Consider the following 144,179-nt stretch of genomic DNA (forward strand, 5'->3'; position numbering starts at 1 on the left):
AACATCTACCACTCTATCTCAATAAAGAACATTGGGTGATGCAGGCTAGTGTATTTTAAAGGAAGTCAGTTTTGGCTGCACGGTGGACTACAATCGGAAGGCATAAGAGGTCTGCTATTCTGTACAGAAACAGTTAAATAAAACTGCTTTCTTCAGTTTGAGAAAGAGTTCAAGCTTCAGTGATTTAATCCTTATTCTTCTGAGACGCCCTGCTAGAGGGAGACACAGAACAATAAGGACTCCTACTCTGTGAGTCAATTGTGAAACATGCAGCCTTTATAAACTGCTACAGAACTCACTATTAACCGCTTGTCCAGATCCCAGCGATGATCAACTTTCCAAAGCATCTGCTATATCGGTTTGTACTAATACAATATACTCTGTACATGAGATTCTAGAGTCACCAGTACAGCTCTGTATTAGTAAATAAGTAAACAAGCCAGGGCATCCTTAAAGTGTCATTAACCCACATCATAAAAAACTATTAATACATGATTTATTACATACTGTTTTTACTCATTCACTATGGGATTTGCTTTCTGTATTTTGCAAAAAACCTTCTTGATCTTGCTGTTTTCTACCTCCTCCTTCTGTCCATGTCCCCAATGCATTTGGGCATTTTGCAGAGCAGTGTTGACAACTACTGTACATGCTCAGTTTGCATTGAGTTTCTACCCTGAGCATTTCCTCCCTATCACATCTGAGAACGACTATAGAAGCCTTTTCCAACCAGGGTGACCCAGGCACCCTGGTGTGCCTTCAGGTGTCTTTAGGGGTGCCTTGGCAAAATGCCTAAAAATTGCCCAACAATTGTATATAAGCCAGCGGGTGGATCAAGCCTTCCTTTTAGTAACACAATGCCACAGGTTCTAATTATGCACCATTACAACCTTTCTGTCACTGGTGTCCTAACAACCAATTACATCATCGGTTGATAAGGAGGACATCGGGCCCCTACACAGCATCCATGTTTGCCCTTCCCCTGCCCCTCTCCATCAGCAATGGGGTCATATTAGATGAATGAAGGAGAGAAACTGAGGGAGAAAAGAAACTCTGGAATACTAGTCAGTACCAGTGAATAAAAGGTATATTTGCTTTGGAAAAGTAAATTGCCTCTAAGGTTTGGCGCCCTATATGTGTGAATGTTGCTGCCTTATATAAAACATTTCGTTTATTTTTTTACATTTTAGAATAGGGTGCCTCGAGAATTCAGATTTTTAAAGGGTGCCACAACTGTAAAAAGGTTGAGAAACATTGGACTATAGAGTCACACATGTCTGGATGTATACACCTCGGTAAATGACAGCCCACTCCCTCCCTTCTCCTCCATGCCCACTAACCAGCTAAGGTGTCCGTTTATGACACACAGAATAGCTGCAATTCAACGGATCTCAGCTATTCTCTGGTCTTTCACAGTTTATGACACTCAGGAGATCATGTCAGCCCTTCGCTGGAGATCTGTGTTCTCCCTCCAGATTCTCCAGCCCAGAGCTGGAGAATCAGAGGGACCGCAAACTAAGCAGAGATAATTTACCTCTGCTTAGTAAACTGATCTTTTACTGTACTCTCACGAGATTATAGTAAAATCAGCCGTTTTCCAGAGTTTCTAGACCGTTCTCCAGCGTTTGGAGACCGTTCTCCCTTCGTTCGGAGAACTGCTTCATAAACTGCATTCACAGGAGAACTGTGTTCTCCGAGAATGCTGGAGAACTGAGCAGCGATCTATTACCACTGGTTCATAAACGGACACCTAAACACAATGAGGGTGGGATATTACATCTTGATTGATGAAGGCTTTGCCTCCTTGTTATTCTAAGACACAAGCAGGAGGGGGGAGACACAGCCTGTGACTGTCAGAAATCTGCCCACACCATGCTATTACCAAAAATAATAAAGATTTGATTTAAAATATATATTTGTATAATGATTTTAAACAGTTTATTGATAAAAATAATTTTACTCTGTATCTCAAATACTGTCTTTTTGTTTGAACATGTGACCATCAGCCAAGGACTAGAAACTCCTCCTGCCCTACGCCAAAGAGCTGGGTCATGTGATAGCTGTATATTGATTAGGAAAAAGGTACTTTGTTTTTGTTTTTTTATTAAAATAATTACAGTGCTATCATCTATGTACAGAAAGAAAAGGGATAATGTCAATAAAAGAGTGTATGCTTAGTATCACTTTAAAGTATAACTAAAGGCAAAACTTCTTTTTAGCTTTGGAAAGAGTGGAGAGGAATAAGAAGTCCTGTCAGTTTTTATTGCTGGCTGTGGCCCCATTTCAGGAGATTTACCCTCCCTTTTTGTCCTGTTTACCATTATCATTGAAAGTGGAAGTAAAAGAAAATTAACATTTTTGGGTTGTCCCCAGAAAAATACTAGAAGTAAAATCTTCCAATGGGGGCACTAGTTCTGGTGACCTGGGGGCCCCAAATTATTCCATCAATTTGCAGGGATTTCCTTTCACTTCCTGTTTTGGCTATGGGACATGAAGTGAAGGTGAACCTCCCCAATGGAACATACTGTACATGGGGAAAAAAAAACCTGACAGGGGTTATAACCCTCCCTTATTCTATCCAAAATGAAAAAAAGTTTTGCCTAATTTTTTGACTAATTTAAAGCATATAAATCACATAAAAGCCCGATTTTTTTTTTAATTTTTAATTTATTTTTTGTTAAGGGTATGAAAGTGTTATAACCCACATCAGTTTATTATTCTGCTGTCCAGATTTCCCTTTATATAGACAGAGACAAAATGAGAGTAATGCCCTTCTTATACAGTTGTAACCACAGCAAGTTCACCAGTTGGAAGATTTACCATACAACATTTTGGGTTTTCTTTAATTTAATTTCTTGGTGACAGTGGTCCCAAGATGAATAGAGAAAGCAAACCATAATAATAAAATAATTCAAACTTGCCAGGTATCTAATCTTTCCACATTCTATCCAAAGCAGAAAAATGCATTTTTGGCTAAATGTACACATTAAAGAAACTTATACTAAAAGAAATATGGGCCTGTCATTGCTGACCACCATTTGAAAAATGCTAGTTTCTGACCCCTTCTGCCTCCAGTACTCTAAGTAATTGACCTGGAACAAACATGCAGCATCAAAATCACAGCCGCGATCCTGCACTACGGAGCCGCGATCCCTGACATTGCCCCCCCCAATGGGCACCCTCCGGGAGCCCCACTGATCTCTCCACCGCGGGTGACTACGACAAAATTCCCGGATGAGCCTGGGCGCGTGAATGTTCTGGGCGGGTTCCCATGAGCTCTCCTCAGGGCCATAACCCTTCCATTTTATCAGGAACTGTGTCTGGCCCCCCCTCTTTCGGCAACTGAGGATAGTCTCCACTTCATATTCCTCCTGGTCACCTATGGTGACTGCCTCGGGAGGTCCGGATTCACGGTCCGGGAAGGGATCCGGTCTGGATGGCTTCAGGAGAGACACATGGAACACAGGATGTATCTTGAAGGTCCGCGGAAGCTCGAGTTCGTAGGCCACCTCGTTGACTACTCGTTTTACCGGAAATGGGCCAATGTACTTGGGTCCCAGCTTCCTTGAAGGGCACAGCATCTTCAAGTTGGTTGTTGCTAGCCAAACCTGATCCCCTGGTTGAAGTAGTAATTCTCCTCTTCTCTTTCTGTCGAATGCCCTTTTACTGTCCTCTTGGGCTTTAGCGATGGCTTCCTGAATCGTCTTGTTGTTGACGGAAAAGAAGTTCAAGATGTCTTGAGACGCCGGTACCGGATTTTCAGGCATTAGATCAGGGAGGAATGTGGGGTGATACCCGTAATTGGAAAAGAACGGGGATTGACCCGTAGCTGAGTGACTCGAGTTGTTGTATGAGAATTCTGCGGAAGGCAACAACGTCAGCCAGTCATCCTGAAGGTAGGATGTGTAGCATCGCAAGTACTGTTCCAGCGTTTGGTTGGTCCTCTCGGTTTGGCTGTTGGTCTGTGGATGGTAGGCGGATGAAAGCGACAGCTTGATTCCCAGCGCTTTACATAAGGCGTTCCAGAACCTGGAGGTGAATTGGACCCGCCGATCTGACACAATATCTTCGGGAACCCCATGAAGCCTCACCACTTCCTTAATGAAGATCCGTGCCGTTTCCGGTGCCGATGGGGTCTTCTCCAGGGGCACGAAATCTGCCATCTTTGAGAAGCGGTCGGCGATCACCATTATTGCTGTGTAGCCTTGGGATGGTGGGAGTTCGACCACGAAATCCATGGCTATCATTTGCCAGGCCCGCTTGGGTATGGGTAATGGACGTAACAATCCCCATGCCCTGCTCCTGGAGGGCTTGTTCCTTTGGCAGGTGGGACAGGTCCGGACGTAACGCTCACAATCCTTGATCATGTCCGGCCACCAGAACGAGCGCCGTAGTAGTTCCAGAGTTTTCGTAACCCCGAAGTGACCCGCCATTGGATGGTCGTGGCAGTGCCCTAGGACCAAGGTTCGCACTTCTTCTGGGACCATGATCCGGTCTTCCTTCCAAAACAGCCCACCGTGGCTCTGGAGGGGTGACCCAGACGGAACTGGTAGTCCTGCAGAAGCATCGAGAAGCCGGGAGCGAAGTTCCGTTTGTAGAGCGAGGAAGCTTCCAGAAGGTAGGATGGTGTCTGGTACCACGGCGTCGTCGGGGTCCTCAAACATGCGGGACAGAGCGTCTGGTTTTGTATTCTTAGTACCGGGTCGGTACGTTATATGGAATGTGAATCGAGAAAAGAAAAGAGCCCATCTCGCTTGGCGTGGTCTCAGTCGTTTAGCCGTTCTTAAATATTCAAGGTTTTTGTGATCTGTGAATATTAAGATTGGGTGCGTGGCTCCTTCCAGTAAATACCTCCATTCTTCTAGAGCGGCTTTAATGGCCAGGAGCTCCCGATCTCCAATGTCATAGTTACGTTCCGCCGGTGTCAACTTCCTGGAGAAGAACGCCACAGGGTGCAGTAGTTCCTTGGTACCATTCCTTTGGGACAGAACCGCTCCTACCGCGTTTTCGGAGGCGTCCACTTCCAAAACATATGGGAGAGAAGAATCCGGATGGCAGAGAATGGGAGCAGAGGTGAACAGTTTCTTGAGCTTTTCGAATGCCGTCTGAGCTTCAGGAGTTCACTTAAAGCGGACCCCTTGTTTCGTCAGTTGCGTGATCGGGGAGACCAGACCGGAGAAGTTCCTAACAAAGTTTCTGTAAAAGTTAGAAAAGCCGATGAAACGCTGTACCCCCTTTTTGTCGGCGGGTATTGGCCAATCTAAGATTGCCGTGACTTTCTGGGGATCCATCGCGACCCCCGCGGAAGAGAGAACCAGTCCCAAGAACGTGATTTCGCGCTGTTCAAAACAGCACTTTTCTGCCTTAGCGTATAGCCCGTGTTGACGCAACCATTCTAATACCCGTAACACGTGACCACGATGAACCTCCAGTGAGGGGGAAAAAATTAGGATGTCATCCAAATAAACCGCCACGAAAATATCGAGAAAATCACGAAAAACATCGTTGATAAAGTGCTGAAAGGTCGCCGGTGCATTACAGAGCCCAAACGGCATCACCAAATATTCGTAGTGACCGAATCTCGTACGGAACGCCGTCTTCCACTCATCCCCCTCCCTGATACGAACAAGGTTATAGGCCCCCCGCAGGTCTAATTAGTAAATATCGTTGCCGATCTCAGTCTCTGGAGGAGCTCGGGGACTAGGGGTAAGGGATAGCGATTCTTTACCGTTATTTTGTTCAGATCACGGTAGTCTATGCAGGGCCGTAACGATTTGTCCTTCTTCTCTACGAAGAACAACCCGGCCCCGGCTGGGGATGTGGATGGACGAATAAATCCCTTCCGAAGGTTTTCGTCAATATATTCCCTCAGCACACCCGATTCCGTTTCAGACAAGGGAAAGATACGGCCGAATGAGATTTCAGATCCGGGTAGGAGGTCTATGGGGCAATCGTAGGAACGGTGCGGAGGAAGAATGTCAGCTCCCCGCTTACTGAAAACGTCTAAGAAGTCATGGTAGGCCGGAGGAATAATCTGGGATAGATTGGTGTCTCCATCCAGGCACAGGAGGAACCGGGGAACCACGGATCCTGTGACGTGGCAGTGACTCAAACAATAAGGTGACCGAAATTGAATTGTTCCCTTTTCCCAGTCAATCTGGGGGTTATGGGCCCTCAGCCAAGGGAGCCCCAGAATGACTAAAAAAAGGGGGGATGCGATGGCATCCAAACGGAGGAACTCCTGGTGATGGTCTGCCATTGTGGTGAAAATGGGTGGTGTCTCCTGGTCCACCACCCCTGATTTTATACTGGACCCATCTGCCAATAAGATGTTGAACCCCCTTTCTTTGGTCTGGAGAGGGATTTTTTGCCGGTGGGCAAAAGTCAGATCGATAAAACAACTACAGGCTCCTGAGTCAACGATTGCGGTCACCGACAAAGTTCCTCCGGAGAGCTGTAAAGACACAGGAATGGCCAGGTAACTTGACTGATCATCCCTTCCTGCAGGTAAAGTAAAAGAAACGGGAGTGGACTTACTCATTTTTGCAGGACAGGAGCGCACCTGGTGACCAGCTTCCCCGCAGTACAGACATAGGTTCTGTGATCGTCTCCTCTGACGTTCCTCGACCGATAAGTGGGAACGGGCCAGTCCCAGTTGCATGGGTTCCTAGTTGTCCCCTGTTTCCGTGCTTCGCGGATGGTTCCCTGGGGCTGGAGCTGTGTTCTCGATGGAATCCATGCCACCCTTTGACCCTGGCTGCTCCTTTCCAGCCGACGTTCCCTTAGTCTACGGTCAATTTGAATGGCCAACTCAATCAGTTTTTCCAGGGAGTCAGGTAGGCCTACTCGTGCTAGTTCGTCTTTGAGAGACTCAGACAGCCCGATGCGGAACTGGTGACATAAGGCCGCATCGTTCTATCTGGTGTCTCCCATGCAACGCCTAAAATCGGACGCGTATTCTTCGGCTGTCCGGCGGCCCTGCCGCAGAGAGTATAGGGTAGCCTCTGCGGAAGCAGCCCGCTGAGGGTCGTCATACAAAACGGCCATGGCCTGAAAGAACTCAGTCACGGAGTCAAGATGGGGGTCGTGCTTCTCCATCAGATGGTGAGCCCAATCCTGGGGCTCATCCTGAAGGAGGGAGACTATAAACCCCACCTTGACGGTCTCGGTGGTGAACGTGCGGGGCTGTAAGTCGAAGTACAGGGTGCAAGCGTTCCGGAAGGCTCGGAAGCGGCTCCGGTCACCACGGAATCGTTCCGGCAGAGGAACGCGGGGTTCAGGAGCTAGGGGTGTGGCAACCGCGCCGGATACCGGGTTAGCGGGAGGTTCTGCAGATGGAGGACTCTGAGCAGGGGGAGTCAGGGGAGCTAATGACTCCATGCGGTCCTCCAGTCGGGCGCAGCGACTGTGGAAATTCTGGAAAGCCTGGGTCAAAGTTGCCAGGTGCTGGCAAATATCCTCTAGGGACGCCGGTCCACTTCCTGGTCTGTCATGGCCGCAAGGTACTGTTATGATCCGCCAGGTGGTGCCTCAGGCTGCCAACTGACAGACCTACTCAGAGCGTGGGGTCTAAGCCCGGGCTGTGCTTTCACCAGGGCCCCTGATGGTGGGGATTGACTTGAAACAGTCCCGGGCCAGGTCACGACCTCCGAGCAGGTCCACCAGCGGCTGAGGAGACCTCCGGGGACAGGTACCGGGAGAGCCAGATGTGAAGGGAATGGCGGCCCCAGCAGGGTAGTAATGGATCGTGGGCCCGTGAGGGTAAGCGGGGTACAGAATCGGTGGGCAAAGAGTAGTCGGGTCACACGCAGGATCAGCAGGGTAAGTCAGTCCGTAGAATGGTCAGGGCAATCCGGGTCAAACACAGGAGCAGGCAGAATAGTCAGGACAATCCGGGTCAATCACAGGAGCAGGCAGCGTAGTCAGGGCAATCCGGGTCAATCACAGGAGCAGGCAGCGTAGTCAGGGCAATCCGGGTCAATCACAGGGGCAGGCAGCGTAGTCAGGGTCAATCAGGGTCACTAGACGGGTGCAGGAACTCAGAATCACAGAAAGACCTTCCGGCAATCTGTGACAGTGCAGGGCATCTTTAAATAGTGCGCCCTGCACTGTCATTGGCCGGCTAGGACGCGCCCCCGGCTGTCATTGGACGCCTGAGGCGCGCCCGCGGCTCCTACTGCGCATGCGCGGCGTCCTGTCAGCTGCGGCTCGCCGGGACCTAGTGCCTGTGTCCCGGCGTGATCTGCCGCCAATGCGCATGCGCGGGGGACGGCGCCACGATCCTGGACTACGGAGCCGCTATCCCTGACAGTGATGTGTGCAGCCATATTTTGTTTTCTACTTCCATATCAGGTCTGGTGCGGGCCTCCAGGGATGGACTGTGACATGGGCAGGAACTTACACTGCTTTAATAACTCTCCCACTGCAGTGTGTCAACTCTTAGGGCGCTCAATAGAGATACAGGCACTCAGTAGAGGATTTTCATAATTCCAAATGATTGATAAATTATAGTGACTGAAGCAGGCTAAATATAACTAAAAGATATTGAGAATCCAGTAGTTGTCAGTATTTGTAATTTGTTTAAAAAAATGGGCTGTTCAGTCTAAGAAACCTAGACCTATTTGTTGTCCCAGTCCCCCATTTTTAACATTTCAGAATTAAGATGTTAGAACAAATATGCAAATCTAGAAAGCTGACTAAAAAAACCAAACAGTCTATAATCTGCATATTCAAGTCACTGACTCCAAATAATAGAGGCTAGAAGATCAGCAAGCTACCATTTTCAGAAGGAGGGATCAGCTATGACAGGCTCCATGTGTCCTTTGGCAGAGTCACATTATCAACATTTGTTCAGTATCCAACAATATTTCCTCCAGCAGTATCTCATGTTCCCATCGAGTAGTCATGTAAACAAAATGGCCATCTTTAAGGCACAAATGTCTTTCTGGCTTCATCTTTTCAGCCTCACTGATTTAAAAGTTTAAACAGAATCACCCCACAGTTATTTTCTACATACACTGCCTTTATAATGTTAAAGCTGAATACCTTAGGAAAAATTCTAAATTCCCTTTCTCTGGGATAAACATGCTTTAACATGTAATTATTTTTATAAAGTGTATATAATTCACTAAAATCTCATATAGGCTTTAACATGCTAATATAATTTTAAAAAATGTCAATACTGTATCTGTAAAGCCAAAACCAGGGGCAGACTGACCATTTGGAAACTCGGGCACTGCCCAAGGGCCCAGGATCAGTAGGGGGCCCCATGAGATGCCCCTGGTACCTTTTTCATAGGCTTTTTTGAGTTTGGGCAAGGGCACAGGGGCCCCATGATCCCCTATTGCCTGGGGGCCCCATGAGTTGTCAGTCCGCCCCTGGCCAAAACATTCCTTTTTAGTAGGTACACAAAAGTTAAAGCTGAAATTTACCTAAGGAAAAACATCTCTGCAGCGTTAGTCACATCACCTGTACTGAAGTATATCCCACGTTGTGCGGGCAGCTGGATCCTAGAGAAATCTCTAATGCAGGAATGCCTGTCCTCTTCCTGTTTCTGAACTTCTAGCACTGCAGTGATTAACAGCTTTGAGTCTTCAACAACACAGTTGTCTGACAGGGACATGCCCCCCCCTCCCTCTTCCTCTATTGAGAAAAGTTCTTCAACTGATTACACTGCCTGCATCACAATCTGAGAATGGGAGAGAGAATCATGTGACTGATCGGACTATCCTACATTCACAGATTGTGTTACATGCAGTATAATCAATGACATAACCTTTCTCAATGGAAGAATAGGAAGGAGGGGGAATGTCGCTGCCAGACAACTGTATTGCTGTTCTCCCTGAAGACCCAAAGCTGTTAATCACTTCACTGCCAGAAGTTCAGAGACAGGAAGAGGACCGGCATCCCTGTATTGGATATTTCTCCAGGATCCAACTGCCTGCACAATGTCAGACATGCTTAATTACAGATAAGTGATATGATTGAAGCTGTAGGATATTTTATTTAATTTTTTTTTTGTGCTAAACTTCAGCTTTGAGTCAGTTTTTTCAGGGCCTTATCAGGGAGATTTCCATTCAGTTCCCATCCCAGATACATGACAGAAAGCAAGAGGAGATCTCTTAAAGGTGTATCCGCCTTTTAGACAGTTGTCACCAGAACATGTTTCCCAATGGAAGATTTCCCCTCACCTTTTATGACAATTCTAAATGTTAGATTTTCTATTCCTTTCTGTTTGAAAATAAGGGCCAATAGTAAGGTAAATATGTAAGTAATGCTCCCTAATAAAGCCACAGTCAGTGTCACTTACTTTGTAGCATAGCCTGACTTGCAGAGGGTGGCTTCTCTTACAGTCCACCTCAAGGAGCACTGATACTGCGACAGTGGCCACAAGAGTGCAGCAAGGTATGAGTGTCTGTAAGATCCTACGTCGGCTGAAGTGATGTGTAGCAGGTGTATTGCCAGAGTTGGGTTAGATAGCTGAAACAGCAGAAGGCAGAAGGAGCAGCAAACCCTGGGCTGGGCAGGCAGCAGTTGCTCAGCAGACAGCTGGCTGGTTACAGGTATAGGAGCTCTGGCTGCACACAGCAGGTGATTAACCAGCAAAAACCAGGTAACATGCACAGCAGGACAGATGGACAACTGGATGTGTGGTCAGACAAGCCAGGTCAGGAACAGACGGTCAGATACCGGCATGGATTGCAGGCAGAGAATGGTCAGGATACAGGCAGAGGTCAGCAACACGAGATCAGGCAGATGAGCAGGAGGCAGAGCAGAGTCAAGAGACAAGCCAAGGTCAGGGCAGGTAGCGTTCAAGCATGGTCAGGACAAGCCGGGTCAATCACAGATGTCAAACACAGGAGCAGATGCAGGAATATGGGTAATAGCTGTAGATCAGACAGCTAGTACAACTGCTGCAGTTTAAATAGTACCATTGGTGGCAATATTAGCAGCGACTGCGGGCGCACCTGCGCTCATGTGCGTGCATATGTACATGTCTATGAGCAGCCAAGTGAGCACTCGCAAATCTGCGCCTCCTCATTTGTGTGTGCATTGAGCCTTCATCTGCACTATGACAAGTGCCTTCCTGACAGTCAGCTATAAAACCGAAGTTCTTACTATTCCACATTTTTATGCAAAACTAAAAGAAAATGTTGGTTTACATACGCATTCATTAAAATAAAAACTGGTGATCTTGACAGAAACCACCTTGTTTTACTTCATGTACAATGCCCTGTCCCTGTCTCTCAATTGTAGTCCCGTGTTGTCACCCTGATACAGGCTTCAAAATGAGACTATAGGTTCAAAATCCATTACAAAGGAATAGTCCATTGAAGATTAGTACAAAGCACACAATGTTAAACACACACAGCACAGTGTTAACACTTCCTGCCCAGTGTCATTAGTACAGTGTCAGTGCTTTTTTTTTTTAGCACTGATCACTGTATTAGTGTTACTGGGGATGTCAGTGGCAGTTAGTCAGTTCCCACACAGTGTCAGAATGCCCAGCGCAGTCCCGCTATAAGTCTCTGATTGCTGCCATTACTAGTATTAAAAAAAATAAAAATTACAGTATATACACCGCCATTTGTAGATGCTATAACTTTCATGTAAACCAGTTAATATACACATACTGTTTTTTTTTTTAGCAAAGACATTTAGCAGAATACATTTTGGCCTACATTTATGATGAAATTTGATTTTTTTACATTTTTTTATTGGATACATTTTATAGCAAAAAGTTAAAAATATTGTTTTTTTTTCTCCAAAATTGTCGGTCTTTTTTCGCTTATAGCGCAAAAAATAAAAACCGCAGAGGTGATCAAATACCACTGAAAGAAAGCTCTATTTGTGGGAAAAAATTACAAATTTCAATTATGTACAGCATTGCATGACTGCACAATTGTCAGTTAAAATAACGCAGCGCCATATCACAAAAAATGGCCTGGTCAGGAAGGGGGGTAAATCCTCTGAAGGATGGTTAAAAGTGTTGAAAACCCGCTGTGCAAATACATAAAAAAATTGCAAAACCCACCAGTTTAGTCTCTAGGGTACGGTTTCTCAACCAGGGTTCCTCCAGAGCAGCGGTTCTCAACCTGGGGGTCGCGACCCCTTTGGGGGTCGAACGACCATTTCCCAGGGGTCGCCTAAGACCATCGGAAAACACATATTTCCGATGGTCTTAGGAACCGAGACACCGCTGCAGTCTCCGGCGATGTGTGGGCGGGATGATACGCTGCTGTCACCTGGCCACACCTCCGGGATCGCTCAGCAGCTCCGCCTCCTCGCCGCTGATTGGCCACCGGAACTGTAGCTCAGGAGAGGCACACAGGCGGCCAATCACCGGCGAGGAGGTGGAGCTTGGAGAGGAGGAGCCGAGCGGCAGCGCGCGTACATCAAAGAAGACCGAGGGAGCTGCCGGAGCGAGTGAAGAGGAGAGCGGCCAGAGAAGGAAGACAGCTGACAGGTAAGTGAGAGAGCGATCCCAGGCTGGAGCAGGGGTCAGCAAAGTAAGTATCATTGGTGTCAGTGGGAGGAATAGTGCCCCATCATTTGTGTGACTAATACCAACGATGGGGCACTATTCCTCCCCCCACTGACACCAACGATGGGGCACTATTCCTCCCCCCACTGACACCAACGATGGGGCACTATTTCCCCCCCCCCCCTGACCCCAATGATGGGGCACTATTCTCCCCTCCACCACACTGACATCAATGATGGGGCACTATTCCTCCCACTGACACCAATGATGGGGCACTATTCCTCCCACTGACACCAATGATGTGGCACTATTCCTCCCACTGACACCAGTGATGGGGCACTACTCCCACTGACACCAGTGATGGGGCACTACTCCCCCCACTGACACCAGTGATGGGGCACTATTCCTCCCACTGACACCAATGATGGGGCACTACTCCCCCCACTGACACCAATGATGGGGCACTACTCCCCCCACTGACACCAATGATGGGGCACTATTCCTCCCACTGACACCAATGATGTGGCACTATTCCTCCCACTGACACCAGTGATGGAGCACTACTCCTCCCACTGACACCAGTGATGGGGCACTACTCCCCCCACTGACACCAGTGATGGAGCACTACTCCCCCCACTGACACCAATGATGGGGCACTACTCCCCCCACTGACACCAATGATGGGGCACTACTCCTCCCACTGACACCAATGATGGGGCACTACTCCTCCCACTGACACCAATGATGGGGCACTACTCCTCCCACTGACACCAATGATGGGGCACTATTCCTCCCACTGACACCAATGATGTGGCACTATTCCTCCCACTGACACCAGTGATGGAGCACTACTCCTCCCACTGACACCAGTGATGGAGCACTACTCCCCCCACTGACACCAACGATGGGGCACTACTCCCCCCACTGACACCAACGATGGGGCACTACTCCTCCCACTGACACCAACGATGGGGCACTACTCCTCCCACTGACACCAACGATGGGGCACTATTCCTCCCACTGACACCAACGATGGGGCACTATTCCTCCCACTGACTCCAACGATGGGGCACTATTCCTCCCACTGACACCAACGATGGGGCACTATTCCTCCCACTGATACCAACGATGGGGCACTATTCCTCCCACTGATACCAACGATGGGGCACTATTCCTCCCACTGACTCCAACGATGGGGCACTATTCCTCCCACTGACACCAACGATGGGGCACTATTCCTCCCACTGACACCAACGATGGGGCACTATTCCTCCCACTGACACCAACGATGGGGCACTATTCCTCCCACTGACACCAACGATGGGGCACTATTCCTCCCACTGACACCAACGATGGGGCACTACTCCTCCCACTGACACCAACGATGGGGCACTACTCCTCCCACTGACACCAATGATGGGGCACTATTCCTCCCACTGACACCAATGATGTGGCACTATTCCTCCCACTGACACCAGTGATGGAGCACTACTCCTCCCACTGACACCAGTGATGGGGCACTACTCCCCCCACTGACACCAGTGATGGAGCACTACTCCCCCCACTGACACCAATGATGGGGCACTACTCCCCCCACTGACACCAATGATGGGGCACTACTCCTCCCACTGACACCAACGATGGGGCACTATTCCTCCCACTGACACCAACGATGGGGCACTATTCCTCCCACTGACTCCAACGATGGGGCACTATTCCTCCCACTGACACCAACGATGGGGCACTATTCCTCCCACTGATACCAACGATGGGGCACTATTCCTCCCACTGATACCAACGATGGGGCACTATTCCTCCCACTGACACCAACGATGGGGCACTATTCCTCCCACTGACACCAACGATGGGGCACTATTCCTCCCACTGACACCAACGATGGGGCACTATTCCTCCCACTGACACCAACGATGGGGCACTATTCCTCCCACTGACACCAACGATGGGGCACTATTCCTCCCACTGACACCAGTGATGGGGCACTATTCCTCCCACTGACACCAGTGATGGGGCACTATTCCTCCCACTGACACCAGTGATGGGGCACTATTCATCCCACTGACATCAGTGATGGGGCACTATTCCTCCCACTGATACCAACGATGGGGCACTATGCATCCCACTGACATCAGTGATGGGGCACTATTCCTCCCACTGACACCAGTGATGGGGCACTATTCATCCCACTGACATCAGTGATGGGGCACTATTCCTCCCACTGATACCAACGATGGGGCACTATTCCTCCCACTGATACCAATGATGGGGCACTATTCATCCCACTGACATCAGTGATGGGGCACTATTCCTCCCACTGATACCAACGATGGGGCACTATTCCTCCCACTGATACCAACAATGGGGCACTATTCATCCCACTGACATCAGTGATGGGGCACTACTCCTTCCACTGACACCAATGACATGGCACTACTCCTCCCACTGCAAAATTACAGTTATGAAGTAGCAATGAAAATAATTTTATGGTTGGGGGTCACCACAACATGAGGAACTGTATTAAGGGGTCGCGGCATTAGAAAGGTTGAGAACCACTGCTCCAGAGGTTGCTAGGGTTCCTTGAACAATGAGCAATTTCTGTCTATCAGATAAGTTCCCACTGACACCATTGATCTTTTTAGCTATCTGTACGGGGCTAATTCTTTCCAATGTCTACAAGTGTAAGGAGCATTCTTCCCACTGACCTAATGTATCATAAAGAGTTGTAGATATAGTCATTTTTAGCAGGGGTTCCCTGAGACCAGAACATTAGTTAAAGGATTCCTCTGTGTTGAAAAGGTTAAGAAAAGCTGCTCTAGGGCCTCTGTTTTAAAATAAATTTAAAAAAAATAAAAATATATATATATATATATATATAATGTTTGAGCGTTCTAAGAACATTTCTAGCAATAAAACTGATTGTTATTTTTAAACAAAATGTGCCAGAAAAGGCCTGGTCTAGTGTATATAGAGGCCTACACTTCTGTCCAAAAAGAGGGACAACTGAGAAGGTAAGCAAAACAGAGGGATTTGGTTCCAAAAGAGGGACGGTCCCTCCAAATATAGGGCAGGTGGGAGGCATGGGCACTGGTGGTCAGTGACAGAAAAAGAAATGTCTGCTGTTAGTGGTCAGCAGCAGGGGTAGAAATGTCTGGCCCTGGCAGTCAGCGACAAGGAAAATACTGTTAATGGTTACTGTATAACTAAAGGCAAACCTTTTTTTTCAGTTTTGAACAGAGTGGAGAGGGTTTAAAAGCACTGTCAGGTTTTTATGGCTGCCTATGTCCCCACTAGGGAGATTCACCCTCCCTCTTTGTCCTGTTTACCATTATCAGTGAGAAGTAAAAGAAATTTTGAGTTGTCGCCAAAAAGATAATAGAGGGGAAATCTTCCAATGGGGACACTAGTTCTGGGGACCTGGGGGTAACCATGGAATTCCCTTAGTTTGCAGGGATTACCTCTCACTTCCTGTTTAGCTATAAGACAGGACGTGAAGGGAAATCTCCGCAATAGGACGCAGATGGTGAAAATAAAATCTGACGGGTTATAACCATCCAAAATGAAAAAAAGACTTTTGCCTATAGTTCTACTTTATTGAATGGAAAACCAGCTGGTGTTTGTGGTCAATGGAGGAACATAATAGGTGGCACTGGTGGTGGTCAGGTGCTATGGAAACAATTAGTATAGTCTCTCTTGGAGGATGAGCAGGAAGACACACTCTTCCCAGTTTTATTGTCTCACTTAATTCCATGCTGCCATAGAGCTGACTTGCATTACTCCCTCCCCCCCAGCCAGGCCTCATTCCTGGGGCGGAACGTCTGTTTTAGGCACTCTCGTGCATCCTGCCATATTTCCGGACGGAATGGTTTGAAAGTCGCACAGCGGCGGGCGGAGCGCTATCCCGGGGACTCTGCTGCGGCTGTCAAGGTGCCGAGCTCCGGTTGATCATGGCGACGGCGGAGGAGGGCGGATGGACGTACTAATGACCGTCCGCAAGATCGCCTCGATCTGTACCATGGTGAGTACGGCCTGGGGTGGACAGGGAGCTGGGTGTGTGAGGGGATCAGAGGTGGAGAGCCCCATACCTGCACCCAGCCTTTCCTCCACCTGTACCCCGCTCTTCCAGCTCTGGGGCCTGGAGGGGAGGGAAGTTTCCATGTCATTAGCTGTGCCCGGTGTGGAGTCCTGGACCCCCCTGGGCTCTTCTCCTGGGTCATGAGGGCTCTGGCAGAGCTCACGTGTGCTGGTATGTTGCAGCCATTGGTTTTTATATCTTTAGTAGTTTTAAGGCTTTCTGAACCTTCCTCCCTGCACCTTGTGTAAGATGTACATTGATCGTGTGGTGTCATGGTGTCATTAGTTGTCCTGTACACACAGTCTATGGTAGAGTCAGGCTTCAAATTCTGGGGGCAGAAGCTGTAGCTTGAGGCGTGGCACTGCACAGGTTAATGTATGACCTCTGTCTGTAGTCTGAGAGCTGCCACTTCCAGTGAAGACACATCCCTCAGCCCCTGGGTCTCCGGTCTAGTGCACTGCAGGTCAGAGCAATACAGTAATTAGATCAGACACAAACACACAGGCCTCATTCACAGGCAGCATGGCGGTGGTAAAAGCAGGCAGTTGAGGAAGCAGTTTTACACCCCCCATCGCCCACCTAAAGAAGGGCATGCAGCCACTCAAAGCTGTATACATGCCACAGCAAGATTAACCCCTTGGCGCCTCCCTGCCCTTTGAGGGGTTTGTGACACTGGGGGGCGGGGTTTAGGGTTATGTGACCTTTCTGTGAGGCACCAGTAAATGTGCCAGGAGGGTGTGGTTGTGTTTTTTTTTTTTTTTGTTTACATTGGGTATGCAAATGGTCCAGCCACCAAGAGGCCTGATATTTGCATGCGCTGAGAACAAAGGCGTTAAAGCTCAGGTAGCACCAAACAACCACGAGAATTTAAATTAGTATGGCCATTTTTTAATTCTTAAATTCTACTTACCTAGGTGGATGCAGCATCGGTCCCCCGCCAGCGCTAAGGGTGAGAACTCAGCAATTACATGCTTGCTGAGTTCTCACAGCCACTCTGAGCAGAGAGCAGGTCTGTCAGTCTCTGCTCAGCCCACCCAACGCTCATTGGAGTGCTGGGCTGTGGAGGGGAGGGGCTGGCTCAGGCTCTCATTGTATCACTGAGAGGCTGAGCCAGGTGCTGCTCCAGACTCTGGGGTGGATCCTGACTTTGAAGTCGGGATATTTCACTAGCCTGGACCGGCTGAGTGATGTCAGCCAACAGCGAGCTTTAGCCCACTGTTAGCTGAAAATGGGTCATAGGAGTGCACTCCTGTAATCCACAGAAGTACAGGCAAAAGAGGTTTGGCTGTACTTCTCCTTTTAAAGTCGAACTATAAGGCATTTTTTTTTTTTGGATAGAGTAAGGGGGATTATACTCAGTTTTTTGCCATCTGTGTCCTATTGTGGAGATTTACCTTCAATTCCTGTCTCATAGCCAAACAAGAAGTAAGAGGAAATCCTTGCAAATTAAAGTGGAAGTAAAGGCAAATCCTATCTAACTCTAAACCTACTCTCCGCCACATTCTAAGCCCAATCTAACTAGCCTCGTAAAGAAAATAATCGCTGTAGTTACCTGTTCTGTGTGTAGTAGACAGCCGACAACGGCTGGGAAGTGACGTCACCCACAGAGTTACTATGGGGCTTCTGTTGTCACCTGCCTCTCCTACACACTGCTACAAGCTGAAGCTGCCACTGACAGCATAGTGTGGGACTGAACCTTTACAGGGATAGATAGATAGATAGATAGATAGATAGATAGATTAGGCTTAAAATGTGGCTTAGAGTAGGTTTAGGGTTAGTTATGTTTTGCCTTTACTTCCACTTTAATGAAATCTCCTGGGGTCCCCAGGGCTCCAGAACTAGTGTTCTGGAGACAACCCAAAATTTGGGGTTCTTTTTTACTTGCCCTCCACACAGCTCACAGGAACAGAGCTGAGGCTGTAAGTCTGCTGAAGGTCCCTCCCGTCACCATTTTTCTCTTGGTGTCAGGAAAACTTGTCAGAAGTGGTTGATGCTGATAGCAATGGAAAGAAGCAGCAGACAGAAATGACATTTACGGCTCTGGATAGAGACAAGAACGCACTATAGAGGGATATGCATTGTTCATATTTCATGTCTGAGATTTACAACCACTTTACCTGATTAGATCCATGCCCCAGCAACCTTGGGCAGTGGTTCAGTTTTCTAAAACTTTTCACACATGAGGGGAAAAAAAGCCACTTTTTTTTTTTTTTTTTACTGACCCTGAGCAGATGGCAGGGTGTGCAATGTGCAGGAAGTTGTCTTGTACCCTTTATTGAGTAGGGACAGGGTAGCTGAAGCAATATATGGACCCAGAGGAATAAATCAGCCATGACACTACAAACTTCAGCCACAACATGTGAGCACGTCATTACAGGGTAAGGCAAACAACACAGGGAATATAACTACACTAATACCTGGTTAAAACAGCAAAACATTTTAAAGTGTACAATGCCTTTAAAGCCCAATGCTAGCAATTAGAAAATAATCTACCCTTGTAGTGGGGCGGCTGTTACACATGGAAGCCATAGTGTCGGTTATCCATCTTTACAGATTTTACAGACTACAGCCTGACCTATCTGTCAGTAAAGCCAGGGAGTAGGTAGGGAGAAAATTCAGAGAATGTGGCAGGAATTCAGTGGCACACTTAAGGCACTTTTCTGGTGGTATGGGCCCCTTGAAGCCTAAGTTATTTCACAAATGAAGAAAAAAAAAACAGCACATTACTTAGTCATTAGGATTTGTCCCTTGTGTTGCTGGCTCCCGCATTAGCTAATATCTTAACGAAAAAAGACCGAACATTTTGAAAAATAAGTTGTGGTTTTCTTCGTTTCTGTTATAAATGTTTGGCTCAAATCGCACCACACCGACATTTCCATGTATTTCACACAGGAATGTGGTGCGATTGTTGTGCGAATTACATGCAGTTTCCTGCACCACATAGTGTGAACCTGGACTGAAAGAGAAAAGCTGCTGCCTACACCAAAATGTGTTCCCAAATAAAAGTGGCAAAGAAAAAATTGTGTGTAGTTTGGCACTGCTAATAATGCATGAATATCAAAAGCCAATGATAGTATATACACGGTGTGCACACTTATTAGACAAGTGAGTATTTTGACCAAATCATCACTTTTATGCATATTGTCCTGCTCCAAGCTGTATGCCTATTGGATTATTAGATTTAAGCATGTCAGGTGATGTGTAATGAGGGAGGATAAGGGCTATGGAGATCAACGCCCTATATCATGGTATGCATAATTGTTAGGCAGCTTCTTTTCCTTAGGCAAAATGGGCCAAAAAAGAGATTTAACTGACTCTGAAAAGTCAAAAATAGTAAAAAGTCTTTCAGAGGGATGCAGCACTCTTGACATTGCTAAGCTATTGGGGCATGATCACAGAACCATCAAACGTTTTGTTGCAAATAGTCAACAGGGTTGCAAGAAACAAGTTGAGAAAAAAAGCCGCAAAATAACTGCCAAAGATTTGAGAAGAATTAAACGTGAAACGTCCAGGAACCCACTATCCTCCAGTGCTGTCACATTCCAAAACTGCAACCTTTGTGGAGTGCTCTGAGGTACAAGGTGTTCAGTGCTCAGAGACATGGCCAAGGTAAGGGGGGTTGAAACCCGACCACCACTGAACAAGACACGTTAGTTGAAACATCAAGAGTGGGCCAAGAAATATCTGAAGATAGCTTTTTCAATGGTTTTATGGACTGATGAGATGAGTGACTCTTGACGGACCAGATGGATGGGCCTGTGGCTGGATCCGTAATGGGTGCAGAGTTCCACTTCGACTCAGACGCCAGCAAGGTGGAGGTGGGGTACTGGCATGGGCTGGTATTATTAAAGATGAGCTAGTTGGACCTTTTCAGGTTGAAGTTACACCCAACCACCAAACCTACTACCAGTTTTTAGAAGAACCTTTCTTCAAGCAGTGGTACAGGAAAAAGTCTGCATCTTTCAAGAAGATCATGATATTTCTGCAGGACAATGCCCCATCACACGCATCAAAGTACTCCACTGCGGGGCTAGCCAAGCCAGTAAAGGCCTTAAAGATGAAATAATGACATGGCCCTCTGCTCACCTGACCTAAACCATATTGAGAACTTGTGGGCTCTTCTTAAACGGGAGATTTACAGTGAAGGAAAACAGTACACCTCTGAACAGTGTCTGGGAGGCTGTGGTTGCTGCACACTAAAAGTTGGTTGTCAACAGATCAAGACACTGACAGAAAAGGGTGAATATATTGGTCACTGATGTTTATTTTTATAAATGTCAAATGTTTATTTGTAAATTTTGTGTTTTCTTTATTATTCTCACTTTAACAGATGAAAATAAACAAGTGAGATGGAAAATTTTTGTTTAGTTGCATAATTCTGCTCACTTAGGCTCCATGCACACTGAGCATTTTAATAACGCTGGTAACGTTAGCTGAGTAAAGTCATGTTAAAACTGTTTTTTTTTTTTAAGCGTTTTTGCATTAGTGTTTAGCAGTGTTTTTTTTCGCATTTGTTTTTAGCGGTTTTTTTTTTTACCAGAAAATTTTTTTTTTTTTCTTTTTGCTAAAAAAAAAAAGTCAGAGTGCTGGTTTACCGCATTTTACCACGTTTTTCAGCGTTAGAGCCTTTTTGCAGCTAAAAAACTCCTCTAGAAACCCACTAGTTCTGGGGTTTTTTTCCAGCCAAAAGACGCCCCTGCCAAAAAACGCTGATTACAGTCTGTATGCATGGACACATAGGATAACATGCTGTGGAGTTTACTGGCTGTAGAAAAAACTCCAAAAGCCAAAAACAGCCTCTGTAATAACGTCTAGTGTGCATGAGGACTAATAGTTGCCCAATAATTGTGCACACATCGATATTCTCCCTTGAAAGCCAAAATCTCACTTTTACTTTTGAAAATATTCAGGTTTGAGGTTTATTAACATTTTTGATTTGACCGAGAGCACTGTAGTTCAATAATGAAATGAATCCTGAAAAATACAACTTCCCTAATTGTGTACACAGTGTAATGTATCAAAACCCATAAAATGAAGCAAAATAGATGTATTAGCAAACGCCATTAAACCTGTGCCAATTAATCCTCTTTAAACTCAAAAGTATATATTAAAATGTAATCTGGTGCTCGTGTACTATATCTGTATAGCACACACTAAATAATCACAATTAAAGAATAAACACCCAGCTGACCATCAAACCCATATAGGGCAAATAGTGCAAAATCAAATAAAAACCATAAGTGGTACTGGTATGTTGAAAAGAAATTCCCCCCTATTGGTAAAGTCCCCAATCTACATGCATAAATAATACAATAAACACCTGTCTGACAAATGCATTCAAGATGAAAAAATAAACCTAGTGCAAAAATGAAAAATATTAGTCCTTATATTATTATTATTATTATTATACAGTATTTATAAAGCGCCAATAGTTCGCTCAGCGCTGTACATTACAAAGGGGGACAGAACATGTGACAGAACAATACCAATACAATGTGATACACGAGGGGTTCGAGGGCCCTGCTCTTTCGAGCTTACAATCTAGGAGGGAGGGGATGGTGGCACAGGAGGAGATAGCTGTGGGGGATGGAGTGGTAGGAAGAGTGGAGGAGGTCGGCAAGTTAGCAGGGGGTGGGGTAGGCTTCCCTGAAGAGATGGGTTTTCAGGGTGCGCCTAAAGGAGAGGAAAGTAGGCGATAATCTGATGGGTTGGGGCAGGGAGTTCCAGAGGATGGGTGACACCCTGGAGAAGTCCTGGAGGCGGGCATGGGAGGAGGAGACCAGGGAGCTAGAGAGAAGGAGGTCTTGTGAGAAGCGGAGTGTGCATGCTGGGCGGTACTTGGATATTAGGTCAGTGATGTAGTTCGGGGCAGTATGGTGGACAGCTTTGTACGTCAGCGTTAGGATTTTGAATTTGATCCGTTGCGCAATCGGAAGCCAGTGGAGGGATTGGCAGAGGGGGGTGGCAGAAACGGAGCGGTTGGTAAGGTGGATGAGTCTGGCAGCCGTATTCAGGATCGACTGAAGCGGGGATAGCCAGCGGCGAGGCAGGCCAGTGAGGAGGGAGTTGCAGTAGTCGAGTCGTGATATGATGAGGGAGTGGATGAGCTGTTTAGTGGTTTCTGGGGCTAGGAACGTGCGGATTTTGGCGATGTTGCGGAGGTGGAGTCTGCACGAGTTTGTTAAAGATTGGACTTGGGGCTGGAAGGATAGGTTGGAGTCCAGAATGACACCCAGTACTCTGGCCTGCAGGGCGGGTTTGATGGTAGCGTTGTTGGATGTGACGGAGAAATCAATGGGGGGTGGTGTCCGGGCTGGGGGGGAAGACAAGAAACTCGGTTTTGGAGAGGTTCAATTTAAGGAAGTGGAGCGACATCCAGTCTGATATGTCGCTCAGTAGGTGTGTGATTCGGGCTGAGACCAAGGGGGTGAGGTGGGGGGTTGAGAGATAGATTTGTGTGTCGTCGGCATAGAGGTGGTAGTTGAAGCCGTTAGAGTGTATGAGTTGGCCAAGGGAGGAGGTATAGATGGAGAAGATAAGGTGCCCAAGGACAGAGCCTTGAGGGACCCCAACAGAGAGGGGGAGTGAGGGGGAGGTGGTAGCATTATAGGTAACGCTGAAGGAGCGTTGTGACAGGTAGGATGAGAGCCAGGAGAGAGCAGAATCTCTGAGGCCGAGGGAGTGTAGTTTTTTGAGGAGGAGGGGGTGGTCGACTGTGTCGAAGGCCGCAGAGAGGTCAAGGAGTAGGAGCACTGAATAGTGGCCATTAGCTTTGGCGGTTAGCAGGTCGTTGGAGAGTTTGAGTAAGGCAGTTTCGGTGGAGTGTAGGGGACGGAAGCCGGACTGTAGGGGATCGAGGAGGTTGTTGTCGTTGAGGTGAGAGCATAGGCGGGTGTAGACTAGGCGCTCGAGGAGTTTAGATGTAAATGGGAGCAGGGAGATGGGTCTGAGGTTGTTCGGGTCATTGGGGTCCAGGGAGGGCTTTTTAAGTATGGGGGTGATGTGTGCATGTTTCAGAGGGGAGGGGAAAGTGCCTGAGGAGAGAGAGAGATTGAAGATGTGGGTGAGGGAGCATAGGATGGAGGAGGAGGAAGGTCGTAGGAGTTGTGAGGGGATAGGGTCGAGGGGGCAGGTGGTGAGGCGGGCATCAGAGAGGATCTTGGAGACTTCCTCGATAGTAGTAAGGTCAAAGGTGCGGAGTGTGGGGGGAGCTTCCTTATGAGGAATGTAGGGTGGGGTGGAAGAGGAGGTCAGAGCAGTGGTGGGGCCGTGGGAGAGGGGTGATGAGGGGGTAGCTGAGTGAGGGTGAAGGGGGTTGGAGAGAGTTTGAGCAGCGACGAAGTCCCTGCGGGTTATGTCGAGGGGGAGGGGGGATAAGGGGGTAGCTGTTTGAGAGGGTGTGTGAGTTGCGGCAATGTCCTTGCGAATTGTGTCAATCTTGTTTTTGAAGTGATTGGCAATCTCAAGGGCAGTGAGTGAGGTGCTGGGTGGAGGTGGGGGTGGCGAGAGTAGAGAGTTGAAGGTAGAGAAGAGTCGGCGAGGATTGGAGGAGAGGGCCTTGATGAGGGTCAAGAAGTAGGCCTGTTTGGCAGCATGGAGGGAGGAGGTGTAGGTGTGGAAGGCAGATTTGTAGCAGGTGAAGGCTTGTTGGGATTTGGTTTTGCGCCATAGTCGCTCCAGGGCACGACTTTGTCGTTTGAGGGTTTTGGTGTGATCAGTCTGCCAGGGCTGGAGCGGTCGGGGTCTGATGTTGCGTGTGGTTAAAGGCGCTAGTGAGTCAAGGGCTGTTGACAGCGCATTGTTGTAGGCGGTCAAAGCCAAGTCAGGGCAGGACAGGGGGAGGATGCGGTCGTGGAGTTGATCAGCTGCAGAGTGGAGGGAGGCAGGGTTAAGGTTGCGGAGGTTACGGCTGGTAGTGGTGTGACATTTGGAGGGGTAGGCGTTGGAGGACGAGGAGATAGAGAAGGTGATCAGGTTGTGGTCAGAGAGAGGGAAGGGGGTGTTAGTGAGGTTGTGGGGAGCGCAGCGGTTGGAGAAGACAAGGTCCAGGATATTTCCGTCGGAGTGGGTGGTGGATTGTATGCACTGTGCAAGTGCAAAGGAGGAGGTTAGGTGGAGGAGACGGGCTGTGTCTGGGTTGTCGAGGTTGACAGGGATGTTGAAATCCCCAAGGATGATGGTGGGTAGCTCAGAGGAGAGGAAGAAGGGTAGCCAGGAGGAGAAGTCATCCAGGAAGCGGGGTATGGATCCAGGAGGCCGGTATATCACAGCAATCTTCAGGGGGGTTGGGGAGAATAGTCGGATGCAGTGGGCCTCGAAGGAGGAGAAGGATAGGGAGGGGGGGTTTGGGAGGACTCGGAAGGTGCTCTGCGGTGACAGGAGCAGACCAACCCCACCACCTTTACGACCGTTAGGCCTGGGTGAGTGGGTCCAGGTGAGACCTCCGTAGGAGAGTGCAGCAGGGGAGGTAGAGTCAGTGGGCTGGATCCAGGTTTCCGTGATCGCTAAGAGGTTGAGGGAGCTGGAAACAAAGAGGTCGTGGATGGCGGTAAGCTTGTTGCACACCGATCGGGCGTTCAGGAGTGCACATGAAAATGAAGGGGAGATTTTAGGGAGCAGGGGGACAGATACTAAGTTGTGGGGGTTGCAGTAGGACGTGGAGGTGGGAGGGTGTTGAGCGGGTGAGGGAGGTGGAGGGCCAGGATTCGAGGAGATGTCCCCCGCGGCTAGGAGGAGGAGAAGGGTGAGAAAGGTGGCATGGGAGCGGGATGTGCAGGAGCATGAGAAACTACTAGTGGAGGTGTTGGGGTCAGTTGGAGAGTGGAGTAATAGGAGGAGGTGGTGGGTGCCATAGAGGGGCGAAGGAAGCAGTGAGGACACAATATACAATATTGAATGACTATTAATTTTCAGTCCCCAAGTGACATGACTTTTCAAACAATCTTTCTACCACGGTGCTCATTCACTACCAGGCGTGCCTGCTCATCTTTTTATTGACCTATATGTTATACAGGTCAAAAACAGCACTGTGTATGATATCCATGGTCACTCCAACTGTTCTGCAGCGTCCTGTAGAAATGCCAAAAGGGTTGCCTCCAGAGGTTCAACTCAACCGTTTGTGCTAAAGTTGCTCATAGGATAAAAAGCAGAGAACTTCCCTTAATGAAAAATTAGATATTCTTCTAAGAGCCAAAATCTCACTTTTGTAATGATGTGAACTTGTGAGCTACTATGGTGGTATATAAATACTTGTGAATGATTAGCTCCTATAAATGTGATGGTGCATCAACACAAAAACACATACTCATAATGTGTGAGAATAAATAAATAAAATATTAAATGTGTCGCGCTCCTCAATATTATTTAGTGATATATAATAATAAAAATAAAAAATAAATAAATAAATCTAAATAATTTTAAATAAATATTAATCCATGGTGATGGAATTTAAAAAACACTTCTGGTGCTATATTTGATTAACCATATTAATAAAATAGATAATGTGAAAAAAGCAGATAAATTCAAATTATATGGACACAATATTAATCAAATCAGGTAAACTGAAGAAACCCCCATACGTAGTGGTATTTATGTGCAAAGCTTATATGTGCAAAGATGCAAAACAATTTCACAAAACAGTTATATAAAGAGAATATATATATATATATTAAAAAACAATATAATTCATATAAAAAATATTAAATAAAAATAAATAGTAAATACTGATAAAACAATACAAATGATATAGTGTGCTCACTCTCACTTGTGCAGCCTAAAATAGTGATTATAACTATATACTGGTTATCCTTAACTCAGGTGACATGTGATTGTCCCGAAAATGGAAGATGTATTGCTGTTGAGGTAGATTGTAATATTACTTTCCTTCCACTAGATGGCCTTTTCTTCTAAGTTATGAGGGCTGGATAGATGGAAATAGATATCTCCCCTCGTCCTGTTAGAGTCTATCTCCTGTTTCCTCTTCTTCCCTTTTGCTCCTCCAATTTAGGCCATGTAAAAGAAAGATTCCCACATAGTGCTTTATCCTTCATAAAATGTTTTAATGTGTCTCCAGACAAATGCAAACTTACATTCCACAGGATAATACAGAGCGTTTTTTTGAAATGTGTGCCCTCGCACAATAACAGTACTCGCCGTTCCGCTGTTGGTGACGTCAGAGCCCCTCCCCTACACGTTACGCCACAGGGTCACGTGGCTTCCTCAGGGGGATATAGTAAGACGCCATGACGCTACTGCTCTTATATAGGTCGTTCCAGCGCCATTTTCCCGGAGTCCGCACAGAGGCGGCCATCTCAATGGGGCCAGATATTTTTACTTATGTTCCAGCAATGTGTACATGCATAGACCACATTGCTTATATTGTATTTACAAGGTTTATTAGGAAACAACCTTTACTCTGACTATATATCACTAGTACTGTGACCGGGCTAGGCACCAAAAAATACAATAGTTGTGTACATACAAAACCTTTACTTGGACACATTATTAATTCTTATTATCCCATGATTTACAATATAAAAATCTTTTAATCAATTTATTTAAAATATATAAAATAATATTTATAAAGGAGGAAGTTATTTTATTTATTACAGGGAGAAATATTTAAAACTTAAATAAAAATGATATGAGAAAAAAAAAAAAATAGAAAAGTATAATGAAAAATATAAATAAAAATAAAAAAATATAAAATATTTTATAATAAAAAAAAAAAAAATGATTTGAAAATTGTTTAAAAATAGTGACTAAATCCCCTTACTGTCTAATCATTCAATCCTATAACCCTACACAAATCGATGTTATGCTACATGCATGTTCCTATATTATTTAAATTTTTATTGTATTACAATCTGTATTAGAAATATATAAAATGTATAAAATATTTAAAATCTTAATTTATTAAAATTTATTTTAGTAGTTATAGAGTGATAATATGGAAAATCATCTACATTAATACACCACCCTTAAATGAAATCATGCTGCAATAACATAATGCATGTGTGTGTGCGTCTACCTACTCCCTATATACATGTGTCTGCAAGCGCACACAAGTACCTGCTATACGCAGCATGCTATGTTTGTTATTTGTTTATAAGGATTGAAGATCTTATAAAATAGTGTACTCTCCACTAGTAATTGCTGATAAAGCAAGATAAGTCAAATTCCTTATTCAGGCCTTTAGGATCTAAACAACTCATTTCATATATCCATTTTGACTCCTTCTTGCTGATCTCTCTAATTATATTATCCCCTCTCCAGTGCTTAGTGTGCCTTTCTATTCCCCAAAATTGTAAATGGGAAGCATCTGAATTGTGGAATTGACGAAAGTGTTGTGATACATGGTGGTACTTATAGCCTCTATTTATATTATACACGTGTTCTTTAATCCTTTCTTTTAAAGCTCTTTTGGTTCTGCCTATATATATAAGGTTACAAGGGCATTTTAAAGCGTAAATGACTCCTCTCGTATCACACAAGATGAGTTGTTTGATCTTATATTCTTTATTATTATGAGTATTAAAAAATGTATGTCTACGTCTGGGGTTGCTCTTAACCCTGCTGCAGCTATAGCAGCGTCCACATGCATAAAAACCTATGCCCTGAAAAAAACTAGTATTTCTAGAATGAGGGGGTTCCAAAATGTTTTTTACTAATCTGTCTCTCAGATTTGGTGCTCTCTTATATATATATATTTGGGTTTGTCCGGTATTATATCTTTTAAATGTTTGTCTAACTTCAGAACATTCCAATGTTTGGAGATGATTTTTTGTACCGCTTTATATTGTTTATTGTAGTCCAAAACTACTGGTACCTTAATGTTTTTTGTGCTTTTTTTGGGTTTATCCCTTAACATCATATCTCTATCCATGTGGCCTACTATGTTTCTTTCACTTTCAATTTTGTCCGGTGCATATCCTTTATCTATGAGTCTTTGTTTTAATACTTCGCTTTGTGCTCTATAATCAATTTCTTTAGTACAATTTCTTTTAAGCCTTATGAATTGACCCTTGGGCATATTATTGATCCAAGGTCGATAGTGACAACTTGTGGTTGGTATATATGCATTGCGATCTGTCTGCTTAAAAGAATTCTTTGTATATATCATGTTGCCTTCTTTTACCATCAGTATATCTAGGAAATTTACAGCCTCTTCACTTATATTCCAGCTCAAAGTTATGTTGTTTTCATTCCTATTTAGGTTCTCATAAAAATCCTCTAAATCCTCTTTAGTGCCATCCCATATAAGGACAATATCATCAATATACCTACTGTATGTTAGTATTTCTTTTTTCTGACTTCTATAGATATATTCCTCCTCCCATTTTGACATGTATAAATTGGCAATGCTAGGGGCGAACTTAGCACCCATAGCAACTCCTCTTATTTGCAGAAAATATTCACCACTGTACCAAAAATAATTATGATATAGACAGAACTTTAAGCATTTAAGGATGAACCTTTTATGCTTGTTGGAAGTTGCAGAATCATTTTTTAGCGCCCATTTAGCTGCCTCTATTGCTCCTTCATGGTTTATATTGGTGTATAGGGATGAGACATCTGCTGTGCTTAATAATGTATTTTCATTTACCCTCATATTTTGAGTCAACTGAATAATATGTCTTGTGTCCTTGAGGTATGCTGTAGTTTTTACAACTGGTGGCTGTAAATGGATATCAATGTATTCACCTAACCTAGATGTCATTGAATCTATCCCGTTGATAATTGGTCGTCCCGGAAGGTTTTTACTATCTTTATGTATTTTTGGTACTGCATATATGATGGGTAATTTACATACTGATGGTATCAGATATTTCTCCTCTTTTTTATTCAGTATTCCCTTCGCACTTCCGTATTGTATTAACTTAACCAATTCTTTCTTGTATGCCTTTGTTGGGTCACTTCAGAGTTTTTTGTATGTTGATGTATCACTTAACATATCTGTCATGGTGTTTTCATATTGATCCTTGGACATGACCACTATTCCTCCTCCCTTGTCCGCTGGTCTAATTACTACATTTTTCTTTTTCTCCAAACTCTTAATGCCTTTTTGTAAGGCCTTATCTTCTCTATATTTTTTAATTTGTAAAGCTTCCAAATCCTCAACAATTAGTTTTTTAAAAATATCTATATATTTGTTATCAGTGATTTTAGGATTAAAAACCGATTTATTCCTAAGGGTGGTGTGGTGTGTAGTTTCCTGTTCTTCAGAGTGATTCTTGGTGATGGGGTTTTGGGCATAGTATTTTTTAAGGTTTAAATTCCTTATCAATTTGTGTATACTCACATAAGTGTCAAATTTGTTAAGGCCTCGAGTAGGTGCGAATTTGAGACCTTTATCTAGTGCGTGAATTTCTTCCTTCTCTAAGGGGATACCACTAATGTTAAAAATTCCTTCTCCCTTTAATCTCTCCTTTTTTTGTTTGTTCCTTCTTCCTCCTCTGCACCCTCTCCTGTTGGCCGTCCTTTTATTTCCCCTCGTTCCATTTGGGGATATTGGCTCCATCCTAAAAAAGGATTAGGTATAGACATATCAGGAGCCGGTGACGCCAATGGCGAATAACTATTGTATTGAGGTAGAACGAAATGTTTGTGTTCTGGTCTATTATAGTATTGGGGTCTTTGTGGTTTAGGCGGGTATTGTTCATATGCATAATTCCCATGATTCACTGTGTTGTAATCTCCTTGTCTATAATTGTGATATGGTCCTCTTGGTTGGTAACCCCTATTGTAATTCTGATTGTGGTAGGGTCTACCCCCTTGTGGTGGATATTGGGGTGGTCCTCTATGTTGGTTATAATTCTGTTTCCAATAATTGTTAGGCCTCCTATATTGTTGTGGTGTATAATTGGGGTGGTTCTGTTGTTTAGGTTCCCTTTGCTCTCCTTTGGGGGTATTTTTTACTGGTGTTTTAAAATCCAATTCTTTTTTCTTTTTAAGAGGTATGTCTGCTAATTTCTCTGGTGTAGTTTCTGTGGATCTTACTTCATTTTGAATTAGCATCGTTTGCCATTTGAAAACTTTCTTCTGTTGGTAATCTTGGTATACCTTTTGGAATTTCTTCCCTTTTTTAGTTTGATTCTCCAGATCTTTTTTCTGAACATTTTTATTCAGTTCATTCATGTGTTTATCAAAATTTGGATTCCCTTTAAGCATTTCAATCTTAGCTTTGAACTCCTGAATAGTTGTTTCAATCTTTCTAATTTTCCTTTGCTTTCTTTTAATGAGAAAGTGTAGGACTTCCATCCCCTTCTCATTAAAGAAATCATACCATTCCTTAATATCATCTTCCTCTGTTAATCCATCAGCTATCGGTAATTCCCACCTTAATTTCCTGGGGATCATTTTCTCTTGGATATATTTTGCATGATCATAATATCCCACCATGTATTCACTTTTTTATCCATTATGTGTCCAATTTTTCTAAATAGCATATTAATGTTATTATCTGGATTTTCTTCTCCTTTAAAAATATTTTCCATATTTATATTTTTATTTTCCAGATATGAGAATACCTCCATAATTTCTCTGAACAAGTGAATGAGTTTATATAATGTAAATATTGTAATGATGTGAACTTGTGAGCTACTATGGTGGTATATAAATACTTGTGAATGATTAGCTCCTATAAATGTGATGGTGCATCAACACAAAAACACATACTCATAATGTTGTGTGAGAATAAATAAATAAAATATTAAATGTGTCGCGCTCCTCAATATTATTTAGTGATATATAATAATAAAAATAAAAAATAAATAAATAAATCTAAATAATTTTAAATAAATATTAATCCATGGTGATGGAATTTAAAAAACACTCCTGGTGCTATATTTGATTAACCATATTAATAAAATAGATAATGTGAAAAAAGCAGATAAATTCAAATTATATGGACACAATATTAATCAAATCAGGTAAACTGAAGAAACCCCCATACGTAGTGGTATTTATGTGCAAAGCTTATATGTGTAAAGATGCAAAAAAATTTCACAAAACAGTTATATAAAGACAAAAAAAAAAAAAATATATATATATATATATATATATAATAAAAAACAATATACTAATTCATATAAAAAATATTAAATAAAAATAATAAATAATAAATACTGATAAAACAATACAAATGATATAGTGTGCTCACTCTCACTTGTGCAGCCTAAAATAGTGATTATAACTATATACTGGTTATCCTTAACCACTTGAGCCCCAGAGGATTTACCCCCCTTAATGACCAGGCCTTTTTTTGCTGTTTGGCGCTGCACTAATTCAAATGATAATTGCGCGGTCATGCAATTCTGTACCCAAACAAAATTTACGTCCTTTTCTTCACACAAATGGAGCTTTCTTTTGGTGGTATTTGATCACCTGTGCGCTTTTTATTTTTGGCGCTATAAACAAAAAAACACGAAAATCTTGAAAAAAAAACAATTTTTTCTACTTTCAGCTATAAAAAATATATCGTAAACTCAAAGTTAGTCATAAATTTCAGCCAAAATGTATTCTGCTACATGTTTTTGGTAAAAAAAATCCCAATAAGTGTATATTGATTGCTTTGTGTGAACGTTATAGCGTCTACAAACTATGGTATAGATACTGTAATTTATGCCTTTTTTTGCTATACAGCGCTGCACTAATTCAAATGATAATTGCGCGGTCATGCAATGCTGTACCCAATCGAAATTTACGTCCTTTTTTTCACACAAATAGAGCTTTCTTTTGGTGGTATTTGATCACCTGTGCGCTTTTTATTTTTGGCGCTATAAACAAAAAAACACGAAAATCTTGAAAAAAAAACAATTTTTTCTACTTTCAGCTATAAAAAATATATCGTAAACTCAAAGTTAGTCATAAATTTCAGCCAAAATGTATTCTGCTACATGTTTTTGGTAAAAAAAATCCCAATAAGTGTATATTGATTGCTTTGTGTGAACGTTATAGCGTCTACAAACTATGGTATAGATACTGTAATTTATGCCTTTTTTTGCTATACAGCGCTGCACTAATTCAAATGATAATTGCGCGGTCATGCAATGCTGTACCCAATCGAAATTTACGTCCTTTTTTTCACACAAATAGAGCTTTCTTTTGGTGGTATTTGATCACCTGTGCGCTTTTTATTTTTGGCGCTATAAACAAAAAAACACGAAAATCTTGAAAAAAAAACAATTTTTTCTACTTTCAGCTATAAAAAATATATCGTAAACTCAAAGTTAGTCATAAATTTAAGCCAAAATGTATTCTGCTACATGTTTTTGGTAAAAAAAATCCCAATAAGTGTATATTGATTGCTTTGTGTGAAAGTTATAGCGTCTACAAACTATGGTATAGATAATTTGAAATTTACACAGCTTTTACTTTCTGACCGCCCATCACATCTCTTGAGGTGCTAAAATACCAGGATAGAACAAACACCCCCAAATGACCCCTTTTTGGAAAGCAAATCTCAGGGAGGGGGAGGGGGGGCCATTTTCTCCCGCTGCTTGTAAAGGCAATTCTGCAGCTAATTAACCACTAGGAATGCTTTTACATGAAAGCCCATTTCCGGCTGAAAAAAATAAAACCAGGATGATGCCTGCAGCTGCAGGCATCACCCTGGTATAACCATTCAAAGTCCAGTGATGTACCAGTACGTCACTGGTCCTTGTTGGGTGTATATGCTATGTTCTTTTTTTCTTTATGCAGCCTGTGGGCTGAATGAAAAAAAAGAGAAGAAATCTCTGCCAGAAAAAGTGTGTGGTATGCCCACCATTAGAAACCTCCCTCAATCCACCCACTTCTAATGGTGGGCACATATGAAATGTGCCAACAAATATAAAATATATATGCCGAAGCATAGGGGCCATCCACCCAGTGGCCACCCCAGGCCCCCATGCTTTGGCATATATTCTCTTTTTTTTAACTGCGGATGAAAAATCTCATCCGACAGCACTGCACACACCTACTTATGTCTATTCTGAAAGCAAGACCCTGTTGCTGTCAGAATAAACAGGTCAGTGCTGCAGTTTGACGTTCCTGCAAAAAAATCAACAATGGTTAACAATAAAACATAAACTCAATAAAACAACTTTATAAGGAAAAGTGTGTGGTGGTATGCCCACCATTAGAAACCTCCCTCAATCCACCCACTTCTAATGGTGGGCACACATGAAATGTGCCAACAAATATAAAATATATATGCCGAAGCATAGGGGCCATCCACCCACAGGCCACCCCAGGCCCCCATGCTTTGGCATATATTCTGTTTTTTATAACTGCGGATGAAAAATCTCATCCAACAGCGCTGCTCACGCTGACTTATGTCTATTCTGAGAGCAAGTTCCTGTTGCTGTCAGAATAAACAGGTCAGCGCTGCAGCTGAAAGCATTCCTGCAAACAGAAATGGTTAACAATAAAACAACAATAAACCAGTGAAAGTCGAACAATCACAAAAATTACAACAACAAAAAAAACTATAACTATTTTTGGTTTTTACATTTTTTTATTTTTTTGGGGGGTATTTGTACTTTTATTTTTTTTTAACTTTTTTTTCCAAACTTCAAACATTTAAACAGCTGGTAGGGTCTCTCCAAATGCGATAGCCAGTTTCCTGACTACCGAACATCTTTTGAGACCCTGTGTAAATGTGCCCTGATCTGTGCCGTGCTGTACCCTATACTAATAGTTCACTAGTGTATGGTAGAGGCGGAAGCAGGGTTTGATGCAGAGGCCAGGTTGGCCAGGACAGGAGGGACAACAATAGCGGCTGTCACGCCTAATTCCACGTTTGCTGCAGACACGACATCTTTTTTGGGGTCTTCTTTGGGTTGGGGTACCAGGAATGGTATCGAGAAAATGTCTCTCATGCAGACGGCTAACTGCATCTGGGAGAGGGATTTGGGGCGCAGCACCTTCTGGATACAAAAGGGCCCTGATGTTCTCTAACTGGAAATTTAGGTATGATCCACTATGTCCAGTTGCTTTATAGAGAACAAAAGCATTATATAGAGCCAATTGAAATAAATAAACTGACACTTTTATGTACCAGCGTTTGGATTTTCGGGAAACTAAATACGGCTGCATCATCTGGTCATTGAAGTCCACCCCTCCCATGTTAAGGTTCTAATCGTGGACACAGAGGGGCTTCTCAACAACACCAGTTGCCGTGGTAATTTGGACGGTCGTATCTGCATGAATGGAAGACAGGAGGTAAACATCCCGTTTGTCCTTCCACTTCACTGCGAGCAATTCTTCATTTCTCAAGCAGGCTTTTTCCCCCTTTTTAAGACGGGTATTTACAAGCCGTTGGGGGAAGCCTCGGCGATTAGATCGCACAGTGCCACATGTGCAAATTCCCAAATTGAACAAATGTCTAAATAGTGGCACGCTTGAATAAAAATTGTCCACGTATAAGTGGTACCCCATGTGGAAATAGGATGACGCCAAGTCCCAAACTATCTTGCCACTGCTCCCCATGTAGTCTGGGCATCCGGGGGGCTCCAAGTAACTATCTTTTCCCTCGTAAATCCGAAACTTACATGTATAGCCTGTTGCCCTCTCACAGGTCTTATACATCTTGATCCCATATCTGGCACGCTTGCTGGGGAGATATTGTTTGATTACAAGGCGGCCAGAATATTGAATGAGGGACTCATCGATGCAGATGTTTTTCTGGGGAGTATACACATCTGCAAATTTTTGGTTAAAGTGATTTACGAGGGGCCGAATTTTGTGGAGCCGGTCAAATTCAGGGTCACCCCGAGGAAGACTGAGTGAGTTGTCGTAGAAGTGCATAAAACGCATTATACTCTCATATCTATGCCTGGCCATGGCAGCAGAGAACACGGGCATGTGAACAAGAGGGTCGGTGGACCAATACAACCGCAATTGATTTTTATCATTAATGCCCATGTTGAGGGTTAGGCCCAAAAAAACTTTAAATTCGGAAACCGTAATGGGTTTCCATGCGAATGGTCTGGCAAGGTTTGAATTTGGGTTGGCGGCGATAAATTGGCGTGCATATAAATTGCTTTGATCCACAATCAATGCATAAAGATCTTCTGTGAAAAACAGCTCAAAAAAATTAAGGGGAGTATTTAAATTTGCTGTTTCCACCTGAATTCCGGGTTGGGCAGTGAATGGGGGAAGTACGGGTGCTGCAGAATTTGTGGGCTGCCAATCGGGATTTGCAAGCACATCCGGAAGGACACTAGGGGCTCTACGGCCTGTCTGCGAATTCTTGGTGGCCGCGGGACACTACTTGTGCTCGCCACCGCACCAGCTTGTACTGCACTTATGGGACTCGCCACGTCACCAAGTGATACTGCAGTGCTGGTATGCCTACGACCAGGACGTACTAGGCCGCTGGTGCTCGCCAGTTCACCAAAAGATACTGCGGCACTAGTACTGGCACTCTGCTGCATATGAGAGTCATCATGCATTTGTACCACCTCAGCAACCTGTGAATGGGATCGGGTACGCCTGACCTTAGCAGGGACCACTTCCTCGTCGCCTGAGCTAGCTGTCAGGGTGCCGCTGCTGTCTATAGGTTCGTATTCTGAGCCTGATTCTGCCAGTGAGTCTTCCCCTTCGCTCTCACTTGACATGCTCAGAATCCTATAGGCCTCTTCACTAGTGTACCTTTGCTTAGACATTTTGGCCACTAAATTTACAGGTACCTAGTGCGACTCACGGGAAAAAGAGCGCCTGGCTGTCAGGGACTGCTTGAACCGCTACAAAAAATTTACCGACAAGTGCTAACAGATATCAGGCCTGATTCTGTGAACACTGCGGTTTTGTGTGTAATATGTATCAAGTGACAGTTATCTACTGACACTGCACTTGCCGGGGGAGAAGGGGGGGGCGTAGGGGCTAAACGCAGGTGCTGGCAGGTGTTGGGGCTGATCCCGCTAACACTGCGTTTTTGGGGATACTAAAGTAATGTGAATGCTGGTATAGCGCTGATCTGATCAAAGATATTGATCCAATCAGACACTATACTAGCAATGAAGGTTTAGCGTGCAAGTAAGCGTGTTCCTGGCAATCAAGGGGTCAAATGTGATTATCTGTGTACTAGCGGGCAAACTGGTGCTATCTGGGAGGGGCGCTAACACTATTGGAAGTCGCTAGCGACACTGATACAGTGATCAGTAAAAATTGGTTCACTGAGCAGTGACACTGGTGACAGGGCAGTGAAGGGGTCAACTCAGGGGGGAGGGGGGGGGGCGATCAAGGGGTTAGACGGGATCACTGGTGTATTAGCGGGCAATCTGGCGCTATCTGGGAGGGGCGCTAACACTAACGGAAGTCGCCAGCGACACTGATACAGTGATCAGTAAAAATTGGTTCACTGATCAGTGACACTGGTGAGAGGGCAGTGAAGGGGTCAACTCAGGGGGGGGGGGGGGCGATCAAGGGGTTAGACGGGACTACTGGTGTATTAGTGGGCAATCTGGCGCTATCTGGGAGGGGCGCTAACACTATCGGAAGTCGCCAGCGACACTGATACAGTGATCAGTAAAAATCGCTTCACTGATCAGTGACACTGGTGACAGGGCAGTTAAGGGGTTAACTGGGGGGGTGGGGGGGGAAATTAAGGGGTTAAATGGCTTTATTGGTGTACTGGGGGGCAAACTGGCGCTATCTGGGAGGGGCGCTAGCACTATTGGAAGTCGCCAGCGACACTGATACAGTGATCAATAAAAATCGCTTCACTGATCAGGTACACTGGTGACAGGGCAGTGAAGGGTTAACTGGGGGGGGGCAATCAGGGGGTTAAATGTGTCCTAGAGTGTGTTCTAACTGTTAGTGTAGTGTTTTACTCACGTTTAAATGTCTCTTCTTCTCTGTCTGGAACGGAATGTGTCCAGGCAGAGAAGAATGACATCATATCCTGCCCTGTGTAAATATCAACACAGGACAGGATAGGACAGGGACCGATCATCCGATTTCAGCCAGAAATCACTGGCTGAAATCTAATGATTGATCCCTCCTGGATCGAATCGGATCACCCGCGGGTCGGCGGGCACGCGCGCGCCCCCTGCCCGCGAAAGTGTCGGGAGCGCGGAACCCGTTTTTAAACGTGGTTTTGCGCTCCACTGCCGCCCTGCACACGTATAAACACAGTGGCAGGGCGGCAAGCGGTTAACTCAGGTGACCTGTGATTGTCCCGAAAATGGAAGATGTATTGCTGTTGAGGTAGATTGTAATATTACTTTCCTTCCACTAGATGGCCTTTTCTTCTAAGTTATGAGGGCTGAAGAACAGGAAACTACACACCACACCACCCTTAGGAATAAATCGGTTTTTAATCCTAAAATCACTGATAACAAATATATAGATGTTTTTAAAAAACTAATTGTTGAGGATTTGGAAGCTTTACAAATTAAAAAATATAGAGAAGATAAGGCCTTACAAAAAGGCATTAAGAGTTTGGAGAAAAAGAAAAATGTAGTAATTAGACCAGCGGACAAGGGAGGAGGAATAGCGGTCATGTCCAAGGATCAATATGAAAACACCATGACAGATATGTTAAGTGATACATCAACATACAAAAAACTCCGAAGTGACCCAACAAAGGCATACAAGAAAGAATTGGTTAAGTTAATACAATACGGAAGTGCGAAGGGAATACTGAATAAAAAAGAGGAGAAATATCTGATACCATCAGTATGTAAATTACCCATCATATATGCAGTACCAAAAATACATAAAGATAGTAAAAACCCTCCGGGACGACCAATTAATTATCAACGGGATAGATTCAATGACATCTAGGTTAGGTGAATACATTGATATCCATTTACAGCCACTAGTTGTAAAAACTACAGCATACCTCAAGGACACAAGACATATTATTCAGTTGACTCAAAATATGAGGGTAAATGAAAATACATTATTAAGCACAGCAGATGTCTCATCCCTATACACCAATATAAACCATGAAGGAGCAATAGAGGCAGCTAAATGGGCGCTAAAAAATGATTCTGCAACTTCCAACAAGCATAAAAGGTTCATCCTTAAATGCTTAAAGTTCTGTCTATATCATAATTATTTTTGGTACAGTGGTGAATATTTTCTGCAAATAAGAGGAGTTGCTATGGGCGCTAAGTTCGCCCCTAGCATTGCCAATTTATACATGTCAAAATGGGAGGAGGAAAATATCTATAGAAGTCAGAAAAAAGAAATACTAACATACAGTAGGTATATTGATGATATTGTCCTTATATGGGATGGCACTAAAGAGGATTTAGAGGATTTTTATGAGAACCTAAATAGGAATGAAAACAACATAACTTTGAGCTGGAATATAAGTGAAGAGGCTGTAAATTTCCTAGATATACTGATGGTAAAAGAAGGCAACATGATATATACAAAGAATTCTTTTAAACAGACAGATCGCAATGCATATATACCAACCACAAGTTGTCACTATCGACCTTGGATCAATAATATGCCCAAGGGTCAATTCATAAGGCTTAAAAGAAATTGTACTAAAGAAATTGATTATAGAGCACAAAGCGAAGTATTAAAACAAAGACTCATAGATAAAGGATATGCACCGGACAAAATTGAAAGTGAAAGAAACATAGTAGGCCACATGGATAGAGATATGATGTTAAGGGATAAACCCAAAAAAAGCACAAAAAACATTGAGGTACCAGTAGTTTTGGACTACAATAAACAATATAAAGCGGTACAAAAAATCATCTCCAAACATTGGAATGTTCTGAAGTTAGACAAACATTTAAAAGATATAATACCGGACAAACCCAAATATATATATAAGAGAGCACCAAATCTGAGAGACAGATTAGTAAAAAACATTTTGGAACCCCCTCATTCTAGAAATACTAGTTTTTTTCAGGGCATAGGTTTTTATGCATGTGGACGCTGCTATAGCTGCAGCAGGGTTAAGAGCAACCCCAGACGTAGACATACATTTTTTAATACTCATAATAATAAAGAATATAAGATCAAACAACTCATCTTGTGTGATACGAGAGGAGTCATTTACGCTTTAAAATGCCCTTGTAACCTTATATATATAGGCAGAACCAAAAGAGCTTTAAAAGAAAGGATTAAAGAACACGTGTATAATATAAATAGAGGCTATAAGTACCACCATGTATCACAACACTTTCGTCAATTCCACAATTCAGATGCTTCCCATTTACAATTTTGGGGAATAGAAAGGCACACTAAGCACTGGAGAGGGGATAATATAATTAGAGAGATCAGCAAGAAGGAGTCAAAATGGATATATGAAATGAGTTGTTTAGATCCTAAAGGCCTGAATAAGGAATTTGACTTATCTTGCTTTATCAGCAATTACTAGTGGAGAGTACACTATTTTATAAGATCTTCAATCCTTATAAACAAATAACAAACATAGCATGCTGCGTATAGCAGGTACTTGTGTGCGCTTGCAGACACATGTATATAGGGAGTAGGTAGACGCACACACACATGCATTATGTTATTGCAGCATGATTTCATTTAAGGGTGGTGTATTAATGTAGATGATTTTCCATATTATCACTCTATAACTACTAAAATAAATTTTAATAAATTAAGATTTTAAATATTTTATACATTTTATATATTTCTAATACAGATTGTAATACAATAAAAATTTAAATAATATAGGAACATGCATGTAGCATAACATTGATTTGTGTAGGGTTATAGGATTGAATGATTAGACAGTAAGGGGATTTAGTCACTATTTTTAAACAATTTTCAAATAATTTTTTTTTTTTTATAATAAAATATTTTATATTTTTTTATTTTTATTTATATTTTTCATTATACTTTTCTATTTTTTTTTTTTTTCTCATATCATCATTTTTATTTAAGTTTTAAATATTTCTCCCTGTAATAAATAAAATAACTTCCTCCTTTATAAATATTATTTTATATATTTTAAATAAATTGATTAAAAGATTTTTATATTGTAAATCATGGGATAATAAGAATTAATAATGTGTCCAAGTAAAGGTTTTGTATGTACACAACTATTGTATTTTTTGGTGCCTAGCCCGGTCACAGTACTAGTGATATATAGTCAGAGTAAAGGTTGTTTCCTAATAAACCTTGTAAATACAATATAAGCAATGTGGTCTATGCATGTACACATTGCGGGAACATAAGTAAAAATATCTGGCCCCATTGAGATGGCCGCCTCTGTGCGGACTCCGGGAAAATGGCGCTGGAACGACCTATATAAGAGCAGTAGCGTCATGGCGTCTTACTATATCCCTCTGAGGAAGCCACGTGACCCTGTGGCGTAACGCGTAGGGGAGGGGCTCTGACGTCACGACGCCACCAACAGCGGAACGGCGAGTACTGTTATTGTGCGAGGGCACACATTTAAAAAAAAACGCTCTTTATTATCCTGTGGAATGTAAGTTTGCATTTGTCTGGAGACACATTAAAACATTTTATGAAGGATAAAGCACTATGTGGGAATCTTTCTTTTACATGGCCTAAATTGGAGGAGCAAAAGGGAAGAAGAGGAAACAGGAGATAGACTCTAACAGGACGAGGGGAGATATCTATTTCCATCTATCCAGCCCTCATAACTTAGAAGAAAAGGCCATCTAGTGGAAGGAAAGTAATATTACAATCTACCTCAACAGCAATACATCTTCCATTTTCGGGACAATCACATGTCACCTGAGTTAAGGATAACCAGTATATAGTTATAATCACTATTTTAGGCTGCACAAGTGAGAGTGAGCACACTATATCATTTGTATTGTTTTATCAGTATTTATTATTTATTATTTTTATTTAATATTTTTTATATGAATTAGTATATTGTTTTTTTATTTTATATATATATATATATATATATATATATATATATATATATATATATATATATATATATTCTTTATATAACTGTTTTGTGAAATTTTTTTGCATCTTTGCACATATAAGCTTTGCACATAAATACCACTACGTATGGGGGTTTCTTCAGTTCACCTGATTTGATTAATATTGTGTCCATATAATTTGAATTTATCTGCTTTTTTCACATTATCTATTTTATTAATATGGTTAATCAAATATAGCACCAGGAGTGTTTTTTAAATTCCATCACCATGGATTAATATTTATTTAAAATTATTTAGATTTATTTATTTTTTATTTTTATTATTATATATCACTAAATAATATTGAGGAGCGCGACACATTTAATATTTTATTTACAAAATGTCACTTTTACTTTCGTAAATATTCTGGTTTGAGGTTTAACATTTTTGATCGGGAGCACTATAGTTGTTCAATAATTAAATTAATCCTGAAAAATACAACTTCCCTAATAATTGTGTACACAGTATAATGTATCAAAACCCATAAAGTGAAGCAAAATAGATGTATTCGCAAACACCATAAAACTTTGTCAATTAATCCTCTTCAAACTCAATAGTATAGATTAGAATATAGTACACATGCACCTGATTACAACTGTATAGAACACACTAAATAATCACAATTATAGAATAAACACCCAGCTAACCATCAAACCCGATGCATACTAGCACATTATGACATTACCTTGCAGGGGGCTTTTTTTTTTTTTTTTTTTTTTCTTTCCTGTTTCTTTTCCTACTATTTTTAACTAACAAGGCTGTATTTTCAACAACAAAAATAACAGATCTTAAATCTGTTACAAGTATGAAATAGCAGAATAAAATAAGCTATATGGCTTTTATAGCATTCTCCTGCTGTATTGGTCCAGGACTGATCGCTGTGTAATACCTCCGATGTGTGTGTGCGTGCGTGCGCGCATTGTGTTTTATTGTTTGTGTATCCTGTGTATATATCCCTTTGTAGGATGTGGTTAGGGGTCAGTAGATGATGATGGTGCCCCCCCAGTAAATGATGTGCTCTACTTCCTGCTCCCAGTGTGAGCCCTGAGCTCCCCTCAATACACCTATATACAGCTGTCCCCTCCAGGCCCATGCAGTGTCTGCCTACCCCGGAGTGCCCCGACTTTTCCATGGCACCGCCAGACTACTTTTAGTCAGCTTCAGAGTTCTCCCCCTTCCCCACATTATAGCACCTTCCCTGATCTTACCTGAGGCAGGGGAGTCCACTGTTTCCTTCATGTCCTTAGCCTCCCTGACACTCCAAGAGCTATGTGAGGACAGAGTGGGCACATGGGCCATGTTCACCACACAGCCGGAAGAAGCTAACCTAGGCTGCTATGCAGTGTGTACATGGCCAGGCTCCGTTCTCCCTAAACATTGAAACAGCAAGCTTCCCAGTCCCACACCATGATGGAACCCTGCCCTGACAAGCCCTCACACAACAGCAACCTGCAGAGGGACAGTTGCGGCAGCCAATTGGTTCACAGAAAGGGGGGAACATCCTGAGCTGGAGGGGCATGCCTAGAAGTCCAGGACAACAGGGAAGTGGAATTATTCACCCTAGAGGGAAGGGAGGTAGGTGGAGAGAGAAGGCTTGGGAAAGGATAGGGCGTGGAGGAAAGTACCGGCTGCCCCCCCCCCCCCCCCCAACACACACACACACACACACACACACACACACACACACACACAATCAAAAGCCCAGGTGCCAGAACGCAATTTCTAGTCACCATGGCGGTTTATCGAGCCATGTTTTAAAGTGATGAGAAGCCCCATTAACCAATAGGCAAGGGGGAGGGGGGCATTGCATTGTAGGCATGTTTTTTGTTCCAAAGAGTACTAGGTTTAGAGTCCACGTATACATGTTAACCACTTGCCTGCCAAGCACTTTTACCACCTTCCTGCCCAGGCCAATTTTTAGCTTTCAGCGCTGTTGCACTTTGACAATTGCACAGTCATGCAACACTGTACCCAAGAAAATTTTTGGTAATTTTTATGAGACAAATACAGCTTTCTTTTGGTGGTATTTAATCACCACTAGGGTTTTTATTTTTTGCTAAACAAATGAAAAGACCAAAAATTTTGAAAATGAAAAGGGTTTTTTTTTTGTTTGTTATAAAGTTTTGTAAATAAGTGATTTCTCCTTCATGGATGTGCACTGATACGTGGCACTGAGGAGGCACTATTAACCAGCACTGATGGGGCTACACTGATCATCGGGGCACTGATGATCAATGTAGATGGTCCCTTTGACGAATGCCGCTTACCGGCTCCCCTCTCCTCATACGCTGTCAGTGTGAGGAGAGGACTGGCGAAGACCGGCATTTCCTGTTTACATTGTGATCAGCTGTGATTGAACACAGCTGATCACATGGTAAAAGGCTGCTCTGATTGGCCCTTTTACCTCGATTTGTGATCAGCTGTGTCCAAAGATCACAGATCACGCAGGGGGCGTGGTTCTGGGAGGACATCCATGGATGCCCTCCGAAAACTAGCCGACTGCACTGTAGCCATCTTTTGGCTATAGTGCGGTTGGGAATTTACGATAAACCATTGATTTCTGTTGTAACAAAAGTATTCATGCAGCATATCCTACACTAGAATAAACAAGTCTTTTCAGTGAAAACATTTCCATCTTTTGGTGTTTCTGTACTAAAACCCGCATACTTAAGGATTTGCACTTTTGGCTTTGTCTATGGTCATTCTTTTATATCCTAGCTCTGTGGGTCTGAACTAGATAAAATGTGACTCCTGAGAGGCAACAAGAGTTCTCTCTGCTGATCTCTATATAAAATAAGGGTGCTGTTTCAGCCTAATGCAAATCCCCTCAAGCTTCTCCTAAGCTGCCAGTTTGATGCTTCTTCCATAGCAGCTGCAGTACAGCCATCACTGGCTGGACACTTGATTTACAGTAGGTTTTCTTTTATAAATTGTTTCTGCATTTGGTTGCTTCTCTAGGCGGCATGCTCTGCTCTCATAATTGAGTTGTAGTTGCCAAACTGATCCTGTATTTTCCAGTTGGTAGACTGAATTTGTTCATATTGCAGGGTTTTATTACACCCCTTCATTCTCATTGTTATTGTATATTCTATTTATCTGAACACACTTTGATGGAGTACCTCAATTATGTCAGATGTAAGCTTCCAAAAGCACTGGTAAGGCGATTGCATGCTGGGAATAGATTTTCATTTGTAGAATGTAGTATGTGCTCGGGTTTGATCCTCCTGTGATTGTGCGTGTTCTCTGCTGTAGTTTTGCTGATGCCGCTTTGTTTAGCACTAAACAATACCAGAGTCACAAAGTGAAACAGATCAATAAAAGGTTGATACTTTAATTTCTCAGATGGTGCCAGACAAAACAGCTTGACAGTCTGTCAGAGGGTTAAATAGTAATGTGTTTATTACAAAGCAATATGTTAATTGCACTTCTGCAAGCATTACTTTTTCAGCTCTACATTACCCAGCATCCCAAAAGCGTTTGCTGCTATGACAACGCAAAATGTTCACGATGTTTGGATTTGTAATGGGAAGACTTCATCAATCTCTAGACTTTCCAGATTTGAAATGAGTGATAGGGTGATTTTATAAAAGTTACTCCCTAGTTGAAGTATCACTTGTGACCATTAGGCAGTTTTTAACCCAAAAATGAGTGCCTCCTATGGTCAAAGGTGCCTTTTTTGCACAGGGAGATTTTAGCAAGTGTATAGAAAAATTCCATGCGTACGGGTCTGGTCATTGAAAAGGAACTGAACTTTGTAAGGGTTTTTCCAAAAACAAAAGGCAGAGGACTAGTCACCAGTATTTCAGGTGGCCTTCCTGCAGCTAATCTTTCCCACATTACTGACCTTGTTGTGTACTGGGTCTCTGGTAGAGGCAGGGCTTTGCTTCCTCATGTCAGATGTGCCAGCAAGCAGAGAGTAACAACATATCCTGCCCCCTCCTGAATGTTTTTTTTATTTTTCTATTTTTTGTAATTTGACTAATGTGCTATAATTGCTAGTTGGTTGGCTTATGGTTGCAGCTCACCCCCCTTGATTTAAACGGGCATGCCTTGCTAAGTTTGCCTATGCCGCGAAGCATCACAGCCTCATCATGTTAGGCAGTAGGAGGATGGTCAGGAGGGCAGCTCAACCACCATTTTTTACTGAGCCCTGGCCTGTAGTTTGAAAGGGGCATTAGTTCTCACATTGCATATATACTGCTATCAGACTGTAGGAACAAGGAGTGCCTAGACACACTTGCATACAATGGAGTACACTGATATTTCTAAGAGTTGTTCCAGACACAAGGCTACTGTTAGGGCACTTTGCTGCCAGGTCTGTACACCGTATGGACCTGACAACAGGGTTTTATACACAATCCAGTGGCTGCAGCCACTGTGATTGTGTATAGAACTGACAGGCAGACTCCTGCCTGTCAGGCGACTCCGCTGCCACTGATTGCTTCCGCAGCAACCCCTCTACCCGCTCCTAATAGATCAGAGGAGACATACAGGGTCTTATAGTGAAAAAAGTGAAAGAATTTTTCTCCCCTAGTTTTCAAGGACAGCCTGTAAGACATTGGGCTCCTTCCTCCGGGACAGGAAACACACTAGCCCAAATTGCTTTAAGAGGTGGCCCTCCATGTCTCCCTTTCGGTTTTTTGTTTCCTCCAGACGGAAGGGAAGCATCTTCAGGAACCGGTGTGTTTGGCTCCATATCTCGGGGCTGTATTGGGTGTAGCTCCTCTGTGTGTACCTTTTTCTGCCTGGTACGATCTCTCCTGTTGGGGAGTGGGGCTGCGCGTCCTGTCGCTGCCTGTGCTCGGGGAGAGAGAGAGGACCTCCATCGGTTAGCAGCACCCGCCATGCTGCTCATGGTTAGCTCAGAGGATAGAGACTGACGGGGATGGCTGTGTTTCACGCTGTTCTGGAAGCTGCAGGTGCCACTTCTGGTGGAAATGACCTGGTGGGAAGCGATACAGGCATTACGGCACTGAGTGGGGACCCAGCCAGGCCTTGATGATCACTCTGGAGGAGAAATGGAGAGCAGTTTGCCTTCCCAGGCGGTGGACTCGGGCTCCTTCGGCACCAGCACTTCTCAGTTAAACGCGGAGAGGGCTCCCTCTGGCTGTCCCTGGGTGGTCCCTTAGTCCCTGGTAGTGGCCATGGGTGTTTGGGAGGGCACATTCCTTCATTAACCCATTACAATAGTGTGTTGGGGGAGGGGGGAGTAGGAGTCGGTCCTTTATGGGGTCCGTTTGCCTTTTAGGTTAAGACCCAGGCGCAGGCTCCCAGGAGGATGTGTGTGGCAAAATTGGGCTCATCTTGTGAAAAGCCCCTTTGCCCTGGGTGTATTAGTAGCCTAGTTAAGGATGAGTCAGTGACAGCGTATTACAAAATTCTTACCTCAGAGACTCAGAGATCGCTTTTACCTTCAAGTCATTCAAGGTCTTGATTGATAGAATGCAGAGTCCTTCCGCAGCCTTAATCCGGGCCTCTAGTGTGATAGCCCTGTCCGAACCCAGCCAGAAGGGGGAGGCGAGGACACGGAAGAGGATTCTAGGTCACACATTTCCTCTCAGGTAGACTCTGGGTCAGAGGAGGAAAGAGAGGCGGACTCCTCCCAGGGGTTCGAGGTATAGACTCACTGGTTGATGAACTCCTCAAGGCTATCTATAACACCCTAAAAATTGAAGAGGAGGAGGTACATTTGCCTAAGCTTGACCTTATGTATCAAGGTTTGAATGCTAAGAAGACCAGAGTGTTTCTGGTACATACCTTGGTGGATTCTATTAAATTGGAGTGGGAGAACCCTGTAAAAGCCTTTTTTTTTTCTCTGGAAGCTTCAGGAGGTTTCCTTTTTAAGGAGCATAGGAAGCAACCATGGAGTAAAATTCCAAAACTTGATGCGCCTCTCTCAAAAGTTTCTATGGAGACAGACTTATCCTTCGATGACATGCGGTCTCTCAGGGACCCCATGGACAAAAGGGGGGGGGGGGGGAGTCTTACTGCATAGAGCATGGGGTAAGACTTCCATTAGTCTGAAGCCGGAACTTGTGGCCACCTGTGTAGCCTGGAATTTAGTTTGTCGGTTGACGCAGTTACGGACGCATATCTCAGCAGGCACGTCCAGGCAGCAGATCTTGAGATCTTTTCCGTTGCTCTTCAAAGCAGTTGGATTCCTGGCAGATGCTTCAATGGAATTGATGAAAGTGGCAGCTAGGTCCTCTACGCTAGTCAGTTCCACAAAGAGAGCTTTGTGGTTGAAGACGTGGACAGGTGATTCTGCTCCAAGCTGAGACTCTGCAGTCTACCTTGTTTCAGTGGATCATGTGTTTGTGCCAGGGCTCCAGGAAGCCCTTGAATGTACCCAGGATAAAAAGAAAGCATTCCTGGAGAGTAAGAGAAAAATTCAGGAAGCTTTTTTTTTTGTGGCCACAGACAGCAGGGCCAGCAGGCGAAAGATAGCCCTCCCCCAAGAAGCACTGGTCCAGACCTAAAGGCCAGAGGAGAGGAAACCTTTTCAATCCTCCTCAAACCCCCGCCAAATCCCATTAACTCCTGAGACCCTGTGGGGACCTTCCTCTCACAGTGGGCTTCAGTGACTTCAAGCCTGTACGTCTTAGACATAATAAAGAACAGTTACGGGTTAGAGTTAGACTCCCAGTCCCCTGTCCAGATTCCTGGTGACCTCCTTGCTGCAGGTTCAGGAGAAACGGATGCTTTTTCTCTCCTTTTAGGGGATCTCTTGGATCAGTGGGGGATCTCTTGGATCAGTGGGTGCTCATGCAGGTACCCCGTGGCGAGCAAGTTCAGGTGGTGAAAAAGCCATCCTGGCAAGTTTTGCTTGATCCTGAATCTTCACCCCGTCAACGGGCCCCTGAGGTAAAAACAGTTCAAGATGGAATTTTTTTTTTTTTTTTTTTTGCTGACAAGCATCCTTTTCCCAGACTGTTTTATGGTGACCTCGGGTCTCAGGAATGCGTACCTCCACATCTGATACACCCAGCTTTCCAGAAATTCCTCAGACTGGCGGTCCAGGTCATTTCGGGGGGGTTTGCCACTTCCAATGTCGGGCTCTTCAGTTTTGGCCTATCCTCATCGCCAAGGATTTTTAAGTTTTGGCAGAGGCCCTGGCTCCGCTAAGGTTGAAGGCCATCACTGTCATCCCATATCTAGATGACCTTCTGTTTATCGCCAGGACCCATTGTTGGCAGAAGACCTTCTGGTTGCACAGGATTTCCTACGCTCCCCCGGATGGCTGCCCATCTCTGCAGTTGATTGCAGATGGGATTTTTGGGTGGGCTGAACAGAACCTGGCCTCGTTAGCGGTTGTCTGCCTAAAAGGGACGCAAAACTCGCTAGCAGATTTTCTCAGCCGGTTTCAGGTCCAGCAGGAAGAGTTGGTCACTCAGTCAGGAAGTTTTTGAGGCCATCTCCCAGGAATGGGAGGTGCTAGAAGTGGACCTCTTTGCTGTAGAAGACAACAAGGTCACCCAGTTCTTTTCCATGTATTCTCAGGATTGGGCTTTGGGCATAGATGCCTTCGCAAACTCAGTTATGCCTTTCCCGTGGTAAGGCTGCTACCAGCCATCCTTCAGAATTTTCTGGCAGAAAAGACAGACCTCATTCTAGAGGCTCCATTCTGGCCAAGGAGGCCATGGTTTTCTTCACTGAAGTCCGATATTGGCCCCTCCCCGATTTCTTCTTTAACAGAGGGAGGATTTGATTTTACAGGAACCAATTCTTCATCCTCAGGTAGCAACCCTGAAGTTGGCTGCGTGGCTTCTGAGGAGCAACTCTTGAGATCCTAGGGGTTCTCAGAGAAGGTGATAAAGACCTTTGATTAGCTGCCGCAAACCGGTCATTAGAACCATACAGTGAATATAAAAAGTCTACACACCCCTGTTAAAATGTCAGATGTCTGTGATGTAAAAAAATGAGACAAAGATAAATAATTTTAGAACTTTTTCCACCTTTTTAATGTAACCTATAAACTGTAAAGTTGAACAAACTGAAATCTTTTAGGTGCAGGGAAGTAAAATTAAAAAAACTAAAAATTTTGGTTGCATAAGTGTGCACACCCTTAAACTAATAATTTGTTGAAGCACATTTTGATTTTATTACAGCACTCAGTCTTTTTGGGTATGAATCTATCAGCATGGTACATCTTGGATTGGCACTTCCTGTGCACAGCCCTCTTCAGATCATCCCACAGATTTTCAATTGGATTCAGGTCTGGGCACTGACTGGGCCATTCCAAAGCTTATTGTTCTTTTGGTGAAGCCATTCTATGTTGATTTGGATGTATGCTTTGGGTCGTTGTCATGCTGAAAGATGAAATTCCTCTTCATCTTCAGTTTTGTAGAAGAAGCCTGAAGGTTTTGTGCCAATATTGACTGGTATTCCCTCTACCTTGACGAAGGCCTCAGTTCCAGCTTAACCTCCCTAGCGGTATGATTCTTTCCGATTTTTTTGTGCTGAAAGCGGTACCATTTTTTCGCATGGAAATAGATTTTTATTGTAGGCTGTAATTTTTAGGAACATTTCCCCACAAATCATTATCACTCAATTCTGCAAGTGGTTCTGATTTACTATCGCTGTTCTCTAGCTGGTCTAAAACCGCTTTTGACGTAAAGGGACGCTTTTTGGACGCCATGGACGTTTCTCAGTTTCCAGGCAGAAAGAACAGTAAAAATGCAGGCAGGGCGCAGGACAAAGCACTAGGGACAAAATGTATGTGAAATGGGATGAAACAGCAATGTTTTACTATTTAAAATAAAAAAAAAAAAAAAAACGACATTTTTTAAATTTTTTTAAATTTCCCGCCGCCGGCGGCGCCCGTACATCCCGACGTCACGGGAACCGGAACACAGAAGCCGGATGCCTGCATTGGCCAGAGGAGATGGCCGGGGACGCTGCAGGGGACACATCGCGGGAGCGAAGGACAAGGTAAGTGCTGCAGGGACTCCCTATGCAGCGCCGCATGGTAAGCCCGAGTAGCTCGGGGTTACCGCTTTTGGTATAGACATTTTACCCCGAGCTACACTCGGGAATACCGTTAGGGAGGTTAAGAAAGACAGCCCCAAAGCATGATGCTGCCCACACCATGCTTTACTGTGTGGTGTTTTTTTTGGTGATGTGCAGTGTTATTTTTGCGCCAAACATATATCTTTTGTAGTGATGGCCAAAAAGTTCAACCTTGGTTTCATCAGACCATAATACGTTTTCCCATGTGCTTTTGGGAGACTTCAGATGTGTTTTTGCAAAATTTACCCGGGCTTGGATGTTTTTCTTCGTAAGAAAAGACTTCCATCTTGCCACTCTATCCCATAGCCCAGACATATGAAGAATATGGGAAATTGTTGTCACATGTACAACACAACCAGTATTTGACAGATATTCCTGCAGCTCCTTTAATGTTGCTGTAGGCCTCTTGGCAGCCTCCCAGACCAGTTTTCTTCTCGTCTTTTTATCAATTTTGGAAGGACGTCCAGTTCTTGGTAATGCCATATTTTCTCCACTTGATGATGACGGTCTTCTCTGTGTCCCATGGTATATCTAATGCCTTGGACATTATTTTGTACCCTTCTCCTGACTGATACGTTTTCACAATGAGATCCCTCTGATGCTTTGGAAGCTTTCTGTTGACCATGGCTTTTGCTGTAGGATGTGACTAAGAAAATGTCAGGAAAGACCTACTAGAACAGCTGAACTTTATTTGGGGTTAATCAGAGGCACTTTAAATGTCAGGTGTGTACTGACTCCTATTTAACATGATTTTGAATGTGATTGCTTTATTTTGAACACTGCTACATCCCCAGTCATAACAGGGTGTGCACACTTATGCAACCCCATTATTTTAGTTTTTCTTTGTTTACTAATTGAGTTGTGCAGTTTATAGGTCACATTAAATAAGGAAAAAGTTCTGAAATTATTTATCTTGGTCATTTTTTTTTTACATCACAGAAACCTGACCTTTTAACAGGGGTGTGTAGACTTTTTATATCCACTGTATATTTTAAGGTGTGGAAAAAGTTCAACTCCCGCCAGTCTTGGATTTTTTTCAGGGTGGGTGGATAAGGGGCTCTCGGTAAATACCTTTTAAAGGTGCAGTCCTCGGCTCTTGGTGTTTTTTCTTTCAGGTCTCTCTCCAACAAGACCCGTTTTGTAGAAAATTTGTTTTAAGGCCCCCTCTAAGTCTGTACTGGCGAAAGTACAGGCCTGGCCATCCTGGGATCTATCCTTGGTCCTTAGGACGTTGATTCGCAGTCCCTTTGAACCCCTGGAGAAGTCTTCTGTTAGATCTTTAACAACCGTTTTTTCTTAGTTGCAATCAGCTCTGCGCGGAGGGTAAGTGAATTGCAAGCACTCTCGATTAGAGAGCCATTTTTGTTGATTTTTTTTTTTTTTTTTGAAGATAGGGTTGTGCTTAAAACAGACCCAGGTTTTCTGCCCAGAGTGTCCTCATTCTTTCATAGGGTGCAGGATATCGTCCTTCCAACTTTTTGTTCCTCCCCAACTAATCACATGGATTAGAAATTTTGTTTATTAGACGTTAGAGTGAGCCTTTTTGTCTCACCTTAGAATTACCAAGGATTTCAGGAAGTCTGATTGCTTGGTCATTAATTTCTCGGGGGCATGTAAAGGGTACAGGGCATCTAAGCCTTCTATTGCCAGGTGGTTAGATTAGCAATTACAGAGGCATATAGTGTTGTTAAAATTCCACTGCCCCCTGTCAATGCCCACTCGACCAGAGTCCTGGCAGCGTCTTGGGTGGAGAGGGCTAGTGCCATGTCAGAGGATATTTGCTAGGCGGCCACGTGGTCCAGCTATTCCATGTTTGTAAAGTATTATCGCCTGGACCTGCTGTCAAGTAAAGAGCAGGTGTTTGGGTGAAAGGACCTTGAAGTAGTAGTCCCACCCTAGGTAGGGTAAGTTTCTTACTCATCTCACAGGCTGTCCTGGAAGACAAGGGGAGAAAACCAGAGTTAGGCTTACAGGTAACTCATTTTCTAGGAGCCTTCTAGGTCAGCCGGATTTCACACTTTTTTTTCACACTTTTTTTTTACACTTTTTTTTCACACTTTTTTTTCACACTTTTTTTTCACACTTTTTTTTCACACTTTTTTTTCACACTTTTTTTCACACTTTTTTTTCACACTTTTTTTTCACACTTTTTTTCACACTTTTTTTTCACACTTTTTTTTCACACTTTTTTTTCTCCAATTGTTGAGTGGTGTGTTATGCCTTGTATTTTGTCTTCAAGCTTCCTCCGGTGGTTCTTGGGGACATTGAAGGGGAGACCTGGAGGACCACATCTTAAAGGAATTTTGGCTGTTTGGGCTCCTTCCTCTGGGACAGGAAACGCAATGTCTCACAGGCTGTCCTGGAAGACTCCTAGAAAATTAGTTACTGCTAAAAAAAAAAAAAAAAAAAAGTGGGGCACCTACATGTGAAAATGTTGATTATGATACACGTTACATATTGCCGTGCATGCCGGATTGAGAGCAATAATTCTAGCACCAGACCACCTCCGTAACCCTAAACTGATGACCTATAGAGGCTTTTGAAACATCATCTATAGAAAATGTAGGGTACTGAAGTTTGATGCAATTTCACAGGCGCACACAAATTTAGAGTTTGGCATGTTGGATATCGATTTACTTGGCACAACCTTGTAGTTTATATTTTACCAAAAATGTAGGTAATTTATTTTTTTTGTTTGCCCTAAAATTCACTTTAGTGTGATTTTTACTGAAATGTTGTGTTTCATAGACCTTTGCAATAATATTGTGTGACATAAAAAATTGGAACTACCACTATTTTATGCTCTAGGGTGTTTTGCTTTCAGAAAATATATAGTGTTTGCGGGTTTGTGTAATCTGGGGATGGTCCCAGACCCAGAGCCCCTGAACAGCAGTAAATCTTTAAGCTGTTAGCAGATTGGCATCTACAAATTTGGCACAGTGCTAAAATACAGAGGGCAACTGAGCATGTGCAGAGCAGGGTGAGAGTGTTTTATTGGATTTTGAACCGCATAGGCACTTACGTCTTATCACCTCACCTCAGAGATTTGGGTAATGGGTTGAAGTTTCCAGTTGTGAACACTTGCTGTAGCCAGCAGGAGGAACCCCCTCCCAGGGCTGCTATTAGAAACCACAGGGCCCCTTACAGCCCCCCCCCCATGGTTCTGTTATGAATGGACACAGTGAGTGATCAGTACCAATCATTCATTGTGTTCATTAAGGAAAGAAAGGGGCTTTTAAATGTGACATACTTACTGGACCCTTCCCCCAATCGCCAACCTAAAGGATCCTATTGTGTGTTTGCAGCTGCTGGTGAGGAGGAGAATTGGGAAGTCGACAGCACTGCGGAGGTGGGGGCACATGGGGGAGGCCTGGGCAGCAGATGGAAACGTATGGTGCACAGGGAGGGTGATGAGTGCGGCAAGGGGCAGCTGCTGGAACCAATCCCCTGTATGGCTCTCTGCAGCAGCTGAAAGCTAGTGGAAGGGAGAGGAGAAGAAGCTAACTTTCAGCTGCTTCAGAGAGTGCCATACAGGGGATTGGATCCAGTAATTTCCCTTCTTCCCCACCGTGCCAATCACCTTCCCTTTCCTCCTCTGATTCACCCAGCTGCCTGGGCCCCATGCAGGAGGACTGGTGGTACCCGCTTATCCACAGCCTTGCCCCCTCCCACTCTGTTTAATTAAGACAACTAAAAAAAAAAACCATTTGTTGTACTTTTACTTGTATAGACGAGGAGTACACAATTTTGTTTCATAGGAGTAGATTTTGTTAGTGTATTAAAAACAAATACAGATTTGTTGTGCATAAAAACAATTGTTTGCTGTGAATTAGCAAAGACAAAACTGCAAAATATGCAAGCATAAATACACATCCATTAAGTCAGATCACTTGTCTGACATTAGGTTACATTCATCACTCTTCATGGGTCAACGTGTTTCTCAGTTACCATATATAACTGAAGAGATCCTTGACTTGTATGAATCCTGGCTTACATCACATCTGGTATCTTCATTTGGTTTAAGCATTATGTATGACCTGGGTTATTCTTGTGTGACTGAATGATATGTGGTCTTTTTTTATATTCTATATACATATATATTTGGGTATACAGTACATCTTTTTCGTTAAGGGGGATTTTGTTTATACAATTCCTTCTCTGATCCTTCTTAATATTCGAGTGCCCACCCAGGGAGTGATTTATGTTTGCTGTACATGAACATCAATGTGCTGACCACCTGTGATTGATTTGGCTAACTATATGATAAACATTTGTATGATTATTTCTGATGTTGCGTCTTACATAATTGTTACTGCAGATATCTTCATGAATCCTGTGTCTGTCCTGAGTGATGAATGTAACATGTATATATGTTTTGGATATTTTGCAGTTTTGTCTTTGCTGACACACCGCAAACAATTCTAATTTGAGGGGAAAAGAAGATAAGATCTAGGGAAATCGCACTGATGAAAATGCCAATAGGCAAAAGTAGACACTGTGTGATGTAGGGCAACCTCTGTCCACCTTTTAACAGAAATACAAATTCCAAATTATTATGCAAATTCTATTTAAGTGTCACAAAGATGAAATATTTTGTTTTTCAGTTTAACTCATGGATGGCATTGTGTGTCAGGGCTCTTTTTTGATCACTGAAAACAATCTCGGACACCTGGGATAATTAGATTGGCAGGTGAGCCCAATTTAAGGAAAAACTACTAAAGGAGGGTGTTCCACATTATTAAGCAGAGCACCATTTTCAAGCAATTTGGGGAAGAAAAAGGATCTCTCTGCTGCCGAAAAGAGTGAAATAGTTCAATGCCTTGGACGAGGTATGAAAACATTAGATATTTCACGAAAAGTTAAGCGTGAGCATCGCACTATTAAGAGATTTGTGGCTGATTCAGAGCACAGATGGGTTCGTGCAGATAAAGGCACATTGAGGAAGATTTCTGCCAGATCCATGCATCGGATCAAGAGAGCAGCTGCTAAAATACCATTACATAGCAGCAAACCGATATTTGAAGCTGCTGGTACCTCTGGAGTCCCACGGACATCAAGGTGTAGAGTCCTCCAGAGTCTTGCAACTGTGCATAAACCTGCTATTCGGCCACCACTAACCAATGCTCACAAGCAGAAACTGCTGCATTGGGCAGAAAAATGCATGAAGACTAATTTTCAAACAGTCCTGTTCGCTGATGAGTGCCGTGCAACCCTGGATGGTCCAGATGGATAGAGTAGTGGATGGTTGGTGGACGGCCACCCTGTTCCAACAAGGCTGCGACGTCAGCAAGGCGGTGGTGGAGTCATGTTTTGGGCCGGAATCATGGGAACAGAGCTGGTCGGCCCCTTTAGGGTCCCCGAAGGTATAAAGATGACCTCTGCAAAGTATGTGGAGTTTGACTGACCACTTTCTTCCTTGGTACAGAAGGAAGAACTATGCTTTCTGTAATAAAATCATCTTCATGCATGACAATGCACCATCTCATGCTGCAAAGAATACCTCCGCATCAATGGCTGCTATGGGGATAAAAGGAGAGAAAGTCATGGTGCGGCCTCCATATTCCCCTGACCTCAATCCTATTGAGAACCTTTGGAGCATCCTCAAGCAAAAGATCTATGAGGGTGGGAGGAAGTTTACATCCAAACAGCAGCTCTGGGAGGCTATTCTGACATCTTGCAAACAAATTCAAGCAGAAACTGTCCAAAAACTCACAAGTTCAATGGATGCAAGACTTGTGAAGCTGCTATCAAATAAGGGGTCCTATGTTACAATGTAACGTGACCTGTTAAAATGTTTAAAAAGTTAAAATGTTGTTAAAAGTTTGATTGAAATAGTTTTTGATTTCAGTAAATATGCTGCAAACACAACAAATGACAATTTTCAGTTCTTTACAACCTATAAAGTGTTTTGAAACTTACTGTGCGTAATAATTTGGAACAGTGCATTGGAAGTGTTTTATGTTTAAAAAAAAAAAATACTGTTCTCATTTGGAGGTTTGTTCAATAAAATGTGAATTGTACTCTTAATAATTGATAACATGAGAATTATGCTGACTGTTATTTACATCAATTATTTAGGTAAATGAGAAAAATATCACTTGCGGAATAATTTGGAACACGGTGTATTGGTAGTCATGATAGTGTGCATATATTCATTGTCCCATAACAACTTTTGCCTCTAGTAAAGTGCACACATAACCAAATGCTTTAGCATTCTGCCAGCATAAATGGTACCACACCTAAAATACAGTCTGACATGGTCCCAGGGTCTGAATTGTGGGGAATTTCAAAATCAATTGAAGCATGTGAAAACACACATCAATTAATGTAAGGAAGAACGTCAATGTGAGTATAAAAATGCCTGTCAGTGTGTTTTACAATGCAATAAAAAAGCACTACAATGAGAACACTTAGTTGTGAACTCCAGGCTTCGTTATCACTGATTATTTGAATGTCAATAAAAATGTCTGTCCTGCACAGGCACAGTTTCAAGGTAATTGCTGTCCTGAGATTTAATAATCTGAGTAACGTTGTAGCCGTTGCTTTCTTACAAGCTCTGCTGTCACATTGAACATGTATCAGGCTGATGATGCAAGCCTTGCAAGAGAGAACAAAGTCTGTTTATTACCTCGGGGCTCTCACCCCCATTTTAAATCCGTGTATAAATATACACCTGTGGGGGAGAAGTTAAGATAGCAAAATGCATAACTTCACGCCACAAAATTCGGGATCCCCATCAGATTCTTGCTGGAAGGGTCCTGACCTCATCCTCGCCTAGACACTGCAGGCGAGAGCCGGGCTGTGATACATATAGAACGTTTTTATTTTACATGTGCTCAAACATCATACAGTGATTTATTTTATAAGAGCCTTTAACATGTACCCACAGACATTTCTTTTTTTTTTCTCCCCAGGGCCTGCAAACCAAACGTGTGTTGTGATGTTCTGAGGTTCAGGTGTGTTTGTTTCCAGTGTGTTTGCACATGGAGCTGTATGGGTACTCGCAGCACCTATACCAAGTATTAAAATGTATGTGAACGCTTGCTATAGCGTGTGCCTACAAGTGTGAATGTGGCCTTAGTGCTATGACTTGAGGTGTGGTAGTGTGTTTTAGTCTGGTGGTAGGTCAGGACATTCTAACATTACTCATCACGCTCTCAGATTTGCCGGCCAGTGTGCCGCAGCTCAGGCCAGAAACATTTCAGTTTGTCTTTCTTTTGGCAAATTTAGTGATACAAACAATTCAGTTTATTTAGAAATTGCTTAAAATGAATCATCTCACTTAGACATCCTATTATGTTGCTGAAATTGAACAGTTGTTTTCTGTGACAGAAAATGGAAAGTACTGTATTTTTAAGAACAAAGGTTCACCTTAATGGCATTTTATACAAGTATCATATTTGCTGCTGCTTGTATTTTCTCAGTCGCACGTGGGGCATTCAGAACTGTGCCTTGCGATAGAGTGCATTACCATAACGCACAGTCCCTGGTGTAATGTGATGCCATTCATTAAAAATGACACCACGGAGGCTAACTAAAGCAGGGGGGTGTCACACCCATAGTGAACAAGATAACGCATTAAAACTGTCAATACTATGTTTTTGTGCATTAAGGTGTGCTGCAGCATTCTTTCTGAATGGGTTTTACACAGTGCATAGTGTGACTCCTTAAGATACCTGGATTTCTCAGATAACAGGTATTTGAAATGCTTGCGTGCATTGCTTTTTTTAATTTCCCAAAATATTTAAATTTACATGTAGTGTACTTTGAACTTAAGACATTCAATCACTCCAGGAAGGGTTGATTCTCTACACAGCCTCAGTTCCTTCATTCTTCCTGCCATGGTATAGTATTCTTCTCCTTTGGGAATGTCCAATTACTGTCTATGCTGGCCTGGCCCATCTTCCCTGCTCCTCTCTCCTCCCTCCAAAACCTTTATATAACTGCTGGGGGAGAAGTGGAGGGTAATACTAAATATAACGCCACGTGAATGACAGCTCTTAGTCTGTGGACTTTCGAATGCATACACAAGGGAGACTTTTACAGATAAATAACATGCATAAAAATGTTAAATACACATATAATCTAATGGAAAAGATTTACTGTAGAAATAGGGAATTTTAGTCTTTTCATTGTTTCAGATAATCATGGGAAAGAGGTCAGGTTGATGTAGACTAGCCTTAATCAACCTCTTTACCCTGGGGGAACCTGTGAAATATGTTTTCAGGTCTCAGGCAACCCCTGCTAAAAATAACTATAGCTCCAGTTCACGATACTTTAGCATATCACTACATTTCAGAATGTTTTAAAAATAAAAATAAATAATATAGCATACCTAGCATATCTGGCACTTTGGGCAGATCATTTTTACTATCTTCATGCTCTGTACAGCAATAATTGTAGTAATTTAAAACCATAATAATAGTGAAATGCAGGCAACAAAAATTGGGGTTTCCCCTTTGTTAGTGGTGATCATAGAAATGTGCCGTTGCAGTGGTGGTCAGTGTAAGTAGGAGGTCAATTTACCATTGCTCACAGCTCAAGGAATCCCTATTAACCTCAGTAAGAACCCTGCTTGAAATGGGGTGATGTAGATCACCCTTTTATCAACAAGGGTGACTTGAGGTTTCTTCTGGGGTACATAGGCAAAATGTCTAAAAATTACCTAAAACTTGTATATAAGCCAGCGGGCCTTTTTAGTGATACAAAGCCACAGGTTTTCTTCGTATACCATTACGACCTTCTAGCTGCCTGCAACCAATTACATCATCATTTGAAAAGGACGATGTTGGTTGCCTGCAGAGCATCCTTGTTTGACCCTCCCCTGCCCCTCCCATCAGTGCTGCGGTCATATTAGCTGAGGGAGAAGAGAAACATTGGAACTTTAGTCAGTACCAGGGTGCAAAGGTGTATTTTTGCTTTGGAAGAATAAATCGCCTCTTTTGGGTGTCCTATGTGTGTGTATGTTGCTGCATTTTTATATAAAACTATTTAGAACCATTTTTTTTTACATTTTTGAATGGGGTGCCTCAAGACGGTGCATCATTTTAAAGGGTGCCTTGACTGAAAAAAGGTTGATAAATGCTGATGTAGACAATCTTATTGATCTTGGATCATTTTTTTTTTTTTTTTATTTAACTTTGTTTCTGTGTGTAGCATGTAGTTATATATGTTCATGTTGACAGCCATTTCTGCTCATTACATACTCATGTTTTTCTTCCTGCCTTGTGGTGCTTACGACTGGCCATACATTATGCAAAGAAAATTTTCTCCATTCCCCCCATCAACACTGTCGATTGGGAAATTCCTCCCGCTGCGCTATTGTGTTCTGATAGTGGGTGGTTTTCCCGCCATCAAAATACAGTGATTACTGCTACGGGCTATAGCCTGCGGCAGTGATTATATGAAGGCAAATCAGACAGGCTGGTTGTAATGAAGTTGATTGTTAATTCGACTTCAGTACAACCACCCATCACAAAGATGAATAGAAATTTGGTTGGTTCTTTCTGAGCCGGCCTAATTTCAATCCATCTATGGCCGGCTTTACTGCTCTTCTCACAATGCAAGTAGAGATGAGCGAATTATTCAAAAATTTGATTCGGCTGATTCGCCGAATTTCAGGAAGAAATTCGATTCGATGCGAATTAATTCGCTACGAAGTTAACTTATAAAAAGGGTTTCTAGGCTTCAGAGAGCCTTTAAATTAGTGCAGAACACTGTACCTTTAATTTAAATGCCCTTGGAGATGAGGAAGGAGAAGGAGAAGGAGAAGGATGAGAAGAAGGAGAAGGATGAGAAGAAGGAGAAGGATGAGAAGAAGGAGAAGGATGAGAAGAAGGAGAAGGATGAGAAGAAGGAGAAGGATGAGAAGAAGGAGAAGGATGAGAAGAAGGAGAAGGATGAGAAGAAGGAGAAGGATGAGAAGAAGGAGAAGAAGGGGAAGGATGAGAAGGGGAAGGATGAGAAGAAGGGGAAGGATGAGAAGAAGGAGAAGGATGTGAAGAAGGAGAAGGATGTGAAGAAGGAGAAGGATGTGAAGAAGGAGAAGGATGTGAAGAAGGAGAAGGATGAGAAGAAGGAGAAGGATGAGAAGAAGGAGAAGGATGAGAAGAAGGAGAAGGATGAGAAGAAGGAGAAGGATGAGAAGAAGGAGAAGGATGAGAAGAAGGAGAAGGATGAGAAGAAGGAGAAGGATGAGAAGGATGAGAAGGAGAAGGATGAGAAGGAGAAGGATGAGAAGAAGGAGAAGGATGAGAAGGATGAGAAGAAGGAGAAGGATGAGAAGAAGGAGAAGGATGAGAAGAAGGAGAAGGAGAAGGAGGATGAGAAGGATGAGGAGAAGGATGAGGAGAAGGATGAGGAGAAGGATGAGGAGAAGGATGAGAAGGAGGACAGTTCTGTGACAGTTTCTGTCTATTTCTGACAGTTCTGTGACATTCACTCCATACAGCGGTTGAAACATTGTATCTATTTGTTTCCATAAATGGATCCATTTATGGAAACAAATAGATACAATGTTTCAACCGCTGTATGGAGTGAATGTCACAGAACTGTCAGAAATAGCGGAGCTCTGCAGATACACTTAGAGGAGCTCTGCAGATACACTTTTTGCCGACTTGGAATTATTCTTATTTTCATCCTACTTCTTCTTCTTCTTCTTCATCCTCATCCTCTTCTTCTTATGAGGATGAAGAAGAAGAAGTAGGATGAAAATAAGATTAATTCCAAGCCGGCAAAAAGTGTATCTGCAGAGCTCCTCTAAGTGTATCTGCAGAATAGAGGAGCTCTGCAGATACACTTTTTGCCCGGTTGGAATTATTCTTATTTTCATCCTACTTCTTCTTCTTCTTCATCCTCATCCTCTTCTTCTTCTGAGGATGAAGAAGAAGAAGAAGAAGTAGGATGAAAATAAGATTAATTCCAAGCCGGCAAAAAGTGTATCTGCAGAGCTCCTCTAAGTGTATCTGCAAAATAGAGGAGCTCTGCAGATACACTTTTTGCCGGCTTGGAATTCTTCTTATTTTCATCCTACTTCTTCTTCTTCTTCTTCTTCCTCTTCATCCTCATCCTCTTCTTCTTCTTCTGAGGATGAAGAAGAAGAAGTAGGATGAAAATAAGAAGAATTCCAAGCCGGCAAAAAGTGTATCTGCAGAGCTCCTCTATTCTGCAGATACACTTAGAGGAGCTCTGCAGATACACTTTTTGCTGGCTTGGAATTCTTATTTTCATCCTACTTCTTCTTCTTCCTCTTCATCCTCATCCTCTTCTTCTGAGGATGAAGAAGAAGAAGTAGGATGAAAATAAGAAGAATTCCAAGCCGGCAAAAAGTGTATCTGCAGAGCTCCTCTATTCTGCAGATACACTTAGAGGAGCTCTGCAGATACACTTTTTGCTGGCTTGGAATTCTTCTTATTTTCATCCTACTTCTTCTTCTTCTTCCTCTTCATCCTCATCCTCATCCTCTTCTTCTGAGGATGAAGAAGAAGAAGTAGGATGAAAATAAGAAGAATTCCAAGCCGGCAAAAAGTGTATCTGCAGAGCTCCTCTATTCTGCAGATACACTTAGAGGAGCTCTGCAGATACACTTTTTGCCGGCTTGGAATTATTCTTATTTTCATCCTACTTCTTCTTCTTCTTCCTCATCCTCATCCTCATCCTCTTCTTCTTCTTCTGAGGATGAGGATGAAGAAGAAGTAGGATGAAAATAAGATTAATTCCAAGCCGGTAAAAAGTGTATCTGCAGAGCTCCTCTAAGTGTATCTGCAGAGCTCCTCTAAGTGTATCTGCAGAATAGAGGAGCTCTGCAGATACACTTTTTGCCGGCTTGGAATTATTCTTATTTTCATCCTACTTCTTCTTCTTCTTCATCCTCATCTTCTTCTTCTGAGGATGAGGATGAAGAAGAAGAAGAAGAAGAAGTAGGATGAAAATAAGAATTCCAAACCGGCAAAAAGTGTATGTGCAGAGTTCCTCTATTTCTGACAGTTCTCTGACAGCTTCTTCACATGTACAGCGGTTGAAACATCTGTATCCTAAATGGAAACTAATAGATACAATGTTTCAACCGCTGTACATGTGAAGGAACTGTCAGAGAAATGTCAGAAATAGCGGAGCTCTCTGCAGGGACACTTTTGCCGGCTGATCGGGAAAAATCCGATTCGCGCACCCGAAGTAGGCAAATATTCGGATTCGACGCGAATCGAATTTTTCCTGAAATTCGTATCGAATTCCGGTTCGCCTGGTTCGATTCGCTCATCTCTAAATGCAAGTGTATGACTTTGCATGTTCATTAAACACGGTGCATTCCCTACCTGGCTAATAGCTTATCTCAGTAGCTAAGCCAGCCATAGATGGATTGAATCTCGCACAGCTCAGCAGGGACCAACTGAGATTCGATCCATCTGTGGGCAGGCTGGTTGTACTGAAGTTGACCCATCGATTGATTTCAGTACAACCAGCCTGCCAGCTTTTTTGCATCTGATTACTGCTGATGGCTATAGCTACTAGCAGTGATCATTGTGTTCTGCCGACAGAATGTAACTTTATTTTGCAATAAAACAATTTTTTCACTTTTTTTTTTTTTAAATATCACGTGATGATTTTTAGGAGAGTTTAGGTGTAAAAAAAACCCTGCATATCGCCTCTGGCCTCCACTCAATGTATTTCACTGCAGACCGTGTTGCAATACATTGCTTCTCAGCTGTGCTAGCAGAGAAAGTGACAGCAGTGACCCGGAAGTGATGTCACACACATCACCGTACAGGTCATGGAAAGAAGAGGAAGAGAACCATCGGTACCGGGGGCTGTGGAAGCAATCGGGAGGCAATGCAGATGCCTGACTGCTTCTACTTTTCTACTTGACAGGCAGGAGTCTGGCTATCCGTTTTATTCACCTTCCCAGTGGCTGAAGCTACCCGTTGGTGTACAAAGCCCCCCACTGCCAGGTCCATACAACATATGGACCTGGCAGCGAAAGTGTTAAGGCATCCCTCGCACATGGAAGCACTTGGGTGCTCAGTACAAGCGCATGCTAAGCAGCCAACTCAAGCTTTGGTTTCCAATCTGTTAACCCTTAGTGACTGAGGATAAAACAAATGGTAATGCCCAAGCACAATTTTGCAACTTTGACATTTGTTAGTAAAACTGTACATATCATTGCAACTACTTTATGTATCCAGGTGGATTACACCTTGTGTGTTTTTTTTTTTTTTTTTTTTTTTTTTCAGGACAAATTGGGCTTTCCTTTGGTTGTAAATGTGTTTTTTGTGTGTATTTTGTTTGTTTTTTGCTTTTTTTCTTTTTCATTTTTTTGCAAAGGAATGCTGGTCTAAAATAGTAAAAAAAAAACAAAAGTAAAAACTTATTTTTTTTATTTTTACATTTAGTGGTATATTCCTTGCTTACCATCATTTTCCACCAAAGAACACAAAATAAATTCTGTTTCTGATGATTGCAACATTTTGCATTTTTTTTAAATCTTGCCTAAAATACACTGACACCAATTTAAAACATGTTAAATACTGACTGTAACCTTTGACCCTTACCTTAACACTAACCCTGGCAAACTTTGATCTAGTTATTTTTTTTCTTTTTAATTTTTATCTATTTACAAATGTATATGCCGCCCCATGAATAAAGACCCACTTCCGTGAGGCTGCATATATGCCCTGCTTATTACCTTCAGCAGGACTAAATATACAAAAAAAATACCTGCCTGGTTCCCAGAACTGCATGTCCCTGGCATCGGGCGATATGAATTGCGCATCCCTATGATTGGTTACATCATTTAGTTGTGCTCTGCTACAAAACTGTTTCCTCAAGGATTTGTAGATCGGCATTTTCCGTTGACCGTTTTTTGTCTACTTGTTTCCACAAATTTTTATTTTGACCTGTTTAGTGCATGCCTACTTTATTTTTTACTAGTTTCCACCTATGCACAAGAAACCAATTTTTATACAACAAAATATCCTTTGAAATCATCCAAACTTACCTGAAACTGTTTAATTACAAACATTGCAGCTCACAGCAGTTTGCACATGCAGCAAAGCGTGACCGTTTTATCTTTTTGTTTTTATTTTATTGCAGCTTGTAAGGCAGATTTATTTTTAAAAATGTATGTATGCATACAATGCAAGCCTCAGAATTGCTCAAGTCTGCGAAAAATACTCAAGTGAAAATCTTTCCATATACTTTATGAGCTGTTCAAGATCATGTCATTAATGTGGAAAAACGCCTCCGTTGGACAGTTTTCGCATGTGATGTCTGTAGAGCTATCTTGTATATATCTGCTTGATGTCAATGGATGTGAGGCATCAGTTATGGCTATATTGCTGCATCTTTTGTAGGCCATAGAAATTCCACACAACTACAACAGCGGATACAATTAGATAGTTTTGATTTTGACTTCCTTAAATGTATTAAGATTGCTGAAAGTAGAACTTTAGTCAGGAAATGAAGTCCTTCTAGATCACCATAGGCTGGCCCCTTTGCTATGTAGCTATGCTATAGCTATGTAAAACATTAAAAAGAAGTCCTTATTACTAAAATCTAGTAATGCACTCACCTTGCTCTGCACATGCTCTGTTGCTCTCTATTTTTAGACACTGTGCCGAAAATGTAGAAGCTGATCTGGTGACAGTCTAAAGCAGGGGTCCTCAAACTTTTTAAACGGGGCCAGTTCACTGTCCCTCAGACCGTTGGAGGGCCGGACTATAGTTTAAAAAAAAAACAAAAAAAAAAACACTATGAACAAATGCAGACACAGTACAGGAGAAGACCAGTGACTGCGGACATACAATGGCGGCGGGAATACTGGGCCAGCCGCTCCATAAGACGCACAGACATTTCCCCCCAAGTGTGTCTTGTGGAGTGGAATAGTGCCCCATCATTGGTGGCAGTGGGAGGAATAGTACGTCATTGGTGTCAGTGGGGGGGAATTGTGCCACATCATTGGTGTCAGTGGGGAGGGAATTGTGCCCCGTCATTGGTGTCAGTGGGGAGGGAATAGTGCCCCGTCATTGGTGTCAGTGGGGAGGGAATAGTGCCCCGTCATTGGTGTCAGTGGGGAGGGAATAGTGTCCCAACATTGGTGTTAGTGGGAGGAATAGTACCCCTTCATTGGTGTCAGTGGGGGAAGGAATAGTGTTCCATCGTTGGTGTCAGTGGGAGGAATAGTGCCCCATCATTTGGTGTCAGTCGGAAGAAACGTGCCCCATCATTTGGTGTCAGTGGGAAGAAACGTGCCCCATCATTGGTGTCAGTGGGGGAAGGAATAGTGTTCCATCGTTGGTGTCAGTGGGAGGAATAGTGCCCCATCATTTGGTGTCAGTGGGAAGAAACGTGCCCCATCATTGGTGTCAGTGGGAAGAAACGTGCCCCATCATTGGTGTCAGTGGGAAGAAACGTGCCCCATCATTGGTGTCAGTGGGAAGAAACGTGCCCCATCATTGGTGTCAGTGGGAAGAAACGTGCCCCATCATTGGTGTCAGTGGGAAGAAACGTGCCCCATCATTGGTGTCAGTGGGAAGAAACGTGCCCCATCATTGGTGTCAGTGGGAAGAAACGTGCCCCATCATTGGTGTCAGTGGGAGGAATAGTGCCCCATCATTGGTGTCAGTGGGAGGAATAGTGTCCCATCATTGGTGTCAGTGGGAGGAATAGTGTCCCATCATTGGTGTCAGTGGGAGGAATAGTGTCCCATCATTGGTGTCAGTGGGAGGAATAGTGTCCCATCATTGGTGTCAGTGGGAGGAATAGTGTCCCATCATTGGTGTCAGTGGGAGGAATAGTGTCCCATCATTGGTGTCAGTGGGAGGAATAGTGTCCCATCACTGGTGTCAGTGGGAGGAATAGTGTCCCATCATTGGTGTCAGTGGGAGGAATAGTGTCCCATCATTGGTGTCAGTGGGAGGAATAGTGTCCCATCATTGGTGTCAGTGGGAGGAATAGTGTCCCATCATTGGTGTCAGTGGGAGGAATAGTGCCCCATCATTTGGTGTCAGTGGGAAGAAACGTGCCCCATCATTGGTGTCAGTGGGAAGAAACGTGCCCCATCATTGGTGTCAGTGGGAAGAAACGTGCCCCATCATTGGTGTCAGTGGGAAGAAACGTGCCCCATCATTGGTGTCAGTGGGAAGAAACGTGCCCCATCATTGGTGTCAGTGGGAAGAAACGTGCCCCATCATTGGTGTCAGTGGGAAGAAACGTGCCCCATCATTGGTGTCAGTGGGAAGAAACGTGCCCCATCATTGGTGTCAGTGGGAAGAAACGTGCCCCATCATTGGTGTCAGTGGGAAGAAACGTGCCCCATCATTGGTGTCAGTGGGAAGAAACGTGCCCCATCATTGGTGTCAGTGGGAAGAAACGTGCCCCATCATTGGTGTCAGTGGGAAGAAACGTGCCCCATCATTGGTGTCAGTGGGAGGAATAGTGTCCCATCATTGGTGTCAGTGGGAGGAATAGTGTCCCATCATTGGTGTCAGTGGGAGGAATAGTGTCCCATCATTGGTGTCAGTGGGAGGAATAGTGTCCCATCATTGGTGTCAGTGGGAGGAATAGTGTCCCATCACTGGTGTCAGTGGGAGGAATAGTGTCCCATCACTGGTGTCAGTGGGAGGAATAGTGTCCCATCACTGGTGTCAGTGGGAGGAATAGTGTCCCATCACTGGTGTCAGTGGGAGGAATAGTGTCCCATCACTGGTGTCAGTGGGAGGAATAGTGTCCCATCATTGGTGTCAGTGGGAGGAATAGTGTCCCATCATTGGTGTCAGTGGGAGGAATAGTGTCCCATCATTGGTGTCAGTGGGAGGAATAGTGTCCCATCATTGGTGTCAGTGGGAGGAATAGTGTCCCATCATTGGTGTCAGTGGGAGGAATAGTGTCCCATCATTGGTGTCAGTGGGAGGAATAGTGTCCCATCACTGGTGTCAGTGGGAGGAATAGTGTCCCATCACTGGTGTCAGTGGGAGGAATAGTGTCCCATCACTGGTGTCAGTGGGAGGAATAGTGTCCCATCACTGGTGTCAGTGGGAGGAATAGTGTCCCATCACTGGTGTCAGTGGGAGGAATAGTGTCCCATCACTGGTGTCAGTGGGAGGAATAGTGTCCCATCACTGGTGTCAGTGGGAGGAATAGTGTCCCATCACTGGTGTCAGTGGGAGGAATAGTGTCCCATCACTGGTGTCAGTGGGAGGAATAGTGTCCCATCATTGGTGTCAGTGGGGGGAATAGTGTCCCATCATTGGTGTCAGTGGGAGGAATAGTGCCCCTTCTTTGGTGTCAATGGGAGGAATAGTACGTCATTGGTGTCAGTGGGGAGGGGAGAATAGTGTCCCAACATTGGTGTCAGTGGGAGGAATAGTACCCCGATCGTTGTTGTCAGTGGGGGAAGGAGTAATGTTCCATCGTTGGTGTCAGTGGGGGAAGGAGTAGTGTTCCATCGTTGGTGTCAGTGGGAGGAATAATGCCCCATCATTAGTATCAGTGACACCAATGATGGGGCACTATTCCTCCCACTGACACCAATGACACTTAATTTGCTGACCCCTGCTCCAGCATGGTGCTGCTGCAGAAGCACCATCTGCACGGCACACTTAACTTTCAGCTGTCCTTCTTCACTCCGGCCTCTTCCTCACTCGATGTTCGTGGGGCCACTCAGCTCTGCCTCTTCGCAGGTGATTGGCCGCCTGTTTGCCTTTCCTGAGCTACAGTTTTGGCGCCCACCGGTGAGGAGGTGCAGCCGAGCGGCAGCGCAAACATCGAGTGAGGGAGTGGCCGGAGTGAATGAAGGAGCAGCGCTTCCTGGACTGGATCGTCGTGGGACTGGGACCGGAGCCATGTAAGATATAGCAGCCCCCTGCCCGCCCCTGTACTTAGTTTAGTATCCCTTCCTTGTGGCAAACACGCCCCTGCCGGCAGGCCGGATAAATGGCCTCGGCGGGCCGCATGTGGCCCGCGGGCCGTAGTTTGAGGACCCCTGGTCTAAAGGTTTACTGCTGCTCAGGACTCTGTGCTTCAGCAAAATGGCAGCCTCCGGCAAGAAGAAACAGGGACAATGCAGGAAGCAATTTACAGCACACACATGTTTTGGCAGCATAATTATTAATGTTAAATGTATGTACCTCTCTAAAGAACATTATTTTCTCAAGTTGTTATGAGTAAAGGTTTGCTTTAATTGCCCTGCCTCTCTCAGTATACAACTTATTAAAGTGGACCATGCACCTCAAATTGAAAATAACTGTCATGGGCAGCCAGCTCTTTCTTTCTCGTTCTTGCAGTCCGCCCCCTGATGATGCAGCGCCAGATCTCGCACATGTGCAAAGGTTTGGTGCCCATGTCATTTCATAATGTATTGCCATGCCAGGGGCTAGATATTGCAGGATTTTATGGCTGATAGAAAGTAATGCCTCCTGGCATATGTGCCATGGGTATCCCGAAAGGCAATGTAAGTGCAATCACCCTCACATAGTAAGAAAATTTAAAATCTTGTTTTGAGTATTGGTGGGAATGACATGAAGCATACTTTTTTATTTTTGCGAAAAGGTCTGCTTTATTTCTCAAAGCTGTAAATAAGTTTGATTTTTTTTTTTCCCCCCCTGTAGGACCTGTGTCAACAGGCTTTTGTTCCTGTTCGATGATTCTTTTGATTCTCATACAAATCTATGGGAATGCAAAACCTGCTTGAAATAAGTCAAATGCAGACCAGAAAGACTTCAACAGCAGGTAAAATGCGCCTGTTGATGAATTCTGAATGATCTCAGAAGCATAGTAAATTGATGCCATCGACACAGGCACTGAGACAGGGATTCTTTAAGTTTGCATTAAAAGCCTTAGGGACAGTTTTAACATGTTTCAAAATAGGGTTTAATAATGAAAAGGTCAAAATGGTGCAAATAAAATATTGACAGAAAAAATTTGTTACAAAGAAATAGAGACAATAAAGCAACAGAGAATTTAAAAAGGAGCTGAAAATGAAGAATACTTGCAAAGTCCTTGGTTTTAGCAGAGTTCAGTCAATAAGCAAGGTGACAGATGGTCCTTCGTTGATGGTACACAAGAGTTGTCAAAAGGTTGTGACATTTCCTTTTTCTGTGGTATCAAAGGGGTGTTGACATAGAACATCTAACCAATCATCCATTATAAGGGTTAGTGACAAGGAGGTCACCATGTTTATGACTGTATCATGGCTCTCCTTTACACATGGTTTTATATTAATATATTCCACTATGTACAGGTTGCACTCTGGAAACTGGTAGATTATTGTTCAGCGTTATATTTTGTGTCCGAGGATGCCAGAGTACTTTAGATGGGCCTGTCACCCAGGAGGTAGTAAACTGCTCTCTCTTTTTGTATGTGCTAGCTTAGTCATTTATGACCTTGATTTGTTCGGTATGATATTCCCCATTCAAATGTATACTTGATATTTAAAGAGTCTTTGGTCCCTCTCTCTCCCCCCCCTCTCTCTCCCCCCCCTCTCTCTCCCCCCCCTCTCTCTCCCCCCTCTCTCTCCCCCCCTCTCTCTCCCCTCCCCCCCCCCTCTCTCCCCCTCCCCCCCTCTCTCTCCCCCCCCCTCTCTCTCCCCCTCCCCCCCTCTCTCCCCCTCCCCCCCTCTCTCTCCCCCTCCCCCCCTCTCTCTCCCCCTCCCCCCCTCTCTCTCCCCCTCCCCCCCTCTCTCCCCCTCCCCCCCTCTCTCCCCCCCCTCTCTCCCCCCCCTCTCTCCCCCCTCTCTCTCCCCCCCCTCTCCCCCCCCCCCTCTCTCCCCCCCCTCTCTCCCCCCCCTCTCTCCCCCCTCTCTCTCCCCCCTCTCTCTCCCCCCTCTCTCTCCCCCCTCCCTCTCTCTCCCCTCCCTCTCTCTCCCCTCTCCCCCCTCCCTCTCTTACCTTCCAACATGACAGTGACCCAAAGCTCACAGCAAAAATTACTGCACAATGATTGAAGGAGAAAAAGGTGAATGTCCTTGCATGGCCTAGTCAGAGCCCAGACTTAAATCCAATTGAAAATCTGTGGAATGACTTGAAGACTGCAGTTCACAAATAGTCACCATGAAATTTAACTGAACTTGAGCAGTTCTGCAAAGAAGAGTGGGCAATTATTGCTAAGTCTAGATGTGCAAAGTTAATAGAGACATATCCCAACAGACTAACTCCTAGTTCACATCTGTGCAGGTGGTGCCGTTGCGGATCCTCAAAAATCCGTGCAGCCGCACCACCCGCACAGAGGAATGTGGACCCGTGAGCGGGTGCCATTAATTCTAATGGCACGCCACCAGCACTGGAAATCGCAACCGTACTGGGAACCAAGGTTCTCGTGTGGGCTGCTTGTCCCTGGGCACGGGAATCCATTCACATGAATGGGCTCTTGTGCCCGGTCAAAACGCGGACCGCAGGAATGCAGAGATGTGAACTTAGCCTAAGGCTGTAATTAAAGCAAAAGGTGGTTCAACAGAATACTGACACAAGGGTGTGATACTTTTCCCAACTTAGTAATTCTATTGTTGGATTTTTGAGGGTTTTTTTTTTTTTTGACACATTGGTGTTATATCTTTCACTTGGATGTTTTGGAGTAAATACAGCTGGATAAAACAAAAACGGTGTCTGTCTTCATTTCAGGCTGCAAAGCAACAAAATGTGATTATTTTAAAGGAGGGTGATTCATTTCTATACCCACTGTACATACAATTTCATAGCTGACTGTTGAATTATTTTTTGGAGGCCTTGGGTGAAATGGTAAAATGTAATTACGCCTTTTTTAGACTAGATTTTGAGTTCCTTGACAGAAGTGTGGTTAAAAAAAACAAAAAAAACCCCTATAAATATATATGATTTCTTTGCTGGAGGAACCTTCTCATAGCACAGCTGCTGTAACATATTGTAGGCAATTTAGTTCCTTTTTACTCCTTTTACTCTAGTTTATCCTATTGCAGGTGTAGGCAATAAAAAGTAATTAAAAAAATAAATAAATAAATTGTCATGATGTGGGTGGTCAGTGTGAGAAAAATGCCCACATGATAGGTCATTGGAAGGAAAGAAATGCTCTGATATTAGGGAAGAAAGAAGTACTCTGGAGTCAGTGGGAATAAAACGGAGTACAAAGGTTAGGTGTTTATAATGCAGGGGTCAGGAGTTTGAAATACAGAATGCAGGGGTCAGGAGTTTGAAATACAGAATGCAGGGGTCAGGAGTTTGAAATACAGAATGCAGGGGTCAGGAGTTTGAAATACAGAATGCAGGGGTCAGGAGTTTGAGATGCAGCGTGCAGGGGTCACTAGTATGTAGGACAGGGAGTTATTTAGCCCAGTGATGCAGTGAAGCATTGGCAAGACATAGATATCTGTTCTAGACTATGGTCTCTGCAGAGGCACGTCTTGTAACCAATTCAAGCCCTGGTAAGTATTGTTCCATACATGCGACTGGGATGGAGACCAGAGAGCTGTGCCCCGTTGCCACTACTATGCACTGCTTTGCATATGGGAGGAAATCCTGATATGGTGTGCCAACAGCAAAGGTGTCAGATGTCAGAGGATGTTGACCCCTGCCCTAATGTTTCAGTTTGGTACAATACAATACTGTGACCCTTTTTACAGTGGTTCTCCTTGTTAAAATACATTCTTTGTGAAATATTAAGTCCATCGATCTGACGACATATGCTTGTGCAAAGGTCAAGAGTTGCGTAAAGAATACCTATCCTGCGTATATTGCAGTGCAGACTGTCTTGTAGATATATCTATGTTTATATGCCTTTAGAAACATTAAATATGACCACAGAGTAGAAGATACAGACCAGCCATTACCTATGTATTTTTATTTGAACAGCTTTTCCGGTTTATTACTGCCCTCTGTTTAAATACTAATGTGTGAAGTGCAAATTTAATTTATTGGTGTAGAGAATAGATGATTTTCTGGCTCTTTAGTACTATATACAGTGGGGCAAAAAAGTATTTAGTCAGCCACCAATTGTGCAAGTTCTCCCAGTTAAAAAGATGAGAGGCCTGTAATTGGCATCATAGGTAGACCTCAACTATGAGAGACAAAATGAGAAAACAAATCCAGACAATCACATTGGCTGATTTGGAAAGAATTTATTTGCAAATTATGGTGGAAAATAAGTATTTGGTTACCTACAAACAAGCAAGATTTCTGGCTCTCACAGACCTGTACCTTCTTCTTTAACCACTTCCCGACCGGCCGTTGTATATAAACGGCCGGACGGTGGCACTGCAGGGTCGGGTGGCCGTCTATAAACGGCCTCCCCGCACCCTGCTTGTGCGCGCTCCCTGGGAGCGCGCAGCACCGCGATCCGGTGCCCGCTGTGTCCTCCGGACACAGTGAAACACCGATCGTCAGACGGGACCTCTGTACGAGGTCCCGATCATGTGATCACTGATTGGCCAATCAGTGATCACATGCAAAGTAGTAAGCAAGATGTCACTTCTGACATCATTGCTTACTATGTGTGAAATCTGTGAATGATCACAGAGGTCACATGGTACAAGGCTATTCACAACAGCCTTGTACCATGTGACAAGCTGTGACCAATCACAGCCCACTCTGTATTTCTCAATGAGTGCAGGAATGCACACAGAGAGAAAGAGAAATGGTTGCTTTTACATCCTATATGGGTGTAAAAGCAATCAGTGTAAAAAAAAAAAAATCTTTATCACCCCTCACAAGTAGTACAGTGTCACCATGGTGACACTGTACTGCTAGGGTGACAGTATGTAAAAAAAATTAAAATAAAAAATAATCTAAAAAAATAAAATAAAAATGTAAAAAAAAATGTTTAAAAATTATAATTTTTGCTTATAAACTAATTTGTATTTTTTTTTTTTTTTACTAAAAAGATAACGAAATACATTTTGGCTAAGATTTATGATGAAATATTATTTATTTGCAAAATTTTATAAAATAAAACACTTTTTTAAAAATTTTTTGGACATTTCATTTACATAGCAAAAAAAAAATACAAATCCCAGTGGTGAATAAATACCACCAAAATAAAGCTTTATCTATCTAAAAAAAATGGTAAAAAATTCATTTGGGTACAGTGTTGCATGACCGCGCAATTGTTATTCAAAGTGTGATAGCGCTAAAAGCTGAAAATTGCCCTGGTCAGGAAGGGGGTAAAAGTGTCCGGTCTGGAAGTGGTTAAGAGGCTCCTCTGTCCTGCACTCATTACCTGTATCAATGGCACCTGTTTGAATTTATCAGTATAAAAGACACCTGTCCACAACCTCAAACAGTCACACTCCAAACTCCACTATATGGAAGACCAAACAGCTGTCGAAGGACACCAGAAACAAAATTGTAGACCTTCACCAGGCTGGGAAGACTGAATCTGCAATAGGCAAGAAGCTTGGTGTGAACAAATCAACTGTGGGAGCAATAATTAGAAAATGGAAGACCTACAAGGCCACTGATAATCTCCCTCGATCTGGGGCTCCACGCAAGATCTCACCCTGTGGGGTCAAAATGATCACAAGAACGGTGAGCAAAAATCCCAGGACCACACGGGGGGACCTAGTGAATGACCTGCAGAGAGCTGGGACCAACGTTACAAAGGCTACCATCAGTAACACACTACGCTGCCAGGGACTCAGATCCTGCAGTGCCAGACGTGTCCCCCTGCTTAAGCCAGTACATGTCCGGGCCCATCTGAAGTTTGCTAGAGAGCATTTGGATGATCCAGAAGAGGATTGGGAGAATGTCATATGGTCAGATGAAACCAAAATAGAACTGTTTGGTAGAAACACAACTCGTCGTGTTTGGAGGAGAGAGAATGCCGAGTTGCATCCAAAGAACACCATACCTACTGTGAAGCATGGGGGTGGCAACATCATGCTTTGGGGCTGTTTCTCCACAAAGGGACCAGGACGACTGATCCATGTACAGGCCACAATGAATGGGGCCATGTATCGTGAGATTTTGAGTGCAAACCTCCTTCCATCAGCAAGGGCATTGAAGATGAAACGTGGCTGGGTCTTCCAACATGACAATGATCCCAAACATACCGCCCAGGCAACAAAGGAGTGGCTTCGTAAGAAGCATTTCAAGGTCCTGGAGTGGCCTAGCCAGTCTCCAGATCTCGACCCCATAGAAAACCTTTGGAGGGAGTTGAAAGTCCGTGTTGCCCAGCAACAGCCCCAAAACATCACTGCTCTAGAGGAGATCTGCATGGAGGAATGGGCCAACATACCAGCAACAGTGTGTGCCAACCTTGTGAAGACTTACAGGAAATGTTTGACCTCTGTCATTGCCAGCAAAGGATATATAAGAAAGTATTGAGATGAACTTTTGATATTGACCAAATACTTATTTTCCACCATAATTTGCAAATAAATTCTTTCCAAATCAGCCAATGTGATTTTCTGGATTTTTTTTTTCTCATTTTGTCTCCCATAGTTGAGGTCTACCTATGATGCCAATTACAGGCCTCTCTCATCTTTTTAAGTGGGAGAACTTGCACAATTGGTGGCTGACTAAATACTTTTTTGCCCCACTGTACATGTTGATTCTCTAAGCATTTTATTACGTAAAAGAAGTATAGACTTAAAAAACAAAAAAACAAAACCCCATTATACTCCCCTAGTTGGGTGCAGCATTTTATCCAATGCTGCATCTTTCCCCCGCTGGCTCTGCAGTGAGAAATAAGTGATCAAACACTACTGATCGCTCATTTCTTCCGCCGCGGAGAAGAGAACTGTGACTATCAGTCGCCAGCTCTTTTCTCTGTCTGCAGGAGCCTGGGATTGCACCTGCAATCTGTTGATCACAGGCGCAGTGCTTTTGTTAGGCTTCTTCTTTTTTTTTTTTTTTTTTTTTTCCCCCTGCAAAAAAAAAACAATTCTCATTTTTTGTTTATTTTCTCAATAGGTCTAGTTAACCTTTTAATTGTTTATATCAATATTCATTTTTTTTGTTTTTGTTAAGGCATTTCATCACCATTATGACATTGTGGGGGACTTTCTCATTATCGTGTGTTGAAGGTTACAAAATGTAATTCAGTGCATGCTTGTCAATAGAGCTGCAGTGGTTCCCCTCCACACTGTAATGGTTCTCTGCTCATTTTGTCAAGAGAATGATGAATATGGTAATATACTTGCCTTATTTCTCATTCCTGCAGTCTTCCTTGGTGCTGCATTGACCAGTCCCCCACAAGCCCTTTCCTTTTACTGCCTGACCGGAGGAAAGTCTCTGATGTCATCTTGAGGTCACTGATAAGCCGCCAACATCACATAATTTCGAACAATGGAGGAGAGGGGCAACTGTTGGGGGAATGAGGAATAAGGTGATTTTATCACTTTTTAATCATCCCATGGCAAAATGTGCAGTTAATCCATGCATTGTGGATGGGGACCCAATGCAAGGATGATTTTTTTTTTTTCTTCCCTAAAGGGGTTGTACACACAGGTGTGTGGGGTTTTTTTTCTTTTCTTTTTTTTTTTTTTAATATATCTTACTGCATTTTATGAGGAAAACTTCCTGCATGTAGCTTCCCCCACCGCCCCTGTAAATACCGCTAAATACATACCTGAGCCTGATCTCGATCCTGCAGTGTATATGAGAGCTGAGTCTCTCTCATTCCTCATTGGCTCAGATACAGCTAAGGGTTCCCACTGCTGTCAGTCGGAGCCAGTGACAAGGGAACCGGGCTCTGTTTGTCTAATTGACACACAGAGCAGGGTTCAAGAACCAGAACACACAAGTGCCCCCATAGCAAGCAGTTTGCTATGGTGAGCAGTCGGCGGGGGGCCGGGGGGGGGGGGCATTAGTGAAGGAGAGGAGGATGGGGCTGTTCTGTGCAAAACCATTGCACAGGGCAGGTAAGTATGACATGTTTGCTATTTTAATTTAAAAAAAAAATAAAGCTTTGCAATCACTTTAATTCTCCTGAGTTCGACTTTTAGGTGTTTTGGAATGCCGTAATGGGAATCCTATCCTGTATTGAATCAAGCATGACTGGATCATCACTGGTGTGTGTGAACTGTCGGGTTACCAGTGTAATATCTCTCTGTAGCCTCATTTATACTGGCACCCCTGTGTTTAGCATTTCTAAACACATGAGATCTGATCTGCGAGTTATAAAAAAATTTTTATGTCTCCCTGATCACTCTCTTCCTTTTTTTTTTTCTGTTTTTAGCTGCACTTCGATGCAATTACATGTGTTGATCTGCATATAGATTTGGGACAGAAAGAATTCTGTTTTATCTGAATTCAGCTAAGCTGACTGCACCTAAAACACATTCATTATGAATGGCACCATTGAAAGATCATTACATGCATTTATGTGCATTTTGAGATGTCCTCTAAACACATATAAAGGCAGGTTTGGCAGTGCCAATATGAATGGGGCCTATCCAGTATTTCTACAGATATGAGTTACTGAACATTTCTGTATCTCCAATGCCAAATGTTTATTTCGGTGAGACATGAATTATGTCCTGTGATCTGAACGATTTTAATACTGTTGTGCAGGAATCTTAGAAGGTACAGGAAGGTTGAAAACTTCTGCCAAGGTTTTGTGTCTGCCTATGTGTCCATTGGTGACAATTGCTCTAATTTTGCTGACAAAAGATAAAGGGAAATTAAAAGGGCAAAAAAAAAAATTGACAGTTGTCCATGAACAAATAGTAAGGGAAAATCATTCAGTGTAGGTATCTGTTGTAGACTCTGTTGTGTTACTGGGACAGTAAGTAAGAGGCAGTCTACCTAAGGCTTCTTGTACTGCAGCTTGAAAAAACTTGGTACAGCATGGTTTTTTTTTTTTTGTTTTTTGTTTTGTTTTTTTTACGGAGGTAAAATGTAGCCCATTTACAATGTGCCTTTGCACACAGACATGTAAATAAACGCAGCATTTTCCTCAGGAAACAAAAATCTGCATTTTTGATCAGTAATTTACGGCACCTGCGTGCACCTGCGTGCAAATGTGTGTGAATACACGCATATGAGCATAAACATTTTCCCTAAGAATATATTGTGCGTGCAAAACAAGCTCCTAAAATTTATGTTAAAAGAAAAAACCGCAGGTGCTCAAACATCAATACCATGTGCAAGAGGCCTAACAGGGAAACAGGGTTCTACTTACAATGTGCATTTATTGTGTGTGGCTTAGATTATCAGAAAGCAGAGTAATAACAACGGAAAAATGGTCGCATCTTGCTGGTGGCATAAAGCAATGATTGCTGAGAGTGATGCTAATATAAAAGAGGTGCCCACTGCTTATGAATAAACACATGTTCCTGTGGCCTGTGATGGAGGGACTGCCAAATCCTGAACGCTTGGTGGCTCATAATTTCTTTAAATTGCTGAGAGAGATTTTGTCACTTGGTTTCAGTACAAATGAAAGTATATAAAAAAAAAAAAAATCTTTTATAGTATTTTTTTTTTTTCCATCTAAGTTTTTAGAGAAGCGCTGTTTACTTTGTAAAATCTAGAGAAAAAATGAACTGGTGCACTGCTCTATGCTTTATTTCCTATGTAAATGTTATGTTTTACCTACTTCTGTCATCAAAAATAACCCTTTACACTTTATTTCCTTCACAGGGCACCAATGCCTCAACATTGGAAAAAGAGATTGGCCCGGAGCAATTTCCTGTAAATGAACATTACTTTGGTTTGGTCAATGTAAGTGTTACTCCTTTTCCTTTTATTTTGGTTAAGATCGTATTGCACAGGTCAGTTATCAGGCCATTTCAGTGGCAGAGCTTCATATATCCAGATAGTATATAATTGCACATGCAACATGTATTTTTACTACTTCATAAATAGTACACACATAGTTGTGTTCAAATTTATAGATGTCAATTTTGATTTTCTATTTCTTGTAAGTTTCTTGTGTTACAGACATGTATTTTTGGTGGAATCCTTACTGAGAAATTTTTAAGATGGCCTTACACTGTTAAAATTTTGGTTGATTTAGAAGGGTTGGCCAAAATTCCTACAGTTGGGTGGTCCTGCCGGCTCGACAAAAGTCGATTTTAGTCAGTTGTTATCGAGGAGCTCAGCCAATAATTGTTGGCTGCACAGCAGTTGCAGCCAATCAGTATTCATGGCTGTCAGAATACAATAGCCCAGCAGAAGAAATTCATTCATAATGGATAGTTGCTATACATGTGTTAGATAAAGTAAGTTTACTATATGACAACACCTCAAAATATTAAAAATATTCTATTATCAGCCTTAAAAAGACCTTTTTGTTATACAAAACATACAGGTATACTTATCCCCATTTAGAGCCACTCACCACATACCCCAATTCTGTTTGCAGTAAAAAAAATGTGCATTTGTTTTACTTTTGGTAGTGGGAGCCTCTAAAGCAGTGATGGCGAACCTTTTTGAGCCCGAGTGCCCAAAACTGCAACACAAACCAACTTTTTTATTTCAAAGTGCCAACACTGCAATTAACCACTTGCCTACCTGGACGCATTGACAGACGGCACTGATCGGTGGCACTGCTGGGCATCATTGATGGGTGGCACTGCTGGGCATCATTGATGGGTGGCACTGCTGGGCATCACTGACGGGTGGCACTGCTGGGCAGCACTGACGGGTGGCACTGCTGGGCAGCACTGACGGGTGGCACTGCTGGGCAGCACTGACGGGTGGCACTGCTGGGCAGCACTGACGGGTGGCACTGCTGGGCAGCACTGACGGGTGGCACTGCTGGGCAGCACTGACGGGTGGCACTGCTGGGCAGCACTGACGGGTGGCACTGCTGGGCAGCACTGACGGGTGGCACTGCTGGGCAGCACTGACGGGTGGCACTGCTGGGCAGCACTGACGGGTGGCACTGCTGGGCGGCACTGACGGGTGGCACTGCTGGGCGGCACTGACGGGTGGCACTGCTGGGCGGCACTGACGGGTGGCACTGCTGGGCGGCACTGACGGGTGGCACTGCTGGGCGGCACTGACGGGTGGCACTGCTGGGCGGCACTGACGGGTGGCACTGCTGGGCGGCACTGACGGGTGGCACTGCTGGGCGGCACTGACGGGTGGCACTGCTGGGCGGCACTGACGGGCGGCACTGACGGGCGGCACTGCTGGGCAGCACTGACGGGCGACACTGCTGGGCAGCACTGACGGGCGACACTGCAAGCAATCTCACCTCTGGCAGCGTCGGTGTGGCTTCCAACCCAGCAGCTCATTCCCATCCACGCTGAACACGTTGCCCCTGGCCCCGGAGCAGTGTGGGAGCAGTGTGGGAGCAGTGTGGGAGCCTCTTCCTCTCTTCCGTGCCCATCCCCGGGTACATCACCCCTGGTGCCAGAGCCGCATTGGAGCCGTTTCCTCTCGTCCACGCCCACCCTGGCCCCAGAGACATGTGGGAAATGTAGTTTGATGGGGATCCAGTGTGGACGAGATCTGGATGGCCGGTCCATGCGCGCTCATCATCCTCTTCTTCCTGGCGTGCCCACTGAGATGGCTCTGCGTGCCAGCTCTGGCACGCGTGCCATAGGTTCGCCATCACTGCTCTAAAGCATTGCACCAGAGATCAGCAGATCGCTGATGCCATGCAGGCACCCTGCAGACATATCAATTTATCTGCTTGCTTGTACATCCTGTAGACCTCACTATACTTCTGACGAAAAGACTCGTGAACTACCACAGCGCTCGCAGCAGTTCGATAACTACAAGCTGACAGCTGCCAAGGCTGTCAGGAATTTTAGTCCATTTATTCACAGAACGCAATAAATGTATGATGCAGCCATGTGGGTAGACAGTTAGTGCGGGGGTTACCGGACAGCGGCTGCAGGATCAGGATCATGTTACATGTTCCATCCTAAAAATAAAGGTGGACAGAAATGTAATCTCTCCAGCGCCTCGAGGAAGCCAAAGGGGATCAGGTGTGTGAATGGCCTGTGGATAGCGTTCCCGAAATGCAGCCCTCCTCAGATGGGGAGATAAACGAACTGGAAGAAAGCATACAGGTGGCGCAAACACCTAGCGCATTATCCAAGGTTTATTAAAAAGTGTAAAAATACAAAAAATATACTTACAAACATAGCACATATAAAGCCTATAAGGCCACAGAGATGGCCGCAAAGATGGCAGTGTGTCCGACTGATGGTGTAGTCGGCCTGCTGATGCGTTTTCGGGGACGAATCCCTTTCCTCAGCGCTATGACTTACCTGGGTTGGAGCCTTACTTTGTGTGTGGCCAGTACCGCCTATAATGAAGAACCTCACCTCAAACCCAAAGGAGGGGGGGGGGGGGGATCATGGAAGTTAGTTGAAATAATGTATGTAGGAAATAAATACATAGATGGTATAAATATATAGATGTAAACATAGCAATACACAATTCAATAATTCAGTATTAAAAACAATATATTAGTGATATAGTAAAAATCTGTATACCTGGCAAACAATAAAATCAATTCTAATGTAAATGAAAAACTATAATTTATGTTGGAAACAACAATGTGCTGCTACAGTACAGTCTTTGAAGTACTTCCAGCATACATTCTCTGAAAGAGCAGCACCGGTATGCTGTTCCTTCAGAGCACATGCATCAGCTGTCAAAAGAGCGAATATCTCCTAAACTGTAGAGATTCATTTTACCTACAGGAACGTTATTATTATAAGCTTACCTGTAGGTAAAAGATGCAAAAGTGGGTTTACGTTCACTTTAAAGTATCCTTCCAGTATCAAACATGAGTGCAATCTCATAACAGGGTATACTCCAACTCCATTGTCCAATTGTAATCCATCCAGGTGTCATAACCTGTTGCAATAGGATAGGCTTCAATCTCTTTGCAGTATTAATCCTCCTGTAGCAAATGGCTTCAAATGGACAAACCATATCAAGATGAAATTATCAGAATATAAACTTCATTGCGTATGACCCAATCCTTAAGGAAAATATCCAGAGTTCCACTTCAGGGACTAAAATGTCTTATAAACACATTTATTTCCAGTTCTGCAGGTCAATTTTAGGAATATACGTTCAGAAGATAAACTTGAAACGTCCTAGGCATTTGCTGTGTCTTTTTACAGGCTGGTAAATCACCTCTATGTAATCCTACATGTTAATGTACACAGGGGTTTACATACATTTTAGAAGAGGAGCATTTACAGGCTGAACCCCCCCCCCCCCACCTCCCCTGAAAAGCGCATTCTGGAGAAGAGCAGAAAAAGTACTGAATGTGCCTAAATGGGTGTTAACGTGCCTAAATGCTGTGTGTTTAGGCTCCTTTTGAGTGTTAATTTTATTCTGGCTATTAGAATGCATTAATATTCTGGCCAAATGAATCCACTAACGCTTAAGCATGCCTAAATGCATGTGCAATATGTGGATTTTACAGCGTCTTTTAAGCAGCACTCTCCTGCCAGCAGGAGCTAAACAGACGCCCTGTAAGGCCCAATGCACAACGTACTGTATCATGCTGAGGAATAAAATAACCCCTGTACTGGCCATAGCAAGAAGTCTTACTGATCCGGTATCACCAGTTAAGGCCACAAAATATCAAAGTAACTTGTGTTATCGCAAATAAATGTTCCAGAACAGCTTGTTAGTACACATAATGGTTACAGCCATTGTAGTTATAATTTATCATGTCCATGGATCTTACCTGGGAATTACCATCTATATGTTTGCATTCTTTTGCCATTTGTATCCATTATGGTTAATAACATGAATGTAGACAATGTCAGAAGTCACCCACCTCCTCCGAGCTTACATTTGAAACTGTCCCCTGACTGCATTGACACACTTCTCATTTTGTTTGCACCCTCTACCATTGGGTCCTATAGAGAGCCATAGGAGACTCCTTTATGTGCTCTGTGTCATCTCGTACTGCTTGTGTGTGCCATGCTTGGAATGCTGCACAAATAGTTGTAGTATGAAGTGGAAGCATGTACGTAGATGGGACTCCTACAGGTCTCCATAGATCTCAGCTGCACAGGAGTACAAATGAAAAGGGGAGTGTGTCAGCACTGCCAGGGGACAGTTTTCAAAAGTAAACTCCGAAGTACATTTATAGAAAAAACAGGTCATACATGTAAGTTATGTTAGTTTCTGTTTTAAGAAAAATAAATAAGACTTTAACGGCACTTTAAGTTTACAGTTATAATTGAAATTATTTTCAAAAATAAACTCTTAAGTATGGTTGCCACTTTCCATAGCTGCACATTTTTATTATTTTGGGTGGACTTTCTTTTATTATTGGGGTTGGCTGGAATGCTGGTATATTGCACTAGTGCTGGCTAAAACCATAAAAAGCATTCTTTCTGTTAAATGCAGTTATTTCTGGGGCACTTGGAGGCATGGCATATCTCCCAATGATTTTTATCAGAATAGAGCGCAAGAGTTTATTCCAAGAAATGTTCATGTTTGCACTTCTGTAAGGAGGGTAGGTGAGACATCAGGGAACTAAAAGACTCCTGATGACCTTAAACCTGCTGTGACGCAGGAACATGTACACACAGGAAAAAGTGGTCCTGAGAGCAATGAATGTTGCTTATTCTCCCCAAAGAACTTGTGTTTAGAAAAGTGCCAATATGCGTAAGGCATAAGGCTAGGTTCACATCTATGCATGTGTGGTTGATGTGTTTTTGAGAACTGTTTTTAAGGCAAGTTTTGTGGGGGATTTTTTATACATTTTGCATTTTTGCGATGTGTTGATGTAGTTGGGAAGTACCTGTTGTAACGCAGAAAAACGCACCAAAAACGCATGTACATACGCCAAAAAATGCACTGTGCTGCATGAAAACAAACGAAAAAAAAAAAAGTCCCTGCATTTCTACAAAAAAAAATGCACCGTAGATGTGAATGTGACCCCTAGTAACTAATGTTATATTGACTGATGCATTTCGCCAAATCTGCAAATGCACTGCAAAATGCATAGGGTGGGTACATTCATTATCGATGGACCTATTGTATGTAGGAACATATCTACCCTCTCTTGCTTGTTCCCAAGATGGACTAGGAACTTTGGACTATTGGATTTTTAGTGTGCAAAGGGTGGTGCACATGACCTCAGCTAACGTGTGTTGCTCTTTCCAAACAAATTGAAGTGCAGGTGGAAAGAAGAGTTTTGGGAGCTCACAGAAGATGTTACAAGGAGGCCGAAAAACAAAGCAAGGAACTATTTAATGAAAAATAAATTATAGGTCTATTTAAGTAGTGGTTATGTATCAAATATTTTTGGAAAAGAAGGATATAATTTAGGATAGCCTCACATTTGTGCTGGTTCAGGAATCCATGTAAAAGAAACAAAATGCACTGCTCTTTATCAGACTCACAAGGGTGCCTTTTATTTCCCCCCCCCCCCCCTCATGCATCTGAAAGCAGAGCATTTCCAGGTGCACGGAGCACAATGCTGTTTCCTGCAATTTCATTTTTGAAAAGGTGCAAGAACCTTTTTCTTTGCGTTTTTCTGCAGGTAGAGCAGCCCATTCAAATGAATGGGCTGCTGTACCCTGCAAAAACACAGCATGCAGGGAAAGTGTGTGTGTGTGTGTGTGTGTATGTGTGTATGTATGTATGTATGTATACTTATATATCTCCCTAGCCTTAGTGTCACTAAAGCGATGGTTACCGATCCTTTTTGTTTCTCCACAGTTTGGCAACACCTGCTACTGCAACTCTGTTCTACAAGCACTTTATTTTTGTCGCCCGTTTCGGGAGAAAGTTCTGGCATACAAGGTCCAGCCACGGAAGAAGGAAAGCTTACTTACATGTTTGGCAGACCTTTTTAACAGCATTGCTACACAAAAGAAGAAAGTGGGGGTTATACCCCCCAAGAAATTCATCTCCAGACTGAGGAAAGAGAATGGTATGCAGATAATGATATGACTGCTGTCTCATGTTTTAATAAATACAAGCACTGAGTTGACTTTTCCTTGGGTTACAACCTACATGCTAAAGGTGGTTTGCATCTAAATAGAAGGGGGTCGGCTGTGGTGTGGCTAGGTGAGAGGTTTATTGGAAGATCCGTAGAGTATTTACACTAGAATTGGGGGGTGGGGGAGAGAATTAGAATATAATGGGTCAGGCAATTTAGACAGGGGTTCAGCACTAATAGAAGTTGCAAATAGATGTTGCAAGCAACCATTGGCAATTGCACAACTCAAGTGAAAAATGCAGCAATGGAGTAAAGTATTTGTTCACCAATGCCAGAAGTCTGCCAAGCAAAAAAGGAAATTTGCAAGCTTTGGTGCACGAAGAGACCTATGATTGAATTAAAATTTCTGAATCTTGGCTTCTTTCTTCATATGACTGGGCTATTATTATTCCTGGCTATGCTCTATTTAGGACAGACATGGTAAAACATAAAGGTGGTGGTGTCTGTCTCTATGTGAGAAGTGATCTCAAAATGGGAAAAGAGGACCTAGTTGATGCAAAGCGTGATGGGTGCTGAAGCATTATGGGTGTGTGTACTTCAAAGTTAATTATTGGAGTTTGTTACAGGCCCCAGTATTGAGGAGGTGGCGACTCAGCTCCTTGTGCAGATTGATAGGGCTGGGACAGTGGTATTAAGGGAGATTTTAACTCCCCTGAAATTGACTGGGGAAATGGCACATCTGGAATACTAAAAAGGCAAACATTTTATAAACCTTTTACTAGACTATTTTATGATACAGTTACTAAAGTCCATTTAAAAACATTTTGGTAGTAGTGATCATAACACAATTTCAATTAATATAAACATATACTGGAACGTTAAAAATACTTAAAGCGGAGTTCCTTTGTGAATAGCCCCGTAGTCTTCTGGGACCTGTCACGTGCCCCAGAAGACTAGGGAGAGGGGGAGGACAAGTTTGATTCCAATCACCTAGGCGATCGTAGCAGAAGTGGGAGTGGGTACCTGCCAAATGCAGGTTCCCCCTCCCCAAAGGTGCCAATCCTTAGTGGGGGGCAAAGCATTAAAGCGGAACTTCCCCTTTTGGGTGGAGCTCCGCTTTAATATAAGAGAACACAAATAATATCCTGCAACTGTGTTGCAGAAATTACTTTGCAGTTTATTTTATTTTTCCATACCAGTTTCTACTGTTTTTATTCATTTATTTATTTAGATTTCATTTTTTCACTTCCACCTATCCTTTTGTTATGTTCACTGTGAACACTTAAATTTTGGGAGCATTTAGCATATAGCAACTAATCGGTTGCAGGATATTATTTGTGTTATATTTGTATCACTGAGTTTTGGTATTCTTTCTCTGTCTCTCTCTCTCATCTCGTAATTATGTGTTTTGTTCACCCATAGTCACCTATTTTATTTTTAGGAGTGTACCTGGGTAAAAAAAAAAAGAGCTGGACGCATTCTTAAAGGCACAACATTTAACCTTTTCTAAGTAATAACACTAGAGATTGTTGATCTAGGGAAGATCTGTTTGCCTTGTTGGGGGTTAGAAAGGAATTTCTACACTATTGGAGAACATTGGACCATGCTTTATAGAGTTTCTCTGTATCCGTGTATTTTTATCTTTTTTTTTTTTTTTTTTTCTCCAACCTAACTGGATAGGGCAATACTATAAGATATTAAAATGACTTCACATTTTAATGGTTACTGGTGCCAGGCTTCAGGACTAAGCCCAACTGCCATCTCCCTACCCAAAGATAGTGCTTCAACCATCAGTTAAGAAGCTCTCATTGGACACGGAAACGGTAGTCAGGGAAGTTAGACCACTACTAACAAAAGTGAAACAATTCCTCCATCCACCTAGTTTATGTGGATTGAAGAATCCATTTTTCTTTTTAGTTGTCAGTTGGCTGAATGAAAACTAACAGTCTATGGTCAGCTTAGTCATTGTAGCAGTGTCAGCAGCAGGTGAGGCGGTGTAATGGCAATGCTGGGTGCAATAACTAAAAGCAAGTCATACACACACACAATCAACAGGTAGTCACACAGGTACTTTTAACCAGCATTTACATCATTACATATTCTACGCATGTGAAAGATCCTCTACCAAATGAACACGTGTCCTGGCACATCATAGCATTTACCCAGCACTCCAAGGAATAACAGAATCCAACTGCAATATTCTTGCACTGTCAAAACCTCCACTTTTATTATCACACGACACAAAGGGAGGATATATCTCCTAGTCATCACAATCTGCATAATAACACACACCAATAATAATGTGCGCATTACAGTATGAAATACACATTATTTGACCGCGTCTCCACATAGAATCAATACAGTACAAAAGCTATGTAAAGGCAGGAAGGAACCGATCCCATCGGAACCATACTGCACAAGGGGTCACAGGGAAGCCATTAACATGACCAATCGATAAACCCAAATAGCCTTGGCAAGAGTCCCAGCATCAGAGCGCCCCCTGTCACCAGGGGGCTCCCAGTCGATCCTGTTCAGACTCCCGCCTTTTAAACCATTTTCCTGGCAGCTTTCCTGAAGTGGGCGGGCGCCACACCCACTCTAGGAGGAGCTAGCAGAAAGGTTCTGTGAGGATAACAGAGTCACTCCCAGCCACAATATTGAATCAACATAGTTATCTAAAAAGTCACACTTTTTTGCTTCAGATCAACTTATCTACCTTAAACTTCTCATTTACCCTAAACTTAAATATTTCTAACTTCTCAAGCAAGTAGACATCTTTAAACCAGGTTCTTCTCTTCTAATGTGACATTACTAGATGTCATAACACGTTCAATCCCACAAACAAGTTCTTATCTTGCTATAAGCAGTCTAATATCTTGTGACTTGATGGTGACTGTTCCTTTTTAGCCTAGAGAAATTACATCAGTCACTTCTCATGCTCCTGCCATCTGGGCAACGATGCTTTATTGTAAAAATTACCCAAGAAACAAAGGGTCCAAGGCCTTCACATTTCATAGGCATTATAGGTGGTGAATGCAACTTCCTTTGTGTTGCTGCATTAAAAGATCAAAGTCAGGTTAGTGAACTGTAAATTTATATTTTTAGCCCAGGTTCTTGCATTTCAGTAGTGAGTAGAAAAGTATTGTAAACTGGCTTTTTAGTCAGAATAGAAGTAGTGATATATTTCCTCCTAGATGGATTGGATGTTTTTATGGAAAAAAAAACATCTTTGGGACTATTTTTTTTTATATTTTGGCTATTAATACGACTGTGCTGTTTTCTGTGCTACACCAGCTGTCAATTTACCAATGTTTTAGTTTTCAATTCACATAATTTCCAATAGCAGTGGACAGAGAGTTTTTGTTTCCTGAACACCTTTAAGTGTATCTTATAGATGTTTAGCTGCTAATCACAAAAATAATCTGTTATATAACCCATCCCATACTGTTTTATAGAAATCTTCTGTTTATGCAATTTGCAAAACTGATTGGCCATGCTGCACGCACAAAAGGAATATACAAAAATATGGAATTGCTGTTGAAGCACATCCAGTACACCTGGAATAATTGTGAAATCTAAAAGTAGTGGCTCTGCTGCTTAGAATGCAGCTTGGATATGCCAAGTACATTTGTTAATTATACAAATGGTACAGCCATGCAGGAGTCTTTAAAAAGAAATGGCCACTCCAAAAGAATTTGATTGCAGCACAGAAAAACATGGCACTTGAACCACTTGTTGACTCGATAAAGATATTTTGCCTCCGCTTCTCATAGAACTCAGACTGATAAAAAAAAATTTGGAAACATTGTGCAATTAAATGCATTCTAGCCCTTTTTAAAAGTTAATTTCATATTTCTCAAGATTCCTTTGCGATAGTAATTCTAAATAATGTATTTGTGTTCAGTTTTAAGGGGTCTGTAATAATCACCAAAAGTTTTTCAGGAAGCCAAGCTATTGAAAAAAGTTTGTTGTTCAGTGTAACCTGGTGACCACAGAAACTTATTGTAGGATCCTTTTTTGAGTACCTGACTTACAGGTAGGTAGTTGGTGGAAAAATTGATGTCAAACATCTCTTCTAGGCAGCTTTTCATTACATAAAGAATGATTGCAGTTCTTTTGACGTCCTTACGCAGTAACAGATATTGTAATATTGTACAGAGCTTCATACTCAAAGGCTATAGCACTGCAAATAAACAGTTGGTTGTATTAAAATGCTTAGCACTCTATAGTTCATGTATACATTTGAAGGGGGCGCAGTCCCCCTGTCAGGACAAAAAGGCACACTGGGGGGTGATCGTCGCACTAACTGCTGGTTTGTACAGAAAAAAAAAAAATGTATGTGTACCAGGCTTTAGTTTAGGGGGAAAATATTTTAAAAACCATCAAAAGGAGCAATGCTTATATTTTAATCTTATGTGTACACCCATTTGTCCTGATTGTAGCAATTCTGTTGCGAAATGCATTGCCATCCATACATCATATGCTAAATAGTTGCGCGCTCTCTCTATATCTATATTTGTGTCTGTTATGCTTCCCAATCCAGTAATGGGTATTACATATCTTTTAGACTTTTTTCTTGTATCATTGGGATGTGACACTTTGAAAGTTATCTCATTAATGCAAACTTGCGTAGTAAAAAAAATTTATTTTATAACAGACTAGAGGAAAAAAAGGGTATTCTAGGGTGACCCACCGATATATTTATGTACCTCTAAAGAAAAACAACTTCACAAATGTGAATTCAATATAAAGTTATATTTATTATTATTTAGTTATATTTTTTGCATAAACCTCAAAAAGCACTTGTGTACAACTCATTAAAAGGAATATACTGTTCAAAGTTGTACTTGTAGTTTGTTTTTTTGTGACATGTTTCGCAGTAATTGCTACTTCTTCAGAACATTAAACTCAAGTATGACAGATATCCAACATATTTCTAGGAATAGATAACATATATGTAAAACATATATACATACATTGGTACATCATCACAGCCAAAAAATATGTATACACAAACCAATATTATATATTGGCTCTAACTGAGAAATAATAAAAGAATAAATAAAACCTAAAAAAATAATTGTATTTAGTTTATCTGTAGGACATCTGCTCTGTTTTAGAGGATTTGAGAATTTGGTCCATCTTCCTTTTCTCTAAGGTCCCTCTCTGCCTCCCCGCAGCCCGAATAGATAGGACTGTGTCTTGACTCCACTATTTCTTGGTTAGAGCCAGTATACATTGATTTGTATATACATATTTTTTTGTCTGTGATGTACCAATGTATTTACTGTATATATGTTTTACATATGTGTTTTTTTATTCCTAGAGATTTGTTGGATTTTTGTCATACTTGAGTTTGTTTTGAAGAAGCAGCGATTACTTCGAAACGTGTCACAAAAACTGTGAAAGTAGAACTTTGTACTAGGAACAGTATATTCCTTTTAATGAGGAATTGTACATATATGTGCTTTTTAACATTTATGCAATAAATATAACTGTTTTTATATTGAATTCACATTTCGTGAAGTTGTTGTTCTTTGGATGTACATAAATATATACAATTAGGTCCATATATATTTGGACACAGGCAAAATTTTAGTTTTATTCAGGTATTTACCAAAACATATTCAAGCTATAGTTCTATAATGGATATGAACTAAAAATGCACATTCTCAGGTTTAATTTGAGGATACGTACATCCAAATTGGAGGAAGGACTGGGTTTCCTCCTTTCGGATGGCTTTCCGAGGCTCTAACTGCAGCTGTCTTTAGTTGTTCTTTGTGGGTCTTTCTTCCTTTTTTTAGTTTTGCCTTCAACAAGTGAAATGCATGCTCAATTGGGTTGAGATCAGGTGACTGACTTGGCCATTGCAGAATATTCCACTTCTTTTCCTTCAAATGCTCCTGGGTTGCTTTTGCAGTGTGTTTTGGATCATTGCCCATCTGTACTGTGAAGCTCCGTCCAATCAATTTGGCTGAATCTGGGCTGACAGATCTCTAAACACTGCAGAATTCATCCGGCTTCTTCTGTCACATCAACAATAAACACCAATGACCCAGTGCCACTGGAAGCCATGCATGCCCATGCCATCACACTGTCTCCACCATGTTTTACAAATGATGTTGTATGCTTTGGATCATGAGCTGTTCCAAGCCTTCTCCACACTTTTTTTTTTCTTCTCATTCTGGTACAGATTTATCTTTGTTTCATCCGTCCAAAGAATGCTTTTCCAGAACTGGTCTGGCTTTTTTTTTTGCAAAGTCTAATCTGGCTTTTCTATTCTTCAGGCTTATGAATGGTTTGCACTTTGTGGTGAACCCTCTGTATTTGCTCTCGTAAAGTCTTCTTTGACAATGATATGCCCACCTCCTGGAAAGTGTCCTTCACTTGTCTGGATGTTGTGAATGGGTTTTTCTTTACCATAGAGCGGATCCTGCGATCATCCATCACTGTTGTCTTCCGTGGACGTCCATGCCTTTTTTATGTTGCTGAGCTCACCAGTGTGTTCTTCTTTCCTCAGAATGTACCAAACTGTTGATTTGGCCATTCCTAATGTTGTCGCTATCTCTGATGGATTTGTTTTTGAAGCCTTACAATGACCTGTTTCACTTGCATGGACAGCTCCTATGAACGCATGATGTAGGTTCACAGCAATAGATTCCAAATGCAAATACCACACTTAGAATCCACTCCAGACCTTTTACTCGCTTAATTGATGAAAAAATAATGGAGTAGCCCACACCTGGCCATGAAACAGCTTTTGATTCAATTGTCCAATTACTTTTGGTCCCTTGAAAAAGGTGGGATGGCCACTCTTAAGAGCTGCAATTCCTAAACCCTTCCTCTAATTTGGGTGTACATATTCTCAGATTAAACCTGAGAGTGTGCACTTTCAGTCCATATCCATTATATGACTATAACTTGAATATGGTTTGGTAAATACCTGGAAAAAAACTAAAATTGTGCCAGAGTCCAAATATATATGGACCTAACTGTAGGTGGGTCACCCTAGAACAGCCTTTTTTCTCTAGTTATTCCCTTGCTGGCTTCAGGGAGGTGACCCCCCGATATAATTGTACTATACTTTTCATCTGACAGCTGTTTTGACAGCCTCATCTTGTATATTTAAATATCAAAAGAAAAGAAAAATCCTTAGTGGTTGTTGCTGTATGATCGCCCCTCTCCCATATAATGTTTGTTGATCGCTCGCCACTATGATGGGGGACTTTTCAATCAGGAGGTTACACGCAATGACCTTGTAAGCCGATTCATTAAATACATTACAAAGTGGCCTACATTTTGGGTGGTGCAACACTCCATGGGGGTATGGAGACAGCATGCGGACAGCTGGAAGTACCATCTATTTAAGGTAAATAAAGCTTGAACATGTTTTAACCCATTGGTATACTTTTAAACTGACTCTTTGTTATTTTTCTCCTTTAAACAAGCCAAAGTCTCTGCACTCTTTATCCACATCAGCGCTTCTTTTCTTGACCCATTTCTTACGTGACTCATTTCCTCTCCCCGTGACTTTAGTACCAAATGTCTGTTTATGCAGTAATCACTGACATTTTATGGAAATGTTTTCCACTTCCAACTGATTACCTCCAAGTATTCTAAATATCTATTACATGTTTGCAGGGTACGCTGTTGTCTTCTGGTATTTTTAATAGATGCATGTAATCATTTTTTAGCAGAAAAAATCAGTAATACACTGTGTTAAAACATTGATCTGCTGTGACAAAAAGACAAAAATCAACCTCTTGTGGTACATATTCTGAATTCTTTTTTCTGGGGTGTTTCTGAAGGATTGATGGAGTACATTTTGCTATACTGGCTACTTATAGCTCCAACCACTGGAGATCAAAAAAGAAAAAAAATTGTAGTTTTATGTATATTAAAGGATGTTTAAGATTTTTTTTTTTTTTACCAATTTGGCACCATACGTTTATGAACAGCAGTTATCTGAAAGTAGTAGGACTTTGCATATTTGTTCATTATAGCTTTGGAATGTCTATGTAGTGGTTGTCTATGGGTCTTCTTTACATTAAGAAAAGTACGTCTTGTACATTTTAAAGCCAATGCCACCTTTCTGACCATGTTTTTACTGCACCCATATTTAGTGTGTAGCATGAAACATGGTTAGCATGCACAGCCCCCAGCACCACCAAAGCGCCCCTGCCCCACCAACTCCGCGCACACAGTTGGGTCATTCATTCTCAGAGTTGTGAATTAAAAATTAAAAGTCCCATCTGCCACTGGAGCAGAAGGGCTGTAGCTCTCCCTGGAGCACAAGTGCAGTCACCACACTTGTAGTTCATTGGTACTTCCTCCAGTTTCATAGCTAAAGACATGTACCTTGGTATGGACCTGAGGTGGAGGAATAGTCTGTAGGAGCCAGAGTACTGCATCTGCAATCCACTGATCATAGTTGCAATTCTTCGCAGGCTCAAATGTAAAAAAAAAGTAATAAATTAAATTTTTGGTAAAAATGTTATTGTTTTGAAATGTTACACTGATTTGTGATTCATTGAGGCAAAATAAAGGAAGCAATTTTTTCAATGAAGGGACAATTCCACCTTTTGGCAAAAAAAAATAATTTTTTTTTTTCTATCACAAGAGAGGTCCTTGAAGGCATTTTAAAAAGAAGCATAATAGTTTTTCCTAGTCTTTTGGGAGTTTTTCTTAAAATAGGTTTATACATTCAACTAAAATCACAAAAATAAAGCTGTTTTTCTAGATTGTGTAAATAAAATCTTCAGTAGAAGATTGAGATCTGAGAAGAAATGAGATCATGGAGGTTGTTCATTAATCCGTTCAGTAGATTTCATGTACAGCACTGCACTCTTGTGGTGAGATGTGTTTTGTACAAATGGAAACTGGTGATGGCTGCATTGACTATAAAACTCTTGATGGCTTGCATTTATTAAATTGTAAACATCCATTAAGGCACGGACAAAATCTAGAGAGGGTTTGTACTGTGCTAAAAAGTTTATGAATGAAACATTGAGTAACCCAGAGCATGGAATAGGAGAGGAGTTCAAATAGAAAAATGTCCTTTGTTATCATTACATGGCAAGATAAAGGTTGTGTTTAGGCCAGGGGTCTGCAACCTTTAAGACATAAAGAGCCACTTGGACCCGTTTCCGAGAGGGAAAAAAAGACTGGGAGCCGCAAAACCATTGCAACATTTAAAACAAATCCGACACTGCATATATTGCAAAAAGCGCTCTGGTCATGAAGGGGGTTTAAGGGCCCAGTAAGCAAAGGGTTATTCAGGGCCACAGTGTATCGCCATAATCACAATCATAGCCTTAGGTCAGTGGTGGGCAACCTTTTCAACTGAGCCAAATCTCGCCAAAACCACGATTAAAATTTATTTTGAGAGCCACATTTTTAAAACTGAAAATACATCCCCCATATAGTAATTCATCCCCCCTATAGTAATTCATCCCCCCTATAGTAATTCATCCCCCCTATAGTAATTCATCCCCCATATAGTAATTCATCCCCCATATAGTAATTCATCCCCCATATAGTAATTCATCCCCCATAGTAATTCATCCCCCATATAGTAATTCATCCCCCCTATAGTAATTCATCCCCCCTATAGTAATTAATTCCCATATTGTGTCAATTCACTTACCTGTACTCCGCGCGTTCCTCTCGCCGTGTTCCCGCGCAGTTCTGGTCTTCAGGGCGGACTGTGAGAGGAGAGGAGTTCGTCACGCTGCCCCGCCTACATCCTGAAAGCCAATGTTTGGCACGCTCCGCGGGCCGGATTATAAGGTCCGCCGGGCCGTAGTTTGCCCATTGCTAGGCTAGCTGCAGAGTCCTGACTTTTGGGGCGGCCGCCCGAGAGGAGGGAGGGGAGCGGGCGCCCGGCACACAGAAGAGCTGCATTAACCTCCCTGGCGGTATGATTCCTTCCGATTTTTTGTGCTGAAAGCGGTACTATTTTTTCGCATGGAAATAGTTTTTTATTGTAGGCTGTAATTTTTAGGAAAATTTCCCCACAAATCATTATCACTCAATTCTGCAAGTGGTTCTGATTTACTATCGCTGTTCTCTAGCCGGTCTAAAACCGCTTTTGACCTAAAGGGACGCTTTTTGGACGCCATGGACTTTTCTAAGTTTCCAGGCAGAAAGAACAGACAAAATGCAGGCAGGGCACAGGACAAAGCACTAGGGACAATATGTATGTGAAATGGGATGAAACAACAATGTTTTACTATTGAAAATTGAAAAAAAAAAAAGGACATTTCTTAAATTTCCCGCCGCCGGCGGCGCCCGTACGTCCCGACGTCACGGGGACCGGAACACAGAAGCCGGATGCCGGCATCGGCCGGAGGAGATGGCCGGGGACGCTGCAGGGGACACATCGCGGGAACGAAGGACAAGGTAAGTGCTGCAGGGACCCCCAGAGCAGCGCCGCATGGTAAGCCTGAGTGTAGCTCGTGGTATAGAAATTCTACCACGAGCTACACTCGGGAAAACCGCCAGGGAGGTTAAAAGAGCCGCGGCTTGCCGACCACTGAGCTACGGCAACCCTATTGCCTGTCACCTGGTGGGCAGTGTGCTCCGGAGCCGCAGCAAAGGTGAAAAAGAGCCGCATGCGGCTCTGGAGCCGCGGGTTGCCGACACCCGGTTTAGGCAATACAACCTTGATATCTAAGGTGTGGATGTTTTACTAAACAAATTATTAGCTTTGCTAACCCTATTTTTTAAAAGTAGTGGAAGGTTCCTAAAAACCGCCTGGAACATATTTTGGGCTAGAACCTTGGGTCATAAAATATCTAAGAAACCCGAAGTTAGTCGATTGTCATTGCACTCAGGCTTTGGCGATAATCTCCCATAGTTCAGAGTGCATTATACGCCACAGAAGCTACATTCTTGGGGGGAGAGCCACATCTCTAAATTGCCCTAGATGTGCCACTGCCACACGCACTCTTATCCATATTCTATGGCAATGCCCTAAACTTTGATACTGGTCATCCATTTTTCAATTTCTCAAAAACGTTTGTTCTACGCAGGCACCTATGGACCCCAAATTTGCTGTTCCGGAAGACATTCTTCCTCTTGACACTAGCTTGCTCTGGACAAGAGCCTTGTTTTAAGCTCGTAAGTTGATTTTACAGAGGTGGATCTCGCCCATACCCCCAACCCTCTCACAATGGAGGGATGTTCTTAATCTAAATTTGCTGAGGAAAGACTTATATACATAGGCTCTGTCCTAAGATACTGTCCTTTTGGTTGTCCTGTACTGATTTCCCTTAGATTCTTGCTCTGCCAATGGCGCTAGGCCTTTAAAGGTTATATTTGTATTTCTGTACCTGGGTGACCTTATACGAATTGGTTCTCTAATGAAAAAGGTTTTGAGGCACTCTTGCTTATTGGTAGATACATTGTAACAAGTCTTATAATACCTTGGACTCCCCAATCTGCTCTCTTTCTCTTCCTGTAGTTTATGCTTTTTATTTTTTCCATGTATTCATGGTGGATGTTGTTTTTTCTGTATATGGAAATAGCTTTCAATAGAAATTACCTGATTTAAAGACTTATTAGGTGTGCTCAGTGCATTCTAAGTAGTTGTAGTATGTACATTTTGTTATACTGTATTCTAAGGCTGTGATATTGGTTTGGCAATTCTGCTGATAAACTTTAATTAAAAAAAAATGTAACCTGGCATTAAATAATTGTTGCCTTTTTATTTGTATAGAACTGTTTGACAACTACATGCAACAGGATGCTCATGAATTTCTAAACTACCTTCTAAACACTATTGCTGACCTGCTGCAAGAGGAGAAGAAACAGGAGACCCAGAATGGCAAGCTGCAGAATGGGAGCCTGGAGCTCCAGGAACCTGATAAGCCTGACCTCACCTGGGTTCACGAGATCTTCCAGGGAACTCTAACCAATGAAACCAGATGTCTTAACTGTGAAACTGTAAGTTACTGACAGAATTAAACTTTGATGGTCTGTGCAATGGGCTTTAGTGCACAATGTGAAAGATGACCTATTTTTTTAGAGCTCTTAGAGATAGCGGAGTTAATGGTTGGAAATTACATAATAATTGCAATGAAAGATTGTGTGGTTTGATAGGATCTGTCCAATCTTTTGTGAGGTGTTTCTGACTCTGGATGCAAACTACTCCTCCCGTACAAGGTGTCTCACATGTTCAGTCTTTTCCATAATGTAAAATTTCAGTCTGAAATCCTGGATGTCAGATCATCAGAATACCTGAAATCTATGAGAAATACATGTTGTTGGTGAGTAATTCAGGTAAAGGCCTTCTCCACCTTTCTTAGCATGTCTTCTGTTATACCCATATTTAGGATATCATACAAACAATGGTCAGGGTTTGCAACTGTCTTGCCCTCTTACAGTAGCTAAGATCCTGGCCCCTCCTTCCTGCCAAGTGTCCCCACAGCAAGTAGTTTGCTATGGTGGCACTCAAGCAGGCTCACTCCCAAGCTCCTGCTCTGCTTGTCCATTCACACACAGAGCCAGGGGTTGCCCCCTGCTCCTCCCCTCATTGGTTGTGAGCAGGGAGAGTTCCCTGAGAGCCAAGGCTCTCGTCCACATTGCTAGATCGCAATGGGACTCAGCTAAGTTTTAGTGGTCGCTGCTACATACAGAAAGGTTTTTTGCCTTCATGCATAGAAAAAACCTTGAGCCTTTACAAGCATTTTAAAAGCAACAATGTTCCTCATGGAGTCCTGAACTGTGGTGGATGGGGGTGTCGTTTGTGGGTACATGCATGAACATCTCAAACATCGGTGGCAGGGGAAGGAAAACCAACGGTGGCCACAAAGACCCAAAAGGGAGGTCAGTATATCTAAAACTGGAATAGTAGTAAATGAATATAAGCTCGGTGATGCCTTATCTAACTGTATATTTTTTAATTTTAGCTAATGTTGTTTGGGGATGAGCAGCTGATACTCCTAGTTGATATTTATTTATTTTTTTTTCTTGTTAGACTACTTCTGAATGTCATACAAGCATTCAGGCTGTCTCAATTTAGTTCCAGCAGCAGGCAGGAAGTCACCTATATTGCTGCAGAACACAGCACTGCTTATTGTATGTTGGTAATGCTACTACAGCATAGTACAGCGCACACAGCGGCCGCATTAGTTAGTTGGCCTAAATCGACTATTTAAAGTAAAAGTAAACCTTGAACTCAACTTTAAGCAGTAGGTTGATGAATATTAGATAATAAGTCAAAACACATTCAGGAGGATCTGGGTGTGAAATTATTTTTTTTTAAAAGTGAGCTTATATCTAGGTTTGCTGAATTGGTTTCAATTAGCCCAAAGTAGATATTTCATTACAGTATTTACAAGTGTGGGATTGTAAGGTGTGTGGACTGCATTTTGCACATATTGTTGGCCTTTTTAAGACATCAGATTCTTTGCTTTGTGTACTGAGTAACCTGTAGAATTTGTAGCAGCCCTACAGCCAGAATTTCCATTGCACCCGCCATTTCTTTGTGTGTGGTGTTTTTTTTTTTTTTTTTCCTTTTCTTTTGTCATGTTCATAGTGTGTATGTATGTATATGTATGTGTGTGTGTGTGTGTGTGTGTGTGTGTATATGTGTATGTGGGTATATATATATATATATATATATATATATACACACACTGTATACATGCAATTTCATTCAAGCATTCTTGATATTCACATATCACTGCCACAATACATGAGCAGCTTGGTGTCACCATTTGTGTCCTTTTTTTTTACTTCCTGTGTTACCTGCTTGCCCAAGAAACAATGGAGTAATGGTTTTTGATTGAATGCACAGTGCATTAGAGGCTGGTTGGTACACGTGCGTATAACCTACCACTCTGAGGGCCCTTTCACACTGATCGTTTTGGAAGGCGTTTTTGTTCAGCTTAAGGGCCCTTTTACACTGATGCACTTTTGATGCCCTCCCATTTACTGACTTTTACAATGGAAGGTGCTTTTGAAAAACTGCACCAAAGATGCAGCATCAACTTTTCAAAACATGGCGCATCTGCACTGTGAAGAGTTCCATAGTATTTAAAGGGATGCATTTTTCTGCGCTTTTTAAATGCCAAAGGTGCAACAAAAACTGATCAGTGTGAAAGGGCCTTTTAGTCTGAAATCTGCACTCCAGAGGACTGTTAGAAATTCAGCTAGCTTAACTTTAAAGGTCAACTTTTAAGAATAAAATTAAAGGGTGAACTAACACCATACACCCTTCCCATCCCCAGTCCCAGCTGTACTTGCCTCCATTGGTGATGAGTTGTCAATCCTCAATCAGCCAGTGCAGCAGCCCACGGATTTGAATTTCCCGCTTTTTTCCCTCTTCCTGCAGTGCTTCTGATCAGATCAGAGTGATTATGATTGCTCAGTCCTCTGATCCGTCCCAGAACCGCTGCAGAGAGAAGAGGGAGAAAAGTGGGGATTTGACATCCCTGGATTGTTGCATCGCCTGCCTAATGTACTGACAACTCATCACCCATGGAGGTAAGTACAGCGGGACCTGGGGGTGAGGAGGCTGTTACAATGTTAGTTCACCTTCTAATTATTATTTATTTATTTTTTAACAAAAAGATGAACTAACCTTTTTAAATACATGGATTGGTTTGTTTTAACTTTCTGTAATGCACTGCACAGCATAGGAAGAAGTACTGGCAGCATAGTGGACCTCTGCTGCATTGCACAGTGTGGTCAGTATAACAATGGGAGCTTGTTCGAAGAGAAGACCCTTATCATAGGTGTCAAACTGCTGGCCCTCCAGCTGTTGCCAAACTACAAGTCCCATGAGGCATTGCAAGATGGACAGTTACAAGCATGACTCCCAAAGGTAGAGGCATGATGGGACTTGTAGTTTCGCAACAGCTAGAGGGCTGCCAGTTTAGACAATGAATGTGCAGCACCCCCCCCGGGACATGTAGTGCCAGGCAGGTGGTGGCATTCGGTGGCAACGCTGCCGCTGATTGCTTTCACACAGTGCCAGCCTCTCTGCCAACTGCCCCCCCCCTTAGGTTTCCCGGGTTCCACTTGCCCATCTGCAGGCCTGGCTCGCTGTCGGCTAGAGAGGAGGGGGAAGAGCGGACAAGTCTGCTCCCCTCCCCTTCTTGTGCTGTTATGACGTTATGATGAGAGATTGAGAGATTGTAATGCAATCCCTGGGAAAGAATGTAATATGGTGCGATGTGCACCACGTTACATTCAGTGGAGCTGAGGGGAGGCGTGCAGGGTCTTTTAGACCTTGGATGACTCAAAAAGAACCGGTCACCAAAAATAAAAAGTGAAGAAAAAAAAAAAATTTTTTTTTAACTGTAAAAAAATTTAAGTTACACCCAAGCATATACCATCCCCCCAAAAAAATATTGAGGCCCCCACTCCCACATATGCGCACGTACAAACATAAAAGCACATGCTGGGGCACCTATGCATGAAACCATTGATTGCGATACACAGATCACTGCGCATGCCAGAATGAGAGCAATAATTCTAGCACCAGACCTCCTCAGTAACACTAAACTGGTGACCTATAAAGAGTTTTAAAAGTGTCGACCTACAGAAAATATAGGGTACTGAAGTTCGTCACTATTTCACGAGCACGCACAAATATAAGGTTTGACAAGTTAAATATCCATTTACTCACTGCAACCTCATCTTTTATATTTTACAAAAACATAGGGTAATGTATTGCTTTTTTGTGTCCTAAAATTAACTTGTATTTTTTACTAAAATTTTGCGGTAAAATCATGCGACATACAAAACTGTTACTACCACTATTTTATTCTATAGGGTCTCTGATTTCATAAAATATATAATGTTTGGGGGTTTTATGTAATCTTCAGGCCTAAAATTATTTTTTTTAAATGTGTGAAAAAAACGCAATAACTGCTCTGGCAGTGACAGGGATAAAGTATAAGTCCTGACCCACTCTTTCCTGACGAGTTACCAATCAGTGCTCATTACACTGCAAGATCTACATCTCCTTGCTAGTCCCTGGGTGCAGTGCTGGAGACAGGCAGGCAGGGGAGGAGGAGATAAACGTGTAATATTTTTAACATTGTGCTGTTTTAAGTCGCCATAAAGCCTCTCTTATTTTTAAAAGCCCCAGACATTCCTTACATATACGCAGTTAAGTGACTGGCCTCAGGTGATACAGAGATTAAACAATTCATCCTATATAAGTTGTACCTGTTTATGTGCAGACATCTTTCCCCTACATCCATTCAAAGTGCAGAATTTACACAGGATCTGTCGGCTCTGAAAAAGCAGGGGGCGGGGAGCTGAAGTAACACTCAGTGTGGAGAGCTCTGAGAGGGAAGGGCACCCCCCCTCCCCCCTTCACACAGCACACAGGAACAGAGCTGAGGCTGTCAGTCACAGGCTGTGTCCTCCCCTGTCACCATTTTCTCTTGGTGTCAGGAAAACTCATCAGTCACTTACACTAATTGTAGAGGCAATTGGCAAATAAATGGCAGCAGACAGAATTGGCACTTATTGCTCTGTATTGAGACATTCCCACACTATATAGGGATATTTGTTCATATTTCATGCATGAGGTTTACAACCACTTTAAAATAAAAGGTTGTATGCATCATATGCGTACAATATAGGTCACAAAAGCTTGTCCTCCATATCTAGCAATATCCTCTGGCCATTGTTGAAGCAATAAGAAGAAAGCAATTCAGTTTTCAAATACATATTCTTTAGTCCTTTCTATGTAAAACACTGTGATTTGTGTGTAACACTTTTTTTTTTTTTTTTTTTATATCCTTTTCAAGGTTAGTAGCAAAGATGAAGATTTCTTAGATCTCTCTGTGGATGTGGAACAAAATACTTCCATTACACACTGCTTAAGGTGAGTCACAAGTCACAAGCTGTGATGCATGTGAACTTTACATTGTCAGTTCTCTGTGTGATGTACGTCCAGTATGAGAATCCCTCACTCCTGAAGTAGAACACCTTCCTGTACAGATTGGGGATTTTGACATTGCTTACAGTGTACAAAAACATCAAATTATTGGGCCGACAGCAGGGATTTTGTAAAAGAATGCTTATCTAAAACTGTAACCATAAAGTGATAATCTCCACAATGGTACTATGTTTTCTAAATATTCAGATCAACATAAAAAATATTCTATATACGTAGTATGCTAAAAGGAAGTACATTGTATTGATATCAATATGGACTTTAAATTTTGTTTGCAGAAAAATGTGTAATATCAATTTAATTCCCGGTGTTCTATTTTTACATGTGCATGATGCTGCTATCCTCTAGAATAGGGTTGACATTACTTTGTGTGCCAGATTTGCCTCCACAGTGGTCCTGCAGTTGAATTCCAGTTTCAGGCTTGCACTGTAGCCTTAAAAGACCTTTAGCCCCAGCTCTAGGCAGCTCTAAATACCTGAGCTGCTCCAGCATGCTCAGCCCTGGCTCCAGAAACTGCTGCTTAAACTCAAAATTATTCAGAGCTTCTCTGCTCAGCTACAACCATTAAAAATACATGACATTTTTTGATTTGTTTGGAAAGGAATAAATTAACGTAGGTAGTTTGGTAGCGCTATTTTATCTTCAGACATTAAGCGGTTAAAATACAAGAAGAGCAAAAATAAAATGTTTCTAAATCAAAAGCGCAGTGCTAATAAAACAATCACAATTGACACATCATAATGTGAGTGAGTCCATATAAATGAGTGAAAAAAGCATTGACCATCCCAAAGTAGTAAAAAAAAATATTCATCCACACAGTCAGGTGACTCTTCATAACCCATAATTCCTTAGTGATCCGCCACTTTCTGCTGCACTGACTTCTTACAACACGTGTCAAACACTGGGCCCACGAACCAAATCCAGCCCCCTCAGGCCATTTTATGTGGCCCTTGCTCCTCTCTTGCAGCTGCGGAATCTCCCTTGTCTGTGCCAACCTTGCTTCAGCAGTTGGCAGCAGAGGAAAGGACTCCTTTGCCAGATTTTGCGCTTCTCTGTTAAGCTGCGGAAACCCCCCCCAAGACATACCAAGTTTCATAGGCAGACCATCAAACTTGCCCATGGAAGTCACAGGCGCCCCAGCCACAAGCCAAATGCAGTATCTCTTCCTGAATGCCTGCAAACTGCCTTTACAAAGCAATCCACCGTGGATCACTTTATAGATGTGCAGAAGGGACTGTAGCACATGTAAAAGAGGCCTTTGTGGTGAAAGGTCTACTGGACACCACAAAGGGCATGACCCGACTTCTATATACTCCATGTATATACACATACTGTACAGTATTTTGAGACTGTATCCCAGTGATGGTCAACCAATGAGATTTCTGGGGCATCAGCTGCTGTCTGATACACCAAAGGATTGTGCATATTATTTAGTGCTAGACGTACTTCAGGAGATAATCAGAGACTGCACACATACTACAAGAGATGGTCAGAGACTGCAGACATGGTATAGGAATTGAATCGAATATATACTATGCATGGTATATGTCAGCAATCCCAATATAGTGAAACTGTTCTTTCAGCAATGCAAAGGTTTTAAAAATACAAACGTGCTTCAGCTGCTTATAAGCTGCCAAACAATATGTCCTAACTCCCACCAAGATGGACCTGGGGGGGGCGCACTGCTGGTGCCACTCCACAGTGACCGGAGTAATCACGATTTAAGTCCTGTAACAAGGAGCTGCTACCGACACTTGCTGGAGGGAGGTTTAGGCTTTCTCCTCCGTCCAGCCTGCAGGGGGTGATAGACAGTTGCCAATAAGGAGTGAAGGCAGTGTGTCCTTCCTCTCTATCCTTCTCATGTGACTTATCACATGACCACAGGAGGGAAGGAAGGAGAAGCTGCATTCTTAAGAAAATCTAGGAGTACAAGGGGGAATTACAACTGATGTATGGGAGCACTCTGATGGGGGGCCCCTGATGTAAAGGGGGACTCTGGGAGCACCTAATGTAAAGGGGGACTCTGATGGGGACGCATATAAAGGGGGTTTGTCAGGACTTGTCATCACCTGCTGCCCTGCCTCCAATGCTTCTCCGTCTGCTGCCCAGCCTGCCTCTGATGCTTCTCCACCTGCTGTCCGTCCTGCCCCCGATGCTTCTCCGCCTGCTGCCTGGCCTGCCCCCGATGGTTTGGTACCCGCTGACCAGCTAGTCTTCAGTACCAGGGTCTAATTCATTGTTGGGTCTAATTTTGCTGCACCTCCAAGTCTGTGGCATGCCTAGGCTAGCTGTTCAGTTTAAGATCCCAATTGCTGCCTCTCCTGAGTCCCTCTTGCGGCCATTTGTTTCTGTTGCGCCAAGGCCTTATAGTCCAGATACCCACTTTGGAAGTAAGAGCTGCATTCTCCTGTTCAGCCCCAGTAATAGAAGCCTTCTTGTAAAGGGCAGAGTTCAGGCTGAGCCTTGTCCTGACCTAGGTGGTACCTACACAATCCTAGGTGCATTAGAGGACTCCTGCTGGGTGACCAATGCCTTGGGAAGACCTGAGTGGCTGTTATAAGTGTAGAACAGTTTCAGGCAACAAAGATGTTGAATGCCCATTCACGATGGGACACCTTGGCGTCGGGACAACTGTGTGTACCACGGATACTGGTGTTAGTCTTTCAGCTGGCTTTTGGGATCCCAGCATTGGGACATATGCTGCATTTGGGATGTGCAAGTTTAAGATGTTGCACCTCATTAGGAATCTAATCTGTGGGGAACCCAGACAGCTTTTGAACCCTGGCAGTGGGGTAACCAGTCAGCTTCCAGGCCCTGCCACTGGGGCGCATGATCCGCTGCTAGATTCAGGTGGCACGCCATCCAGCAGGTTGACAGACTGAAGAGTTTGAGAGAGTCTTCAGATACTGAAGGGAAATCTTCTTGGACTTATTCTGCACCCACATGGACTTTCAGGTTAAAGGAAGAATGGAATGTCTGGAGGCTGCTCCTCGGGGGGAGGGGGGGGGGGGGGTCGACTGTCAGGACTTGTCATCATCTGGATCACTTGCTGGTGTCACTGTGGTTCCCAGAGTCAAATAGGGCAGTTCCAGTGGTCACCAGCGGGTGTCTCCCAGCAGCTGGGCTGTCTGAGTAATTAGGCTGCACCTGATGTGGGCCTGCTGGGAGGTATATAAGCCCACGCCCACCCATAACTGAGGTTCAGGACTTCAGTATTTCTCCTGCAAGCCGTATCCTTCCCTGAGCCTGAACCTTGTTCCTGTACTTGGACCTGACCCTGAGACCTGTTCCTTTGACCTGCTTCCTGCTCTCCCAGTACCTTTCCCCCCTGCTCCTCTTGTTTCCGGTCTTAGTCCTTTCCTTGCCCGGCTTGTGTGTGTGCTCCCTCCATTTGTATATAGTTAGGTTATTGTTTGGTTTGCCGCACTTTCACATTTATTTTGTCACTTTACATTGATAAGGTTTATTGTTGTTGACGTTGTAAGAGTAATATTTATGTTAATAAATTTCATTTAACCTTACTCATCCTGCTTCCTGATTTCCGAAGGTGCAGCCCACTGATCTGGTCATCCTTGCTGGATGCCTGTAGTATCCTTGACAGGGACTCTGATTGGAACACCTGATGTAAAGGGGGACTCTGATGGAGACACTTGTTTTCCTTTTATTTTTACATTGCTTAATGTTAAAGTTGTGTTATTAATTTTCGTAACTTCATTCTGCATAAAACATTTACCAGTGTCCTTTCATGAGATAATTTACGAGGGTGTGTTTAGGGCAGAATTCGGGGCAGGCAAGGTAGGGGTTGGGTGAGGAAACTGGTGACGAGTAACTCTTAAGGACAAGCTAGTAGCTCAGGACTTTAAATTTTGAGCCCTGGTTTAAGGTCAGTCGTATCCTCCACCAACCCTCCCCCCCCCCCCCCCACTACATATACAGTGTTTGTTTATTACAAGGTGCACCCACAATACCAGTTTGACAGAGCTTAATGGGCAAAGCAGAAGTTGTTTCCTTTTAGGCTGTCTCTCTGGTTGAAACTACAAATGGCCTGTTGGGAAGGAGAAAGGGGGGAGTCTTTGACCCATTTTTGTTTTTGCAAATTTCAGCTTGATATATTGAGCTCTGCAAGCAATAGATCCTTTAGTAAAACTGTTAAGAATTGCTGTGGATACCTCCAAAGGTAATCTGGAGCTCAACCTCAACTGAAAATACAAAATACTGACACCTTTACAGTAGCAGAAGCCTTTGGGGGTGCCGGTTGAGCATGTCCAAGAACAAGACCGTGACACATTTTATGCAGTGGCTGGGTGTTAAGGTCTACGCGTCCTGCCTCTGAATATATGTGTATGCTGTTGTAAAGGGGCTAATATTAAATATTTCTATTTACCTGACTTACAGAAAGATAGATTTTCCCTGTCCATAATAAAGTATATTTAAAACACCCTTTCCTTTTGAGGGAGACACCAGGAGCATAGTTTGTCACTTGTCTATTAAATTAAAGTTTGCAAGGTACACCTTCTGTATATTTTACTTGTGAAATGTGTTCTTAAACGTTTACATCTTTGTCCCCCTCTATCCCATTCCAGTTGATATCTCTAAGTTTTATGTCCATGCATTGGCATGGGCACAGATCAAGGTTGCCTCCATTATGTAAGCGCAGGGAACCACTTTTCCCTTATGATTGCTGAGCATTGCTACTGTTAATCTCTTGCTGCCTACATAAGGCATATGTGCAGTGGTAAAGAAGGTGGGCTTTAGCACTCACACACCACATATGTGCCTGTTTACGACAGAGGTTGCACAGCAAGTGTGCTCTCAGCAAAGAACTCTGTCTGTACCAATGATTGGGAACTGGTGGGACCGGCCTCTGATCATGTGGCGACTGTGACAGGCAAGTCATTATTCTTGTTCAAAAAAAAAATAATATATATATATATATATATATATATATATATATGTGTTTGTGTATACATAAAATTGTTTGTGATAAATAATTGTGTATTCTGTATCTGCAGTGTTGCGCTTGCATTAAAGTTTTTTTGATTTTACTTTGTTTCTGCAGGGGGTTCAGTAACACAGAAACACTATGCAGCGAATACAAGTATTACTGTGAGCAGTGTCGAAGCAAACAGGAAGGACAGAAAAGGTATGTTTAGGGTGATAAATTGTGCTTGCCATAAATGTCAAACATGATTGTACACTATACAGCAAGCAGGCACAATTTTTGTGTCCTGCTTGATGTAATAAGTTTTTTATCTGCCCACAACTGCCATGGGTGGTGTCGGCTTCAGTGTAGAGGAAAGGCATCAACATCATCATCATCCATAGGCTTTCTATGGGGCATCCATTGTCGGCTGTTCTCCTACACGGAAGCCGGCACTGGGCCCCTATCATGTGACTGAACCAGAGCTGCGTCCAAATAATGTAAACATAGTAAGGTATGTATAAATAATTTTTACAGGGTAGATAGAATAGTTTTAGAATGGGGATGGGAATAGGTTTAGGCATAGTTAGAATTTGGCTGGAATTCCATTTTAACCTTTTATTTACATTTAGCAGTTCCCCATATTCTGCTCATATTATAGGGCAATCTGCTGTCTAAACAGTATCTAAAACATTTTGCTGTATTTCACTTCAGCTGTTTTCTCGTCTCTTCATCCTTGCTGATAGCTGTGTTTTTTGTTTTTTTTTTGTTTTTTGGGGGTTTTTTTTTGTTTTTTTAATAATGAAATTAGGAATAGACAGCCGAGTATACAGTCAATGCAGCTGACAGTGTTATTCAAAATGGATAGCTGGAGGAGCATAGACACCCGCATAAAGCGTATTTAATACAGCATTGAAGGGATGACATGAGACATGTGAGTCAGAGGTCACAACCGGATGCAAAGTGTAACATACCATAAAACATGTCTTTGAAACGAATCAATAATAAGTATGTATACTTCATCATAATGGTCTTTTGAAAAGGTATTGGTACAGGGCATTTTGTTCCAGGTATAGGTACTGGGCATTTAGTTCCAGGTATATCTAGGAGTCAGCATGCTAACTGAGGAATAGAAGGGGAGGGGAGAATGGGGAAAGAAAAAAGAAATAAGGTAAAGGGCATAGGACAAGACTGTTCAGAGGTATACCCAAAACTGCATGTTTCAGTTGTAGATATGTGGAGTATCCAGTTTGGAAGATGAAATCTGGCCTTAAAAACAGCAAAGTTCATTAGTTTCCCCTCTGACATAATGTTTTAAGGCTACAATGCATTGCAAGGCCCAGAGTTGGGGGTCTGGGGACCTCTTAGTTGGAAAAGGACATGGTTGCCCCACTGGGGCGTGTGAAGAGAAAAGGAATGGGGGAACGGTATTTGGCTCTGGCATGGTTCCAGACTGTGAGGGTGGTTCTCTTCAGACAGGTAACCAGAAGGTGTGAGCTGGGCCCACGAAAAACTCAGTTTTACTGAGAGCAGCGTGGGAACTCGAGCAGTTTCCAAACTGATAGCTGTTTATTTGTTATGGAATGAGCCAGTCACCAACAATGATATCCATCTTTTGGCAGGATGAGAGTAAAGAAGTTGCCTATGATATTAGCCTTGCACTTGAAAAGGTTTAAATACATGGACCAACTGCACCGATATACCAAACTTTCCTATCGTGTGGTGTTTCCATTGGAGCTTCGGCTTTTCAACACATCTGGGGATGCTACCAATCCAGACCGAATGTATGACCTGGTAGCTGTGGTAGTCCACTGTGGCAGGTATGACATCACAAGCATTGAAATGGAAATGTGTCTGCATCCTCTCTTATTAAGCACTTTTACTTATGACAAAACAATGATGCATTATTTTTTTCATTTAGATCATCTTTTTCATGTTGTTTGTGTTATGATGCAAATAAACCTGTCCTGAGAATATTATTTTGGCTGCCATTGCTGCCTTTACCTCTTTCTGAAAATGCCAATTGCCTGGCTGTTTTAGCTCTTCAGTGCTTTGAGCAACTAACTTGAAAGAACCATGCAGGTAGGGAAGACAAAAAAATTAACTCCTGAATGCAGACTTGTTCATGGACAATGGCTCAGAAAGTATTGAAGCGCATTGGTCAACATAGCATTTTAAGCAATGGCAGCTTACTTGTCCAATACCAGTTTCCTTTTTTTAGTCTTTTAGTAGGGATACAGAATCTTTAGTCTTTACTACGAGTTATATGTAGCTACCTTATTTGTGATTGGACACAGGCAAAAAAATCTGCTCGGACACTCTCTCTATAACCTTACCACTCCCAGCTAGCCTCAGTATACCTAACTAGAGAAAAGCTTACTTTCTTCCTAATGGTGGTTTCTCTCTTCCGATTCCTCTATCAAGATCCCCTGGCTGCAACATAGCTGCAGCTCCTGTTGACATCTTGGCTGAGCCTGGGATTGAAGAAGCCAGGCTGTGTTGTAAAGTTCCTGAGGGCACTGTATTCTGCTGGGTTTGTCACAATGTTGGCCACATCGTTGTTAGCCACAGGGTGCCCTACAGGTCCAGGCCCTGTCCCTGAAGACTCCTTGTGCCAATCATGGAGGGCAATGCTGGGATGGTGTTGGTCCCTTTTATTCTTGCCTACATGCAAGATCTCTGCATGCAGGATGAAATCCATTTACACATTCTCTGTCCTTGGAGCTAGTCTTTATGCTGTTGCTGGAAAAGTAGCACTTACTGTGACTACAGGCTGGTAGTTTGCACTGGACACTGGTGAAAATGTGGGAGGAATCTGATCAGCCTGAGACACTTTCAACTGTAAGATCATCCTAACTTAAGGATACTATAGTTACCCTTCTTGTTGCTGTAAGCTCCTCCTTGGCATTAGAGCAGGCTGAGTCTGCTTGCCCCAAGGTCTCCATTATGGGTTCCCTGTAGTTGACCGTGTCATCTCTTACCCCAACAAGATCCCCACAGCTCCGTGTGCAAGGACCCAGTGGACAAGAGATTTAAGGATGTTCTCTACAACCAACCCCCCCCCCCCCCAGTGCAACCTGTGGTCCACAGTCAATTAGATATCTTACCAGTTCACTTTCACTACTTTGTGAATGGTTAATAGGATCGTAAAGGTACCACACCATGTGCGTATAAAAAGTTTACGTTTTTATTATACAAAATATTTTAAAAAAATCACAGTAAAAAACATTGAAGTACTGTTTAAAAACAGAGACAGTTCTATATTATGCTAGCAGTTGACAATCACGTCCCAAATTAATCCTGGGAAAGGTTTCATATAGTCATCTCTGATACGTTTTTGCAGGACAAGCTGCCTTCCTCAGGGAAGGCATATGTTTTTCTGTTACAAGAAGACTCACATGGCTTATAATTTTTTCCCAGATTTAAAGAGCTGCAGGCACCATATGATCAGGGGACTTTAACCATTCAAAGAAATTGGAAATCCAGTAATATAATACAAAAAAGGAGCAGGTATATGCCCTATAAAGCAATAATAGTAAAAAAAAAAAAAAAGAAATAAAGCAAAAGTAACACAAAATAAAGACTACCTAAGCATACATGATTTGGTGCACAAAGTCGCCAAAAAAAAAAAAAGATCTGCAAGAGCTTCAGTTGCTCAACATGCAAAAGTCATCACTGGCATCTGACAGATTGGAGTATTAAGGCCTGAGTATTCAGCACTGTTCAGGATGGGCAAACTTCTGTTTCTCCACTCTTATGCCTGGGCCCTCAGGGCCCAGAAAAGACCCTTTCTGTGTGCTTGCATGAGGTTTCGAGTCTAATGGTTACCTTCTTCAAGGCTGTACTTTATGCTCCGTTTCACTCTAGACCAGCAATGGGCCGGCGGACCTTTTAATCCGGCCCGCGGAGCTAGGCTCCTCTCACAGTCCGCCCTGAAGACCGGTGTAGCATGAAAATCTGTCTCCTATGAGGATCTGTCCCCCTCGACGTATCTGCGCATGTGCCAGAGATCGCCGATCGGCCGCTAATGCCTGAAACTGGCACATGCGCAGATACGTCGAGGGGGAAAGATCCTCATAGGAGACAGATTTTCATGCTACACCGGAACGGCGCGGGACACGGCGAGAGGAACGCGCGGAGCAAAGGTAAGTGAATTGACACAGGGGGGACTTGGGGACTTAATATGGGGGATGAATTACTATAGGGGGGATGAATTACTATAGGGGGGATGAATTACTATAGGGGGGATTAATTACTATATGGGGGGATGAATTACTATATGGGGGGATGAATTACTATATGGGGGGATGAATTACTATATGGGGGGATGAATTACTATATGGGGGATTAATTACTATGCTTACTATGGGGGAATATTACTATACTTACTATGGATGACACATACACATAATTCATCTACTCTTGATCCGGCCCCCGGGTCCAATATATGAACCCATTGCGGCCCTCAAGTCAAAAAGTTTGCCCACCCCTGCTCTAGACCATTGCAACACAACATTCTGGCAGTGTGAAACAAACCTGATCTGGTTATTTGCAGACCCTGTGCTGCTGTAAGAGAAACCTTTTCTTCCAAAGATGTGGAAAGTTCTTTAGACAGGTGCCAGCTTATTGGATTGAGGAGGAGTTTTCGGTGCGGTTACTTAGCAGTGGAATTCATAGTCAGAGGAATCCCATCTTTCCATCAACATCCCTGAGTTCAGTGTGATTCAATTGTCCTTATAACACTGAAAATGCGAAAGTACCCGGCGAGAATACAGTTGGTTAATGTTATGGCCATTGCCTACCTCCACAATCAAAGCAGCAGACGTCAGGTCGCTTAATAGAACCAGACCTGATAATTTCTATTAGCAGAAATGCTTGCTCCAGCCCTGTCTGCCACCCACATCCCAGCCACGTAAAATTGGAAGGCAGATTTGCTTAGTCGTCGGGATCTAGACACTAGTGAATGGCCTCTCCTTTCAGAGGTATTTCAAGCCTATTAGCAGAAATTGGGGGTGCTGAACGTTGATTTTCTGGTGTCCAGATTCAACAACAAATTGGACAAGTTTATGTCAAGTCCAGGGACCCTTGGGCCTTCGCAGTGGATTCTCTGATGCCATGGGATCAGTTCACTCTCTACTCCTACTCAACCCCACCCCCAGACCATTCCTCATCTGCTTCACAGGATTGAGATGGAGGGCATTCTGGTAATTCTCAATGCACCAAATCAGTCTAGGAGAATGTGATACTCAAACTTACTCAGATTATTGGCAGACTCTCTGGGGGTCCTCCCAGATCATTGGGACCTGCTGGAACCAGCTTTGACAGCATGGGACAGGAAATTCAGTCATCCCTACCCCTTTGAACGCTAGGAAGTGCTCTTCTGAAAAGCCTGCCATCACACCTGGATGATCTATTTTGCTTGGTGCCAGACAAGGAAATTTCACCTGCGGGACACATACTGTCCTTCAGTCTGGTTTGGATCAGCATCTGGCTTTGAGTATTCTCAAAGGAAAATCTTAACTTTGGCCATATTATTCTAGGGACCAGTAGCCTCTGCTTTTAGTGATATTAAAGTCCTGTTTTTTTTTTTTTCTTCTAACATGTTATACTTACCTGCTCTGTGCAGCGGTTTTGCACATAACAGCTCGGATCCTCCTCTTGCCATGTCCCCCACTGGTGCTACTGGCCATTCCCTCCTGCTGAGTGCCCCCAGAGCAAGCAGCTTGCTCTGGGGGCATCCATGCAGGCACACTCCCAAGCCACGGCTCTGCATTTACATTCATACACAGAGCTGTGGTTTGGCCCCATCCCCTCCCTCTCCTGATTGGCTCACTGGCTGTGATTGACAGCAGTGGGAGCCAATGCCTGCCTCAGCCAATCAGGAGTGAGAGTCCCCAGAGAGTTGAGGGTCTCATGGACATCACTGGATCGAGAGGGGGCTCAGATAAGTATTTGGGAAGGCTGCTAACACAGAAGGTTTTTTACCTTCACACATAAAATGCATGAAGGTAAAAAACTTTGAGCCTTTAGAACCACTTTAATTACAACCTTTATTCATGGTGGTGTGCATCTCTCTCTCCCAGTACGCTTTCCTGTGTCTTTGTGCGACCATAACCTGGTTCTTTGACCATTGAGAAGCTCCCCTTCGAGGCTTATCAGAAGTATTGCCTTATCTTCCCTTACTCACCCAGTAAACTTTGCATTTTCTATCACTTCTGCATGGAAACATAAGGTTGTCTTCAAGTCTAAGGCTTCTTTCCTCCCTTAAGTGGTGTCTTCATTTCATGCTAACCAGAGCATTTTTCTTCCTTCGCTATGTCCTTTTCGGAAACATCTAAGGAAAATTTCTGTAATCTGTCTTGATGTGTTACATGCTGTTAGAGTATATCTTTCACACTGCCTTATTCAACCAGATTCCCTTTTTGTGAGGACTCTTGAAGAGGGCTCCCTGTTTCTTGCTCCATCATTGTTGGGTGTATTTGACAAGTCATCATTCAAGCCTACAGTCTGAAAGATAGGGTTCCTCCCTTCCCTGCTATGGCACACTGTACCAGATTTGTTAGTGCTTCATGGGATTTTCAACATCAAGCATCTGTTTCTCAGATTTCAAGGTCACCACCTGGTTTACTGTGAACACTTTTTGCCAAGTTCATCCAGGAGAATGGTCAGGCTTCTGCTGCCTGTTTTGGGTGTAAAGTGCTACACACTGCCCCCTGAGTTCTGTCAAGCCCTTCTTTTCCTGTTGTGATGTGTATCTGTTGGTGGTGCTTGCTGTGTTACCCACCCCTAAGTTGAACTGCTTTTGGAGATCCCATGGTAAAGGCTAACTTTTCTCTGAGTGATACTTTATGACTAAGAAAGTAGGATTTTTGACTTACCAGTAAAATCTGTTTCTTGGAGCATAGTATGGGTACAGATCCTTCTTCACCGTTCTTCTGAAGCCCCTGTTGCATGCTATAGAACTGAGGCTAGCTGGGAGTGGTTCTTCAGAGGATAGTCCAGCTGCTTTTTTGCTATTGCTCGATCACCTTAAGGTACAGTAGCTGCATATGATCAATTGTAAAGCCTAAATATCCAGTGTCCATACTGTACTCCAAGCAGATTTTACTGGTATTTCAAAAAAAATTTTCTTGCACTAGTAAGGTATGGAACTTATTAATATTTGTATTGTCCAGGTTCCAAACTGATTTTTCATTATTTTCTTTTTAAACTCAAAATAGTGGGCCAAACCGCGGACACTACATCACCATTGTAAAGAGTCATGGGTTCTGGCTGCTGTTTGATGACGACATTGTAGAGGTTGGTTTGTTTTCCATATTTAATAAAAAAACAAATGCTTGTCTGTGGCATGCTTAGTTGTGATAACCTGCACACATTAAAGAGCGATCAGCCTTTTGAGATTTACATTGGCATCTACGGGGTCTTGTAGACATCGGTGTCCAATAAGAAAATACCTACCTAGAACTGCACAGCTAAATGAGGGCATTGACATTCTACACAAAATTTGAACTGCCGTGCCTGTGATGAGGCAGTCCTGATTCTTTTCCATGCTGAATCACCCATATTTACAAGATCTTTATTGTTGGTGAGACAGGTCTTGTTTAATTTTCCCATTAAGTATAGGGACATGTTTGTTGTTGAGTATCTGTTTTTGCAAGCATTTTGATTTTTATTCTTTGTCAACACAGAAAATTGATGCCCAAGCCATTGAAGAGTTCTACGGTTTAACATCAGACATTTCCAAAAATTCAGAGTCGGGATATATCCTGTTTTACCAATCTAGAGACTGATCACCATGATGGGAATCGAGAAAAGCATAGTCCTTGAGAACAAGGGTAAATCATTGGGCAGCGGAAGAGGAATCAAAGTCCAACAACAGGGACATAAAAAACAGTGTAACTGCCACCTCAGAAACCCGCTTTCCAGTAATTAGAAGAACGATTTTCCTTCTAACTCCTCCGAATCTTCGGATAGCCATACAAGTCAGATCTTTAGTATGTCGTCTTCTAATCAGGTGCAGGCTTTTCCCATCACCGCAAAGCATCAGAACCTTCCAAATGTAGACCGAGAATGGACTTGGTTGGCACTATCATGTAATGAAGTTCTTGGAAATGGCAAGCTCAATCAATAACAACTCACTTAGACCCATGCAATGATGATAGCACTTTCTAAAACCGGACAGCTACAGTTTGGTGCTCAGTACATTCACAACCAGAGGTTATAAATTTAAGAAAATGCGATATATTCCAAACAAACCTGTTATTGTTTCATATCACTTTAAATGCATCTGTTTCTGCTCTATCTTGAGTGATTCCATCTTCCATATGTTTGCTGTAACACTCCTTGTAGTGAGTGTTGAGAGGCTGCTGTTCTGCACACTAAATAATGGGATCACTAATTATTTTCCTTATTTTTGTTATTTAATTTTTTTCAATATATATTTGTAATTTAGCACCTTTTTGTGACTTAAGTCATCCTCCTTAAGAAATATAATTGGACATAAACTGTAAAGGCTCCAGAGATTTTTAGCATTTCTTTGAACACAAGTAAATTTATCAGGGGCAGAAAATAGTCTGAACATAAATGACTTCATGATTTTATTAGGTTGTGTTCATATATACTTGTTCTGAAAAATCTCATTTGATGGATAAGGTAAGATGTTAAAGATGTTTACAGGTTCTGCTGCCTTGGCCTATTAATTTTTAGAGAAGAGCCCCGACAACAGGGTCACTTAAAAACCTGTAAATAAAGCAATCAACTTGTCTATCATGATGTAAGGTTTAAATGTGAACAGGTCAAATGCATTTTTTTTTCTACCCCTCTCATTTACCAAAGAGAAAAAAAAGAGTTTTGTGCCTGTGAAATACATACACTAGTCACAGTTTGTGGACACCTGACCATCACACCTATGACGTCTAATTCCGTATCTATTGAAATTGATATGGAGACAGCTCCCCTTTTTACAGATACAACAGCCTCCACTCTTCTAGGAAGGCTTCCCATCAGGTTTTGAAGTGTCTACGAGAATCTGTGCTCATTCATGCAAAAGAATACAGTATTTGGGTCAGGTACTGATGTTGGATGAGAAGACCTGGCTTTTTGTTCAAAACTATGCCAAAGGTGTTCATTATGTTAAGGATGGGATCTTTGTGGACTAGTCTTATTTATTTCACACCAAACTTGTTAAAACAGTTCTTTATGTGGCTTGCATTGTGCAAAGGGATATAGTCTTCTTGGAGCAGAAGAGTGACCCAAACTTTTGCGATGATGTTTGATGCCCACAATTGTCAAAAATATCTTTGTATACTGTAATATTACCCTTCACTGGAAACACTGGAAAAATTTGAGGAGGTGTCAATACCATATAGTGTATTCCTTTAAGCAACATGAGAAGTCGCACATCATAACTAAAAGTGTAGGTGTAGGCAAACAATACATAGTGTATGTGTAAATTGCCTTAGGTTTTCTAATTCTTTTCAGCTAATTGCCAGGCACCTCTGCCAAAGTTACATGGTTCTGACCGTTTGCTTTCCTTTACTTCAGTACGTGTAATACAACTTGGTGAAGACTGACTAGTTACTGAAGGAACAACAGCTGCATTTTGAGATCACCTCTGTGTTGTTTTTGTTTTGTTTTTTTTCCTTCATTTAGCTAGCTCCATATGTGGGATTCACAGCCCTGGTCAATGCAAAAGAAAAAAAATCTGATTTGCTTTATAGTGCTGTCCCTTCCTCTCTGGTTGAATGCTCATGTACAGTGGATTATAAGAAGCCAGTACACACATTGTTTGAGACATAATTTAATATATGTTTAGGCATTTTTATATAATTTTTAACGACCACTTAACTGGGTTATATGAAGGCCTTTTATATCTGCCTACACTTGTACTTAAAAAATAATTCCAGACATGACTCTATTAAGCATAGTTACAGTACCTTGAAATAGTATTCATACCCCTTGACATTTTTCACATTTTATCATGTTAAAACCAAAAACGTATTTTATTGGGATTTTATGTGATAAACCAACACAAAAAGGCACATACTTGTGAAATGGAAGGAAAATGATAAATGGTTTTCCAAATTTCTTTACAAATATCTGAAAAGTGTGTCTTGCATTGTATTTAGCCCTTTTTACTCTGATACCCCTAACTAAAATCTAGTGGAATCAATTGCCTTCAGAAGTCACCTAATTAGTAGATAGTCCAACCTGTGTAATTTAACCTCGGTATAAATACAGCTGTTCTGGGAAACCCTCAGAGGTTTGTTAGAGAACATTGGTGAAAAAACATCATCATGAAGGCCAAGAAACACACGAACCAGGTCAGGGATAAAATTGTGGAGAAGTTTAAAGCAGGGTTCGGTTATAAAAAAAAAAATAATATCCCAACGTTTGAACATTTCACTGAGCACTGTTCAATCCATCATCCGAAAATGGAAAAAGTATGGCACAACTGCAAACCTACCAAGATCTGGCCATACACCTAAACTGACAGGTCGGGCAAGAGAGCATTAATCAGAGAAGCAGCCAAGAGACCCATGGTAACTCTAGAGCTGCAGAGATCCACAGCTCAGGCAGGAGAATCTGTCAACAGGACAACTATTAGTCATGCACTCCACAAATCTGGCCTTTAAAGAAGAGTGGCAAGAAGAAAGCCATTGTTGAAAAGAAGTCATCAGAAGTCCTATTTGCGAGACGTCATGTGGGGGACACAGAAAACGTGGAAGAAGGTGCTCGTGTCAGATGAGACCAAAATTTAACTTTTTGACCTAAAAGCAAAACGCAATGTGTGGCAGAAACTTAACACTGCATATCACCCTGAACACACCATCCTCACCATGAAACGTGGTGGCAGCATCATGTTGTGGGGATGTTTTTCTTCAGCAGGGACAGGGAAACTGGTCAGAGGTGATGGAAAGATGGATGGAGCCAAATACAGGGCAATCTTAAAAGAAAACCTGTTAGAGTCTGCAAAAGACTTAAGACTGGGGTGGAGGTTCACCTTCGAACAGGACAACGACCCTAAACATATAGCCAGAGCTACAATGGAATGGTTTAGATCAAACCATATTCATGTGTTAGAATGGCCCAGTCAAAGTTTAGACCTAAATCCAATTGAGAATCAAGAGTGGCAAGACTTGAAAATTGCTGTCCACAGACGCTCTCCATCCAATCTGACAGAACTTGAGATATTTTGTAAGGAAGAATGGGCAAAAATGTCACTCTCTAGATGTGCAAGGCTGGTAGATATATACCCAAAAAGACCTGCAGCTGTAATTGCAGCGAAAGGTGGTTCTGCAAAGTATTGACTCGGGCTGAATACAAATATACACCACACTTTTCAGATATTTATTTGGAAACCATTTATCATTTTCCTTCCACTTTGTGTAGGTCTTATCACATAAAATCTAAATAAAATACATTTTTGTTTTGGTTGTAACATAAAATGTGGAAAATGTCAAGGGGTATGAATACTTTCAAGGCACTGTACATTGATCCAGTTAGGAGCAGTGTAACTATGTATATCCATACCCGGCCAATGCCCCTGGAAGCAGGAAATCGCTGAAGTAAATACAGCTACTTCAGTGATCTGTTGCTTTTGGGCCCTGTCCCAAGTGGCCAGGTGTGTTGCTCCACATGTGCATCATTCAGAGAATGCTTTGCTTTTTCTGAATGAATGCAAAGCATTTTCTAATTGTACAAGGTGGAAGTAACCGCTCTGCCTTGTCCAATCATAGAACGCTTTCCATTCCTTCAGAAAATGCACAGTGTTCTCTGAATGGCGCTGGGCAGCTGACTCCCTGTGCACAGTAAGCAGGAATGCAACCACTTGGCATGGGACTGAACATAAGTTTAGATCACTGAAGTAGTGGTGTCCACTTGAGTCATTTCCAGCTTTCGGGAGTATCGGCCAGATAGGGTATATATAGTGGATATAAAAAGTCTAAAACCTAAAAAAACTAAAATAATGTGGTTGCATAAGTGTGCACACCCTCTTAAATGGGGGATCAGCAATCACATTCAAAATCATGTTAAATAGGAGTAATCATTTAACGTGCCTCTGATTAACCCCAAATAAAGTTCAGCTGTTCTCGTAGGTGTTTCTTGACATTTTTTTAGTCCCATCCTACAGCAAAAGCCATGGTCCACAGAGAGCTTCCAAAGCATCAGAGGGATCTCATTGTTAAAAGGTATCATGAGAAGGGTACAAAATCATTTCCAAGGCATTAGATATACCATGGAACACACTGAAGAAAGTCATCAAGTGGAGAAAATATGGTACAACAGTGACATTACCAAGAACTGGACGTCCCTCCAAAATTGATGAAAAGACAAGAAGAAAACTGGTCTGGGAGGCTGTCAAGAGGCGTACAGCAACATTAAAGGAGTTTCAGGAACATCTGGAAATTACTGGCTGTGTGGAACATGTGACAACAATCTCCTGTATTATTCATATGTCTGGGCTATGGGGTAGAGTGGCAAGACTGAAGCCTTTTCTTACGAAGAAAAACATCCAAGCCTGGCTAAATTCAGCAAGAACATATCTGAAGTCTCTCAAAAGCATGGGGGAAAATGTGTTATGGTCCGATAAAACCAAGGTTGAGCTTTTTGGCCACTGCACATCACCAAAAGAACACCATACGCACTGTGAAGCATGGCAGTATCGTGCTTTGGGGTTGTTTGGGGGTTTTTTTTCAGCTGGAACTGGGGCTGTAGTCAAGGTAGAGGGAATTATGAACAGGTCCAAATACTAGTCAATATTGGCACAAAACCTTCAGGCTTCTGCTAGAAAGCTGAACATGAAGAGGAACTTCATCTTTCAGCATGACAACGACCCAAAGCATACATCCAAATCAACAAAGGAATGGCCTCACCAGAAGAAGAGGGCTGTGTACAGGAGATGCCCTCACAATCTGACAGATTTTGAGTGTTTTTGCAAGGAAGAGTGGGCAAATATTGCCAAGTCAAGATGTGCCATGCTGATAGACTCATACTCAAAAAGACTTGAGTGCTGGAATAAAATCCAAATGTGCTTCAACAAAGTATTAGTTTAAGGGTGTGCACACTTATGCAACCATATTATTTTAGTTTTTTATTTTTACTTCCCTCCACCTAAAAAAATTAGGTTTGTGGTTCAATTGAATTGTACAGTTTACAGGTCACATTAAAGGTGGAAAACGTTCTGGAAAACGGTGTGTAGACATTTTATATCCACTGTACATTGTTATATTGTTCAAAGTTTGACCAAAGTAACTGTATAATATAGCCATACCTGTAATTATTCTTTAAAAGGCAAGTACATGTAGACAACCTAAAATTAGATTAATGGGGTGTAGTGTATCCATGATCGTGTGAGAAACCACAACAGGATAACTATACAAAGCCTACACACAGTTCCCGCACCATTCTTTCACCTTGGGGAAACTCATACAAATGAGCGCAGTGAGGCCACTTCAGGTGGAAACGTGAACAGTTGATCATGAGCTCACCACTGCTGCCTTGTTAATCATTTGCATGATGAAGAAAACTGAAAAGAATAGGCGCTGTGGAAAATGCTCTGTCAAGCACCTTAATGAAGGTGCATCTTTATTGGGTGAGACAGAGTAGCAAATATAATAAAATTTGACCAGCCTGAAGTGAACAGTGTGACTCCAATGGACGGCCCGTCCGCTCTGGAGGGAGATGATATCAGAGAATGCTCCTGTCAGCTTCAAATCACGTGTCAGCGTCCTGGGTAGCGTCATCACGGCAAGCGAAGGCAGTGTCCGGCGTCGGCTTCAGCTGGGAGCATATGTAGGGTTACCAAGACGACATGTTTCCTCGCAGCTGAGCTTTGTCAAGTCTCTGGTAACCCTGGCCAGCGGCCATTATATAGAAGACCATTAAAGGGAAGGCTGGCTGAGTGTAATTAGCAGGGGATGGGGTGTCAATCAGAGCGGACGGCTCGTCCTGAAGCAATGCTGAACACAAATTTTAAAAGTACAAATTGCAAATTATAGAAAGTGGTGCCAATTAATGGAGTGATATGTATAAAAACACTATTGGAAAACATGATATACTTTTATCTTTAGCAGAATTAATGTAATAATAAAGGAAAAAATTTCTTGTGGGAGAACTCTAAGTTAAAAATGACATCGCTGGTACATGGAAGCTATGTAAAAAAATGCATTTATAGTGAGGTAATTTTGGGTATTTGGACGAAGAAGGGGGGGGGGAAAGGTTGGCATATGAAGATAAAAATTACTATAAAAGGTACTGCTAAAAGAAATAGAGTAAAATCAATATGGGTATCAAATTGGGTAGCTCATATGTTCGTAATCAAGTAAACGCAATAGATGCGTAGTAACATGTATTCATAATTGAGTGAACACAATATATACGTGGAACAGTGGAAGTTAAAATAACAAGTGTTAAAAGACAATTCTGTATATAAAAGAAATATCAGTACATAACCGTAAATAATGGTTGAGCGAAAAAAAAACCAGGAGGATCCTAGTTTCGGGGACTATTGGTCATACTTGTTAGATAATGCTATGGATTTCAAGATCCTCATTGAGACCATTGGGGGTCATAGAACCTAACTTGTAGATCCAGAAGGTCTCTCTCTTACATAAACGGGCTAGTTTTTCGTTGTCAGTAAATGTACCCTTTGGAATATGTTCAATTGCTAAGACCTCAAGAAGACTGAAATTGTTTTGATGAGAGTGCAAAAAGTGCCTGGGGACACTATGCTTATCACAACCGTCTCTTATAAGTCTTCAATGCTCCCCTATGCGTTTGCGTAGAGGGCGTGTGGTTCGGCCCACGTATAGGAGCTTACACGGGCATGTGAGGACGTATAGGACGTGGTCAGTTGCACACGTAATAAACTGACGAATGTGATAGCTGTTGCCCTGGGAGTTCAACACCTGTGATATGCCATGGGTGATGGACTAACAGGTGAGACAACCTCTTTTGTTGCATCTATAGATACCTGTTCTGTCGTCAAATGTAGGAAGGGGGCCGTTATCTTTGTAGGTGGATGGTGACATTTTGCTTGGGGCTGGAATATTTTTCAAAGGATGGGCTCTCTTGAAAGTTACTTGTGGGGCGCATGGGAGAATAGGTGCTAGTCTAGGATCTAATTGTAAAATGTGCCAGTGTTTGCGAATGATGTTGGTAATGTCACAATGTGATGTGTTGAAACCAGTGATGAACCTAACCGAGTTGGACTGGTCACGGGCCTGAGTATGTATTCGGTCTTTCAATACGCTGTGTTTGGTGTATGCGTTTTTAATAAGGGAAGGGGGATAGCCTTGATTACGAACATATGAGCTACCTAATTTGATACCCATATTGATTTTACTCCATTTCTTTTAGCAGTACCTTTTTATACAGTCATTTTTATCTTCATATGCCAACCCCCCCCTCCCCCCCCCTTCTTCGTCCATATACCCAAAATTACCTCACTATAAATGCATTTTTTGACATAGTTTCCATGTACCAGCGATGTCATATTTAACTTAGAGTTCTCCCACAAGAAGGTTTTTCCTTTATTTTATTGTTTTATTATTACATTAATTCTGCTAAAGATAAAACGTGATGACGCCACCTGGGACGCCGGTACGCTGACACCACGTGATTTGAAGCCATCAGGAGCGTTCTCCGATATCAGCTCCCTCCAGAGCGGATGGGCCGTTGGAGTCACACTGTTCACTTCACGCTGGTCAAATTTGCTACTTTGTCTCACCCAATAAAGATGCACCTTCATTAAGGTGCTTGACTGAGAGCATTTTCCACAGCGCCAATTCTTTCGTCTTGCACTTCCCAATAGCAGTCCTTGGTGAACCTCTCCTAAAGCAATTTCACCTGGATTTCAAGCAACCTACTGAAGGGGTATGAAGGTGAATGTATGCAATACTTTCTTCCCTGGTGGTGGTGGTGTTATAGAGAATGGTGGTGTTATAGAGAATTTCTTAGTAAAATGTTCTTAAACAGAAGGTGTTTATATCGCAAATCAAGATAAGCAGTGGTTTTATTCCTCATTTGTGGATAAGAATGGTTTGGTGGGAGCATTATCGCAGCACATTTTAATGACACGTCTGTCACCTTTGAAAATAAAAGTGGAAGTAAGCTGTTGAAAAAGAAAACATTGACCAACATTCTTTTTGTCACAGAAATGACTCTGGGGGTAATTTGCTAAAACTGGAGAGTGCAAAATCTGGTGCAGCTGTGTGTGGTAGGCAATCATCTTCTAACTTCAGCTTGTTCAGTTAAGCTTTGACAAAAATACCTAGAAATGGATTGATTTCTGTGCACAGCTGCACCAGATTTTACGTACTCCAGGTTTCCTAAATCAACCCCTGTATGCCTGGGGTAATCCAGCTGATATAGACAAGACATGGCACAATAATGTGTTAAAAGGTAACAAATTTAAATTAAAACAATACTGTCAGTCCCTGGGTTACAAACAAGGTAGGTTCTGTAGACTTGTTCTTAAAGTGGAATGTCACTCGCTCAATCAACATTGACTATTTTAATCCTTATGCTGCTAGCATTAGTAAATAGAAAAGTATATCATATTTACTTGTTTTATACTTTTTCTTCAGTTACTTCCTGGTTTCCATGCCTAGGCAAATGATGTCATGTGGACAGATGGATTCCAGGAAGTAAATGCTACATGAATCATCTGCTCTTACTCTAAATGTCCACTGGCAGAAATACCAGGGGGTATTTTTCAAAATGAATTCTTAGTAAAATAAAGCATGGAGACCTGAATGGATGGATGAGTTTGCTTTGAATATTCAATAGCATTTTTGGTTTGTGGAACTTGGTTTTAGTGCAGTTCCACTTTAGGTTGAATTTGTATGTACGTTGGAACAGCCAAAAAATACTAAGTTTTGAATAGAATAGGGAAGTTAACTGGCCATGCAGTGATGTGGGATTAATGACACAGTAAGTGGCAGCATGTGGTGAGCAGCAAGATGGCCGCCTAGTGGTTTTTGGGACCAGCGTGACATCATGCTGCCTCCGTTCTTAAGTACGAGTTGTATGTAAGTCGGATGTTTGTAACTCAGGGACAGCCTGTATATGACTTGCATTCAAATAAATGCATTTTCGTAAAAAGAATCTTCGCCATTCTCTGTGCCAGCAAGCCTCAGAGTATATGACAGAAGCTGGCAGCCTGTCAAGGTTCAACATGTTTCAGGGCTGTTCCCTTTTGCGAAACTAGTGGAGTGTGATCAATAATGATGAATCAAACCTTCCCATAAAAAAGAGCTTTATACCATAAGCTATTAGTATGTACAGCAAGATGGCACATTATGCCAGACTTATCTGCTAAGCAATCCCCTCCAATGCTGCGGTGTCAGCACTCTTGGTTTTCATGGGTACTTCCATCCTCTCCCAGTGTTACTTCCGGATTTGGACTCTTCAGCTGCTTGATTGGCTTAAGAGTTCAATAATCGCAGCACAGGGTGATGCCAGAAATGTACACTGAGCTATGTATACATGGCAGAGTGTACATAAACACTGACAGGCAGGGAAAAGTCCACTTGGATCTCTTCTGTCAAAAATCTTAACTGTCTTATTTTTTTTTTATTTTTTTTTAGGTTTAATTCTGCTTTAAAGAGACCCTGTTGCAAAATCACATAGGGGACCTTATCTTCTTATGTGATAAAAATAGTTACACCCAAGCACTTTAAATTGCCAACACCCCTCTCTCCCACTTGCATACGCACATAAACACACACATGGGGGGGGGGTGCCTACATACAAAAATGGTGATTGCGCTACACGCGTTATATGTTGCCATGCACACCAAATTGAGATCAATATTTCTGGGGCCATTGTTTATGGTCAATTCTAAACTGATGACCTTAGCATCACCTATGGAAAGTCTAGAGTACCAAAGTGCATTGCCATTTCACGGGTGCATGCAATTTTAAGGTGGACATTTAAGGTTAGACATCGGTTTACTTGGCACAACCTCAATATTTATATTTTACAAAAAAATGGGTAATATGTTTAATTTGTGTGCTCTAAAATTGAATAGAGTGTATTTTTTTACATTCTGCACTTGATAAAAAGTTAGAGCCACCGCTGTTTTATCCTCCAGGGTGTCTGCATTCAAAAAATGCACAATGTTTTAGGATTTTTAAGCAATCTTCAGACCTAAAATGAATTTTTAAATGTGTGCAAAAAATGCAAAACACAGCTCTGGCGGTGAAAGGGTTAATTGCCCATTCACACCTTCTTGTTCTGGTGTGTTGTGTTACCTTTGTTGCCTTTAGGCAGCTTCTTCAAATGAATGTACTGCCACTGCACAATGTTTTTTGATGCAGCACACTCTGGCATGTTCGTGTGTTAGCATGTGCTACAGCACACGTGCATTGGGCTGCCTTTGAAAATGAAGTGCACTGCAAAATACTATTGCATGTTTTGCTGTTGAGGTAATGCATGCATTACTGCAATGCACTAAAATATGCAAATGTGCTCTAAACAAGTTTTTAATGGTTTAAGTAAACTTTTAACACCATTTGAAGCATGTTTAAAGCCTGCTAGTCTGATGGTGACAGTCACCACTCTCATCAAAGGGGACCTGAGCTCAAAAAGCGAAGATTTGATCTATAAATGCTGATTGTCCCTAAATAGCACCCCAAAAAACAAAATGTATCTTATCCCTGGAATTCCTACTGAACAGTAGCAGTGCAATTCCTGGTATGTACTGTAAATGTGCCTAGGCATCCCTGTACCAACAGCCTCATTACTATAGACAGTGCCTTGAAAAAGTATTTATACCCCCATAAACTTTTTCACATTTTGTCATGCTACAACCAAAAACGTAAATGTACTTTATTGGAATTTTATGTGATAGAACAACACAAAGTGGCACATAATTGTGGAAGGAAAGTGATAAATAGTTTTCAAAATTTTTTACAAATATCTGAAAAGTGTGGCGTGCATTTGTGTTCAGCCCCCCTTAGTCAATACTTTGTAGAACCACCTGCAATTACAGCTGCAAGTATTTTTGGGGATGTCTCTACCAGCTTTGCACATCTAGAGAAATAACTTTTTGCCCATTCTTCTTTGCAAAATAGCTCAAGCTCTGGCAAATTCGATGAAGAGCGCCTGTGAACAGTAATTTTCAAGTCTTGCCACAGATTCTCAATTGGATTTAGGTCTGCACTTTGACTGGACCATTCTAACAGATGAATATGTTTTGATCTAAACCATTCCATTGTAGCTCTGGCTGTATGTTTAGGGTCGTTGTCCTGCTGGAAGGGGAACCTCCACCCCAGTCTCAGGTCTTTTGCAGGCTCACAGGTTTTCTTCCAAGATTGCCTGTATTTGGTTCCATCCATCTTCTCATCAAATCTGGCCAGCTTCCCTGTCCCTGCTAGAGAAAAGCATTCCCACAATATGATGCTGCCACCACCTTGTTTCAAGTTGGGGATGGTGTGTTCAGGGTGATGTGCAGTGTTAGTTTTCTGCCACACATAGTGTTTGCTTTTAGGCCAAAAAATTTAATTTTGGTCTTAGCTGACCAGTGCACTTTCTTCCACGTGTTTGCAAGAAGTCATGTGAGGGAAACCGCAAATGGGACTTCTTACAGCTTTCTTTCAACAATGGCTTTCTTCTTGCCATTCTTCCATAAAAGCCAGATTTTTGGAGTGCACTACTAATAGTTGTCCTGTGGTTCTCCCACCTGAGCTGTGGATCTCTGCAACTCCTCCAGAGTTGCCACAAATTTTGAAATTCATTTATCACTTTCCTTCCACTTCACAATTATGTGCCACTTTTGTGTTGGTCTATCACATAAAATCCCAATAAAATACATTTATGTTTTTGGTTGTAACATGACAAAATGTGGAAAAATTCAAGGGGCATGAATACTTTTTCAAGGCACTGTATCTGCAGTGAGAGGTCTAGGGAGCTGCTGCCTCCAAATGCTTCTAATAATCTCATTTTAGGAGATTTGGAGAGAGATTTTGTGATGTCATTGCTGTGCTGTTCATTATTCTTGAATCTCTGACATGGAAGGAGAGTGCTGCCTCTGTTAAGATGACTGCTTCTACCCAGAGAGAATATTTGCCGCCATGGCAGGTGGGAATTATAGATTACAGAGCAAGGCATGGTAAGCCAGTAATGGGGAAAAGATTAGGCAATTAGTTCTTTGGCCTCTGAATGCACAGCAACTAGAGTTCAGTTCTTCTTTAAGGCCCAACTCCAGGAATTGGGAAAAAAATCTACCCTTGCAGTGGTGACCTCCGGTGCTAGAATGGTAAATGTTTATGTCTGGGGGGTTCAGGAACAGTCAGGGTTCCTTACCCTATCCCTCACTCTGATACTGTCCTTTTTTTTTTTTTTTATTACCCTAAGTGCCAGTCCATGGGTAGGCAGTCTTTCAGTGTCATCATGTAGATTGCAGGACTAATTAACCCTGTATTGGTGGGGGTGAGTGCGAACACGGCCAACAGCACTTTGGAGTCTGCTTGTTCACCCTCTGCCTGCATTGATTTCCTCCGGGTACTCTGATTTCCTCTCACACTCCAAAGGCGTGCTGGTAGGTTACTTGATACATCCCAAAAAAGTGCTGCGCTTCCCCCTAGTGAACCAGAAACAAACTTAATAAATAAGCACCCTCCTGAGTGTCTAACCCAATGGATATAAATAGAAAACAAAAACTTCCTAAACTAATGTGGAAAAACTGTGTAATCAGTAATTCGTGAATAAATACCTGGCAGAGCCACTAAATCCAAAGAGCATATGTGTGTCACGTGTAATGGATATTAAAATACCAAAGTGCATCAATTATATAAATGATCATACATAAACACCTGGCCTAGCTAAAATAAACACCTGACTGGGCTAAGAAATGTAAAGTGTAAAATCCAATGGAAAAATATCTGCAATAAACACCTGGCTGAGCAATCAATCCCAATTAAAATATATAAATAAAAATGAGTAAATAAATGGTGACTTGTGATGTAACTTGTAGTATGGAAGTGTGTGATACCATTTCCTGTGTGGGCAAAAGCTGCCATCTTTGTTCACCCCGTTTACCATACATGCTTTTAATAGGTTCTGAGAGCCTTGTATGTGTGAGTGGCATTTTATATAACATTTTATGTTAATAAAACTTTACTACACTATGAGGCGTTCCATGTTCCTTATCTTTTAAGCACTCTTCCATCGGAGTGGTAGTGCAAGGTACTGATCCAGATTGCACCTGGAGAGACCTGTGGAACCAGAGGACCCAGTAGGATATGATTTATATTGAGCGCATGTTGACCTATATTTTTTATCAGTCAGCTCTTAAGGTGAACGTGCATGCTGGAAGGTGGGCGCACCATTGAGTTTAACATCTTATGAAGTCACTGGTGCACTATTTTAAATATTGAAAGAAAGACTGTATAGTCACTATTGGACAGCATTTTGCACTTTATTAGTTATTCATTACCCACTTCACTTTTTTGCTTACTTGATTGGTTTTTAGTAGCAGTTTCATATATTATTCCTAATTTGACTCATTATGCACTTTAGTTGCTGATTTACATGCACACTATATTGCCAAAGGTATTGAGGTAGCCCACCCTTTGCAGCTATAACAGCTTCAACTCTTCTGGGAAGGCTGCCCACAAGGTTTAGGAGTGTGTCTATGGAATTGTTTGACCATTCTTCCAGAAGCGCATTTGTGAGGTCAGGTACTGATGTCGGACGAGCCCGGCTTGAAGTCTCCGCTCTAATTCATCCCAAAGGTGTTCTATTAGGTTGAGGTGAAGACTCTGTGCAGGCCAGTGAAGTTCCTCCACCCCAAACTCCATCCATGTCTTTATGGTCCTTGCCTTGGGAACTGGTGTGCAGTCATGTTGGAACAGAAAGCCATCTCCAAACTGTTCCCACAAAGTTGGGAGCATGAATTTTTCCAAAATGTCTTGCTATGCTGATGCAACCCCACACTATAATCCCCCCTCCACCAAACTTTACACTTGCCACAGTGCAGTAAGGCAAGTACCTGTCTTTTGGCAACCGCCAAATCCAGGCACATCCATCAGATTGAGAAGCGTGACTTGTCACTCCAGAGAACATGTCTCCACTGCTCTAGCTTCCAGTGGCAGCATGCTTTACACCACTGCATCCAAGGCTTTGCGTTGCATTTGGTGATGTAAGGCTTGGATGCAGCTGCTTGGCAATGGAAACCTATTCCATGAAGCTCTCTACACACTGTTGTGGTAATCTGAAGGCCACACCAAGTTTGGAGGTCTTTAACTATTGACTCTGCAGACAGTTGGTGACTTCTGCGTACTATGTGCTGACCCCACTCTGTCATTTTACATGGCCTACCACTTTTCGGCTGAGTTACTGTTGTTGTTTCCAGTTTTTTTTCCACTTTGCTATAATACCACTAACAGTTGACTGTGGAATATTTAGTAGCAAGGAAATTTCATGGATGGACTTATTGCACAGGTGGCAACCATTCATGGTACCACACTTGAATTCACTGAGCTTCTGAGAGCAACCCATTCTTTCACAAATGTTTATAGAAGCAGTCTGCATGCCTAGGTGCTTGATTTTATACACCTGTGGCCATGGAGGTGATTGGAACACCTGAATCCAATGATTTGGAGGGGTGTCCCAATACTTTTGGGGGTTGATTGCTTAGCTGGGTGTTTATTGCATGACCTATAATTTTTCCTTTGTATTTTACACTTTATATTTCTTAGCCCAGCCGGGTGGTTTTTTTTTTTCGCGGCCAGATGTTTATGTTCATTTATACTGTATATATTGATACTGTTGTTGCACTTTGGTATTTTAATACTTATTACATGTGACACACTTATATACTATTTGTATTTAGTGGCTCTGCCAGGTATTTATTCATAAATTATTGATCACACTAGTTTTCCATATTTGTTTGGGAGGTTTTTTTTTTTATTTAGATACCCATTGGGTTGGACACTCCGGAGGGTGTTTATTAAATAGTTTGTTTCTGGTTCATCAGGGGGCTGAGCTGCACTTTTTTGGGGGGTGGTATTTGGTCTTTTGATATGGGAACACATTTAGGTGCTTGCAGCAGCTCATCATCTGTTTGTGGCAGTGCATGAGTATTATGGCCGCAATTTGTGACAGGTTACTTAGCTCCTGTCTAAATTGGCCCTAGTATGTGTATGTATGAATGTGAGTTAGGGACCTTAGATTGTAAGCTCCATGGAGGCAAGGAATGAAACGTAATTGTTGCTTAAATTGACATTGCTATATAAGTACCTGACATAATTATTAAATGGAGGTTTGGAGGGGAAGCATTGCAGGGCTGGAGGAATCCTGCTGGAGCGTGGAATATAGTAAGCAATTCTTGTTCTGGCACCTTTACAAATAATGAACATTTAACCCATGGCAGTGTGGGGGTTTGGGGGGAAAGGCCCATTGCAAGGGTAGATTTTTTTTCTTACTCCTGTAGTTGGGCTTAAAGATCCATATTTCCTGGAATTGATGTCTATTTTAAAAGGTTGCAAATATAGTGTAAGAACAAGAGAACATCTTGCTCTTTCACATGCAGCAGCCCCTATGTACAATGCTTTTTATAGCAGTGGTCGGAAACCTTTTTCCATTTTCCATGCTATTCGGGCCTTATAGGATTTCAGCTACATACATGCTGCTGAATTATCTTTTGTAAGTCCGGTTCCAGATACACTTAATACTGTCTTCAGGTGTGAAAAAATGATCGCACACAGGGGCGGCCTGACCATTTGGAAATTTGGACACTGCCCGAAGGCGGGGGGTCAGTAGGGGGCCCCATGAGATGCCCCTGGTACCTTTTTCATAGGCTTTTTTGAGTTTGGGCAAGGACACGGGGCCCCATGATCCCCTATTGCCCGGCGGCCCCATGAGTTGTCAGTCCGCCCCTGATCGCACATATAAGTGGATCCAAATACAGATGTTGAAAAAAGGTGGCCTTTGCATTAACCTAAGAATTTGTCTGGTAAATTCTCTACACTACAGACTATGTATTATTTAACAGCCTTTATTATAGTTAGGTAAATGTGACTAAAGATCTAGGAGCAATGTGGCGTCACATGCCCAACATGATTCCCGTGCTTTAAATGGCTGATTCTTGCATTACAGCCTTTTTTTTCCCCTTTAAAAGAGAAGTTCATCTTTAAGACCATGTGCCATGTGGCATCCATATTTAGGGTGCAACATGAAAGATGGGCAGAGTCCACAGCCCCTACACTTCAAGAACCTGTGGGTTCATCTCCCTGCCTGCTCATTTCATATATGAATTTAACGCACCTGTGCGTGGCTTCACCTACACAGCCCCATCAATCATTCACAGAGATCTGTAAATTTAAAAAACTACAAGTCCCATCTGCCACCACAACAGAGGTACCTCTCAAAGGAGCGCAAGTGCTATGATGTCACCACACTTGTAATCTATTAACACTTCCAGCTCTGTAACAAAGGTTTTTACTTCTGTATGGACCTGAACTGGAGGAAGAATCTGCTGGAGATTGATGTTTTATTCATTTTGCTCTTTTTCATAATGCTTTAGTTTTCTTCACCCTTCTAGCCTTTCCCGCAGCTTCACAATGTATTTATTGCCATGGAGAGGGATAATCTGTCATGATACGTTGACAGATAAAAGGTTGATGGAGTCCTCCTATCCACACTGTAACTGCCAGTTAAATGAAGCCTACCACAGTGCAAGTTTACAAAAGTCTCTAGAGAGATGCACCGTAGGCAGGAAAGTTTGATGATTCATCGCCACTACTATAAAAAAAAAAAAGAAAAATGTAAGTTGGTATAAGCATATGTCATTACAAAGTTTAGAAGGAGAAGATATATTGGATATTAAAGTGGTCTTCTCCATTTTTTTTAATGCAGATAGTGCTACTTGCAGGCAGTCTAAGTTACACTATGGGGACACAGAGGGTATATCACCACAGCCATGTGTCCTTATTTGACAGGGATTCAAGGGTGGGCGAACTGCCCCAAATGCCCTGCGCACCTTTCAGGTTAGGTGTCCATACCACCTCTTCATCCTTCTAGAGTAATATAGGTTGCCTGCACACAGCCCCAGCCGCATAAACAGCCATAGCCTCTGTGCCAATGAAGCCTTAAAGCCATTTTAAAGGTTCTGTATTGTTTTTAAATAACAAACACGATATTCTTAGCTGCTGTGTCTAATGGTTTTGCAGAGAATAGATCAGATCTTCTCAGGTACCTTGCTGAAAATCCTAGTTCCTCCTCCCGCCGAGTGCCCACCATAGAAAGCTGCTTGATTTGGGGGTACTCATGTGGGCTGACTCGGCCCTGCCCCACCCACACTGTCTGGGATTTTCAGCAGCAGGAGCCAGTGAGGAGGGAGAGAACCAAGAAAGCCTTGGCTCTCATGCACTGAGATCGGACTCGGGTAAGTTTAGAGAGTATAATGCATGAAGGTAAGAAAAGTAATTTCTGCCTTTACAACCACTTAACCACTTGCCTACAGGGCAGTTATACCCCCTTCCTGCCCAGGCCAGTTTTCAGCGTTCAGTGCTGTTGCACTTTGAATGACAATCGCGCGGTCAACACTGTACCCATATAAAAAAAATTTTTTGAGACAGAGCTTTCTTTTGGTGGTATTTAATCATCTCTGGGTTTTTTATTTTTTGCTAAACAAACCAAAAACCACAAAAAATTTGGGAAAAAAATGTTTTTCTTAGTTTTTGTTATAAAATTTTGTAAATAAGTTATTTTCTCCTTCACCGATGTGCTCTAATGAGGCTGCAGTGATGGGCACTGATAGAGTGCACTGATGGGCACTGACAGGTGGCGCTGATGGGCACTGATGAGGAGGCACTAGTAGGTGGCACTGATGGGCATTGACAGGCATCACTGATGGGCACCGAAAGGCAGCACTCATATATGGCACTGACTGGCACTGATAGGCGGCACTGACTGGAACTGTTAGGTGGCACTGACTGGCACTGTTAGATAGCAATGATAGGCAGCACTGACAGGCACTGATGCACACTGATAGGCGACACTGGCAGCACTGATAGGTGACACTGATAGGTGGCACTGACTGGCACTGATAGGTGACACTGAAAGGCAGCTCAGATGGGCACTGATATGTGGCATTGATGTGCGCTTGTAGGCACTGATATGTGGCACTGATGGGTACTGGCAGGTGGCATTGATGGGCACTGACAGGTGGCACTGCTAGGGCTACACTGATCATCAGGGCACAGTGATCATTAGTGCCCTGATGATCAGTGTACATGTCCCCTCCGAGGAATGCCAATTACTGGCTCTCCTCTCGAGCTGTCAGTGTGACAGCTCGTGAGGAGAGAAATGCCGATAAGCGGCATTTCCCTATTTACATGCGATCAGCTGTGATTGAACACAGCTGATCACATGACCGAGCCGACATCTTTGGCTCTTTTCATTGATCGGTGATCCAAGGGACACAGCGCACCGCCGATCGCCGCACTGCGCACTCCTGGAGCCGTGCATGTGCGGTTAGAGTGGGAGGACATCATATGACGTCCTCCCAGAATGAGGGAACCACCTTAACTTATATGGCGGGCGGGAGGCAGTTAAGGCCTTATTAGCCGACATTTCTGCATGCTGATATGAAATCACCAAACATTCTCTAACCAATTCAATACTGGGCACTTTCAGCCCCTTCCTGCCCAAGCCAATTTTTAGCTTTCACATGCAACACTGTACCCATAATAAATTTTTATAATTTTTTTCACACAAATATGTTTTTTTTGGTAGTATTTAATCACTTCTGAGTTTTTTGTTTTTTTGCTAAATAAAAAAAGACCCAAAACTTTGAATAAATAATAACCTGTTATCAAATTTTGCAAATACACAATGTTTCTTTGTAAATGTAGCCACACTGTATTCTGCTATATTTCTTTGGTGGGAATAACCCAAGTCAGTGTATATTATGTAGTTTATAGGAAAGGTTTAGACAGAGTCCACAAACTATGGTGTGTATGTATGTATATATATATATATATATATATATACAGTCATGGCCGAAATTGTTGGCACCCTTGATATTTCTCCAGGAAATCATGTATTTCTCACGAAACGTATTGCATTAACACATGTTTTGCTATACACATGTTTATTCCCTTTGTGTGTATTGGGACAAAACAAAAAAAGGGAGGAAAGAAAGCAAATTCGACATAATGTCACACAAACCTCCAAAAATGGGCTGGACAAAAGTATTGGCACCCTTTCACAACTGCGGATAAATAAGAATGTTACAAGCATGTGATGCTCCTGTAAACTCACCTGGGGCAAGTAACAGGTGTGGGCAATATAGAAATCACACCTGAAAGCAGATAAAAAGGAGAGACGTTCACTTAACCTTTGCATTGTGTGTCTGTCTGTGCCACACTAAGCATGGACAACAGAAAGAGGAGACGAGAACTGTCTGAGGACCTGAGAACCAAAATTGTGGCAAAATATCAACAATCTCAAGGTTACAAGTCCATCTCCAGAGAACTAGATTTGCCTTTGTCCACAGTGCGCAACATTATCAAGAAGTTTGCAACCCATGGCACTGTAGCTAATCTCCCTGGTCGTGGACGGATGAGGAAAATTGATGAAAGATTGCAACGCAGAATAGTCCGGATGGTGGATAAGCAGCCCCAAACATGTTCCAAAGACATTCAAGCTGTCCTGCAGGCTCAGGGAGCATCAGTGTCAGCGCGAACTATCCGTCGACATTTAAATGAAATGAAACGCTATGGCAGGAGACCCAGGAGGACCCCACTGCTGACACAGAGACATAAAAAAGCAAGACTACAGTTTGCCAAAATGTACTTGAGTAAGCCAAAAGCCTTCTGGGAAAACGTCTTGTGGACAGATGAGACCAAGATAGAGCTTTTCGGTAAAGCACATCATTCTACTGTTTACCGAAAACGGAATGAGGCCTACAAAGAACAAAACACAGTACCTACGGTAAAATATGGTGGAGGTTCAATGATGTTTTGGGGTTGTTTTGCTGCCTCTGGCACTGGGTGCCTTGACTGTGTGCAAGGCATCATGAAATCTGAGGATTACCAAAGGATTTTGGGTCGCACTGTAGGGCCCAGTGTCAGAAAGCTGGGTTTGCGTCCAAGATCCTGGGTCTTCCAGCAGGACAATGACCCCAAACATACGTCAAAAAGCACTCAGAAATGGATGGCAAAGAAGCGCTGGAGAGTTCTGAAGTGGCCAGCAATGAGCCCAGATCTAAATCCCATTGAACACCTGTGGAGAGATCTTAAAATTGCTGTTGGGAAAAGGTGTCCTTCCAATAAGAGAGACCTGGAGCTGTTTGCAAAGGAAGAGTGGTCCAAAATTCCGGGTGAGAGGTGTCAGAAGCTTATTGATGGTTATAGGAAGCGACTGATTTCAGTTATGTTTTCCAAAGGGTGTGCAACCAAATATTAAGTTAAGGGTGCCAATACTTTTGTCCAGCCCATTTTTGGGGTTTTGTGTGACATTATGTCATATTTGCTTTTCTGCCTCTGTTTTATATTTGTTCCAATACATACAAAGGGAATAAACATGTGTATAGCAAAACATGTGTTAATGCAATACCTTTTTTGTGTGAAATACTTGATTTTCAGGAAAAATATCAAGGGTGCCAACAATTTCGGCCATGACTGTATACCGTATATGAAAATTGATCATTCCTGATGTAATGACTGCCTATCCTTTCTTGAGGCCTGAAAATTCTAGGACAGTACAGATATCCCCCAAATGACCCCTTTTTGGAAAGTAGACAGTCCTAGCTATTTAGCAAGAGGCATAGCGAATTTTTTTTTAAGTTGTAATCTTTTGTCGCAATTTTCTGGAAAATAAACAATTTTTAGAAAAAAAAAATTATCACTTTTTTTTCTTTTTTAATATGGTCACCAGTGCAGTGCAAGAGCCATCATATAACTGATTTTTTTTCTTCCTTTTTATTAAATTTTTTTTTCTTTTATTATGACTTTTTTCAACAGTGTGACCAGGACAAATGTTACCATAGTAACATTGTACTACTCTAGAGAAGTGAAGTTTTTTTAAACTCATTGTGATTGCTTATACCAGTTAATTTCACTGTTATAAACAACCATTTTTACTGAATGAAATTGATTCATTCAGTGTTTACTATTCTGGTTAGCTGTGATTAGCCACAACTAATCACATAGTACAGATGGGCTGTGATTGGCTCTGTCTGTACCATGTGATCACTGTGATCAATCACAGAGATCAACACAATAGTACCTAATGGATGGTATGAATGAAAGCCATTGATTGTGTACAGTTGTCATGTGATCTACTGTGATTGGTAACAGTGATCACATGGTGCTGGAAGTGAGTGGTAGATCCCACTGCAGCACGGCCTATTCCAAGAGGACATCATAAGATGGTGAATGTCCCGCCTGGCCTGTAGTCAAATGACTGGTTGAACAAATACAGTGGGGATCGAAAGTTTGGGCACCCCAGCTAAAAATTTGTATTAATGTGCATAAAGAAGCCAAGGAAAGATGGAAAAATCTCCAAAAGGCATCAAATTACAGATTAGACATTCTTATAATATGTCAACAAAAGTTAGATTTTATTTCCATCATTTACACTTTCAAAATAACAGAAAACAAAAAAATGGCATCTGCAAAAGTTTGGGCACCCTGCAGAGTTAATATCTTGTACTGCCCCCTTTGGCAAGTATCACAGCTTGTAAACACTTTTTGTAGCCAGCCAAGAGTCTTTCAATTCTTGTTTGAGGTATCTTTGCCCATTCTTCCTTACAAAAGTCTTCCAGTTCTTTGAGATTTCTGGGCTGTCTGTCACGCACTGCTCTTTTAAGGTCTATCCATAGATTTTCAATTATGTTGAGGTCAGGAGATTGTGAAGGCCATGGCAAAACCTTCAGTTTACGCCTCTTGATGTAATCCCCCGTGGATTTCGAGGTGTGTTTAGGATCATTATCCATTTGTAGAAGCCATCCTCTCTTTAACTTCAGTTTTTTCACAGATGGCATCAAGTTACCATCCAAAATTGGCTGAAATTTTATTGAATCCATTTTTCCTTCTACTCGTGAGATGTTCCCTGTGCCACTGGCTGCAACACAACCCCAAAGCATGATTGATCCAACCCCATGCTTAACAGTTGGACAGAGGTTCTTTTCATTAAATTCTGTGCCCCTTCTTCTCCAAACGTACCTTTGCTCATTCCGGCCAAAAAGTTCAATTTTAACCTCATCGGTCCACAGAACTTGTTTCCAAAATGCATCAGGCTTGTCTATATGTTCATTTGCAAAGTTCAAACGATGATTTTTGTGGTGAGGACATAGAAGAGGTTTTCTTCTGATGACTCTTCCATGAAGACCATATTTGTACAAGTATCTCTTTATAGTGGAATAGTGTACCACAACTCCAGTGTCTGCCAGATCTTTCTGGAGGGATCGTGCAGTCAAACGTGGGTTTTGAATTGTTTTTCTCACAATCCTGCGAGCTGTTCTGTCTGATATTTTTCTTGGTCTTCCAGATCTTGCTTTACCTTCCACTGTTCCTGATGTCTGCCATTTCTTAATTACATTCCGAACAGAGGATATTGACATCTGAAAACGCTTTGCTATCTTCTTATAGCCTTCTCCAGCTTTGTGAGCGTCAACTATTTTCAGTTTCAGTTTTCTAGACAACTGCTTAGAAGAACCCATGGTGCTGATTGTTGGGGCAAGGTCAGATGAGTCTGGGCATTTAAAACCTTTGAGATTGACATCACCTGATCTTCCCAGACGATGATTGAGAACAATCCATGACACTGGCAGGTCTCAGCTTTGCAAAGGGGCAGTACATGCTATAAATTCTGCAGGGTGCCCAAACTTTTGCAGACGCCATTTTTTTGTTTTCTGTTATTTTGAAAGTGTAAATGATGGAAATAAAATCTATTTTTTGTTGACATATTATAAGAATGTCTAATCTGTAATTTGATGCCTTTTGGAGATTTTTCCATCTTTCCTTGGCTTCTTTATGCACATTAATACAAATTTTTAGCTGGGGTGCCCAAACTTTCGATCCCCACTGTACTTATTTAAAATTACTGATTTCCCATTTCTTGGTTAATTGATGCACTGGCGAGATAACTAAGCCCCCATGATGGCATCCTGGGACATTCCTGTCACATGTTCCAGGAGGCATATCAAGGGTTCTAGGCAGAGTTCAAGGAAGTAAATGGAGATGAATTCATCTTCTCTTTGTAAAAATGGCCACCATGAGAAGAATGGGGAGGGAACTAAAAGGGTATGCAAAGAATTGATTCTCTATAAGGATCTGTAAATTGTCATTCCTAAACGTGCTCTTGTTGTCGTATTTGTGATCAGGGTGAAGTTCCTTTTTTAACCACTTCCCAACTACACTATAGACGAAACACGGCTACAGCGCGGTTGTCCAGTTCTGGGAGGGTGTCCATGGATGTCCTCCCAGAACATGCCCCCAGCAGCGCACACCCGGCGCTGTCGGTGACGAGGTAAAAGGGCAATCACAGTGGCCTTTTACCAGGTGATCAGCTGTGTCCAATGACACAGCAGGTCAATGTAAATACAGTTGCCAGTTATCGGCTGCACTTTTCTCACGCTGTCACAGCATGAGAAAATTTCTGCCAATAACCTGCAAATGTGACGGGAGATCTGCACTAATAATCAGGGCACTGATTATCCATGCCTTGATTATCAGTGCTGCCCAACAGTGCTGTCTGTCAGTGCCGCAATGCAGTGCCTCCTCATCAATGCCCGTGAGTGCCGCCTTATCAATGCACATCAGTGAAGGAGAAAAATTGCCTGTTTGCTAAATTTTATAATAGATTCAAAGAAACCTTTTTTTTCCTCTCTTTTTGTGTTTACAGTTCAAAAAATAAAAACCCCAGTGGCGATTAAATACAACCAAAAGAAATCGCTATTTGTGTGAAAAAAATGATAAAAATTTCATATGATTACAATGTTGCCGCAATTGTCATTCAAAGTGCAACAGCACTGAAAATTAAAAATTGGCCTGGGCAGGAAGGGGGTAAAACTGCTCGGTAGGCAAGTGGTTAACCTCTTGCCGTCCGCCTGCTGTTGATAAACGGCAGGGCGGTGGCAGTCCAGGGACAGGTTGCCGTTCCTAAACGGCACCCGCCTTTTCTAGCTGTGCGCGCTCCCTGGGAGCGCGCAGCACCGCGATCCGGTGCCCGCTGTGTCCTCCGGACACAGTGAAACACCGATCGTCGGACGGGACCTCTGTGTGAGGTCCCGATCATGTGATTACTGATTGCTGAATCAGTGATCACATGCAAAGTAGTAAGCAAGATGTCACTTGTGACATCATTGCTTACTACGTGTGAAATCTGTGAATGATCACAGAGGTCACATGGTACAAGGCTATTCACAACAGCCTTGTACCATGTTGCAAGCTGTGACCAATCACAGCTCACTCAGTACTTCTCAATGACTGCAAGAATGCAGACAGAGAGAAAGAAAAATGATTGCTTTTACATCCTATATGGGTGTAAAAGCAATCAGTGTAAAAAAAAAATCTTCATCACCCCCCACAAGTAGTACAGTGTCAACATGGTGACACTGTACTGCTAGGGTGACAGTATGTAAAAAAAAATAAAATAAAAATAAAAAATAATAATATAAAAAAATAAAATAAAAATGTAAAAAAAAATGTTTAAAAATTATAATTTTTGGTTATAAACTAATTTGGATTTTTTTTTTACTAAAAAAATAACGGAATAAATTTTGGCCAAAATTTATGATGAAATATTATTTATTTGCAAAATTTTATTAAAAAAAACACTTTTTTTCAAAATTTGTGGACTTTTTCATTTACATAGTAAAAAAAATAAAAATCCCAGCGGTGAATAAATACCACCAAAATAAAGCTTTATCTGTCTCAAAAAAATAGTAAAAAATTCATATGGGTACAGTATTGCATGACCGCGCAATTGTCATTCAAACTGTGATAGCGCTGAAAGCTGAAAATTGCTCTGGACAGGAAGGGGGTAAAAGTGTCCGGACAGGAAGTGGTTAAGAACCAGGGGGTGGGGAGAAGTAACAATCTGTCGTGTCTTGCTATGTAGGATAATGCATGGCATATGCTTACATGGGTTGACACACGTCCTCTGCAAATTGAATTCTTCCTTTTTTTCAACCTAGCATTCTCAGGACCTCTAACCCTTAACTGATTTAGAATGTTAAAAAATAAAAAAAAAAGCTTAGAAAGCATTGTTCAATTAACATTAATAAACAAAATTCTTTGACCTCTAAAGGCAATTCAATATTCATTACATATATTTGACCCAAAGAGAATTTTTTTTAGTCATCAAAACAGAATTTTAATTTAAATGCCCAAGTCATGTTATATCTTTGGTGCATTTTTGCTTGTATTTTATTTAAGTGATTGTAAAGGTTGATTTTTATTTTAATATTAAAATAACAAACCTGTTCTACAGCCTGCTCTGTGCAATGGTTTTGCACAGAGTAGCCCTGATCCTCTTCTCCTCGGGGCCCCCGCTGGTGCTCTGAGGGCACTCGATGGAAGGGGTGGTGGAACCCAGTGCGCCAGCGGGGGATCCGAGAAGAGGAGGATCAGGGCTACTCTGTGCAAAACCACTTAAATGCCCACGTCCTGCTATATCTTTTGTTGCATTTTTGCTTATATTTTATTAAAGTGATTGGTATTTTAATATATATATAAAAAATCAACCTTTACAAACATGGTTTACTTACCTGCTCTGACCAATTGTTGTGCACAGAGTAATCCTCCTTCTCTCGGGTCCCCTGCTGGTGCTCTGGCTCCCCCCCCTTCCCGAGTGCCCCCAGAGCGTGCGTGCTAGCTCCCGAGCCCTGCTCTGTGTACCCCTTGCTCCTTGTCACTGACTTTGATTGATAGAAGCAAGAGCCAATGGCTCCTGCTGCTGTATCTGAACCAAGGAAGGAGAGAATAATGCCAGTCATGCATGGGTCGAAATTCGTCCGATTTTTCGTCCGAAAATCGGAACGATTTTTGCACTGTTAGTGAGTCAATTGCACCGGCCGATTTTCGTGGTTTCTCCCCTTTTTGGTGATCAGGCATGTTGGAAAATTTGTGAAAAACGACCTGGAAGGAACAGAAGTTTCACCTGTTATATGGGGTGAACTTTGACTTGGTCGGATGATTTTCAAAATCATTAATGGCACCATCGGATTACCGAGCAAATTACGTTTTTGATTTTCGGACGAAAAATTGTTCGGAATTCGACCCATGTATGGCCTGCTCTTGTCCACATTGCTAGATTGAGATTGGGCTCAAGTATGTATTTAGAGGGGGCTGTGGAGAAAGCTGCATACAGAAGGTTTTTTTTTTTATCTTACTGTATAGATTGCAGTAAAATAATAAAAAACCTTTTGCCTTTACAACCACTTTAATGTATGTTACCCCATTGCAGTGATTGTACTTCTTGTCCTTGTCAAACTACATCAAGAAATGAGTGGAGTGCTTGCCACTGTGGCAGGGAGACACAGATAGTAATCCTTGATAGTAAATTACTCTTGAGGGGAAAAAAAAAAAATTATTGCTACACAAGCTATATTGTAATTGAAAATTAAAGGTAGTTTTTACTAACATTTAAGCTGCAGCATTGTAATTATCTGTAAAATTCAATCCAATATGGCTACCTGGAGATGTACAGAACACTCCCGGAAAGGTCAATTCCTGCTAGTGTGATTGGCTCACTGATTTTCCCAGAAGTCAGATTTTAGGCATTCTCTGCAGCAAAAATGTCAGTTTTGGTAAGATACTTCCAAAGGGTTAATCACTTCTATAGGTATGCAGGCACTACAATTTCCTCATTAGAACACTGCAAGTGCATCAGCTGATTGATGAAAAACACACATCCATTCAGATTTACTTTGCAAATCAACAAACAGCTTTTTCTTCAGAGTAGAAACTGGTAGTAATCTGTAACAAAGTTTGTTAAAATCCTTGCAGTATACATTAATCATCTAGAGTGGATTGTTTTTGTCTCAACAAAAGTGTAGTTCCTCTTTAAATACATAGAGAAAATGGGTTGCAGGGTGTGGAGAGGTACAAGTCTCATCAATCAAGTCCCACATAGATTGTACAGTATCCCTCTACTCAATGTGCTAAGCAGGAGGTCCTGTAGAACACTGATGTGCAGGGGCGGACTGACAACTCATGGGGCCCCCGGGCAATAGGAGATCATAGGGCCCCTGTGTCCTTGCCCAAACACAAAAAAGCCTACGAAAAAGGTACCAGGGGCATCTCATGGGGCCCCCTACTGACCTCGGGCCCTTGGGCAGTGCCCGAGTTTCCAAATGGTCAGTTCGCCCCTGCTGATGTGTTTATTACTTTGGTGGTCTAGTTTTTATTAGTCGTAGATTGTTATACGCATGTACAAAGAGACCTCAGATCTTGGTGACCCTGGAGGACAGACTTTCATGTAGAACTAACTTTATACGCAAGAGCTCTGGCAGCTCCTCTAAAATGAGAAAAAGGTGACTTCTCACTCTAGGTTGGCACCATGTATGTACAGCTAGGGTGCTAAATAACGAGGTGTTACTTTAAAAAAAAAAAAAAAAACCAAAAGCATTTTCTAACACTAAAACTGGTCATACACTGTACAGTTCATCAGGAACACATACAATTTGCTCATTGGATGACTGCATTGAGTGCCTCCTGCCTGATATCCCTTGATTGAAAAATTAATGGAGCTGAAGATTGTCAGATGAAGTTGGTTGTATCTAATCAGGTACAGCTGCTGTTCAAATAGTTTGACAGCCTGTGGGCCTAATAGCAGCTTGCCCAGGGCTAGAACTAGCACTGCCTCTGGCAGACCCTCTAGACCAGCGCCGGATCTAGGAAGGTGCTGAGGTGGGCTAGGCCCACCCAGATTTTAGCATCCACTGATCCCTGAGTCAGCCCGATGGAGACAGTTGATGTAAGGGGGCACTTTATTGGGGACAATTGATGTAAGAGGGACTCTGATGGGACACCTGATGTAAGGGGGAACTTTGATGGAGATTCTGATGATAGGGAGCACTCTGATTGGGACCCTGATGTAAGGGGGCACACTGACAGGGACCCTGATGTAAGGGGGAACTCTGATAGGGTTCCTGATGCAAGGGAGAACTCTGATGGGGACACCTGATGTAAGGGGGCAAGCTGATAGAAACCCAATGTAAAGGGGGACGCTGATGAGGACTCCTGATTTAAAGGGAGACTCTGATAGGGATATCTGATATAAGGAGGACAGGTTCTGTACCAGCCTAATACACACTAGTGTTTCCCAGGTCGTAACACTGTGTGACAGATTCTCAGTGACACACACAGTGTTGACATTCGGAACCCTGACTTTTTTTTACTGCAATCCCAGATCTGGGCTAGATCCAGCCCTGCTCTGGACTGGTGGGCCTGGCTTATTTCCCCCTTTTGCCCATATGGTTAAAGTGGCCCTGAGATTCTGGATATAGTAGGTGTGTATAGAAGGTGTACAAAGTTAGAGGGGATCTACCAATCACAGATCAATGACTGAAATAATGTAACTTATTTGTGATGCTGGGATATTTAGTTGTCTTCAACTCTTAAGTAGATCATTGATTTTTATTGTTTTTTTTTTTTTCTAATGACGCGTGGGTGCTAATGTGTGTCTAGTATTGTTAGCCTTACATGCCCGCAGTATTAGTGAACCTTCCATTACTGACAGAACTAATGGGGTTAGGTGTAGTGTGGGTGGCTATGCTGTAGGGGTTTCTTAAATTAACATGTCTTTTTCCTGATTCTCATCTACCCAACTCTAAAGTGTATTCTGCAGCAAGGTTTGTTGTACACAGAGACAAAGCCTCCTGGGAAAGGGTTAACAATTGCTGTCATAGCAGGAGATTCCCTGGCAGCCCCTCACTGTGACTGTGTGTAGGCGGGGGACAGAGGCTGTTAATGTGTCATTATATTGGTCTGCATCCTCTGAAATGTCAAGGTGAGAGGTGTGCAGAGCACCCGATAAGGCTACCCATCGTGCTTCTGGATGACTCACAAAGCAAGTCTGATGGCGCATGTGGGGATGAGCTGTGGATCTCGCTGTCACAATCCTAACATGAGCCTTGGGCACAGCTGGCAAACAAAACATCTCGCAATGGGTAAGAAGAGAGCCACATCTGACAGCTGAGAAACCACAAACGATATGTCAACTTGACCCTATGTAATGGTTACTTTATTTTTATGTGTTTTACAGTTCTGCTTTTTTCCTGCCTAATGGCAGCTTTACAGATGCTCAAGAGCCTGTATCTGATGGTAAATTGAGCAGCAAACATGGTGGGTCTCTAAATCCCCTGAAGTGTGGACCGCCAACCTGAAAAGTATTTTTGTCAATCATATTGCTTATAGTGTCTATATTTTCAAATTCAAATCTTATTTCCTGCTTGTCCCCATCTATCTATGTAGATTCCATAGCTGGTAGCTGTCTTTTTTTATTTTTAACCTGACATACACAATCACTGCATTTTACTCATAGGTGACCTCGCCAGAAAGCCTTAAACATGGTACCATAATAAAAATAAAACCATCCAAACGGTATCTTAGTTATCTGCATATGATGAGATTAATAGTTTCTTGCTATAAACTGTTGATTGATTATATCTGAATCATTGAGAAAACACAGAGATATGGTTGCTGTGCAAAGTAAAATGTAGAGACAAAAAAAAGATATTAAATTGACCATACACATTACAATCTGCTTTAGAACCCCTGACACCTACAGTTGTGTTCAAAATAATAGCAGTGTGTTGAAAAAAGTGAATAAAGCTCAAAATCCTTCTAATAGCTTTTATTTCCATACACACAAATGCATTGGGAACACTACACATTCTATTCCAAATCAAAACATGAAGAAAAATAGATCAAATTTGTGTTGTTCCTCTAAAACAAATTGAAGAAAAGTGAATATTAGACTGTTCAAAAAAATAGCAGTGTTTGTATTCTTCTTTACAAACTCAAACATTCACTATATAAACTGAAAAATGTTTGAAGATTTTGCTTTCCTTTGAATCACTTAATGAATATTTAGTTGTATAAGCACTGTTTCTGACAACTGCTGTACATCTGTGTTGT

At 42.5% G+C, this 144,179-nt stretch overlaps 1 protein-coding gene across 1 annotated transcript; it reads left to right on the forward strand.

The window, feature by feature from the left end:
- Positions 1 to 16,331: 16,331 nt before the first annotated feature.
- Positions 16,332 to 114,846, forward strand: LOC149456275 (ubiquitin carboxyl-terminal hydrolase 12-like). Its single transcript, XM_089685200.1, has 9 exons — positions 16,332 to 16,517; positions 77,995 to 78,075; positions 84,013 to 84,226; positions 95,955 to 96,181; positions 101,008 to 101,084; positions 106,216 to 106,299; positions 107,700 to 107,897; positions 113,298 to 113,376; positions 113,766 to 114,846. The coding sequence occupies exons 1-9, from the start codon at positions 16,470 to 16,472 to the stop codon at positions 113,865 to 113,867; spliced, it is 1,110 nt and encodes a 369-aa protein (XP_089541326.1). The 5' UTR covers positions 16,332 to 16,469; the 3' UTR covers positions 113,868 to 114,846.
- The last annotated feature ends 29,333 nt before the right edge of the window (positions 114,847 to 144,179 follow it).

The sequence above is a fragment of the Staurois parvus genome, unplaced genomic scaffold (genome assembly GCF_062004578.1).
Source record: "Staurois parvus isolate SC_StPar_1 unplaced genomic scaffold, SC_StPar_1.0 ptg000365l, whole genome shotgun sequence".
Classification (NCBI taxonomy): Eukaryota; Metazoa; Chordata; class Amphibia; order Anura; family Ranidae; genus Staurois; species Staurois parvus.

Excerpts from the sequence above, each read along its gene's own strand:
- LOC149456275 (XM_089685200.1), top strand. The coding sequence starts at position 16,470 with ATGGACGTACTAATGACCGTCCGCAAGATCGCCTCGATCTGTACCATG. Across the intron at positions 84,227-95,954 it reads CAGACTGAGGAAAGAGAATG|AACTGTTTGACAACTACATG; the intron begins GTATGCAGATAA and ends TTATTTGTATAG. Across the intron at positions 96,182-101,007 it reads GATGTCTTAACTGTGAAACT|GTTAGTAGCAAAGATGAAGA; the intron begins GTAAGTTACTGA and ends ATCCTTTTCAAG.